Here is a 125,962-nt window from a genome sequence, read left to right as displayed (position 1 = left end):
GTTACTAAAGAGGTGCCTGAGCTAAGTGTGAGAGATATCTTGACTTCACAATTTTCAGTGACAGCTGAGCAAGCAGGATGTCTTGAGTGATATGAGCATCTTCCTCATCGTCAGACGGTCATGACCCCAACACTTTTTGGCAGTCAATAACATGAGCAGTGAGCTGGGTCATGATTGCCCAGATGGGACAAGAGAGACTGGCAAACCAAGGAAAGTTTGAATCAAAGCAAACTGCAATAAAGTTAATGTACATAAATGCTAAGAAAGTGAGATTAACCTCAAGCCTTTCTCAAAATGGGGAAGATTTTACTCTTGGTAGCAAACAAACTAGAAACCACACACCATTGCACATACTGTCCTGATGCAACATTGCAAAACACATCCTGGATACTGGGCTGGTGTTCTTTAGCAAGGCGGGTACTCATTTCCCCTTTGGAAGGTGCAGCTAAACGGAAATATCTAAACCAACAAGTTGCTGTTCTATGCCATAAGACATGGCATTATACATGGCATTATATATTTTATAACACTATAATTTCTGTCCATTTTTGCATTTCTAATAATTATGAATGTCTGTCAGTAAAGCCCTCTCATGAGTTTTGACCATCTAGATGCACATGTCCACACCTGCACACTTCAGGTCAGGCTGTTTGCCCTTTCTGCTTCAGTGTATCCATCAGTTGGAGTGAAGGTGTGCACTCCTAAAGAATTATTATAAGTTATTATAAGATTATTTTGTTTTTCTGAATAGACCAATGGCTTTGTAAATTCTTTGATATCAGTTAGGAAATTCTTGAGTTTCTTTTTCAAGAACTAGGTAACATCAACATATTTTACTCATGAGTATTGACAAGACTTCCTGCATTTTAACCAGAGATACACACATACACTTCATACCAAATTAAAAGGGGAGAAGTAAACGACATTCAGGTATGAAAGTTTGCTTCCTGTTAAATTCTGTGGAAATTGCAGAAGCATCTCCAAGCATAATAGCACAGGACTTGTTTATCCTCTGGTCCTTGAAGAATAACTTCCATTCCAGTCACTGCTGATAAACCTCTCCTAATAAAATACATACCAACTTTAAATATAATGGGAAACTAAATTCCTTTGTTTTCCTCACATACCTTTGTACTTTTTGTACCTTTGTTATATCACATGTTGAATTTCATCTAGATCTTCTAGAAATTGCTTTGAAAACTCATCATAGTATCAAGTTAGATATTGGCAGAAATCTTTCCCAGTTTATCCAATTTTCATCTGTTTCATTGGCTCCCTACAAGGTTTCAATTTGATTTTTAAGTATTATTCTTAGCCTAAAATCTAGCAATCTGTTTGTTTAATATAGTTTTAAATTCTGAAATTTTGTGTCATCTTGCATCTTGAATCTTAGGCTAGCAGATCCTCTGCTGCACACTGGGTCTGACAAAGGCAACAGCACAACACAAGAGAGTTTCTCTGCATAGCCCCACAACTATGTAATTGCATTTAATAATCTGTAATTGTACTGCAAATAAGTCCCACCTCCATATTCATTCATCTTTGGCACTTTTGTACTAATATCAAGTAGTAACTTTTGGAGAGTGGAGATAGAGATAGAACTGCCTTTATGTAAGAGTCCAGGCTATATAGTACTGATCTAAGTTTGAAGTAGGAACCTACCATGGATAATCCTTCATGTAGCATCCTCAACCCCTTGATGAGCTGCATATTCTCTTTCTACCTATTTCAAAAGGTGTATTGGAGACTGCAGGTGTCAGGTTGCCTTTTAATTGTGCTCCATGGCTTTGGATTTCACTGCCTAATGGCAGGAGATCAGTTACACTGTCATGAGGTAGTTTAGCAACAGGCTAAAAAAAGCCATTTTTGTTTTTCTAGCTCCTTAAAACATGTGTTGGCTATTATTTTAGTTCTTGTTCCCCACAAGGCTTTCCAAGCAGTTCTCCAGACTTGTACATTGTACCCATTCCTATTTACAGAAACAGGCAGACTGCTGGTATGAACATGTTCATTGGTTTGTAATGAAATGACTTTGTGTTGGAGAAACTAAGCCTTTAATTAAAACCAGCTGGCACTATGAACTGTTCCATGCTCCATAATACTGACCATGGGTTTCAGTTAGAGATAGAAAAAATCAGGGGGTTTCTTCATCCTACCTAAAAACTCCGGTTGCTGATTTTCCTCTTAGAGTACTCCATCCCACACAAAAGATGAGTAAAACAACTGCATTTAACAGTTTTGTACTCAAAATGCTGCAGCATTTGCATCGCAGGGAGTTTTACAAAAGGCAAATAAACTATGTGACAACCACCTTGCTACTGTTTCTGCATTTCCAGTAAGCCAATTTCCTTGAGTTACAATAAAGATAAATAAATGCAGAGTCCAAAACTTTCAGCAAACATCGTGCTCTCAATAGCATACATACTGACAGTTGATAAGGGAGAGTGGCCAGATGTGCACAGTTTTAAAACATAAGAGATCCAGAAGAGAAGTACAACACAGCCATTACAACAATACCTCCCAGAAGCAAACTCCAGTCCTATTTGTTTTCTGTTTCAGTTAGCTTTGCTAATGCTATTTCGTTATTTCCCTCCTCATGAAATCTACTCCTCCAAATTAAGTGAGTTTGTCCTCAATGTTTTGTTGGTGCAACTACAAAGATGAACCTGTTCAGTATTTGCAGGAAGAGACTACAGTGATTAATTAGGCTGAAGATTAGGAGCAAAGCCAATCTGGGTCCTAATCCCAGCTGAGCCATTTATGTGTAACCTTGGGGAAGTTACTTGACCTTCATATTTCTCACAAACTCTGCTGGAAATTTGATACCAGCTGGACCTCAGAGAATACCAGACATGTCTGCTCAACTCCTCCCAATTAGCTCTGTTAGAATAATGCTGAGGAGGCTTGCACTATTATTGTGGAGTACTATGCACATAAATACAGCCAAGGATTAATAACCTTCTTTCCCTTTCCTGGCAGGGATAAACTAATATTAAGAGGTGGTCTATGAGCTAGATATCCTGGTCAATTGTTGGCTGTATCATACATTAAAATAAGAGTGATTGTGAGGCAATTAGCCTTTAAAAGAATTCCAATTCTTACCTTGCAACCAGCATTTTTCTGCACTTCCAGAAAGGACATTTATCAGATTAACTGATTAGAAAGATTAGATTTATAGGCCCAGACTCTTAGCTGCATCCAGGATGAACTATGTGCAGTTCTTTAATATTCCAGTTCTATGCCACTGGAAAAGACAAGTCCAAGAGTTCCTAATCCCTTAGGTGAAGTACCATCTTGGCCACATTTACCCCAAACCAACCTGCCAATGATCCTATGCCAGTGACTTTATATCATCAAGGAAATTCCTCTTGCCAGATGTATCCCAAAGTCTTTTCATGCAACTTGGTTATTTTCCTGATCTGAGCCTAAATTTTCTTCTGTTTATTTTTGTTCTATTATTAAATTTAGGGGGAAAAAAAAGGAAAATAAGTGAAAGGAACCAAAAAAGAAAATAAAAAGGAAAAAGCAAAAATAAAGGGAATGGTGAAGAAATGCTTTGTGACTTTGGCAATAAAATGGTAAGAGTCCCACATAACCTCATTAAAGGCTTTGATGATGGGCAGAGTGCCCCAAACCCTCAGCAAGTTTGCCAGCCATACTTGGGATAAGTGGTAGAACCAGTTGGTTGTTCTGCCATTCAGAGACACCCAGACAGGCTGGAGAAATGGGCAGACAGGATTCTCAAGAACTTCAGCTTGACAAAATCTTTGGAGTAGATGATCTCCAGGGCTCCCTTCCAATCTCACCAATACAGCGATTTTATGAGTTTGAATGAAGTAAAAAAAAATTAAAAATAAAAAATTCAAGGATAATCCTGTTGCCTTCTTGGTCAATAGTTCTGCAAGACTTAACAATCCATAAATTTATGCAATATCTATTTTTATATATTCTCCATGGGATTTTGTTAGAGATTAATAGCTAAAATGTCAAAGATAGTTATGCTTGAGCAGAATTAAACTTCCTTGCAGCTACAGATAAAAATAGTTGAGCATACCTCTTTTCACCTCTTTCTCAGATGATCTTACAGATTTTCACTCCATGGATAGCAAAAAGCCTTCTAATTTCAACTCCAATTTTGTTCATAATGAATTATAACGTTTCCCTCTTACAGTGATACCACAATTTGGCATCTTGTTTAGCTTTATAAATTGAAGGTTAAATGAAAATAAAGATTGTATCAATTTTTTTGAGAAGTAGGTGTCAAACTGGAAGCAGGTTCAGGATCAAGGGTGAATTGAGAAAGACACAAAAGAAGAAAGACTGTCAAAAGCCACTTGGATTTAGTTTATCTGTGCCACCAGTAGCTCCTAACAAAGACTGGGGATTGTTGGGGAATGCAGGAGGGGAACCACGAGCCATAGGTACAAAAGAGCTTTGTGTGATGGGGCATTGTGCCCTGCAAATTACTTAGGCAAAGCTACTGAGACAAGAGAACTCCATTGAGGAATGTGTGAAACAGAGGTAAACTCACTGATTAGGAGCCTGAGGGTGGAGACACAACTGGAATGGGTATTGTGAACAAACTGGGGGGCAAGTCTGAGACACAGGGAAGAGTTTGTGTGTGAGACTGACACTACAAACTGATGCCATAACTGAGTCAATATGTTGCAATCCGATAGAATCATTCATCTACGGGATATTTAATAAAGCTAGGAAATTATGTTTATAAAAGTGACTTAGTCAAAATTAAAACTAAGTAGAAAATTTAAAGAATAACAGACCTAAGACTTTTATTTCATCCATCTCAACAAAAATCTGTTTATTATAAGAGATTTTTTTAAAATTAAATACTGGCAGTTTAAACAGCAGTTGAATACAAGCTACTAACAATCCCAGTGAGCAGAAGCACTCTGGAGAACACTGTCAATATGCACAGTGAAATATCATGCTGAATTCTCTGAAGGGTTACCTTCCAGTTTTCTTAAATCAGGCACTCTACATGAATTTCATTTTGATTCTCCTCATTACTTAGATCCACTTCTATACGAGGAAGACAACCCTTTCCTCAAAGAGATATTGTGAAGATCACTGTCAATTAAGAGACCCATGAAAAAGCTCAAATTGATTTTTTGAAAAGTCTAACTAAACTGCAGTGAATAGAGGCAGGAATCCTACAGGAAAAAGAAGAAAAGGAAAAAAAAAAAAAAAAAAAAAAAAAGAAGAAAAGGCAAATTTTTGGGATGTGTGGTCTGTCCTGCTCCAGGCCCCAGTGATGAGGTTGGGCTGCTCAACAGGGACCTTGCCACAGCCCAATCTGATTATTTTATATCCTTTCCCCACATGCATCTCAAATAAGCAACCAACCCTGTTTTACTCTTTCCCCACTGGTTTCCATTTTGCTGCCTATATCCTCACTTGAGAGTTTCAGCCTCATTCTACACATCCCGCTGTTCTCCTTGAGAATTTACACCCACAGGGAGTTCCTGGCCCTCCCTCTTCACATCCTTAGTCTGCCGCCGCTGTTGTTCCTCAGTTGCTGGTTTAGCCTTGGCTTGGCCCCTCCTGTCCCTTTCCCCTTCCTGCCGTGCCAGCAGTTTCTGGCACTCCCAGCCCGTGTTCCAGGGACCGGTGGGGACAGCCCAGCCCCAGGCGCTGCTGCTGCCAGCCCCAGCTCTACAGGCTGACCATTGCACCAGGGATTGTCCCTCCTGCTGGCACACTCCCGGGATTGCTGTGGTGTCTTCCCAGCTGACCCCTCCACCAATGCACCCAACCATGCCCTATAAACCACAGGAAAAATTCTCATATTGCACAGGAGCCATGTTCTGTTTCACAAAACAATAAAACTGACTTAGTGGGAATTTTTGCTTCAGCAGTGTAACTCTTGGAGGGATCAAAGCCTTTTTGGTGTCATTCCCACCTGGCATTCTCTTACTGTGTTGTAAATGGGAAAGGAAAAGCATGTGTTACTGCTTGGGGATGTGTCCACAGCTGCTTTTAGGACCTATGGAAATTTGATGTTGTCCCCTGATATTAAATCGACCCTCAAACCTGGAAAACAGACTTTTTAATTACAACTAATATTATCTTCTTATTCTGGGGACTTTGTCATCCAGACACACAAGCCCCTAGAGTTTCTCAACCAGACAGTAGTTTACTTCTTCCATTTTTACCCCCAATGTAATGAATCCACTTTCAAGTTTTGACTACTGTCTTGAGCACAATTGTTAAAAGGGGGTGGGGGGGGGGGGGGGGGAAGAGGAAGAAAAAAAGAGAAAAAAGAAGAAGAGAGAAGGGGAAAAGCTGATCCAGGAACCTAAGTAAAGTTTGGGGTTTGCAGGCAGCAGATGGAAAACAAGTACAGACCACTAGCAACAATGTGGAAAAAGGGTCAGCAGGAAAGTCAATGTAGCTTCCTCTATGGAAAATAAATTTGCATTGATTTCATTAGCTTTGTTGAAGAGAAAAGGCAAGGTTTAGGCTGCAGAGTTTTTTCATTTCCCTTGAAAGTTTGCAAATGCAGATTTAAGGCATTTCATAACTATATCATTTAAATAAATGACAAACAAATGGAAAACTAAATGTACTATAACTCTTCAAAGCCCCTTCTCAAGCATGTATCTATACAATATCCAGCATAATGACATCCTTGTCTGTGACTGGGCATAGCTTCCCATGGCACCCCTCTGTCACAAACAGCAAATAACAAAATAGAAAAGTGACTTGTGAATATTTCCAAAATCTAAATTTAAAAAGTGGGGTGAGATTTTACAGTGCAAACAAGTGTCTCAGGAATGTAAGAGTTGATTTGAAGTATTTGATCCATCCCTTGCTCCCTCTGGGTTACTGTCCATGTGGCTGAACCATGACCTGCCCACTGGCAATCATTTGTGTTAATGCAATTTGGCATTTCAATTCTGGAGGTGAAACCCTCCAGGGAAGAAGTATTAACCATGGATTTACAGCAGTGAAAGAGGGTGTGTCTATTAATGATATTAATATTAATTATTTTCAGAATGTTTTAGACTGTGACCCATTTATTTTACTGGAAATAAACATTTCCATATAGGTTTTAGCACCCAGTCTACTTTTGTATACTGGACAAAAATGAACTTGAAATTATGTTCCTTCTCTAAATTTTCTGGTTTTGTGAAAAGGAAAACCAGCAAATCATAACATAATCTAGTACTAGGCAGGCATTTGCTTTATAGTATAATAAACATACAAACAGACAAAACAAAAGCCACCAGAAGCACTTGAAGAACTTGAAAGTACAGGAAAAATAAGTGAACCATTAAAAAATAAAATAAAATAAAATAAGAGAACAAAAGAGAGATAAGGCAAAGACCTACATTCATTAAGGATACCCTAATCCCTCTAAGAGGTCTGTGTACCCAGAGAAGAGCAGCAGAAGCATTAAAGATGGAAGATCAATATAAAATAGTCAGTTCTTGTAAGCAGTGACTTCAGCATTTGAAAGTTCAGAGATCGCTGGGGGGAAATTAACCTCTATGCAGTGTTCTGTAACAAGGAAATTTTTTTAAAAATTAGTCTGGGCACACTGCCTGAGAAAATTACAAGACTGTAACATGAAATATGAAAGTAAATAAAATTCAAAACAGTCAGAAATGCCTACATGTTTTTCCTTCACAACAGCAACGAGAAATAGCCTCTTGTGAGCATGTAACTGATATAGAAAGTAATTCTGCAGATGCTTCCAAGAGTGTAGAAGCTGACTCATGCAAGTAAAAGCTTGCATGAGTTGTGTGTTCAGCAACGCAGGTAACAAATTCAGTGCATGATAATGAAGACTTCAAACCTGTTGGGCAGTAGAACAGGTTATTTTGGCATCCCTAACACCCATTTCATTTTGATATGCTGCCAAGAATGGATTTACAACAGCTCTCTGAAACTACTGGTTGTGATACCCACATTGCTGCCACCTAAGTGAGGGTAATAATGTCCCTTGGTTTAAAAATAGGTGGAACATTTGAAAACCACCAGGCCCTGAAGAGGTTCAGGGAAAATGGACAGTAATGCTGTTGGGGTTTTCCAAGGGTCTGATAAAGGTGGGAGAGGTAGAAGACTGGTTTATATTGCAGGATTAGTAAGAGATTAAAAGCAGAGAAATGCCCAAGGAACACTCCAAGAGAACAGCAAAGCCATTACACAGGGTTGTCCCTGGAATTTTTCTGCTACTTTCCTTTTGCATAATCTTCAGAAAAGAGACGGCAGAATACCATGGTTGCTATGAAACTGCTTCCTGCTCTTTGGTTACTTTCTATCTACAGGATGCAAGAACAGGATGGCAGAAAAATTAAAGAAAAAAAACAAACCAAACAATCCCAAAAAAAACAACAACAAAAAAAATCCAACAACAAAACCCAGCCACCTTCATCACCACTGTGTTCTCCTGAGAGTGACAACCTGCAACACCCTGACTATAATGGTAGCTGTAGGAAGATGAAAAGGTAGCATGGGAAAAGGGTGAAGCTGTTTTCAAGAAAGAAAACATTGGGCTGTTCTTATAATTTAGCAGCAGGAAAACTGTAGATTGAAGAAAGAAGTCCCTTGAGCACCATGATCTGAAAAAATAAGTAAACGTTGATTATTTCATGGAAACAATTAACCAATTTCCAAGTTTCCATGGAAAATTAAACTCATTCCATGACATTCATTGCTGGAAAGCAGAAGCAATCCCCCAGCCATGCAGAAAAGACAAGTTGCATCACCAGTTGGAAGCAGCACGACAGACCACGAGGATGGCCTATATTATGTGGAACAATTTCACCAGAAAAAGGGAAAAATCAAAAAAGAGCTTTGGTCAGCCAACTCTCTCCTGCAGCTACAGCCATCCCTTTACTTTGTTTAATGGTCCCTTCACTTCCTCTTTACCTCTTTCCACTGGAGAAGAGGTGAGAAGTGTCTCATCAAGCCCCAGGAAAACACAGCTCATTCACCTAAAAGACCTCCCAAAACAGGCTTTTCCCAGGGAATGACTCAAACCAGTGAAACAATACGAACTTCACTGCCTACACCCACAGATGTTGGAGCACCTGTTGGTCTTTGTTACTCGCACAACAAAATCTATGGCTGGGAAGTCTCCTGAATTTTGCAGTTGGTTTCTTTCTGATCATTTATTTTGCAACCACCAAGTGGTAACTTGGTCCTTGCAGTCAGCTGCTCACTTGCTACATTAGGCTGTTGCTTCACAAACTCAGACATCCAGTAATGTCTAAGTGTGAATACAAACCCACTGGAAAGTCTGCTTCCCTCCAGTCCTTTGGAAGCAGAGCAGAAGCATCCACAGCAAAGCAGGGATGAACAGTGAGTGCAGCAATGCCCAGCATGTTCCACCAACTCAGGGTTTAGCAGTGCTCAGAGCTCCACAAAGCATTAGACAATCGGTACTCTGAAAGCTTGCCTAAGTAGACAGCAGAAAATAAGTAGTATTATTCTGATTGCAGTGATGACAAATGGAGCTTCAGAGAGATTGAACGACCCGCCCATGGTCAGATAAGTGGTATCTTGCAAAGCTAACTTGTAAATCCAAATAATCAAATCACCAGTCTAACATCTTAATAACCAAGTCACTTTTCTTCAGTTTTTTCAGGAGTTTGTCACTGAAGGTGTGTAGAACCCTAGAAGTTTTCTCTGATATTTCGTCCCTCAGTCTTTTGCAGTCTGATGCAGAGAGGCGACAGGCATCGCACTATGTGCGGGCTCGCAGATGCTGAGGAATGGGCTCGGAGCAGGTAGCTGGGTGATGCAGGTGACCAGAGGGTGATGACAGGATCCTTCTCTTTGCATCACAAAGGGTCTGGGGACCTGTGGTCCCCGCCAGGGGACCGGACACTCCGACACAGCAGGAGCCGTCAGCCCCAGACTTCCACGTGCATAGATTTTAAGGGAATACAAACTCCAGGATTTCCTTTGTGCAGCCTCCTCGAAAGCTCAATTTCGAGCTGTTATTCTGTTGTCGAGCCAAGATTAAATTATTTTAAGGATTCGGACGCCTGAGGCTCTGCTATGGGAAGCCTGGTCTGAGTGTGGCGAGCGCAGGGAGTCAGGCGGAGCTCAGGAAAGCTCCCGGCGCTCCCGCTGGGAAGCGGCCTCGGCCCCAGCTCAGACTGCGACTGCCAGAGCCGCTCCTGCGGTCGGATGGAAAGTTCCCTTAACACAGATACGTATTTCAGTGAGATGCTTAGGCCAGGCTTTCCATATGAAGAGCAAACCGAGTTTTCAACTCCCCAAATATCAGTAAATTCAACACCAATTCATCTTAGGTAGAGCACAACTATGTCAATAGTCAGGATGGAGCAACATAATTTTAAAAATGTGCTTTGTGTGGTCGTCCAGCCACAGCCCAGAGCTTTGAGCTGAAGAGGAATGACTCTGCCTATCGGAAATTTCATTCTGCTAATTCTTTTAACTGGCTACAGTGTTTTCTATGTATCTACATAACAACATTTATGTGCCTAAAGCTCCCTATTTATGGAGGTTTAAGATCAAAAAGCTGAAAATGTAGTCAAAGCATTTCAGCTGCATGTAGGTAGTTATCAAAAGTAGGTAAATCAAAGATCATGGAGATACATTTGGCAAAGAGTATGAGGAAACCGTTCAGAATTTTGCTTGAAAGAGTCATGCTGAAGAGCAAGTTCAGACTAGTTTGGAGAGACAGTAACAAGGAAATCATGTTCATCTTGTTCTATTCTGAATCAGAGGCCAATGAGTGATCTCTCATTTTTTGTGGAAGTGCTATTTTCTATCCTAACTGATCCTACCAGAAATTTCACAGTGTAAATGCTTAATGCAGACACAAAAATACTGCAGACACATCCACACATCACATAACCATCACACACAATCATCTGAGGGCTCCTCCTGCCCTGACAGTGGTGGCAGAGGTCAGACTGGAGAAAAACACTGGTTTAAAGTTGTTTGAACTGCAAATACAGATGATAGAAAGCAGTAATACTGCCTACATGAAGCATGGATGCAATTGTCTGCCTATGCTGGCCTCTGTCTCACAGGGAGGAAGAAGAGGGGACAGAGCAGGAGACATTCAAAGCCTATTGGAAGGGATTTCTCACCACCCTAAACACTACACATTGGCCAGTGCCATTCCTGCAAGCATTTTGCTTCCCCTGATTCTTCTCCTTTCAGGATTTTGTTGTTACTGTTCTGGAGAAGCCTGGGGTGCTGTGTCCTGAGGAGAAGGAGGAGAAGGAGGGGAAGGAGGGGAAGGAGGGGAAGGAGGGGAAGGAGGGGAAGGAGGGGAAGGAGGGGAAGGAGGGGAAGGAGGGGAAGGAGGGGAAGGAGGGGAAGGAGGGGAAGGAGGGGAAGGAGGGGAAGGAGGGGAAGGAGGAGAAGGAGGAGAAGGAGGAGAAGGAGGAGAAGGAGGAGAAGGAAAGGAGTAGCTGCGCTGCCGCCCGCGTGTGGCAGAGCCTCATCTCCGGTCCTGGGCGTCCCTCTAGAGGTGAAACAGCAGCCTTGTCTCCAAATCTGCTTATTCACAGATATCCGTGCCGGGCTGGCAGAGATGGGAGGGTGAGTTCTGAGAAGTTGGCACGTATCCGAGCAGATCTCACTGAGCTGCTACAAACCACCAGGTTGTTGCAGGAATCGAGTGGCACTGCCATAACCTCACCCAGGAGCTGAGCAGGGGCTCTGCTGCTGCCCTGGCCCTGCTCACCCCAGCTCCTAAAACCCCAAGACTGAAGATTTCAATGTAGTAAGTAAGAGTGATTATGCTTGATGGGCTATTTCTTTTTCTGCACATTCATCCCTGTCCCCTGAAGCATTCATGTCCAAACAAAGGAAAAATAAAATCACTTAAAGGAGGACTGTTATGTGAATAAACAAAACTGCATTCATAGTATTTGTTGACTTTTTTATATCATCTGACCTGTTTAATTATGGTCAGGAAAAATATCCAAGTATTTCTAATAATATATATATATATACACACGTGTGCACATATTCATATTAATATATAAGAAATAGTAGATCTTTTGCTTCTTTCTCACAGTGATTACATATTGATGATAAAAAGCTCCTCAAGATAAGAGAGAGCAACAAAAGCTCTTTGTCTGATTGCTCTGCTGCCAGTTGACTGTGTTTCACAGTCTGGATGCCAAATTTCACACACACACACACACACACAAATACATTTGCCTCTGCTCTGTAGTCACACACAGTCAGTGGAGCTCTAAACCACCAGCTTGTCACTTACTGTTACTAATGAACTGTGCATTTCAAATCAGCAAGGCACCCAAGGGAGTTGCAAAGGATTTTGTCATTGCGTTTCAGGGGAACTGAGCTGGATCCTTGGTGAAGATTACAGAAAAAAATGAGCATGTACAAACCTGGACGCCACAGCTGCTGCCAGCCTGAGACCAGTGCCTTGCACTGTGCCTACCTAGGCTGTGGCAATCTATCTGGGAGTGCAGCTACTTAGTCACAGGCTGCACTGCTCCAAACCTGAGTCTGCTATCAGCACCAGTTTCTCACCACAGCCCTTCACTAGATCCCAACAAATCTTAAGCAGGATATATGTTCTGGAGCCAGACATCCATACCAGCCTTTTCAAACCAATGCACGATTCATTATCTAGCAAAATCAAACATTTGTGCACAGGTACCTACTAGACAGATTAATAAAAAAAGCTGAAAATTCTCCAGCACCCTTTAGCTGAAGTGACTAAACCCAATGGCACATGCAAGATAGCCACAAATGTACAGTTCTGTACCTAGAATAACAGGAAATTCAAGAATCTACCAATTCACTTATATATGAAGATGATGCTATAACTAAGACACTCCCATGCATTCTCAGAGTTGGAATTACTTTCAACTTGTGAACACAATCATTTCTGTTTCTTTTACAATAGCACCATGTATATTGCAATCCTGTTTTAAGTGAGGTACTTCAAAATACTTTGCACACAAACCTGACAGGCTTCCTTGCAGCATCCACCTGGCTAAGTTTTTGTCCACAGAACATAGAAGACACCTGGCTTTTCTTTTACACCTGGGCAAGCAGTTTTAAATCACCCTGCATTATCAAGAGCCTGTAAATGACCTGTAATCTGTCATAGCTTCCTATTAAGTAACTCTAAACTGAGTCTTGGAATTTAAATCCCTAAAAAAAATATACAAAAAATTGTGGATCTACATCAAATTACTGTGAAGTAAAAGTTGCATGCTGCTCTCTCCTTATTCTCATTACAAAAGTCATTCATTACTGAGTGACTTTGGTTTCTGCATGCAACACCTTCATTTATTGGAAACTAATACATGTACATATTAATTTACCCAGCTACTTTTGCTAACAACATTCAATGCCTTCTTTTTAAATATGTGAATGGGGTTAATTCTAGATATACACCTCAAAACGTTCTGCTAGTAGGAACAAAGCTACAGCAATGGATAAAGAGAGTTAGGAAGAAGACTTGAGTTTTGTTTGTTGCTTTTAATAAATTGTTTCCTTCTGTATGAAACAGGACATAATGTGAATACTCCTGAAAGAACAGCATCATTAGATACTATTGGAGAATTAGAAAGTAAGTGGCAGTGCTAGATCTGACAGCTCCATAAACAGAAACATTGAATTATCAGGAAAAGGGCCATGGCAAGTTCAGCAAATTTCAGCCCAGAGCCTTCATCATTCTCAGCCAGGGTTTCACAAATAGGAGTCACAACAGTTCTCACAAATGTCCTTGTCTGTGCTCTTCCTAAATACTGATCCTCAAAATATCCCTGATATTCTCTGGAATCCATTTGATTCATATTGCAAAAAGCCTGCAGGCAGTTACAGTGACAGAGTCTGGGAATATACTGAGGATGGAAGATGCACTAAAGCCACAAGCCACACTAACACAAATAACATCCTCAGGGTTTCTATGTAACTGCTCTTTCTGTGTCAGTTGAGACACCCTTAGTGATCTGGTAATTGATGTAGTCTCTAAACCTTTTAAATGGCATGCATACAAAATTATTCAATATTCTGTTTCTAAAATATTTATTTTCCTCAATTATATCATTAATATCCCAGGTAAATAGGCACTGTGAGAGAGAGTGCCACACTCAGATTACAGCTATTCCTACAACTGGGAGCAGGAATGGTACCAGAATTATTTCTGCTGCATGTAGCACTGAAAGTAATAAATTATTTAGTAAAAACTCTACAGGTCTGACAACTTAAGAAAAAAATTTTCTCAATATCAAAACTTCAATTGACTTCAGTGGGAACAGAACCAAACTGTTGCAGTAATTAGAATCAGTTCCAAAAACTGGATTATGAGTAGCCCTCAATTAAACCTTGGTGATGATATGCTTATGACATGTGCAAATTATGCCAATACAGCCTTTGAATGTTTTATCAATTCCACTGAGCAACCTGGCTGTTTCCCAGCTGGTTGGAAGCAGGTCAAAATTAGGCAATGCTTCTAAGGAAGGCTCCTGCCAGACATAAGTAATTACCCTGGAATCTTACTCCTGAGAACTCTTTCTAAATGATGTGAAAAATAGCCTATGTTAAACTACCATACCAGGCTCTTAGTTAAGTAGTTCAGCTGTTCATAGGAAAACCCAGGCTGCAATTGTACCATTTATTCCTCTGTATCAGAAAGTAGCTAAAAACAGGAAGACAAGACAAATGCTATGTTCCTCTAAAACGCTGCTCAGCTCATTTTGCTGCTCCTCCTGATACAGCTAAATAAAAGTTATGATTCAATGACACTATAAAATTAATCTTGATACATTTATATAGACTGGTGTTGCAAATAATCCAAATTTGAAAGTGGTTGAAAACAGATGCGTGCACTGCATATCGACTTTTCCTGCTGTGGAGATTTATTTGATCATATGTTGCTGGCTTGCTCCCTCATTTTCTCTGCCTAAAATATGTCTTAAGAAGTGAAATGTGCATTACCATTATTAAATTCTACATCATGACCTCAGTAGTTTCATGAGAAACACACAATCCCAATCAAAGGGAATGAGGACAGTGAAATAATGTTTCTTCTGTTGTGAGGAGAATGCTGTAGCTATGCTGAAGAGCTCTGTCAATTCACTTTGTGTTCTGCAACCTCAAGAGCATTTAATTGCTTGTCCTTGTTAAATTGCAGACCATTCATCAGTCAAAAATGTATATTTTGGCTTTGGAAAATAATCAAAAACCACTAGACAAAGGCCATGAAGTAATATTCAGTATGACCTAATCTGAACTCAGAAGCAAACCCAGTAGATTCTTTTATCACTTCTCTTGTGTTTTTTCTTTGAATTCAGTTAATCTGTATAAAAGACTCACAAAGCTGATCAATAAGGATGAAATGTTAACTTTTAAAAGTAATTTCAGTTTTCAATCTTCTCTGTTAATAGTAAAAAAATATATATATATATATATAAGCCTTCATTGTCTTTTTGCTTCTAGTAACTACATTAATAGTTCCTCTATCTCATGTATTCTGCCACCTCATGTTATTAGATCTCAATTTAGCATTTAGGCAAGTGTGATTTAAGGGATTATTTGCATCCAGTAATTGTATGGCATAATGTCACTCAGTTACTTGGGGCACAGCTAACAGTTTTTACAGAACAAGGAAGTGAAACTCAAATACCCTGGATGCAAATGTTCTTATCCATAGCTAAGGCCAGGCTTCCACAGGCACTACCACAAATCTACAGCTGCTGGATCAGTCAGCAGCAGAAATTTGAATAATAGAAGGATCCACACAGACCACATTTAGATGTGATAGAAGTAGTAAGAATATAAATTACAGAGCTTATACTGGCTTTATATTTTTACATGAGCTTTCAGGGTCTGTCAGAGGACAGGTGATTCCTCTTCTTTAATGTAAGTGTCACACTAAGAGACAACTGTTGACATAAACAGAACAAGAACAACCCAGTGTTTTAAACAAAGCTGAACTATCAGAGAAACTTAATGCCCGATCAAAGTTTTGAGTTTCTACAGCAGAACATTTTTAAACTGCTTGTACAAATTCAAAAGTTGAACTTAATATTTTGTTAAACCCTTACCCAAATTGGTTCTAGCATCTGTGACTTCATGTCTGCAGCATTATACCTTTGATTTTCATAAGTAATGTGGGTGGGTTTCTTAATTTCACTTCTAGTTTATCACCATGGAAGTACTTATCTGAAACCTAAAATAAACATCATTAGGCAGTAAAACCTAAAGGTTGGAAAAGTCAGTCTAATCTGACATGCTTCTTTTCCTCCACATTTAGCTCCTGTGATCTAACAGACATGTTGATCTGGCAATGAATACCTGAAGTTGTTTGAACCACCATGATGACCCCAAGCAAGCACAATATCAATGTCTGAGCATTGCTTTGAATATCATTCTCTAAGGATTTACCAGTTCATGGTCAATCCTATTAATCATCTGTTTTTGCTCTTCTCCAGCTCCATTCCACCACATGTCCCCATCCCAATCATCTGCAGTCACATATTCACACCAACATCACTGAGGTGCATTTCCCTTCACCTTCTGCAGCCCTGAGCTCTTCCTCTCTTACAACATCATGGAGACACAAAAATCCAGTTTTGAGCAGTAAACATACTAATGCATGCTCAGGGTATCTTTAAAAGGCACTGTTTATGTTCATGAAACCTTTAAAGGAAGACCAAAACTCAATTAAATTCTGATGATTATTTACAAAAAACAACAGTGGCCCAACAATAACATCACTTGGCTTTTACAGCTAAGTAACATGGGAATTTACAAACTGCAGATGTAGTTTCAAGTGGCAAACTCCAAAGAATTCTACAGACATTTTCAAGCAAAGAGCAATTTACAAATTACAGAAACAAACATCCACAAAACAAACACCCAGCAGTATCAATCAGATTATTTCTTACAAGCAATACCTACTCTAATCACAGTCACATACTAGGCAAAATCATGATTCAAACACGAAGATTGACTTTTACCATCTGTTCTGAAATTGTTGGACCACCACTTAAAGAAAAAACACAAGCTGGCATTTCATAAGACTGCAGCCACTAGTGAGAAGAGAAACATGAAGTGCTAGTTTGTTTTCTTGCCAAAGAGAATCTTGTACAAATATAAGATATGGTAGTGTATGAATGTTTCACAGATATTGTTTATTTACCATACTGATATCTCTAATTCCAGTCTGAGATTTATATCATGTTTTCATATGCAGTGTTTTGCATTCAAAACACTAAGTAAACATGACTCCACTTTGCAAGCAGCACAAAAGAGATGGTTCCCACACATTGTCTTTCAAGTAATTCTGAATGGGACAGGAAAACAAATATATGAGCACCTTTGATATTGTTCTCATGATCACAGCAATGTTCAAAGCAACTAATAGAACCCACAGATGCACACTGACTCTTGACAGCACTTTTCCCCCAAGTCTGAGGTTGATTAAAGTGCAAAATGTACAATGCCTCACCAGTTCCTCCCTGTGTTCCTTACACAGCAGCTGTGGAGATAGGTTCTGCTCTAAGAGGAGAAGGGCAATCTTAAAACTGTCTGCTATTGTCAGAGAACCAGTCCGTGCTGACTAATCTCAACAGAAAAAAACACTTTATTCTGAGCCCTTCCTCCCTCGGGTCGCTAACTACTTGTTAAAGGCATTGCTTCTCTGCATGTGTTCATCAAACACATGAGCCAAATAGACTCTAATTCAAAATGGGGGTCACAATTTCAGATGGGAGTACCACTGGAAACGAGCTGTGAAACCAGACATTTTAGGTTAATTTTACCCTTCTATCCAGAGATCCTTTCAAATGGATTGATCATTTAACATACTTGTCAAACCAGTTATCACAGTGCTTTTAGCAATATCCAAATGGAATTAGGTTTCTGCCTTTTTAATAATGCAGTGGGTGTGATGAGTCACAATGAAATGAGTGAAAATAAAGAGTACTGACTCATGTCTATTAAAACGTGTCTTGACTAGAGGTGTTGTGACTTGGTGATTATACACTAAATAGCATGAAGATACTAGGAAGCAGAAGTGAAGGTCTGCTTGTCCATAAACCTCAAGAAAGGTAGATCCACCCTATCTAGATATGATCTTGTTAATCAGCTCCTTCAACACATGAACATGTGCCTTACAGTAAAATGTGTCCCAGACATATAAAAATCTCAAATTCTTTCAGCACAGTGAGATGCTAAGATTACATTAGGAGCCCCTGGGCTCTGGCTGTCAGAAGCAGAAGTGGCCACATGCATTGGACACTGGTGCAGAACGAGATGGCAAATCTCATTGTCATCTATAATCATGTTGGGAATCACTCTTCCTATTTACTGCAACCCCAAACCTCAGGCTCATCCCTCACAACACAACTGATTGAGCTGCAGTACTCCCAAATAATGGATCAAGGAGCACAACACTTTGAACACACATAAACCCTGTGACATTTGGCAGGATTTACCCCAGCCCCAAATCTGCTGAAATTTACCATTCTTCATATTTGGCCAGGATTTTTTGTTTGTTTGCTTTGTGAACACAAAGTAAGCCATGCTGTGACCCTGGCAAGAATCCTGGAGGGAGCACAACACAGGCCAGCCAGAACTTCAGGGAAGCTGAAGGCTCCTACAGCAGCAAGATGAACAATAGTCAGCAATATGCTCTGGCACTGAAGGAGGCTGACAGCATTTGGCCTGTGTTAACAGAGCCATAGCAAAAGAAGCTTTTTTTACCATTTAATTATTATTTGTTGAACCATATCTAGAATACTGCAACCAGTTTTGGGACACAATCCTCCCCCCAGTACAAGCACAACATTGACTAACTGGAGCAAATCCATCAGAGGGTCACCAAGATGGTTAGAGACTGCAGCATTTGCCCTTTGAAGAGAAGCTGAGTGGTCTGGACTTGTTCAGCCCAGAGAAGATACAGCTCCAAATGACTTTGGAGTAGCCTCCCTTACCTTAAAATAAATGCCACTCTCTTCACATCTGTGCTCTACCTCTGTGCACATAAATCCCCACAGATCAAACTAGTTTATCAACTAGTTTCTGAACAGAGACAATAATTTTAGTTACTTTTACTTGCAGCAATTGGCTGTTCACTAGGAAGAAACTGGAAGTGTGAAGTTTTCTACGGGTGCTGCTACCAAAATGGAACCCCACTAGTTAAGTACTTGAACAAGAAGCACCACAATGACAAGTGCCCCTGTCCCACGTCTGGAGGCAGTTCTCCTCCTGGGCCACCTTTAGCTGAAAAAAAACATTAATTTGTGGTGCTCTGGCTGCTCCTAATTTGGCATATAGATATTATATTTAAAAATAAGTAAATTCTGTGATAGACCTTAAGTTTGAAATGAAAAGGAATAGGCAAGCATGCCCTAATTAAATTTGACAGGAACAACTGCATATTCCTAACAGCTCTCCCTCCACCCCTGAGAAAACTGCAGGAAAACAACCTTTACTAAATTCCAGTCAAATGACCTGAAACCCTCCAAGCAGGAAGTACATTTGCTTTGGATGCAAAATTCCTCCCATCTTTTTAGTTACTGACAACCATGAGTGCAACTTACAGAAAAGAACAACCCTCCAGTACAACTTACATCCACCAACACCCTTCCACTTACATGAATGTTTCCTTCATCCAACACATTATCAAACACATATACATTTATCCTAATGCCAAATAAAACATTAATGGTGCACATTTTTATAATAGCTTTCCAGAAGATGGGAAAATGCTGAAAGCCAAATTGTTCATTAAAATGCTTCATGAAAAGTATATATCGCTCAGGCCTGAGCATTCTCAGATGTTTTCTGTCTTAAAAGCCATATTAACAACTAAAGTCAACAGTTCCAAAGGATATTTACCAGCTCAGATCAAATCTATTAATCACATTTCAGTAGCTATTCTGGGAATTCAAATCCCCAGACAACTTTGAAAATCCTACCCACAGAGTACCTTTAGCATTCAATGCAGGATTTACGAATACAACCCCAGAGTATTTTCTGTAGGAGACTTCCTTCATTAATCCTTCTGAAGTGTTAAGACTTTTTACCAACATGGCACATTTCATCTACCACCATGCTGCAAAAGAGCTCTGTGAGCAATTACAGTCTTGTCTTCAGGGTGATTCATTCCCTTTAATTAAATGCCCTTGAAATATTACTGCTATGAATGTCATCAGATGCAGCCTTTGTTTGAAAATAAGATCAAGAAGGACAGAACAAAAGCAGAGCTAGCTTTCTCAGCCCCAAGAAACTCAGGAACTAGGTTTGGACTTTTTGTCTTTAAGTAATTTTCAATTCTACAAAATTAGGATTCCCTCACATTTTTATTCCAAAAACTAAATCCTTCAAAAATGCCTTTTAAGGAATTATGTCTTTATTCAGATGAGAATGACCAAGGAACAACAAAACAAAAGCAAGAACCAATAAACAAAACCGACAATTAACATAGCAATTGAACCATTATTTAAACGTTTCCTTCAGTGTTATGTCACCCCAGAATTTAGTTTCCATCCTGGTTGATGATTGTGTGTTGATTCATCTTTCTGCCAGTCAAGATAAGTCCAAACTTCAGAGATGTATCTTATGACAAGGGGCACAAAAGTAGAACAGCATCAGTCTTTAGAAACTCGTTGTCTGTGGCTGATGTACCATTAAAACTAAGAACAGTACACCAGAAACAGATCCCTTTATACTGGGAGGGGTAAATGGGTTCTACTGTGGTTTGCAGGATCACAGCATTTGCTGTACTTGGCAATTACTTCCAAGTTCTTAATTTGTATTTTAAAAGTCACATTTCTTTTTTCACAGGCCAAGAAGAACCATCAGAAGAAAACTAGAGGAGGAAAAAGCAGCTTAAACACATAAATACATGCATCAACTCCTGAGATACAGATCTAACCTCCCAGTAACTACAAAGAGAAGCCAGCTCACCCACCATGTCTGAAACCCTGTTAGGACTATAACCTGTGAATTACAGGTCCATAAATTGTAAGGCTTCTGCAGCATCCTCTTCAGAAGATTCCACAAAAATGTTACAGGGATTTTTAGTTAAGATTTCACAGGTTACATTTTAGCCTATTTTGGATGTAGTTCAGGGTAATAATTTTCCTTGGCGAGTTCCAAGAATAACGGTTTTTCTTGCTACTTGGCACCTTTTCAAAGCACAGACAGCAGCTCTCACAGCCAATTTCATTCCCCCCTTGAGACACACATATTTGCTTAGGTGATCCAGGGTCATTTACAGAAAGAGGACACCAATTTCAAAATGGCTCCATAACATTTAATTCTGCCGTTTTCTCAGGTTCTGTATACTACACATACTTTATGATTTCAGTTTCTTGATAAGAAAATGCAACTACTGCCACTGAAAGTCATGTTTAATATGCTCTGTTTATTCTAAGGACTCACTGAGCTGGTTTTTGTTCTACCCTGGTTTACATAAAGTGGACTAAAAGAACTGTACTCAACCTTGACCATTAAAAATAGATGAAATCTGGACTGGTTAAAAAAAAACTCCACTGGTTAGTACACTTAGGATTGATTATAAGGCATGCAGAGAAGCTGCATTAACCTATTCTCATTACAGTTGTGCTACTCCCATTCCCATTCAAATCTCAAAATTGTGATCTTGCAAACTCTGAAAACAACCAGCCTCAGTTCAGCACTCCAAGGTTGTTCTCAAGTCTTCCAGCTGGGGCTAAGGCATAAACTGAGGTCATAGAATACCAAGTAAGAAGGGGAGCTCCAGCATCATCTTGTCCAAACCTTCTTGGCAAAAGCAAGATGCCCCAACACCCTATCCCAATGAATCTTAAAACGTGTCCAACGCCGGGGAATCCACCAGGTCCCTGAGGATATTATTCCAATGGCTGATTGTTAACAGCTGATAGGATGTAAGCTTCCTGCAGACAACAGGCTGTACTTAAGTGCTCTGGCTTTTTCAATAGGATGATTTCTGAATGTCTCCAAGATTAGAAAAATGCATGCCAGGAGCAATCCTGGCCTTGGGCAGGATGATGAAGCTCTTTCCAAACCGATGTTTTCACTGCCTGAAGGGCAGACAGATGTAACTCCTCACAAGACCAACAATTCAATTAGCTTAGATCATAATGGGAAAAAGAATCTGAAATAGGGAGTTCCACAGCGGCACTCCACTTCTAAGGGGCAAGTAACAATAACACCATTTTCCTCGATTATATATAAATTAAATAGTTCTCAGAGTGGATACCTTTATGAGGATGGTGTTTCCAATCCAAGTCAATTAAACATACCTTAGAAATAAGCCAGCAAGCATCAGTATTTTTTCCCTGCTTAACATTTCAGCACCAGACTAACCCAGAGAGTGTTTAAAAGCTCTAGGGGGAGGCAGCACTGCTAACAGCAAGAAGAGAAGGAACACCACTTCCCTGTTTGAGCCCATTGTAACAGGTTTTAGCATGTGGGTGTTTATTAGCCTTCTCTTCATGCAGGCAACACATTTTTGAAGGCAATAAAGATGTTATAAAAGACAGTGTCTCCATTCGGAATCTGGTTTTGAGACTTGAAACATACAGTTTGGTATTAACATTCTTCAGAGATAAACAATTTAAAAACAATGCATTTGCAAATATAAAAACTAGCTTGAGCATGCATTTGCCTATTAAATAATGTACAGAAATGAGACGCAAAGCCATCGGACAAGGAAAATACTTGTTTCTCAACAGCTCATAGATCTCAGATAGCTAATCTAAATAGTTAAAATATTTTTGCAGTTATGCAGAGAAAAAAACGGGTTTTTTTTCCTTCAGAAAACTATGTAGCATTTTATAACAATATCTGTCATAAACGGAAACGGTCCAAAAATGTGTCCTTAAAAACAAAAGCTTCCACCCATGAGCACACCTCTTCAGATGAAAGGGACCACTGCAGTCTGTAGGATTACCCATTAGACACAAAGGAACAAGCTTCTATGGTTCCCACTACAGTCATTAAACTGGTTATGTCAAAAAGTTGGTTTCTATTTTCTTAATTAAAAGGAAAAAAATCATGTCTGAGCAAAGAAAAAATGAGGAACAAGAAATTAAACTCCCTCGACATAAATTGCACCCGAAGAATTTCTTCTCCATCACTTTGCATCACCTTGTACCAGGTTTTATATTCTCATTAACTAGTTGTTCCTATATTTACAAATTCAAATATGCAAAGGGTTACAAAGCACTAAGTTTAATTTCGTAAGGTGTCTGTAGCGGAGGGCTAACCGGAGAGTAGAAAACAGCAAGGGAAAGGCGCAGTGAGGACAGGGCAGGTGCAGAGCATCTCCTGCTAAACCAGGGGCACGAGTGGCAGCTCTGTCACCAGCGCAGGACACGGAGCCCTGCGCTCAGGTGAGACGCGTGCTCCTGCAAACCTCCCGCGATTTAACCTGCAGGGAACCAAATCAATGCGATTCTGGAGCCTCACAGCTCCAGGTGCGGGCGCGCCCCGCACGGCTACGGGACAAGGCGCGGGCAGCGCGGCAGCTGAGCGAGGCGCTGCCACCGCCCCGTGCGGAAACCTCGGGAATGAGAGGAGAGGGAAAAAACAAAACAAAACAAAAATCCAAGAAAAACACCAAAACAAACAGAAAAGCAAAAGAAAAAGTGCTATCCGGAACTCATGGGGACCCAAAGACCGCTGTGCTGCGGCCGTCTGAGCCCAACCAGCCCGGCTCTGCCGAGCCCCGGCTAAGGGACGCCGGCCCGGCCCCTCCCGCACCCTCCCCGCGCCCAGAAGCCCCCGCCTCCGGCCCGCGACCGCCGCGCCTTGATTGGCGCCCGGGTGGCGCTGTAAAGAGGTCGGCGATTGGCGGCCGTGAGGGCCGCGCTGTAAGGCGGCCGGCGATTGGCGGGCGGGCGGGCGCGTGCGGGCGCTGCCCGGCTTTGTACACGCGCGGCCCTTTAACAATGGGCGCGGCGCGCGGCGCCGCGTGATGGCGGCGGAGCCCCGGGGCCGCCGCGCCGCGCTCGGGTGTCCCGGGCCGCGCCCCGCCGCCTCCCCCGCGGCCGCCGCCACCTCCGCGACCCCCTCGCCCGCCCGTGCCCCGCGGCGGGAGGGGGCGGCTTAACGAGCCGCACTTGTGCCCCGCATGGCGGCCAGCTGGGCCGGGGGGCCGGGGACGCCCCGCGGCAGCTGATCGCGGTTAACCGGGGTCGAGCCAGAAAGGGGCGAGGGTGGCGCTGCCCGTCCCGCACTCAGCGAGTGCCGCTTCCTCCCCGGTGCCCGGGCCCGGGCGCCGAGCCGCGCCGCCGATGGAGCTGGAGGCGCAGTGGTGGACAGGACAGCTGGCGGCCGATATCCACCAAGCGCTTCGATATAAGGTAGCCCGGGGGGGACCGGGCCGGGGGCGGCCCCGGCGCCTTTGTGAGGCTCCGGCCATCGGAGCCGCCGCGGGGCAGCGGGCGCAGGGCTGTGTGGGGCGGCCCCGCTCGGCCGCCGGGGCTCGGCGGAGTTGGCTTTTGTGGGCTCAGAACAAGCCGTGTGTTCCCTCCGTGTGCGCTGGGGCCGTCTGTCCGCGGCCGTGACAGCTGATCCGAGCGGCCGGACTGCGCTCCCGCTGCTCTCCGGGCCGGGGAAGGGATCGCGGTGCCCCGGGGCTGCTCTGGAGACGTTTGTGTGGGTCCAGCTTTAAACTGGGTAGAAAGCGTTGTGGTGTTATTGGAACAAAAACACCCGACCAGCCGAACAAAAACCCCGTGAAAGAAACGCTGGGTGCACTAAGAATAGTAGAGGGTTTAGGCAATTGCTTAGAAGTTGCTTCGGCAGTTTCAGAGTTGTTCTTCGGGACTGTTTTAACAAAGCGTATCTTAACATCAAGGCTGAAAGACAATTTACAGTGACTGAACCTACTAAAAACATGCTTTTGTTGCCTAATGATACTTGATGAGCGGATTACTTTTCCCGGAGTCGTGACTGCTTTACTCTTTTCCGGTGATGGAGGGAAATAAGGGAAGGACAGGATCATTTATTTGCTACCAAAGTTATCTTTCCTAAAGCTAGGTTAGTGCTGTGAAAGGTGAATTATAAAGCTTAGTAGGTGGGAAGTTTGTTTGTGGTGTTTTGTTTTACTTCAATACCACGTTTCAAAACTTTGAGTTTAGATTAAAACTTTGAAAAAATCGTGTGACTCTATTCCAACTTGATGTCATTAAGTTAAATGAATCAAGTTAATTTTCGCTGGAGAGGTAATTGTACTCAGAATTCTGCTTGAACACAGCGTGTGTCTGCACAGTCTACCTCAAATTTATTCATAGTAAGAGAGGACAGCACTGCTGTTCTGCTGCATACAAGAGGAGGTACTAGGCAGGATTCTGGAGGGTTGTTTATTTTTTTTACAGTTCTAATTTTGTATTCAAAATAGATCATGGCGCAGCTTTTCCTGAATGTGTTGTTTCTAGGAGCTTTGTTTTGAGGGGTCCTCCCCCCAAATCTGAGACTGTGTGACCTTCGAGCACACTGTAATCAGTGTCAGTGTGACATCAATCAGGTCGGGGGAGTGTTTTAACATACACATGAGGTTAATGTTGGTTCATGCACACCCCATTCTTTTCCTAAGGTTCAGCTGGCTGTTAAGGGTCTTTTCCTGGAGGCATCAGCAGGAGATTTGGCAGCTCTAGAGCATAAAAACACTTAAGTACAAAGTCTGGTTGCTCAGATTGAGCTGTAGCAAGAAGGGGTTGAGTTAAACTATTGAACTTTGCATTGAAGCAGCTGAGGAATACTTGCATGCCCTTGCTGTACAGCCTTTGCAGCAGAGGTAATATAACAGACATGGTAAAAGCTGAAGTCACTCTGGCTGATTGCCTGAATAAAGGTTGTTAAATTTTAAGTTGTTAATGTTATGTAGAAAAAAAACCCCTATTTTTTCGTTGTTCTGTAATACAGGAAACAGATTTTGTTCACTGAAAAGGGATTCTAAAATGATGGGAACAGAAGGAAGAAGGGAGAAATCCTTTGAAATGAACTTAGAAATCCTTAGAAACCAACTAAATTAAGGTTCTAATAAAATTCCCTGCTGCTGCCCATCTAGGAGCTGAAGCTGCCCTCTTACAAAGGCCAGTCTCCCCAGCTACACCTGAGAAGATACTTTGCAGACCTGATTGCCATTGTGAGCAACAGGTTCAGACTCTGTCCTGCTGCACGACATCTGGCTGTGTATCTGCTGGACCTCTTCATGGACCGCTATGACATATCCACGCAGCAACTGCACGTGGTTGCTCTTTCCTGTTTACTTTTAGCAAGTAAGTATGTAGCACCAAACTTTAACTAGCCTAATAGAGTCTACTGCCAAATGCAAGGCATGTCTTGGTGGGATAGAGCAAGTGGTGGAAAAAAAGTGGTTATAAAGGACAAGCAGTGCACATCAGTTTGGCCCAATTGGTAGAGCATTTCTTTAGACTTGTTTTGATTTCTGTTGGCACCTGATGAAACTGAGGGTGGGAAAAAGCAAACTGTGATTAAAGACTAATGTTTATATTTGTAAACAAATTATTCTGATGTGAACTTTAAGAACTGTATTGTAGGAACAGAAAGACTGTCTTTTCTAGGAGTGTCTCAAAATAGGTACATCCTGTGCTGGGAATGAGACATTTGCATATCTGTGATAAAGAAAAAAATTAAATCATGAATGCACTGCACTCTGCTGATGGTTCTAGAATACTCCAGATTTTGTAAATGGCAATGTTATTTAAGCAAGCTAATGCTAACATAAATCCTGTATTGTCACATATAAAATGTAATGCAAGTAAAATACATTGGTGAATGCACAGTACTCTGAAGACAGAATTAATTACAAACACTCATTATGAACAGTGTTGCTTTTATTGGCCTCAGCTAGATTCTTGTGGCATGTATCCATCTTTCAACATTTGTCCACCCCTTTTCAATATTTCTGAAAATTATATGGGCACAATTTGCTGGGAAACCTGCTGGCACATTCTCTTAAACCAATAGATTCAGAGAAACTGGTCCTGACAGCAGAACTAACTGTTGGTTTGGTTTCTGCTGATCTGTTTCTCTGAATCTATTCTCATTTCCTCCAATAAGGGCTCTAGGGCCTCTTTGCTACAAAACTGGAGTGCAGTGGTGTTGGACAGTTTTAATCTTTTCACTGCATCCCATGTCCACCACTACAGCTATTCAGCAGAGCAGTTAAACCAGAAAAGGGTTATTTCAGATGCTTCTGAGGGTAGACTTTGACTAGGTGCCACCAGTTAGTAATCTTCTCTTGGCAAAGAATGTCGTGCTGAGTATGAAAACGTTGCCTCAGAAACCACTGTAATCCATTTAGGAAAATGGATTGGCTTTGAACTAATGCCGGATTTTCAAATTAAATTCATGTTCTGAAGAGAATTTTTTTTTCTTTTTGTTTTAAATGAACTTCTGCCATTGTTCATGGCAAGCTGCAAGTAGAGATCTGAAAGCCCTGAGTGTGCTTGCTCTTCTGGGAAACAGTGTATGGGTTGGTTCAGAGAGAAGCAAAATGCCATTTTAAACTTTTGCCCTGTGTGGCTTAAGCAAGCAGTTCAATCAGTGGTGTATTAAGTTATTACACTCTGATATATCTGATCAGGTTAAAAAAGTAATATGAGAAATTATTATGTGACTCCTGAAGTTCTTATTTCTGTAATTACTGGAGTATGGGGAACAAAACCTGATGGACTGGCACTGGTATTGGATTAAGTCCTATATAAGTACCTCAGCTGCTGAAGAAAGTAAATGTTCACGTATGTTCAGTGCTGCAAAACTCAAAGAATGTGCATTTACAACCTATCATGTAGTATTGAGTAGAGAGTGTAAGATGGAAAGAATTTGCAATGAAATTGAAATAGCACAACCATATGGCAAACTGTATGGAAATGTGACACTTGTTTCTCTTATTAATGGGTTTTCTACATACACAATTTTGCTTTAGGCTAAAAACATACAAGCCTAAAGAGTTAAAAGTCCAAGGAAGGTTGCAACAGTGTATGTGGCAGAGGGGGTTTTCAGAAGCATGTTGCTGAAATCCACTTGTTTGCCAGATCTCAAATATAAAACTGCACCTACCATAGCAGGCATTAAAAACAGCCAGGTTGGCTGGAGCTGTAGCTATGCTTTAATGAGTTTTAGATGCAAAAAGGGTGTGTGGGGGCGGGAGGGTGATTAAAGCCAAATGCTCTTGTGGTTTGCCAAGTCACATCAAAGTGGTATTTCATTGATGATGGGGACACATTATACAATAATTTGGTGACAAAAACTTGCATATGCAATGTCAGTGATGTCCTGATATTCTGCTCTTGGCAGCTGGCTTCTGTGCGCCGGCATGGGAAAACCAACAGGAAACATGGCACTGCACAGTATCCTACACAGTGTTTGACATTATCTGCTGAAATTCAGCTTATTTTAGTGCATACCCTTTTTTGTCTCTAATGACAAAATAGTCCATTTGAGCTTTGCATCTGCAGGAATGTCTCAAGCTTGTTTGACGTAGGAGAATTGAAATATGACCAACAAGACATTAGCTACAATCCATTTTATAGTTCATTTGTGCTGAACCTTTTTTTTCCCTCCTTTTTCTGTTCACCTGAAGGTAAATTTGAAGAAAAGGAAGACAGTGTTCCCAAACTTGAACAGTTGAACAGCTTGGGTTGTATGACTAACATGAATTTGGTACTAACAAAACAGAATTTGCTTCATATGGAGTTGTTGTTGCTAGAAACATTTCAGTGGAATTTGTGCCTCCCAACTGCTGCTCATTTCATCGACTATTATCTTTCTATTGCTGTCCATGAGACTGATCTTCATGATGGCTGGCCAATGGTTTGCTTAGAGAAGACTAAGTTATATATGGCAAAATATGCTGATTACTTTCTGGAAGTATCATTGCAAGGTGAGTTACAGATTTCAGATGATGACTTTTGTTGTCTTGACAGACAGTGTCAAACTTAAATGAATTTTTTCTCATTCCTTCTTTCTAGATCATGAATTTTTAAATTATGCCCCTTCTTTAGTTGCTACTGCATGTGTAGCTTCTTCAAGGATTATCTTGCGTCTTTCACCCACGTGGCCCACGCGGCTGCATCACCTCACTGCCTACTCCTGGGACTTCCTGGTGCCCTGCATTGAGCGACTCTTAATGTGAGTTAACACCAGGAGCTTTTTAAAAGCCGCTTTCTGCATCTATTGTTGTTTAATTGCTGCCAACAGTGCAGTTACATTTCTTTATAAATTTCTGTTCCTCTGTTCTAAAAGTACTGTATGTATTGGGAAACATGTAAGTTTGGTAGATACATATTGTTAGGTAATAACTGGTTTTGCTCTTTCCAAAAGAGCAGACTGTATCAGATCTGATCTCTTTCCAGATCTTTCAACAAATAAACTTCAACAAATAAACAAATAAACTGCTTTGCATTTCCACTGAACATCTGGGATGCTTTGAGCATCTTCAATAGCATGTTCCCAATCTCTCTAATCTGCTCTGGGAGCAAAGAGATAGTGAAGGCATAGGAGCTTCTATAGGGAAGGCTATATTTCTTGAAGTTCAAGGCATACTCCAAAGAGATGATGGATCAAACGTGCTGACTGTTTGAGTGGCCAGCTTTGGCGGGAGGAAATGACCAGGAGTTTGTGTCTATTTTTGCTGTATGCATTTTTTGCACTACAGCTGACATGAGATAAAAATGCCAAGTGAACCTTCCTGGGAAAGCATGTTACACAATCTGCTTTCCCTCTACAGAAATTTGCTCTTGCCAAGTCTAACGTAGTAGAAGCTCAGCTGTATCTGGAAGAACCACATCAGCCTTAGAAATGTGACATTATCACTCTTGATGGCCTCTGTTGGCTCCACTCGTGTGTAATGAAAGGAGTAGTACCTAAAGCATGCAAGTTCTGTGGCAGAAGTGTCTTCAGTATTGCTTTGGAACAGAGGGAGGGCACCATCAAAAAGTTAGGAATGAAATGTGTAGGTGGCACCTGCTTAACCTCAGCATAGAATTGAGTGTGTGTCTAGAAATGTTTCAGACAGTTGTAAGTCAGAGGGAATTCAGATAAGCTGTGCTGCATAGGCTAGCAAAAAAGTGAGAGGAAGAAGAAAAAAGGTGTTTTGAACAGGATCCAATATGAAAATGTATACAATCTTAAAGTAATGTAATGTAGATATTACAAACCTTTCTGGTATCTTGTCTTTAGAAACCTTATGCTGTTTAATTTAAATGAGGTAGAAGCAACAAGTAATCTGGCAATTTATTGGGCTACTAAAGTACAGTAGCAAACTTTATTGCACTGTAATTCTAGATCCTGCTTTATTACCTGTATTGTACTTGGCTTTTATCTTTATTTATTGCTATACAATAAAGTGAAATGCCGAAAAGAGAGACTGTACCCTGACCAAATTTTGAAACCTTAGGTGATTGTAAAGGGTAGCTAAAACTATTTTTTTTTAAGCTTTGGAAGCTGTCAGATATTTGCACCATGTTTAGAGTGCATCTATTTTGATGCATTTTGTCTTTTCAATTTGTCGTAGTGCGCACGATAACGACGTGAAGGAAGCAAACAAGCAGAAAGGACAGCAGGCTCAGTCTGCCCAGCACGCTGTGTTTCAGCCCCCAGCTCCAAGTGCCCAGCAGGCCAGCGCTCAGCAGCACGTTCCACACTATCTGCAGGCTCATCAGTCTTCGTTGCAGTACCACCACCCAGCATCCCAGCAGCAAGGCTGCCAGCAGATATTATCATCCACTCACACAGCCTCTTACCCTCTCCAGACTTGCCCTGCTGCCTTACAGAGCAGTGCTCAGGCTCGAGGCCACGTCCAGAGCGGCGCTGCCGTGCCGCTGGAGGTGAAGCCGTGTATCAGCGTCTCCTACAACCGCACCTACCAAGTGAACGGACGATATTCCTGTGTTACCCCCTGCTTTGAGAGGTGATAATTACAAAACGGTTTTGTGCCTGTTTGTTTGGGGTGGTTAGAGTTGTGTGGAAAAAATGGTTTCATTGTTGTGTTAAACCTCAAAAAAGTTTAAGGGCAAAAAGTTGAATAAAAAAAGGTGTCTTCCCAGAAAAAAAATAAAGCAGCTGGATTGGCAACTGCTACCACAGCTCAAATAACAGCCTGCAAAATGTTAACACACAGACCATCCTCTGAAAAACAATCTGTATGCTTGGGGATAATACATTCTGACTCTGACACTCAGAATATTCTGCTTCTACTGTGTGTCTGTGAAATACTACTCAAAAGAAGAACAGCTGTGGACTAACTACAGACTTACCTTTTAATGAAGGAGATATGCAGTATTATTTTGAAGATATTTGTCATCCCACCGTACAGTATTAACACTTTATGCTTACTGAAACTTAAGACTCCATTGAATGCCAGACTTCTACAGGTACATGGAGAGCACAGGAAGAAACATATCTCATGTGGCTAACTCCATATTCTTGCTGTTTTTTCACTACTTGTGTTGGTTTTTGCTTTAGGCTAACGCACATGACTGGTATTTTGGCTAGTTTTTTAAGTTTTGTACCTTACAAGACAGACAATATATTTTTGCCTCTTTTATCTTCCCTATCTTTTTTTTTGTGTTTAAAGTAACTCTTTCATACTAACTCAGGGACTTTTCTACTCATTACTCTTGCTGCTGGTTTGTAATGGGGTATAACTCGGGGAAGAAAGACAGAGGGGGAAGAGACTATACAAAGTGGAGTGGCTTTTCTTCAGGGCATCTATGCAGAGTACCAAAGGGATATCTTAGTGTTCACAGAATGTAGATGTGAACTACTGCCCAGCAGTGTGATAATTGAAGAAAAGAGAAGGTTTCAGCTGAATTTGTACTGTACCAGAACTACTACAGTGGCTGTGAATCCTCTGTGTACACATACACAAACATACAAATATTAACCAACAGAAAGCATCCTCCAGTTGTACTGACAGTATCATTCCTACAGAAATAGTACAGTTAAATGCTGACAGAAATCCAGTTCTGTCATGCTTACAGTGGAGGGAAATTCTCAGGTAATAAAGGGGCAACTTTGTCTTCTACTATTTGGGAGTTCCAGAAGAAGATACAGAAATTTGCTCTTCCAAAGTGGGTGGATCAAAAATATTTTGCAGAGTCCACTGCTTCATCACAAGTAAGGTGCTAATTATATAACTTCATGTAATTACACCATCTCCTGTGGAGTGGATAGTCTGAGGGTAGAAAGCTTCACTCATCCACCTCTGGAAAATTATAGTAGAGATATTAATGGAGATGGTTTTTGGGGTTCTTTGTGTGTTTGTTGGGGGTTTGGGCAGGGGGGTGTTTGCTTTTTTAAATTTTGTTCGGGTTTTTGTTGTTTAAGTACAAGAAGATATCAGACTTTCTCCTGTGGTAGAAGTGGGTATGAATGACAGGATTCTTACTACTTTAAAATATCTTTGTACTATAGGGGCTTAAGGCTTTTGTTTTTGGTAGTTTCATTTGTTCTTTTACCATCTTCTTCCCTGTCTTAGTGGCAGCACTTAAAATCATATACCATCAAATGATACTGAACTAGTGTAAGTCTTACAGAAACTATTTTGAAAGCAGGGGCAATTACATTATCAATATGAAGATGAAGGCTTTATCACCATAATGTACAGAAGGGACGGAGGACAGCTGTGTTCATTCTTTCTGGGGCTAAATTATAACATGCTACAACAACCTATTTATTGTTGAGGAGAAGAAATCCTGTTTCTCTTGTTTTGTCTTTTAAATCCTAATTTTTGTTATGGGCTTTTGTAGCATAGATGTGCAAGTCAAGAAGAATAGGAGGGTGAATGGAAAAGATTACACTCTCCCTTTTATCCTAGAGAATCAACTTTGAAATAGGCATAGTGGTCAATTCCTTATTAAAATGCAAGTTGGTTTGGTTTTTTTTCCCTCTCTTTTCTTCATGTCTTAATGACTATTTCCCCACCTCACAAGATGCCATGCTTTTTACTCAGCACTGTTACCCATTTTAGAGGGAAATGGACTGCTTTCTGCTGGTTTCATTTTGTTGCAATGCTGTATCCACGTCCTCAGTGCTCTAACTACCTCTGATGCTATGAATGTACAGTCTTGTAATAGACCATGACTTGAAATAACAGCAGATGCCTGTAGCAATTTTTTTCTGTAAAATCTTTAAGTCAGCTAACTTGTCATCTTTTTTTTTGTGACACAGCAGTATAGGCTCTTCTTTTTGGGGGTATTAGTAAGTTTATCCCATAGGCATTCAATATATAAAAATTTAACTAATACTTAACACTGGAATTATAATGGGTGGGGGGCATATTCAGTTAGTTAATACCACAGATTTACATTTAATAGGGTATTTTCTATTTGACTATTTTAAGACATTAGGTCAGTTGTAAAAAGATCCACTACATGCTGTTTGTTTTTAATTTATTACTTAGTCTGAGTTTTTTTCTGACACTACAGCTGCATCATGACTACAGAGAAAATGTACACTGAACAGTTTCAATCTGTATTATTTAAAAGGGCTTTATCAGTGTACATTAGAAATACACTGTTCTTACTATTAGAACCAAAATGTGTTTTTTATGGCATAAATAAGAATGGTGCTTCTAAATGCAAATGTCCAAAACAATGGAATCTTTGTGAGTGCTATGCATTCAACTTATTTTTTAAAATAAAACTAGTTTTGAGTAAGAAGGCTCTGGTGTGTATTATGCTTTGTATTATGTTTTTTTAAAATATGTAAACTGTCTTGCCCTGTGTATGGGCTGAAGCTGTAGAGACTTCTTTTTCTCCCTCCCCCTTTGTTTTCTGTGATATATCATAAGCTTCAGAAACACTCAGACTTCACAATTGAAAAAAAATTAGGAAGGAAATCACTCAGGAAGGGGCTTTAAAACTAATTGCAACCACAGCATATGCTAAGTATTGTACACTTCAACAATGAGTCTAGTACACAGCTGTACCAAAGAAATAAAGCACAAAAGAACTTGAGTTCAAGAGCCAGTGAGTGAATTAATTTTGTTCTCATACATAACAGCAACCATCAATACTGGCAATGTCAGATTTCTAATACTAGAAATAATTTAGGAGATGTGGGAATAGCCTCTTGTCAAGAGCTACAAGCACTTGTGTTACTTACAACAGCTGTGAAGGCTGTCATGCTGCAGGCAGAATAGAATCACATGATGCATTCTAGCACAAATATTTTTGATTGTTTTGAACTTCTGATAACTGTTGCTTACTAGAAGAGGTTCTGTTTCCTCCTAAAACTGTACACTTAATGTTTGTAGCAAGGCTATGATAATGGCCTGAGTCACAAAATTTAATAAGCTTGCTTAAAATTTAGTTTGTCTTAAGTTAGAAAATGAAATTGTGAGGCCTCTTAGCTATCACCCATCCATTTAGGAATAGACCACTGATAGTGAAAACCTTTTTTTGGAGGACCTAGGGCTAGAGGGAGAGCAAGCTGTTCTCCATCCCTGTAAGGAACAGGGCAGTGCTCTAGTGTAACAACAGCATGCATAATACATGGATGCTTTGATCTGGAAATTTTGTCCTCACTCTTAAGGCAGCAAAAGTCAAGTCTGTCTAGACAGTGGCCTTGAAATCTCAATTTTTTATATTTCACTGTAATTACAAAATAGGAACTACCCATGATATATATGTCTCTCCTAACAACTATAAGGACTGCCAAATACTTTTCAACATTTCAGTAGAAGTCTCGGCTCCAAATTTGAAATTGCAAGTCTGAAGCTATTTTTGTGTTTGTGCAGAACAAGAACACCCTTATCTCTGCTTCCCATGACCCAGGTTCATTATTTACTTTAAATGTGAGGATATTTATGGCCTTCCAGCACAGCAAATTTAGCTTAAAATATAAAATTTAAAGTCAACGTTTTAGTGACTGACACATCACCATAAATACAAACTTTTTGCAACTCTAATATTGTGGTTAAAATATATATAAGCCAGAAAGTAATGTAGCATCTTCCTTTAATAATTCATTAACTCCACATTCTGAATACTTACAGGAACAGGCGTCTTGTGAGTAGATAAAGCCTTATCTGAGTGAGTGCAAGTGCCCAGTTGGTCATCCTGTATGAAAAGGCTGTCAACAGCAATTTTTCAAAACACCAAGTAAAGCAACAATAACAAAATACACACTGCTATTTTTAGTGTCTGTCCCAGTGGTATTTTAGAATAGGGCACAAGTACAGTTGTAAAGCTTACATTAGACTGTTTGCTCTTTCCTGGAATTAAATATAATGTAAGAAATTTCTGTAACTTCAATAAACAAGGCATGCATTCTGACAGAGGAAAGCATTTGCTACTGAACCTTGAAAAAAAAAACCCAAAAGCAGTGTGTAACTGAATAGTTATTTTCTCCTTAAACACCTTTTTCTATGCACCTTCAGGTATTTTATTTAGGTATCTTTATCATATTTAAGAAAATAAAGAATATATGTAAAGCATTGCTTAGAAACTTTTAGAAAATTGAAACATAAAATTGAATGGAAGGAATTGAAAACTATTGTATGCACAGTCAGACTATGGATGTTTTGATACTCAAGCTCACCAGATTGGGCACTTTAACACTTGCCCACCCTTCAGTCTGACCTATGGATTTATCAGTGAGACTCCATGCAGAAGAGGAGGACAGATTGTCAATCTGCCTGTCGTTAACAGGATGTCATGAAAGACTTTGACAAATGGTGTTCTGCTTTCCCCTTCCCAACCACTATCAACAATGTTACTCAGAGTTCTCTGTTTTGTCTGTTTTAAGAATACTAACCAGCAGCAAGGCTTTGCTAAGTGCTGCTGTGTGCTTGGATGGAGAGATTTTGCAGGGGGCTGGATGACACTCCAGCCAGCACTGCTGCAGATCTCCAGAGGTGGAGAAATTCTTCAGAAATACCACAGAGCCTGAGTTTCCAGGGAAAGTGCCTGTATTTTGGAGAGCAGTTCTGTGCTTCTGACCTTGTGTCCCACCTCAGTGACCATGTGTTGTCTTAGCTCCTGTTTGCTGTGGTGAAATAAGGACATTCTCCAAGGACTTGGATATTCCATTCCCTTTAGCAGAGGTTATGAATACCTTGAAGACTATCTGCACTGACAGATGAGGAGTGGCCACACATCCAAAAGACTGCTGAAAGACAAATGTGAAAATTGGATAAGGCCCTGCTGGGCAACAGGTTCTGTAGTAAGAAAGTCCCCTTTAGACTTCTATACCTGGGTTTAGGTTATGTGCCCTAAAGGGATCCTCCCACAGCACCAAGGTGGTTGTAAGTCTCTTTGGGGAATTTTTTGTAAAGCATCCTAAGACTTGAGAGAACTAATTGCTGAAAAGGTAGTAAGCATGCAGTAGTACCCTACAAGAGACCATCAAGAATTTTTTCCACCTCCTCCATCAACCAGACTGTGAGAACACAAAACTAGCTTGGAAGCACTTCCATTGCCCCTTTCTCTTGGAAAAAACTTGTTTTGTTTGTTTCCATAAGCCATCCCTGTTTATATATTCCTGTTTATACTTGATGTTAGTACATGCCTTGGGTTTTTTTTAACAGGAAACCCTCCTATCTTTTCCACATACTTAAATTCTCCCCATTCACAAAGCAGTCAGTATTCTGGAGATGATACAGAAATATCAAACTGCTTATAATGTATCCTCTTGAAATATAGCCCCAGATTCCAAAAGAATTTTTCTAGGGATAATACAAATGCCATTTTCCCTCCTATATATATATAAAAAAATGGATAACAGAAATTATGTGTACTTCCATTAGAAAAGAAAGTAAAAACACTATTTAGCTTCCTTACATACCTGCAATAATATAAAACAGATTTAAAGCAGCACTTTCTTCTGCAAACTTTTGCAAGTTGCTCTCTTTCCTTTGGAAAAAAAGTGCAGGACAACTCTGAATAAATCTAAGTCTTTCATATGTCAAAATAATTATTACACAAAAATCACAGCTGTCTCAAATACTACTGTATGTTGAAAAAACAGGATAAAAGCCATCAGCTTCCGTAACTATTTAATTTTTCCTCACTTACAATTGCAGTGACTGCACTGAGAGCCTGGATAAAATAGTATTGTTTAAAAGAAGATTCCAAGATCAAGCAGCAGAGGGATACAAAATAATGAGATGGAGGGGAAAATGGTGTTCTTATTCATCTCACCATTATCTAAAAAAAAAGAAAAAAAGAAGAAAAAAAAAAAAAAAGCAAGGACCATTAAGTAGAACTGAAAAGCTATATATTTAAATCAAAATTAACTAGAACAAATTATCACAGCTTTCAATGAGGGCAAGAGCTTAGTAGGATTTTCAAGAGATTAAGCCCTTACATAGCTAATGAAATCATTCAGAATTTAAGCCAAATACAAATGGAGGTAAGGAAGAAATATCTCTTAATGCAAATTAGTCAATAGTGTCTATGATGGGATTTCTTGCACCTTCCACTCAGTGAATCTGATTAAATGCAGAAAGCAGAGGACTTTCCTAGACTTGAAACAGTTACTTTACAAAACAATTTTTTGGTATAATAGATGTGTGTATTCAGTTCTGCTGAGCACTGCATATGCAGTGTACTTTCCTAGGCACAGAAGTAAAGATGTGCAAATATTTCTTGAATTAAAGATGTACTTCTAAAACAGCCACTCCCAAAAGCACACATTCTTTAAAATGCATCTTTAGGAATTACAATAAAAATTACATTTTACTGGTTCAGCTTCCACAGCCACTACTAGCAAGTTGTTACAGTATTAAACTGTCAGTCAAAGAGTGGTGGGACTTGATGATCCTTGTGGGTTCCTTCCAACTCACAATGTTTGGTGAATCTGTGAAATTCACAAATTCTGCTTTTTTTACTGGGTGCTAAAATAACTTATTTAAGTTTGGACCCACATTCAACAGCTCTTTTCACATTCAGCACTTTTAATAGAGTTCATTACTAAAACTCTTTTCCCTCCATTGTTAAACCACAAGTTATTATTTATTCTATTTGGAAATTGTGCTTTACATTTCTTTTAGAAATACATGCTCTTTGAAGAACTATTTCCTTTAGTATCCTATAAACTAGAACAGACAAATTACTTTGATTTATAACTTCAAAGCCTGACTACAGAGGAAAATTATGTAGGTAAATATGTGCTCCAAGGCATTAGGAAATAAATGTCTAATTCAAGGTGTATCCAAGTAAAACTTGTGGTATAGTCATGTGCAATCCACTACAATTAATGTATTTTTGCTAACAGGTCTGTATTACATAAAATAATTTTAATATAGTGTAAGAGATGGTGTTTAAGGTATTAAATCCATTTGATTCATATTATGTCACGTGAAATAAATGGAAATTTTAATTATTTATATCTTCCTCAAAGGATTCTACCTCCTTCTGTAAAAGGACACCAGCACTTGACAAGAAGAACAGTAGTGGACTTTTCCTAGGAAGACATGTCCTGGACAAACTATCTTGGGAAACCCTCTTCTAGTCTCAGAGAAGCAGAATAGGTATCTTGGAATAATGCACTTAAACACTGACAATCTAAGGAACTCTTAAAATTAAATGGACTTGGCAGTCTTTTCCAACTACATGATTCTATGGTTCTATCCTATCATGTTAAGACATCTAGTATTCTGCAATTGACTTGCCATGACCCTATTCAAATTGAAAAAATTAAAAGATATTTAAAACTTATTTCAAGAAAAGGACTCTAAAACAGCCTATTAAACCTTTTTTTTGCAAACAGCCATATTTTAAATATCCCTTAATTTAATTTTTTCTTCCAAACTTCCTACTGTGTATATGCTCAAGATAGTAATCAGCCATTGTTGAACACAGAGTCTGGAGCTTGAATAGAATAGAATCCAAATACTGTGACTGAACTTTCTATTCTTCTTGGAATTCTTTGTGTTGCTCAGACAAACCTCATTTCAATTTCTCCTTGAGGCTTCTGTGCTCTCCTCACCATGAGAGAAACACACCAGCACCTTTCATTGTAGTCACAAACTGTACAAAGAAGTGCTTCCTAAAAAAGCTTTAGGAAAAGCCTTTTTTTAATCATGCTGCAAAAGTGGGGAGCTGTCCTCATATCAGCTCCAAGACATCCAGAGACACCAAGAGTTCTCACAAACAATAATACCCACTGGAGTTGTTGTTAAAACATGTACAATGAGACATTGTGGAATGTCATCACTATGAAAACCTTATTACTTTACTTTTACAACAACAAAAGCTCCTACAGAGTTTTGCAAATACCATAGAAATGTATTTAATTTTGCATGAATTTCAATTGCTCCAGAGGAGCTGAGAACAATGAGAATAAATGATCCAAGCCATTCCTGCATGAATGGCCAATGTGAAACTTAAGCATCCTATCAAAAGCAAAGATGATATAACTGTGAACACAAAGCTAAAACTATTTTTTGGCAGATTGAACAGGAAGCAGCAGTGTTGCTGGTAGAGACACCAGAACTGGTTCCTCATGTGTTAGCTTGGCTCTAGCTAGTTTTCTTAGCTCAAGATGCAGCATAGAGTTGATGCAGACATACAATTTCCAAAGCCCACAGAAATCAGACATGATTTTCATATATTATTGTACTTTGAAGTAAGCACTGCTGAATCCAAAATGATGCTGTGTAGATCAAAGACTCAAGAGTCCTAAGCTCAGCATTCACCTTTTCAAACTGATACAAAAATGACATCTAGCAAAAAAAACCCAAAAAAACCCTTAAAAACACAGAAGATAAAAATAACTATTCCAAATTATAGTTGCACTATCCTAGAGCAACTTTGGTATCAGTTGAAGGGTCCTCAGTGTTGTGAACACTTTCTCATTTCACCACCCCTCAAACTTCCCTTCACATCAAAGCATCTGGAAAGTTCCCTCTGATGACAGATTTGAACTATCTGGAGAACAGCAATAAAGCACTATATGAAAAGGTTGTTATAATTGAAAACATGGAAACAGAAGTCTTGTAAAGAGGTCTGGAGCTCAGCACAGAGAAAGATGGAAACTTTAAAATATCATGAAGGCAGAGATGTCAGGTTCTGGTTACACAGGTAAAGCTACAATACTGGTGGTTTTCTGCCACCTACTGATACCTTCCAACTCCCTTTCTACCTGGCAGTTTACTCATAAGACATTCTATAGATGAATAGTTGACTCAGCTGCTTCTATATGCTCATGCAATTATAAATTTATTTGGAAGCACTAGAATTTTTTATTCTACACCTTTTCAAATGTGAATAGCCCCGTGCACAGCTGACACTGACAGGGCAGCACTCACGTGGATACAGATGTTTACAAGAAAGGTATAAAATAATTTTATATTATCTATAAAGATAACAACTGCATAATTAGTCAGGAAGGGATTTTTTTTCAAGATCACCATGCTACAAAGGGTTTGAGAATTGAGATAGTAGATACCTCAAACTAACAGTCTATGTGTCAGTTGTTTATATCAATCATCACAGATTTTATTTCCATTTATGTTCTCTGTATGATTTGGAACCCACACCATTTTTTCTGGCCTCATCTGCAACTATCAAGAAAAGCATAAACATTGGCAGGAAACTATAAAAATCTCAATTTAAATGGAACTCAAAACTAGTAACTCCCAGAATACACCCATTTTTTGCATGAAAGAGTTTAAAACCCATTAATCTCATAGCTAATCTTGCCATAAAGAATGAGCACTACGAAAATATTGATTACAAAAAAAATCCCTAATTTAATAGTTCAATGGCTGGGAAAGTTTCAGAAAGAGTTGCAAAAAACATTTACAAGAAAACTTGCATTCCAGAGACAGAGTGAAGAAAGCCAATTTAATTTCATAAACACAGAGTGCCACCAAGAGCCTATCAGCCTCTGCACAAGAAGAAAAAATCCAGTATGGGATGCTGAACTAGAAGATATGGGCACACCACAAAAGAGTCCAGGAAGCTGACTCTTGATAAATTTAAACTGGTTCTAAATGACAGAAATAAAGCATTGTGATATCTAAGTATTAGGACAACTCTTCTACTAGGGGTGTGATAGATATTTCCTCATGATATTCAGTTTTTGAAACAACTAACTGAAAGAGGAGCTGAAAGACTTTTTAGTGAAGGAAAAGACAGAAATTCATATCAGTCAATTTTTTGAAAAAACAATTCCAGAGTTTCCACTGCAAAAGTATTTCACAGGATGTCAGTTTCCTTTGGAAGCTTCTAAATGTAGCTGAAGAGTTCACACTTTAGAGAACCCAGAATTTTTCCCGAACCAGAAACATTTAAAAGGAATAGTGTCCATACTGCTGTAGTGCCACTGCCTTTGGTGACTCTTGCTCTGCCTGGAAGCTCCAGCTCAGTGGCAGCTCAGCGTGAGGGTTCACAAAGTTTCACAGAAAATACCATCCCATTGATCAAGAATGTGAAGTATTGCAGTCAACAAAAATCAGCATGCTAGATGCAGTATCTAATCAAAACCTTGGTTTTTAGCTATATTTTAAAGTTTTTACCCAGAGCTTCATTTTGTGAATATTTGAGAGAAAATGTGTTAGTTCTGTTCAAAGGACCATAAAATCTAGATAGGTACTTAATACCTGTAAGTAAAATTTTGCAAGCCATATTAAAATTCTTTTGGGGTTTATATCACATAATTTGTACTGTTAACTAATATATCTAATGTGCTTCTAATTACAGTTAATCCAAATGTGTTGAAAGTACAGCGAGATCTAACTTGGCATTTAGGTTGAAAATGAACAAAATTCTCTGCTTCATAAACACATAAAAGAACAGGATGGATGGATTTAGAAAATATATAAAAAAAAAGTCAGAGATTAAATGTAACACAACTTATCAAATACAAGTTTAAAACATATCTGAATGTATCTGAAACACCAAATTCCTGAAATACTGAATGTTGTATCTCCCTATAAACAGAAGTTTTACTGCTGCAACAGCTGGAAGCATTTACAATTTTTAATATCTTCTTCAGTAACAAAGTTAAATTCTTCTTGCAGCTGTTCAAAAGTGTTTTGGAATGGTTTGTTCCCTGGATCCTGCACACTGTGAAAGAATGTAAGGGCAAGGCTGGAGGATTTTACAAATTGCCTCAATTTCAAAATAATCTTTTTCTTAATTAACCTTTACAGAATTTACAGAAACTTCTTCAAGACTTCTGATAAATCTTTCTGACTAGCACCAGTAGCATAAGCATATGCTAGTACATGGCTTATAGGAGCCAAATTATTTATCAGGTCTAATTGCCATGTCTTTTAGTTATAAACAAATTAATACTTTTTTTTTTTTTTACTGAAGTGAATTTTTGAGAAGTAGAAAAATATGTGTATTTTTACTTTAAATTGTACATAAATATTTTCTGCATTACAAAAACTTTTAAAATGTCCTTTTCTAAGAAGCAGTATTGCAAATTAAAGATGTTTCTAACAAAATGCTTTGATTCGTTTTTTCTCTTTTCTCTGGATTATCAGATATTACTGATAATAACCCGTTAGTCACAGGATGCCTCAGACACGTGGAGCACGAGCAGGTGAGTGCACAGGACACACACAGATCCAGCACAGCCCTCTCTCTGCACCAGTGCAGCCTGAGCTCCCCAGGGTTAATCTGAGCTCACACAATAAACCCAGAGAGTTCAGAACATCCCAGAGCCCCGAGTGCCCACAGGACACCTGCGTGTCCTGGAGAGGACAGGACCTTATCCCAGCACAGCAGTGACCTCTGTGCAACTGCAGCACCAGATAGAGCTTCCTCCCTTTGGCTATTCTGGTACAAGACCTAATCTCGGGCAACAGTTCTGCCCTGGGGTTTTAAATAACTCTGATAACCACTTCAGTTTGTTCCCATGCTTTGCTTTTATCTATTAAACTTTTTAAAAACATAACGAGCCTTGACTCGGTCTCTGTTATTTGTAATCTTGAAGCCAAAGAATTTGCATGAAAAATATTAGAACTATCTACAATTACAATTAATACAGTACTAACAATATGTGTTTTCTTCTAAAAAAACATGTCAAGATACACTATCAAAATCTGCTAAACATTGCCATAATCAATTCCATCATATTTGAATACCCTCACACACATGAACACTTAGGATATTTGGGATCATACTCAACTGCTTTAGACCATTTGTCTGAGCCATCAAATTCCAGTAGCTATTTCTGCATCGATATTTCTTGGCACATTAAAATAAAGCCATCGAGTATTAATTCCAGAACATTTAAAGTTAAGAACATTTTAATTTAAGAACATTTTTAAAAAGTTTAAAAAGTTTGTTGCAAAAGAAATTTCTTATAATGTAGGCAAATTTTGGAATACATTTCAAATTCTGACAGATTAATCAGGTAATCTGGTTTAAAATTATACCTATTTTAAAAAATCAACTAGGAAACACTAAGAAACCCTAAACCAACTTAGAAACAGTTCCCACAGATCTGAACATGAAATTCTAAGAGATGAAAACACTGATAAAACTTAAAAATATACAATTCATCACCACCTGCATCCAGCAGAATTTATCAGCTGTGAAACAGGTGCTACAGGAAAGCACATCCTTCATCAGGTGCCCGTGATAAAACATGCATGAGTTTTCCTGACATCAAAGCATATAGTGTTTCTTTTGTCTAGAAAGAAAGATACATCTAAATCAAAATTTGTTGACAGAATAGAAAAAGGCATTCCATAAGACTGTATATATATATATATATATTAATATATTTGAAAAGTCACCCCCTCCACCCCTCCAAATTAAGTGAAACTTCCACTTTATTTTAATGGACCATAGAAATTATGTGGCTTTCAAACAAAATTTACACTTTGCTACTTCACAGCCATAGCAACTCATCTGCATCTTAACATCTGAATTGCTGATGAGCTTCTATTTTCCTGAAGGATGATGCTTTCTTGAATTTGGAGTTAATGGAGGAGAAAAAATGAATTCTCTAAAACCTTCAGTAGACATGCTTCACAAACAAATACTTGACAAAGCAGTTAGAGGTCAATATTGACAGCCTGTCAGATCAGAGTTCAGAGAGGACTCTTTTTTGTGAGGAAACATCATATTCCTTGGTGTCTCCTTTCAGGATGAGGACATGGTGTTCAGAACCCAGCCCAGACTTCATCTGTTTTTTTTGAGCTGTCACTTACTGTAGCTGTAACAGAATTTACTACAAAAAGGGTACAGGCAGGGACTCGGGCACTTTTAGTACAAAGCATGCTACTTTCACTTCAAATCATTTTACAAGCTGTAAAAAAAACCAGAAAGTGAACAGGCCCACCTTGACTGGTGTAATTTTAAAACCACCTGAGCACCTCACAACCTTTCCTGTGGCTGTCCCAGTAACACTTCACCAGTTAATGAAGTGCCATTCAGCCACTTCAGTACAAAAGAGCAGAAAGATGTGCCTATAAAAGCATTGGCCACTTTTATCCAGGCATTAGTCATTTGACTTATAAATTATTTTCAAAGTGACTATGAAGGACAGTTGTATTTTGTAGACATACCCCCCATTTTTTTAAGTAGCAATGCCTTTTTAATGGTTACAAATGCAAATTTTCAAAACTGAGTCATGAAGAGATCTGCGCCCACTATGTATGAGCCTCTATCCAGCAGCAGACTTTCCTCAGCAATTATTTTAGATCATTTTCAGATAAGTGGGAAGAAAAATACTCAAATTTCAGATTATTAAAAGTAATGAGCTGTGGATTCCCCAATCCTGGAAGTGTTCAAGGCCAGGTTGGATGGGGCTCTGAATAATCTGATCTAGTGGAAGGTGTCCCTGTGCAAGGCAGGGGCTTTGGAACTGTATCATCTTTAAGGTCCCTTCAAACTCAAACCATTCTATGACTCTATGATTATATGATTCAGACTTACTACTGATTTCACAAAAAGTGCTTCTGTGTGATAACAATTTATCCATCTGGTGACAGTTATATTAATGTCTAACTTTAATCCAAATTTTCACACATTTAATGTATGATTACTGATACTACACATGATAATTCTTCCTGAACTATTATCTGATACTAACACATTAGTATATTAAAAGACATTTAATTACATTTATCAGCTAGGTTTTAAATTATTTTTAAAGTAAGATTTGTATCAGCTGAATCATCATATTCTGTCATTTAGTCATTGATATCCTCTTATCCTCCAACAAGCAATAGTATTTCTCTGAAACATTACTTCAGGACAATACAAAGCAGAGATATTCACAGTGTGAGTAAATTAGATAGCTTTATTTTAGAATTAAGATCAATTTGGTACCCAAATGCTAAGTATCTGATGAATATCTCATACTCATCAGATAGCACTTTAAAAACTAAAGAAGATACTAATGTACTGAGGACATGCTTATGATTTGAAAATATTTTTATAAAATACTTGTAGTATTTCCAGTTTATTTGTGTTCCAGCATGTGGTTTACAATCCACATGAACTAGAGAAGAAGACAAGAGGAAGAGATTTAGTCAGGAAACAGAAACAAATCACGACAAGGTGAATAAAGAATGTCTGAGCAGAGGGGAAGTAAATCAACTGGAAATTGCAGAAGACTGAATTTAGTACTGGTCCCAGCTTTCAGGTTGGATACCTGGCAGGCAGATGTGCCTAACCTGACCTGGGTAAAAAAAGCACAGTTGCTATTGTAGGCACTGTCATTCTGGATTTGCTCCAAGAGCTAAGGGATTGTGAAGAGAGGTTGTTTAGAGAAACTTAAATGGGGTCACAGGCTCCAGCAGGAGCAGGACATCAGGTTGTCCCAGCAAATTCTACAAACTTCCTCCAACTACTAACACAATACAAGTGAGCAATCATTTGTATACTTTTTTCTTCTCATAATATGTACAGTAATATACCTAAATATATATACAAGTTTCCTTACTTATTTCAGTAAAATTCTTCCATGTCTTAAGGAAGACTTGTTCTACCACATGCTTCATTCAGAGTGGTACCATTAAATACACAGCTAGGTACAGAACTGTCAACCTAAATGCACATCATATATGCTAGACCAGATTTTCCAGTTAATATTAGTGCATTTGTTTTTTGACACAGCAGAGAAGCTGAGGAAAAAAAACAAACAAACAAACAAACAAACAAAAAGAAGTAATGGGTCAGATTACAGGTCTGTCTAGGCACTATTCAAAAGTGAAAGTATTTGCAGAGGTTTGGGAGCATCCCTTCTCAACAGTAAGACCTTCATCTGGAGTTAGTACTGCTGCTGCTAAACTAAATTCAGAAATCTCTACCTTAAACCATGGGAAATGCCACCAAGTTCAATGGGACTATTCAATATAAGCATGTAAAAACAAAATTAATACATTGCTAACTGACTAGTTAAGTTCAGCTACACAATAGCAGGAAATAGGTAAATAAGTATTTTTATTATACTACCTTCCTGCAGGTTCTGATTTACAAGTCATTCTATTTGTCATCTACCAACATCCTCAGTTTCTCCAGCAAGCCATGGAAAAATCAGGACAGGCTTCCAGCGGAGCATAAACCCCATATAATTTTCCCTACACGCTGACTGATTGGCCAGCTGCTGTCCCGTTTTCACAGGCGGGTGCAGATTTTAGCGAGCTGAAGGCTCAGCGCTCCTGCCCGGTGATGCCGAACGCGCGGTGCCCGTGTCCCCGCGGTGCCCGTGTGTGCCCGCTCGGTGCCGTGTCCCCGCGGTGCCCGTGTGTCCCCGCTCGGTGCCCGTGTGTGCCCGCTCGGTGCCGTGTCCCCGCGGTGCCCGTGTGTCCCCGCGGTGCCCGTGTGTGCCCGCTCGGTGCCCGTGTGTGCCCGCCCGGTGCCCGTGTGTGCCCGCTCGGTGCCGTGTCCCCGTGGTGCCCATGTGTCCCCGTGGTGCCCGTGTGTCCCCGCGGTGCCCGTGCGTGTCCCCGCTCGGTGCCCGTGTGTGCCCGCTCAGTGCCCGTGTGTGTCCCCGCTCAGTTCCCGTGTGTGCCCGCTCGGTGCCGTGTCCCCGCGGTGCCCGTGTGTGCCCGCTCGGTGCCCGTGTGTGCCCGCTCGGTGCCGTGTCCCCGCGGTGCCCGTGTGTGCCCGCTCAGTGCCCGTGTGTGCCCGCTCGGTGCCGTGTCCCCGCGGTGCCCGTGTGTGCCCGCTCGGTGCCCGTGTGTGCCCGCTCAGTTCCCGTGTGTGCCCGCTCGGTGCCGTGTCCCCGCGGTGCCCGTGTGTGCCCGCTCGGTGCCCGTGTGTGCCCGCTCGGTGCCGTGTCCCCCGCGGTGCCCGTGTGTGTCCCCGCTCAGTTCCCGTGTGTGTCCCCGTGGTGCCCGTGTGTCCCCGCTCGGTGCCCGTGTGTCCCCGCGGTGCCCGTGTGTGCCCGCTCGGTGCCGCGTCCCCCGCGGGGCCGCGCCCAGCGCCCGTCCCGCCGCCCCCGCAGTGCCCCCTGGCGGTGGCGGGCAGAGCTGCGCCTCGCTCAGACTCGCGCTCACCCAACGGAAATGAAAATAATTTCTTTCTTTTAATCTATATTGCTCCCGGCTATTTTTGCGTTCTTTCAAAGATCAGCGTAAAGTGAAGGTTTCGGTGAAATGCTATAAAGAACTTTTCACATTCAAATCAATATTTAACATTTCTTGGATCAGAAGTACTGAGCAGTGTCACCCTGTACTGCTGAATACAGAACATAGGTGTAGTTCAGAGAGTTCTTTTAGCTTTTTTTCTGAAAGTCAAGGTCACCTTTCCCAAATCTTTGGTTTACAACACGGCTCAGCCATGATTACGTCGTCTTCCTTCAACCTATCAACATAATCAAACTACAAGCAACTACAAGCATCCCTCAAAAATGCCCAAATATTTATTTGTAAAATGTCCAAGCCAAATCACTCTGATGTTAGTTTTCGCTTTTCAAAAGGGACTCTAATCCACATTCAAAACCAAGAGCTATTACTGATCCATACCAGCATTGTTATTAAAAAAATGTTGTCTTGTGTCGTTTGCAGTTTCTACTGATAGCCCAGCGACTCAGATTAAAATGAACTTCAATGAATTACTCAATAAAAAATATAAGTGCTGATGTTAGTAATTATGCAGGAATTTTTTTTAAAAAGTGAAATAATGCTAAAAGAAATATGCAAAAACGAAGAGGTATCATCTATCAGTTTGTACTGAGCACCAAGAGGACTCATCCAACATGGAATGCATCACAAGCAGTATATGGAAAGGGGATTTGATTTGCAAGTTCCATAAATGAGGCACAGCAAAACTGGTGCCCCAAAGCACTCAATGAAGGAAAAGATCGAAGAAAGTCTTTGAGAGAAAAAGGATACCACAGAGCAAAGAAAATCATAGCCTATATATATACACATATATATATGCTTAGAATATTTAATGCACTTGCTCCATGAGCCGTGTTAAATACTGTACCAAGTAGAAATAAAAACGTATCAACAAATTATGACGACCAACATTACAACAGCTGTTTTCATTATGGTTTAACTTTTCCGGACGTGCTTCTGACAATCATGCTGGCTGCCTTCCCTGACACCAACTCAGAACAAGAGTAGTGTCAGGAGTGCACAGGAATAATAAATTCCCAGAACTTTTAAAACGAACATAAATCGGCTTAAGCAGGAGAGACGATTAGGTGGTTTGTACATCTACATCACTCGCACATCCCTGACTACCGGAGCGGGTCTGTTCCGAGACATCCAGCAGGACAATAACCGGCCGGGAGCACCAGCGGGACAATAACCGGCCGGGAGCAGCCCCGAGCCGCGGCACCGCCCGCTCCCCGCCCGGCCCCGCCCCGCGCACGCGCGGAGCCACCGCCCCTCGCGCCATTGGCCGCGCTCCCCGCGCTCCGCTCCGCGCCCCGCCCGCCGCCGCCGCGCAGGCGCAGTCGCGGCCCTTTCGGGAAGGTTCTGTGTCGCACCAGCCTTTCCTTCCTCCGCCAGGGAAATCCTGTCCGGGTACGGGCCGCCCGCAGCCCCGCTCCTCCCCGCCCCGCCCCGCCGCCGAACGGGCTCTTCCCTGTCACCGTCTGCAGCCCGCGCCCTTCCCCTCACAGCCCGCCCGCCTCCTTCGACAGCCGCCTGCCCGCCCCCCGCAGCCGGGCCGCGACCTCCCCCGCCCCGGTCTGTTTGTCCCTGCCCGAGCTCAGCCGCTGTCGGGCCCTGGCCGGCCCCTCAGCCCCGGGGCCCCGCGGCTGTGAGGGGCAGCCTCATCAGCGTTATCCGTGCAGCGGGGCCATGGGGGCCGCACACCCCGCCCGGGCCCCCCAAGGTCGGCGGGCTCCCGGCGGGATCCAGCGGGATCGCACCCGTCTGGGATAGGGGGAGCAGGTTATGCTCCTTCATTGCTGAGGTGCCGGCCTCGCCTCTTGCAGCTGCCCGGAGGTTCTGCTCGTTGAGACGGGTTCTAACTGGGAGCGCAAGGGCGGAATAGACGGCTCCGAGCCGCAGAAGTGGGACAGAAGGGACTGCCAGGAAGATCTTCGTGCCCGCAGCGTTGCTGCCAGTTAGAGAGAAACCTGCCGCCTCTCCTCTCTCTTGTGATCACCTGGAGAGGAGAGGTGAGTTGTCTTTCCCTCTTGTCATGCTGTAGCAGTGGAGGAATAGGCTAGCTTGCAAGGTGCAGAACTTGTTCAGGACGGCTTCAAGCCCCAGCCGGCTGATTGGTTTGTTTTATTTGAGACTCAGCCCTGTGCAAAGGCCCACTGATGGAGACAGAGATTAGCACCGTGTTAACCGCGCGGTTCTCTCTCCTTTGCTGCAGTGCCCACTTTCACCGCTGCCTCCTGCTCTGCCTGCTCCTGCTTTCAGCATGGTAAAGAAGAATACTATCCCTGATGGGTAAGTATCCCTCACACTAAGCGAGAGGCAGGAGCGGGCATCCCACAGAGAGGGGCACTGACTGCCCCGGGCGCTTTCTTGCCTCAAGCATCTTCACCACCTACAGTCAGGTAAGGTAGGTATCTTCTCCAAGACAGGAGCAGCACAGCCATTCAGCCCCCAGGTGAGTATAATGCTCCAACCTGTCTGTGAACACTTCTCCTTCATCGGCCACACACAGTTCCTTCTTCCTAATCTTTTTACCCCCAAGTGTATGTTTACTGGGGAAATGGGAGAGTAGTCCATACTCCTGACTAGTTTGCTGCTAGGAATGACGGAAGAGTTGATAAAATGGGAGCAGGTGGTTGCATGCATAAGATCAAGCAATATTTTTGTGAATTCAGATCCAGAAACATCCCGTGTTTTTGTTCTAACAAGAAGACGACAGAAATGTTGTATCAGCAAAAATAATCCCAAATTAACCCAAATGCACTATACAGGCTTTCTGATGATTTGATTGGGAGTGCATATGTGGACTGCAGAACGACATCATGTGAAACAGATACAGTTCTATTTTTAAGCTCTAATAAAGCACAAAAAAGAAGTCAAAGTTAAGCATTTTAACCCATTTGTTCTTGATTACATCAACACAAACTCTGGATAGGAGGGCATGCTGAGATATAAGGGCACACTGTAATGGGGCAATAACTTGTGGTTTATACATTATTTGAGAGAAGAATTACATTATGCTGGTTTCAGGGAGAGGGTTAAGTTGGTTTATTAAGAGCATTCTTAGAAGGAGCAGTAAGATAGAAAAAAACACACGTTCCTATAATATTTGTTGGTCTAAAAGGAGTAAACGGAAACAAAATATGAACAGAATTTAAAAAATAAAGAAGCTGATTTTTTTTCATGGCTGGCAAACTCAGGTATTAAAATTACAATAAACTTTAAGAAAAGCTGTTTGAGCATGTCTTTCACTCAAAATCTTTATGGGATTACATGTTGGATAAAAGTGAGCTAAAGTGGGTTAGTTTTTTAAGAAGTGGTTCAGAAATCTGAAAACAGTTGTTGTTTTCTTCGTCCTTGGAAATTGCTACTATAAGTTTGAATATCAGGTACTCATTTCTCCATTCATAATCCCCCTTGCATTAGAAGTAGAGAAGCTTTCAGGTTACATGGATTTCTTAAGTGTGGAATAATCAGTGGACTGTACTTTTGACTTCCACAGTTGGAAACTAATACCTTTCAGGGGGAGAAACAACTACTGTCAAGTATTTGGTTATAAAGTTAGTATTAATTTCTGACTTCTGATACTGAAGTACTTTCAGCTTCCTTAGATAGTTTTTATACTGCTAAGAAATGCAGCTAGACATCCACAGTGATGGGTTTGGCAGAAAAGAAGTTGAAGGCCTTGTCAGCCCCTCAGTCTCATACAGCAGGGTATGGATGTCATGCTTGTGCTAGCACAGCATGTTGTTCTTCAGTGTCAATTCAGTAAGCCAGGAGGACATAGAAGTGAATCCCAGAAGGGACTTAAGAAAGCTAATTTGAGTCTAGGTGGTCCTGCACATGCAGTTTACTGGCCCCAGAAACAGGTGTTGGCAGAAGTGAGATTGTGGTACCCTGCAGCATAAGGACAATCCAGGTGCTGCACACTCTGGAAGTACAACCTCAATTGCCATGTTGTAGTAGCAATAGTCCAACAGTAACTCTTTTGGTTTAATGGTACTGCAAGAGATGAGGAAAGTAACACTACATACCAACACCTTTGAAGTTTGTCTTCCTGTTAGTGCCTCAATTCTGAACACTTCTAATCCAAATTTTATTATGCTAATTCAAGCAATACAATAAATTGGAGGTTTTGTTAAGGTAAGTAGGAATAATGCAACTAAACAAGAAACAATAAACCTCTTTAGCTCAAGGAGTAATGACTTTAAAGATGAAGAGGTTTACATCAGATGTAAGGAAGAAATTTTTCACTATAAGGATGGTGATGCACCGGAATGGGTTGTCCAGAGAAGTTTTGGGTGCTCTTCCCTGCCACTGTTTTCAAGGTTGGTTGGATGGGTCTTTGAGCAACCTGGTCTAATGGAAGGTGTCCCTGCCTGTGTCAGGAGAGTTGGAACTAGATGATGCTTAAGGCTTACTACAACCCAAGCCATTCTATGAGAAAGTATTTCTCCTTTTTACCAGTAATGTCTTGGAGCAGGGCTATGGTGTAGTGTCCATTGCAGTCTCAAACCTACAGAGTAGTGCTGGTGAAGTACTTCTGTAGCAAAATGAGACATCAGAGGAAAAGAGGGGTTCAAGTGACTCCTTGCACTGCAGTTTCCACATGCAGTCAAGAATTGGTTCTTCACAATGTCTGAAACGGTTTTACCCTTCAGTAGTTGAACACTATGATGTTTCAGTGGAGAACCAAACAGTTTAAGCTGCATAACAAGTCATAAAAAGCCATGATTTTTTACAGATTTATACTGATTTGTGCTTCAGCATCCAAAATCCTGCTGTGGGTATAATTACATAAACTCCAGTTCAGTTCTGAAGAGCATCTGCAGAAATGTCACCTTCTGGCGTGTTTCTCTTGAATAATATAAAATATACTGAGTGAGATCTTTTTAATAGAAGGGCAAAGCTGAATTACTTTTGCCGATGCACTATAGACGCGCTTCTTTAACTGTATTTTTCTTGTCCAGACTTGAAGCATCAGCATTTTCATTTGGACAGGAATATTAAATACTGTGGCATAATGGATTGTGCATGTTCAACAGTGAGTGAGAGAGAAGGATGACATTTTACTTGTAAACATGTTCGCTCTCATCAATTCTGAATCTGGTGTCTATAGAGATATGGAAGTCACATGGAAAAATGAGGTTGTATGTATTTCATGCAGTATCAGTAGCCAAAAAAAAAAAAAAAAGGAAAAGAGGTTCCATTTTTTAAATGGTCTTGCTAGAGGTGACAGTATTTCAGTAGTTGTTAAAGTAAGTCTTACTATGAACCCATTCTAAACCAGAAAATTTTACTGGAATTTAAAGCTTCCATATGACCTTAAAAATGTTAATGTCAAAATAAATTTTAAAAAAACCGTTTGTTCCACATCTGGCTCTATTAAAACTTTTAAACCAAAGCAGATAAAATATGTAGCTGGATATCATCAGTTTCTTCATGTCCACTTGTTTTTCATTGAAACCTCTGTAGCTCTTAGTCACTGGTACAGGGATGCTGATGCCAAGTCTTGTGATAACACCTCTGACTCCTGCCTTTCTTCTTTCCACTCACATTCAAGCAGGATACAAATCACATGTCAAAAATTTCATTCAAACTTGCTGAAATGGTCGGTAAAGTCTTTCCTCCTGTAATTCCTGTTTATGTGACTACCTGCTGCTCATCTTTGATCATTTCTGCCTTTACGTATACTTGTTCTGTAATAGTTTGACTTTTTTAGTCCAGGCCATTTTTAATTCCCAGCCACATTCCTTTGTTGACAACAGAACAAATGTGAATTTATTTCCTTAGCTGATCTTTGGGTAATTTCAATCTGCTGGTTTTATTTTTACTTCTGCAGCAGTATGCTGCAATTTCACTTTAAAATACCATTTTAAAGATAACATGGGAAACATACCCTTTATATTTTTGATGAAAAGTGCCCTCTGCTCATTTTCTACTATAGAGCTGTCAGCAGCTTTTGAGTTTCTTGCTGATTGTGCAGATTTTTTTTTTCTGGGAGGATTTAAATGGCTTTAAATACAAGAGAATAAAACCCCAAGTTTATTAAGGTCTGACAAAAAACTGGGTAATCCTGGGGTATTGTTCTGTAAATCCCCTAATATGAAAAAACTTCAGAATTTTTACAAAGCCTTTTTTACATTGTTAATTAAAGAAAATAAGATTTTAAAGCCCTTTTTTGATACTTTCTTTTTGACTTCTAAATGCTTCTATCTATGATAATGATAGTTTATTTCCACTCACAGATTTCCAAGAGAAAGCAGGTTAAAACAGCACTGAACTTCTCATCTTAATTGATTCATGTACAATTTACATCTCTTCAACAGGAGTAAATGGAACATAGCTTCAGATTTTTGTTTTCATACTTGACAGCAAGCGTAAAGCTACCAGACTTCAGAGTTTACAAACTTGATAATTCACTTAGGAAGACTTACCCTGCAAAAAAATTTAGAATTTAGTAAATTGTTTTATTTGAAACAGCCCTCAGTGATCTCATCTCTAGCTTGCCCTTACATTTTCTCACTTTGTATGTCTTCTACAGACCAGCTGTTTGCAACAGCCTTCCTAATGATGAGTTGTTATTACTGCTTTGTTGCTTCATTTGTTGTCCAATAAATAATGTCTGCACTGTGAGCCTTGATCTGTTCTTTGCCTCATGATGAAGATTACAGACAGAAGTTAGTGCTAAAGGAGGCTGTAGGAAATTGTTATATGATTGATTAATATCAAATACACTTTGTGTTTCCTTTGTTACTTCCAAGCATCTCTGAATGGTGATGTTATTTATATACTATGAGAAAAATTATTACAGAAATTTCATTGAGAATTTATTCCAGCCAACTTCTAGTTTTTTTATGGTCCGATGTGGGAACTGGGAACAAAGCCAAGTACTCAGTGGTTAGAATATTTTAAAATTAAGTATGCAGTTTATTTCATTTAATGGTGTAGTTTTATGAACATCAGAATCTAGAAGCTGTTGGATGCTCCCTTCAGAGGGACAGATTAATTTAAGTATTAATTCATAAAATTGCAAGGGAATGGATACATCTTAAAGAATCTAGTGGAAATGTTTTATGTGTTAATAGTTGAGGTATTGGCCAAAATGCAAAAAGCCTGTGTAGATTTTAAGTCATCATTGTTAGGTTATACAGTTAATTTGCACTTGCAAAGAAGAAATAACAGTTCTAAATTTAGTAAGTTACCTCTTTGAAGGTAAAATTGATCTGCTGATTAACTTGTTTTCCTCTTCAGATAATTTTCTTCATCCTTCTTTAAAACTTGAAATCTTTGAAAAATTATATATTGAGAGCATTTTCAGTACAATGTGGAACTTGTACATACCAGTTCTTTGTGGTTTTGGAATTACATGTGTTTTGAGTGTTGTAACAAGTCTTACTCCTGATTTGTGGGAGGTTTTGGTGTGATGGAATATCCTCTCTATTTTTAAAAATGATGAGAGAAAGTTCAATCAAGAGTGTTTCTTTGAAAAAGAAGCGTATTACAAAGGAAAAGTTTTTAGAACATCCAGATAATTTGTATTGTTAATGAAAGTAAACTTTGCATTTCATTGTCAATTAAATGACTGAAGTGTGCTTGTTGCAACTCTAATGTGTTTGATTCAGTCAGGTTGAAAAATGTCCACCAACTGCAACAATACATTTTATTTTGAACCTTGCACATCTGCTTTGCTTCATATTGGTGCTACTTGTTTGTAAATCTTATCCTGCCATTTTGAGGAGAGGAATTTCATGAAGTTGAAGAAGAAGGAAAGAAAAAGTATTTTCAAATGTCCTGGTGATACTTTGAAGCTGCTTCATGAAATAATTGCAGATTTGGTGACCTAATTGTACTTTATGATAACAGCAATTTTTATGTGTTTTGAGCTGCAGGTGTCTTCTGTTGAATCATGCAACTTGAAAATATTTAAAAATCAATGTTTCTTTCCCTACAGATGGCGGAGTTTGACACCAGTTGGACAGCCTATACCAGGAACAAGATTTATTGCATTCAAAGTACCTTTAAAAGGGGTATGTATAAAAGTAACTGCAAATTGGTTGTATTAGATAAACTGCAAAGTAATGAAGAATAGGATGACTATTCATGCAAATTTCAAGGAAGTTTTTTAAAAAATTATTTATTCAGATTTAGGCCTTTCGGCCATTTGGCTTCTTAAAATAATACTCTCTATTGTTTCTTATTTTTCTTTATATCTGATGTTACTCTTCTTATTTATCTTTTAAAAATAATCAAGCTTCTAAATCAGTCAGCATAATTCATTTGATCACTATTAAGTGGCCTAAATTAATAATCTTATTTAATATCTTTTCATGGCTATTTTAAGAAAATCATATGGAAGAGCTTATAATATGAATAACAATCCAGGCAATGTAAGCCAAAGTATAATTTTATGGAAATTAAGCACTCATTGAAGGATACCAGCCACTGCAAAACTTTGAAAATAGATCCAGTTTGACAATTTCATAAGCAAAAATCTTCAGTGATCTAGTGGAATGTATTACAGCTAAAAAAAAGTCTTCAAAATTTTCTTCTATTTTACTAATTATTAATTAAAAAGTACTTTTGTTATTATTTCCTTTAGAATCTTACTAACATGAAGTGTCATCCTAAGCTATTAAATACACTGAGTTAAATCTTTAAATTCTTTGATTTTAAAATATGTGGAAGTTGTCTTGTTGAGACTGTTCAGTGCTTTCATGCCTATACTTTTTGGAGGCATAGGGCAAATTAGTGTTAATTTATACAGAAAGGCAAATAGGACAAGTGCTGCATAAATTAACTTTTACAAGTCCTTACTTTAGATATAGAGGAAGTAAAAGTTTCTAAGCACTTTAAAGAACGTACAGTGGCCTGACATAACTGTAGCAGTTAAAGAGAAATGTTGTATCTAAGCTTTTGTCTAGAGATTACTCTCTAGTATTCATACACAAAAATTCTGGTTATACCCATTATGTTTTCAGTCATCATTCAGTTCAGTCTTACTAAGAATGACTGAACTGAAATGCAGGATTTGCTTCCCACAGCTGCTTTTACAGCTTTAGGATGATGGTTTGGTTCCTTGGACACCAAGGATCTCATGCTTAACATGTCATGTTCTCCAAGATGTGGATGGATTGTACAGCAGTTGTGTGATTTTTCCACCAAGACTGCCAGTCAACAAATCAAGCTGTGAATGTAAAGTCCAGTAGAGTTACAATTGGCTTCTTTGCTTTTGCCACAAGGACCACTCCACATCAGCGTGTTACTCATTTCCTGTCCTCCTGATCTCACTGGGGCGTAGATCTCTGTTCTGGGAAATTGTCTTGGCCAGACATAAAGTCTGGTACCCAAGGATGCAAAATCTGTAACATTTCTGTCCCTTCAGTTTGCTCAATCTCAACTATACAAGACAGAAATGACAAGTCTGCCAGAGGCCGTGTGCTTGAAGATCATGAAGTTTGTGACAGAATACATATAAAATGTGCAGCTGGCTAGATTGTGATGTCTTTGCAGAGGTGGTCAGTAAACCCATCTGAAAATGCTAATGAAGACCTGATTGGTTATAGTTTATCAAAAGTACTTTTATTTGATAAATTGGTGGAACAGACCTCTTAAATATGCAGCAGTTTGCTTCTTTGCTATGTATTAGGAAATTGATGATTGGTGATTGTGCCCAAAGGAAGACAATGTATTTTCAATATTTGAAGATACAGGGTTGTTGTCTTAGAAGATGTTAGTAAAGTAGGTGTTAGTAAAGATCATGTGTTCACTTGGAAGGAGTTTTGTCCTTCCTTTCAGATCACCATTATAATGGCAGCAGTAATATTGTAGTGTAGTAAGAACTGGGCAAGTTCTTTCCCATGCCATTAGGAGGGTTTTTAGAATTGGTTTGGATTTCTCACATTCTGAAAGCTCTATTAAACACCTGAACTACTGAACACTCAGCAGGAGTTTTTCAGAATATTCCAGCATATTTCAAAACATAGTTTTTTGTAACACATTTAACTGTCTACTCAATCAATATGTTTGGAGATACCTTATTTTTGTAAATTACGTTCCTCCTCAGTTTGTATCATGTCACATAGTAAAAATTTTTTAATGTTCTACCATAGACCTTTTGCAGATTCACCTTTGTCACCTCAAAGTTAAGTTCAGTTTCAGATTGTACTAAGAGTCACTGCTGAGTAGCAGTGACATAACTGACTCATTTCATTTTGTTTAAACTTCTACAACCTCCACTTTTTTCAGCAGTGCACTGGTGTCTGAAATACATAGGACTGAATACTTTATTACATCCTTTCTATCCTCCTCCTTTCAGCTGAAGCTTCCTATCACATAGCAGCTTTGACATGACTGCCCTGCTGTTTATTCTTTACTTGGTTTTCCTGTTGATGTTTTCAGACTCGAGACAAGTGCTTGCTAGCATTTTGCATTAGAATCTGTACAGTCAGAACAAGGAATGGTTAGTTACCCTATAGCATCTGTGGTTCTGAGAAGTATGTGGTCTGTGGCTGCCTTCCTTTCCAATAGTTCTGAGTCCAGTCTGCTTGAATTTCTTGTTGACAAAGGAACTGACAGGTGGTTGAGGCTGCTGCATCTTTTGCCACTGTCTTTATTGGTTCTGGCTGAGCCTCTGTCAAAAGGCTCTCACAATGGACAAGTGCACTGTTCAGAGAAAATCCAGTCTTGAGTATATGAGGCATTTTCATACCTAAAGTGAAGAACACATTTCAAAAAACACAGCTACAGTAGGGTGAGTAAACGTTTTTCTCACTGTTTGTCAAATGAAATGAATTATTCATTATCCACCAACACACAGCTTTCTTAGTCACGATATTTAGTCCTATTTAATATTCCCCAGTGCTAAATGACATGCAAGTACACTCTGTCAAGAGATGGAGGAGATATAAAAATGTGAGATATAAAAATTCCCACCTTTGTGGGAAGAAAGTTAAACCTTTAGAAATGAACTCTTGTATCAGAATTTATGTTTTATGTGAAATACACTTTTAGTTTTGAGTTACTGTGCAGGACAAAATTTGTTTGGGGGAAGTAGATTGTAGTGTTTTGCTTTTTAGTGTGTATTTAATTACATAAAAATCAATATATACATGCTGCATTTTTCAGGATTTGTGTGTCTATCAAATTAGAGGTAATTTTAATAATGTTTGTTAACACTATACAAGCAGAAATGCTCATGTTGTCTTACATTTTCATCTAAATAGGAATACATAAATTTTTGCTTTCTTTTTGGTTCCGCTTACCTGTATAATACATGGATGTGGTTCTGATAATTAAACACTCTCTTCTAAATGTTGATGTTTTCTAGTACTAATTAAACAGCTGAATATTGCAAATGTCTTGTTATTAGAAAGTAAAAAGAAAATATTTCTTTTCCATTTTCTTTGTAGGCAATTAACCAGAGGCTTACCCCAACCCAGAAATTTACACCAAAAGATTTAATTGCTGCAATGAAAGCCCTAAATGTGGAGCTTGGATTAATTATTGATTTAACATATACCACACGATACTATGAAGTTAAGGTAACAAAAGCCTAATAAAAATGCAAAATAGTTACTGCAGCTTTTGTTTTAAAGTATTTACACATTTACTTACCTTGAATAGGAGTAGACAAGCCATCCAGACTAATTGTATGTCTCCAACAGAAATGTTTTATCAGAGAGGAAATAGTTAATTCTCCCAGCTACTTGCATTTATGGCTTATTACCATTATGGTAACTCAGTAGTAGATGAAGACTTCAGTGCCAGGCACTGCACAAAAAGTGCAGAAGAGTTATAACCTGTGTCCAGAAGATATTCTCATTTATATCTAGGTGGTTCTTTTTACTGATTCTCTCTTAGTGGAATCCAATAAGAAGGTGTAAGTTTTTAAACTACTTTATAAATTTAAAAGTTTTTACCTGTATGGTTCAAAAAATTGTGTTTAATCAGCCTCCTGTTGAAAAGGAGAATAAATAGCAATGTTATAACAGAATGCAAATCTTTGAATGCACATGGGCTCTGGGAATTAAGGCAGTGAATTTGTGAGTATGTATATGATTGTGGGTATGAGGGACAAATAGTGCTAATAATTGTAAAATGGGTTAGAATGGAATGCCAAGAATCTGCTTCCTTAGTTAATGTGCAGCCTTATTAGCAGGGATAAATAAATCTTGTGTAGGAAATGTTCCTTGTCTGAGATGGTCTTTAATGTAGAAATGTTACTGGTAGTTTCTGAGAGTGTATCTCTATACAATTGTGTCAAGATTGTTTTCAGTTTGTGTTCAGGATTTGAACAACTGGTTTACATTGTCATTATGTTAGATACTGCTTAAGGTTTCTCATTGTTGCAAGACTTCAGTAATTTTTACCATTTGCTTTTTTCTTTTGTTGTTAGGATTTACCTAAAAGTGTGCAGTATAAGAAACTTTATACTGTTGGACTTGAAGTCCCTGATAATGCTACTATCCTACAGTTCAAAAAGTGGGTCAGAAAATTCCTTTGGGAAAATGCAGGAAATGGTAAATATCAGCATCCTATGCTGTAAAAAAATATCACCAACATTTTATTTCAGTACTAATTGTGTCCTTTACTAATTTTAATATTCAGTAAAATTTATGACACCAGGATCTCAGGCTTTCTACAGCACTTTCTGCTTCATTATCATAATAAGATCCATTATGCAAACCAGCACATATCTTTTTTTTAAATCAAAACATGTTTTTCTCGAAAATGGCCGGTAACTTAAATGCCCTTCCTAATAGTGTTACATTTGTGTTATGTGTCAAAGTAAGTGCAGCAAGGCCTTCCTCTGCCTATCTCAAATTGTTTGCCATCAGCTGAGTGTTGTAGCTGCCAGCCCTTGATGGATGTTTTAAATAGCACCAGGTACTGATATGTGTGAGCAGCTTCAGTCCATTTTGTCTGATGCAGTTTTTCTTTGACTTATGAGTCTCCATTATTGCCCTCAGATGTGAACAGTTCTTGAAAATCTGATTACAGACCCTGTGTCAGTATTTCCACAGTGTGGCTGTGCTGCTGTTTCAGTGTTTATGCAACAGGACAGTTCTTGCTGAGATTGGATAAGGTGCTTTTTGTGTATTAGTGTGTATTTTGCCACAGTGTATGTGTAGCTTTAAACTTCTCACTTCTTTTGGTAGTGATTCTTTGTTGGCAGATTTTACCTTTTTGTTTGTCCAGTAATGGTGGATCAGTCTTTCAAGTCTTTTCATTATATTTGGTGTGGTTCCTTTGGCATTCTCTTTGAGAAAGTAGAAATATTAAGTGCCCTAGTTCATACAGTTTTTACTGTAAAGCATAACCAGGTGTAGGTGATAAACTGTTTTGTGAAAAAGTTCTGACCTAAATTTCAGGTATGAGAGCCTGAATTAGAACTAATGGGAAAATGAAGAAATATGAGAAAAATACTTTGTCCTTGCTCAGGAAGTTAGTTTGTACATTCTTCCTTTGCTCTATTTTGGCTTAAGGAAATTACCTGGTGATTATTAGTTTTCTTTTGGTTTGGATCTAGTGTGCTTTTTTGTGTGACAAAGACTAGTCTGTGTCTGAATCTTTTCATGAGAGAATCAATTCATGTTTTGTTACTGCATGTTGACCTGCAGTTACAGCCCATGGGGGCATTTTGGCAGCGCTTCTGTGACTTCTGACTTGGGAGAACTTCACTGCTCGAAGTTTGGCCTCTGTTTTAGATAATCCCTAAAATATCTCAGGATTCTTTTTACAAATACTTCCTGAGAAACTGGGGCTTTTTTAGTGTTTGAGTTGTTTGGATGTCAACTTGTAATGAACTTAGGTGGCAATTCGGCTGTTGTGATCTGTGGCAACACTTGTATTTTGTCTCAGTTATATTTTATGTCATTCAAAATTTTATCAATGTCCTGTTTCAGAGACCATCTGTCAGTACTGCCTCTGCCAGAACTTTGTTCTTCTGATGATGATAATTTTTCTTCTAAAATCTAGCCTAAAACTCTTACTCAGTTGCACATTCATTCTTACAGAGCTTTGCCCTTTAAGTGTCATTCTCCTCTGTCCCCACTATTATATTCAGTATCTCAGATTTGATTTTACAGACTGAGACGAACTTCCTTCTTTTCTGGCCATTATAATAGACTTTTCTATATATATTGAACTTGTTTTCTTTACATTTCAATATGAATATAAATAGTCTGGATGGGGTTTTACCAGTGCCTTGCATGATGGTATTAGAATTTCCCTATTTCTGTTGAAAGTCTCTCAATTGAAACACCTTAGCAATAGTAAGTTATTCTGCTTTTTAGTCTTTGGCCAATTAGTATAATCTTTTTTTTAAAAGAAAAGATTTCTGTAGAGTTTACTGGTCTGTTTTTTTCTCCATATATTTTATAATCCTAAGCATTTCATACTTTCAGGTGAATTATGTTTAAGTTCCTCAGTTCTACATTTACTTGTTGAGATTTGCTTTCAAACCCATATTTTACTCTTTTTCTCCTCTTACTGCAGTGGCTGAGGCTAAGTGCTTTACCTGCCATCACTCTTTTCTTTTTTATGCATTCTTCAGGGTCAGTCTCAGCCATCACAGTTTTGGTAGTGAGCTAACAGCTGCTAGAGATCCAGTATGAAGAGGTCATGTGTCCTATCTGGATGTGTCTCTTGTATTACAGGCGTGGCAGTAGAATTTGGAAATAGCAAGCATTATTTATCATTACTCTGTTAGAAAAGCAGAGATTTTTTTTTTTTTTTTTGTATTGTGCTAGCTTTCTGTTAATTTCACTTTCTGAACTACTAAAGATTCTTTCCTTTTTTGATAGAGAAACTCATTGGCGTGCACTGTACTAATGGAATTAATAGAACTGGCTACCTTATATGTAGGTAAGGCTGTATGAAAGCAGAAATTGTTCTTCACAAAAAGCAGCATCCTTATATTACTCTGTATTCCCTTTGGGACAATAACACAGTCCTGTTTTTCTTCAGGTATCTTATAGATGTTGAAGGCTGGGATCCAGAGGCAGCAATTCAGGGTAGGTATAAAGAACTAAGGCACATGTCGGGTTGTATTTCACAATTACTAAAATCTCATAAATACTGCAATTCTATTTTAGTATCTTTTCAGTAATTTCATGTGCTGGCTTATATATAAGATTTTATAGCTGACTGTTGGTTCCATTCCAGGCAGGACTTGAGCAATAGCAAATTGACAGCATAGGAGTATGCTTTAGCTGCTTAATTTTTTTTTTTTTTTTACTTGAAAGAGTTGTCATAGTTTGCTACCACTACTAGTTTCAGGGGGTTTTGAAAAATGCTGCAATGATGCCAGCTTGAAATATTTAATACCAAGTTAGAATTGTTTCAAATTCTGCATCTCATGGGGAAAAAACTTGCCTTTCAAATTTTCATGTCTCAGTTTGGCCACATTTCATTAGGCAGTGTTTTTTTCCTTTAGCTTTTGGCGATGCCAGAGGTCATCGCATGGATGGCCTCGTGTATCTCACAGATCTCAGGACACAGCCGATGCGAAGGTAAACAAAAGCTTTTTGTTGTGTGCTTAAGATTTTCCAAAATGTCTCCTAGTGGTTTTAAAAGTTTTGTTCTAGTCCTAAGTCAAAATTAATTCCCTCATAAACCTTTAATGTGAAACTACACATAGATGCAAAATACATGTGTAGTTGTTTGTGTTTTCTCAGATGAATAACATGAAGTGCAGTGTACTTTTTTCATCTTTTGAATGTACATGGTTTGAAAGATCGTTTTTAATCTGACAGCTACTACTGAACATGGTTGTGCTTTTATCATACTGTGACAAGTGTATTGAGTCTGTATTCTCTCAGAAGCTGAAAGGAGCCACTGCAAAGATGTCTTTGTAAGCTCTGTGATCTGCCTCCTGTTGTTGGCACTGTAGAACAAGATTTTTTAAAAAATAGAGCAGTTTTAAGAGTAAAAAAAATGGGAAAGTGGAATATTGTTCTTGTCCTGTCTGTTCATAGTAATTATAATTCTGAAGTTTAAGAATGTTAAGCTTATCATCTTCTAAGAACAGCCAACCTTTACATCTTCCTAAGGTGTTTGTGCCAATGACGCCTTGTAGCAGTAAACTGATTTTAAAATTAATTACCTGAGTGATTTCTTTCTTTTTAGATTAATTTAAGATTCTTTGTTTTTCTCCTGTTGTTCCATAGTCTGTGCAGGATTAAGTTGCAATCAAGTCTGATTTTTGAAGTAAATTTACAAGATTCATATTTTCTAAGTTTAATATAAATTTTACTTAACATAAAATTTCTGTCATTCAAAACTGAAGAATATTATGGGAGTGATTTTTTTCTCTGTCAGTAGTATGCTTTAAAAATGGAAGCTTATGTGAGATTTTTTTCCCTCTTAGTAACCTTGGAATGGATGTATGGGATGCAGATGAAGATATTATCCCACCACCACATGCCATGGAAGGATCTGTAGAACGGTTCCCAAATGAAGATTTTCAGGGGTAATGGGCAAAAGAAAAAACCAACCAACCAACAAAAAAAAACAAAAACCAAAAACAAAACAGAAAACAATTGTTTCTTATTGCAAATACTATAGATACTCAAAAGAGATGATGTTATTATTATAGCCTACTCATGTAAAATGTATTTACAGAACTTGACAAAACAGCAACAAGATAAGGGTAAGAAAGGGAATGTATGCTGTTAGAAGTATATAAGTAATTAATTCACTTGGGAAAATTCAGTTTTACTTTGCCTGTCCTTCATTATTCTGCAATAATCTGCAGTTATTTTTAATGTATTTTGAATCACTGTTTTTGGCTGTTTAACAACTGCTGTAGAATTACAGTTGAATGTTTGTCACAGTTTCTGCTTTAGCACTGAAGGTTTTATAATCTTACATACAGTTTGGATTATTAGTAATTTTGATAGCTTCATATTTGCAATGTCTTTCATGTAAATTCTTGGTTAAAAAGGAATTGTTTTCATTAATGACTTGTAGCACTTTTAAATATGATATTCAATACTTCTCAACAGGTCTGGGAAAAGATTAAGAATTTATGATGACCACTCTTACAATGATTTGCAAGGACAGATGCAGTTGCGAGATTTTGACTTCATTAGTAAGGGGCCTGGACACAGACGAAGACCATTTCATGACCATCAAACTCAGGATGAACTAAGAGGATCAGTGCAGATGAGAAATTGGGACTACAACAGGGGACCAGAACAAAGACAAAGAGCCTTTTCTGATCACCAATTTTATGATGATTATCAAGAAGACACACAGCTGAAGGACCTAGAGTTCAGTAACAAGGGACATGGACAGAGTTTGAGACCTTTTCATGGTCAGCAGTATCATGATGATTTGCAAGCAGACAAACAGTCTTTTGACTTCAACAGAGGCCGGGAACAAAGGCAGAGATCTTTTCCTGATCATTCATCTGCTAATGATTTGCAGGAAGATAGGCAGTCAAAGGATTTTGATTTTGGTGGCAGGGGCCGTGGCCAGAGGCGAAAACTCTTCCATGACCACCAATCCCGGGATGAATTTCAGACTCAAATGCAGTTAAAAGAATTGGATTCTGCCAGTAGAGGTCCTGGCCAAAGACTAAGATCCTTCCATGACTACGAGTCACATGATGACTTGCAGACACAGGTGCAATTGGGAGATTTTGAATTTGTTAAGAGGGGTCGTGGGCAGAGGTTGAGACCTTTCAATGATCACAAGCCTCGCAATGACTTAAAAACAGAGATGCAACTGAAAGATTATGATAATAAAGGTCCTGGACAAAGGTGCAGACCTTTTCATGACCCTCAGCCTTATGATGGCTTACAGGAACAGACTCAATCAAAAGATTTTGATTATGGTAATAAAGGGCACGGAAAAAGGCCAAGGCCTTTCCACAATCATTTAGGTCGCAATGACTTGCCACGTGAATGGTGTTCAGACAGGTAAAGCATCCTTGAGCTGTAAGAATAACAGAATAAAAGTGTAAGCCTCAGCAGTTTTAACTTAAATTCAAATTAAGTATTTTTTTAAATAAACTATTTTAAAATCAATCATCCTTTTAATATATAAATGATCAGTTCATTAACTTCTCTTGTTTTGACTTACAGAAGGGTTTGATGTAAGCTGGTGTGTTACAGCTTCAAAAGCCAGGGTCTCCTTAAGTAGAAGGTTGTGCTTATTTAAAATTTGTGTTTCCTTTACCTTTTTGTCATCTTGAAACAAAACTCTTGTCCCACTTTCTACAGAAACTTATACTTAAAAAGAAGTCCTCTGGACAGAAGAGGGTATAAAATTTTATTTATGCCCTCACCCAAACGCAGATAAACAGGAATGCTATAAGAAAGTTTGATTTGCCTTTGTTTATTCCATGAGTTAATAATTTGTTAGAAATCTGCTTCAGAATTTGCATTATATTCCCACAAATACATATGTTACTTACTAGTAAACCTATTGGGTTCTGACATATTTCAAAATACCTTTAATATTGCAGAATGTATATCAGATTTATTGGAGTAGTTAAGTTTGATTTAATTTGTGATCTTGTCAGAGTGAAGCATATGATTTTGAGGTATTAAATTAATACAGTTATTATAGTTTTTATTAAAATTTTAAATAATCTTTATTAATAAAAAGAAGAAATACTTTATTTCATTTTATGTGTATTTTTTTTCCAAATCTTAGAACTGTTGGCAGTCTTCTTAACATGCAATTCTTTTGATTATTTGCAGAAGTCAGTCCTTTTCTTCCCATGAAAATGTGCCAGAATCTCATTTCTCCTCATCTCCTTCACTTCACAGGGATTACGGGTCTGATAATGATGACTTTAACAGAAATTACAGGTAAATATCAGATATACATTGTTTTCTGACTTACCTTTGTAGTGTTACTCCCCCTCTTTCCCAGCTAAAAAATACAAATTAACTGCACAGTGTAAAAAAATTGTTTTTTGCTTAAATGCAGTTTAACTCATTGGATCTGAGCACTGAGCAAATAATGTGACTAATTTGTGGTCCACTGATACTGACTTTTGAGTGTGATTATTGCATGAATCACTGACATAATCATTGACATGACAGTTCAAGCTACTGAACTATATAATATGAAAATCAAGTATCAGTAAGCAAAAAGGCAAAATACAGATGCTGTATTTAACTCTTAAGTGCTGTGTACAATGAGCTAAGGAATTTTACTGTGTGGGATGGTCAGACACTGAGCTGGGCTGCCATCCCACATCCTTTAAGAATGGACATAGCCCCTGTACAAACTTACCTAATGAGACTTAATTTGACATGACTCTAGGACTTCTAGAGATCCTTTCCAGACTAAGTGGATCTATGGTTCAGTAAGGGAGAAGATACTAAAATTTTAAAGACTGTTTTTTATTTGCTTTGTACACCACTTAGTTTATCACTTTACCAAGTAAGGAAGGTATTTGAGAGCAAAGAGAATTGAAACCTGTATGTGTGTGTGTGTGTATATATATATATATATATATATATATATATATATATATATATATATGTATTTTTTAGGAAAGTGAGTCTTCTGTTGCAGAAGAATTAATAATTAAAATATTTTCCTAAATATATTATAGCCTGTTGAGACTATGTACTAGAGAGTTATTGTTACATATTGTACATGAAAATGAAAACACAGACTTGGGAGTAAAACATCCCCTAGGTAAAGATATCCTCTGTAAACAGGTAATTTTAATTGTAAACAGCACTTGAAACAAAACTTCCTCTAGTAGAATTACTTACTGTAAAGAGCTCAATCACTGGAATTGGCAAATTAATAAAAACTAGTTTGCAATATCCATAGAGAGGATTTTAATATCGGGGGTAAAAACAAGAATATGAGTTTGAATTGTTCTTTCAGAGTTAGACACTGTTAATTTGTAGTGGTGGTCATCAACAGTAAATCAACTGGTTTATTTCTAAGAATTTCACTGTTCATATTTGTTTTTGTAGTAATCGACCACATTGTCCTGAAGACAATAGGAGACTGCACCCCTCAGAGGAATTTAATAGAGGAAAAAACAGATTTGCACCATACTCTTCACGAACAATGCACCCATCTTCATCCCTGCACCAAGAAGATAGTTCAATAGACTATGAAAGAAAGCCTTTTCAGGGTGAAACTACCAGAAGCATGGAACAAAGTAAAAGATTGCCAGTTGTAACAGTTGATTACAATTATGGTCTGCCACTAGATTGTGGACCTGAAGAGGAAGAGAGATCACACTATGATTTGCCACCCAGAGACCACTACAACTGGAACTGAATAAAAAGGACGATGTTTGCTCTGCTTAGAATTGTTTCACCCATTTTATTTTGTATGTGGACCAATTTTTTTTTTTTCAAAGCAAATTAGTTAAATGAAAATTTCAGTAGTAAAGAACCCGTCTCTATTGTAAGATTAGCTACTGATGTTTGGTTCTTTAAATTTATTAGTCTGTATTTGTTAAGTGTCATTGGAGACAATATCTCTGTACACATGCAACTAAACCAGTCCTTCCTTTTAGTGAAATTGCAACCCTGAAACAAACAACCCTTTAAAACAACTTTTTGAGTGATTGTGTTTGTTTTTTGTTTTACAGTTCTTTAAAATATATGTGATTTCCAGATGCATAATAAAACATTGCACTATCAGGTAGACTAGCATTGAAATTATAGGGAATATACTTAAAAATGAATGAAGCCAAGTTATGTCCATTTCATTCTTTAATTTGAAAACAGAAGTTTGAATTATTGTTAGCAATCACTGCAGCATCACAATTTACTTCCATATTATCTGTAGCATCCACTGAACTGACATAGTTGCATGCTATTTCATAGCACAATTTTTCCCAGATTGCTAAGAACATGTAAGCAAGTGAAGTTTGAATATTCTAAATGTCAGACTTGCTTTTCAGTAATTGGAATATCTAATCCTGATTGTGTATTTTTTCCTGATCCCTTAGGTTACCTATGTTTCAGAATAGCCTACTGCAGGTAAATTTCACCAGTTTCTCAGCAACAAATGCTAAGGAAGGTAGGTCATGTACGTCACCTTAGCTGTCTCGACTGGCCAAGGGCACTGGTGCCAATGTACTTACACCTCCTCATTTGTCAGTCATATCTGTCCTACTCCACAGTTCTGTTTTTTCAGTAGTTTCTTCTTACAGCAGAGTAATCAGAGCAGAAGAGTTACTTCTTCAGGTGAGCTCCTTTTAAGTCACATATTGAACAGTCTCCTGAGCTGCCTGTGGCTCTCACAAGGGTAGTGCAACAAACAGTAACTGAATTTATGCCAGCAGCTGCACAGAAGCACTTACCAAAAGCTCCTACTATGGATAAAGAAATCATTCAATGGGATGGAAAACAGTATTGCTATAATATTTAGATAAATTAAAATACCTATATTTTTCATAATTATTACATTTTAATGAAGTAATGCTTTAAAAGGCATTACAATAAATAAGGATACAGGTAGACCATTATATTAAAATAAACAATTGAATGCAAGCTACTTAAGTCGTACAGTTAAGACACTGCCTTAAAAGCAAAGTTTTAAAGCATCAAGCAAGTGGGTGTAGGTATACACTAGAAAACTGGAAAAAGGCATTCATAGCCAAAATCCAGAAAGTTTTTTTTTGTCTTTTAGTGACTGCATAAAACCCAGATTTCTGAATTTGTGGTTCTGGACTAAAAAGAAATTAGATTGGAGTATCTTGTAACTCTTGTTTTGTAACACATGCAAACAGTTCCCTAGTGAAAGGACTCTGTGGATATAAATTCATACTGCAAAGCTTCATTGCCTGTGCAACTGGTAGAACAACTTTGGCTTTGTTCATTGTGCAAAGTAAATAGTTTTCTCATTTTCACAGCAGCTTTGTATTTCCCATTAAATAGTATTTGCCATGAAATCTGATGGTGAGCTTCATTCATGTGGTCTCAGGAATGAAGCTCTGTCTATATAAACTGATTGTGGAACTGAACACTAAATGTTAAGGCATTTGTTCCTTGGCTTTTTTTTTTATTATTTTTTTTAATTGAGCTGTAAGATGAGAATCTTTATCTAGACTTCTTTATTTGGAAGCAAGAAAGATCTGCAGCATGGGCTACTATAGTACTAGATCCTTTTTAAAATCAACAAAAAAACACCCTGCCATTCTCCAACAGGGGTCCAAGAATTACAGACTGATATTACAAGCATTTATTTGAGGGTTTTTTCTATTGTGTATGCAGTATTCATAAAGTGAAAAAAGAGCAGCAACCATTTGCCCTTTGTATTTTTGTATTGGAGTTTGTTATTTAGGATTGCAGTGACCCTACAGTCAGTCCTTTGCTGCTTCAGTCTGGAGAGCTGACAAGCTGGAGCACTGGAAAGCTCAGTGAAGAAGATACATGGCATAAGAAGTTAGGATGAGCAGGAGCTCTTACCAGCCCTTGTCAGTTCCTGCAGGACCCCTTGAGGGTCCAGATGCAAACAACCAGGTGGTGCAATTCCTGTTATCTGACAAAATATTTGTCACTTTCCTACCTCTGTTGAATGTTTCACTTCAGGGAATATTGTTAGACATCATGTTTCCACAAGTGGTTTTCAGAGGACTGTATGGAAGTAGACATAGATTTGTTTGTTTGTTTATAATTTAGGATAAGGCTTTCCACTGTATTGTTCCTAATGGAATTAGGCAGAACTAAGCTCACATAATACATTATGAACTCCAGCTGACATTTACTTCAAATTCCACAGTTGATTCATCACTGTATATTCACATCTGTACTATTTGATTGCTAATTAAATTCACAGGGTAAAGAATGAAATCAAATGTTTCTTGTTTTTTAAGGGAATATTGTATTACAGCAGCACTCATAAATAAAACACAGTACTTTTATTTATTTCACAGTTGTACAAAAAAGGTCATAAAATTTAGCTGGTCTCTTTTGTGTGTGTTCTCAACAAATCTAGAACTAGCTGTTCTTGTATCACAGAGCATAAAAAGCCAAATAGTGTTGGTTTCCCTGAGTGTGAAATTTTGAAGCAAATAACAAGAATACAGAACATCCAGATTGAGCACAAAATTATTTAATATAGTTCTAATGTGTATGTGTCGAACTCAAGTCTCAGAAAACTTACTTTGTTGCTTTCCTGAAGTCATGTTTTCATTAGATTTTTATCAGATGGTGAAGCTTTCATGCCAGCTTGACCTGAGCTATGATCATCCTGAGTTAGGAAGTATTCAGGTTATTCCTGGAAAACACTGAAAGTTCAGGTGAGCTCTGTGCAGAAGGCTGATTCCCAAGAATGGCTTGGGAAAAGGAGAGGTCAACTCCAACAGAAAACCAGAACACAAGGATACAACTAAATTTATATGTAGAAATCTGCAATGTACAGTGTTTCATTTCCTGTGTGAAGAACAAAATCACCTATAACAGGGCCAGAAAGATTTGCATGTTTTTCTCTTATTTAAGATAACCCAACGAAGTAGGAGCCTAAGAGCTCCAGAGTTGGTGCTTTAGAGCACCGGAGGTTTAAGAACCTCACACTTGGCCACTCTGAAGAGCAGTTTATTTAAAATGTGTGTACAAGCAAAAATCAATAGCTTCCATGCTGTCACCAACCACTAGAGCTTGTTTTCTCTCCAGGCTGACTCTTACTTGCTCCAGTTGTCAGCAGACTGTGCTTTACTGGTTCCAGTGGACAGCAATTACCAAAGCAGCAGCTCCCTTTCTTCCTCTCGTGGGAAGCCAGAAAAACAAGATGACAAAAAGGGACCAGGTGAGAAAGCAACTTGATTCTTTGTCCTCCCAAGATGAGAAGACAATGCAGAGGTGCAAGGGAAGGACAAGAAAAGATATGTTTTTAAAAAATAAAATTAAGGAGGAAGGAAAATGAAAATTGAGGTGTCAGGGGGAGAGAGTCACCAGTGTGAGGAAAGAAACGTGCAAAAGGTGCATGTGTAAAAAGCTGATGAAAGATTACTGGGTATAAAAAGAGGGCACATGCTGGAGGAGGAGATCCTGGCAACTTCTTATCTGGGTCTTTTAAGCTGTGCCTGTGGCTCTGCGTGAGCTGATGTAAATAACAGTTATCAAAAAATACAGGAGCACTCAGACCTCTAATCCTACAGTAAAGTCATGTGGGATCTTAAAACTAATTAAGGCTTCTCTCTAAGCTTTAAATCTAGTCTATGTGTAGTATTATATCCTGACTGTATTCCCTGTAGAATTCAGTGAGAATTTCAGACAGTCAAGTAAGAAACTACTCCAGAAACCTATTGCACATTGAAAACAAGCTCAGTTTTTACTGAGTATCAGGAATCGCATCATTTGAGGAATCCGAGAATAAAATTCAGTTTGTCTATTACAGTTTGTCTATTATGTCTTATCTCACATTCAGGACAGCATCAAAACACACTATAATGTTGCTATTACTGCACCCATCACACAAAACTTACAGTTATAAATTAGTTAAAGTATAACAAACAAATCTGAAGTAACTCTAAGAAGTACAACAAGCAAGACAACACAATGCATACTCAAAGCAGGAGACATTTATTTCTTTATGAGGAACACTCTGGACTGAATGTTCCACGAAGGAAGATGAAAGAACCCTCAACATAGATAAACCTGATAAAGTTGTTACAGATGAGGATGTTCCCCATGTAGTTCTTCAAAGGGCCTCTACTAACATAAACAGAAAGAAGTTTTTTCTTTCAGTGTTATACTATCAAAGAAAAACAAAATTAACTCTTTTAGGAGAAGAAAATAGAATTTAAACTACTGTTAATATCTGTTAATCTCAGTCCATCTTTGAGATGAACAAAGTAAATTTTAAAAAAGTATAAACTGCTAAGGGTCATTGATCCTTGTCAGTTCACTTCAGATGAAAAAATGGGACTATCACATCCTGCTATCAACATAATGTTGTAGATATTCAATAGCAATTCTGGTATACAGTAAATGGTAAATTCTGATATTTACACTACATGCTGGAAATCTTTCATAGGCCTAAAGTATATTCTGAGAAACAATATTTGCAAATTAAAGTAAAAGAAAAACAGTTATTGTTTTCTATCACATAAATATAGGAGTTAAAATATATAGAGAGCAAAGGGTACGTGCACCAGACTTGTTTTTAAATCTAATTTAAACTCATTAACTGCTGTAGAACTTGTGATGATGGCCACAGATTAGCTTTCTTTTTTATCTTTGAAAAGCAACAGCTTTTGGAAAGAGCTGGACTGGATGTGAAACCTCTGGCCTTGTTTATTCAGCATTATAGTGTGCTTCTGAATCCTTATGTCCCTGATGACAGAGGTGCTTTTCTATTTATGCTCTTTGTATTCAGTTTGTGCACACTGGAATTATATGCACTTTTTTTTTTTTTTTTTAACTGCACAGACTAATGTCCCTCTTGCATTAGGTCATGAAAAAATAAAGAACAATCAGACTACTGAAATTAAAATTTTTAAAAAGCCCTTAAAATCACACAACTTTGGATTACAGAAAAACTTAGTAAGAGGTCTCTAGTTGTTTCTCTCATGTTATTTTCATGTTGCATTTTTCCACAGGTTGTAGAAAGACTTGCAGACTTATAGGAAGAGTTTGATCTCATTATTTTCAGTTCTCTTTGTCTCTGACTGGCTCCTTTGTGTCTGTTACCTTGACCCAAACCAGCCTAATTAGATACTTGACATGAGCTTTTCTCCCCTTCAGTTTTCTTTCTGGATATGGAATATTAAATTCATTTTAATATATGTATGTATATCTATGTATAAATGTAGGTATATGTGCATTATAAACATATATACATACATATATATGTACTTCTGTGTATAAATGGAGATCTCTGTTTCCTACATGTCAGTGAGAAAACAGGTATAAAGATGCAATTCTCCATGGAAGCTATTACTGTTAATCCCTTAATATTTCAGTATTAAGTTTATTTCCTGAATGTAAATTTACTTCAGTTACTTTCTTGAAACAGGAAGTGATGTAGTTCCATGCACAGAGAGGTCAAAAGAAGGAGGCTTTAAATGTAAACATAACAGTTTGTTTGAAAAAAAAGACCAGCTGTATGAAATGGATAGGTAATACCATTTCCTAAAAAACATGCCACAGGAGCAATAAACTACCCAAACTATAAAATATTTATTTAGCTTAGGATAGCATGGATAACTGCTAGACAAAACTAAGAAACTTACAGTTTTTGTACATAAAAGGCTTCTGAAGGATATCAGTAATTTATGGGTTTTGTGTTATAAGATAGGGTAGAAAGTAGAGCTGAGTTAGAAAACAGAAAGTTCAGGATCATGGAACTAAATGCTGAAGAAATTAGAGTCCATGGCTAACAAAAGCAAGGTGGTTGTACAATCTTGTAAAACAAGGTTGATCAGTTGTACAGAATATTTGTTTAAAATGGAGATGGGTAAGAAGCAACACTTCTGAACAAGTCTGTGCCATCTCATGAGATAAAATCCCTGAGAGCAGAAAATCACAAGAAGAGAATCACAAGTTTTCCCTCTCTATTTGTCATATCACAAGCCTCTCATTCAGGAAAATTGTCTCAAATTGACAATGTTTAATGTGATCAGAGGTAATGAAATCTAATGAGATAATTACACAGCTCTGATGACATTGGGAATCTTTTAGATGTTCGTGATTTTCACTCTTGGTGAAACCTATTGGTTATTGCAATCCTGATTGATGCTGAGAAATTGAAGCCATCAAACATTTTTTCAGAAATGTTGCTGCTGAATGTTATGGGTGGCAATGCTTTGCCCTGATTTCTCTCTCAGAATCCAGTACTTCATTGATACCTCTGAGGTGTTTTCAACTATGAGAGCTATCAGTCAGCCTCCAGCCACCAGCACTTGTTGTGAAGAACTTAAAAGGAAGGCCATGAACAAAGTTGACTTTTTATTAAAAGGCTTTCGAGAAGGTTGTGCAGCTGCTAAAAAACCTCCAGGGAGTAAAAATAAGACAATTAAAAGCCATGAGAGTTGGCATGGAAACTAGTGAAAAAATAAATACACCTTCAAATAAAAATCAAGCAGAATAGCCAGAGACAAGTATTAGTTAGCAAGAATTACTCAAGAGATTACTCAAGAAAAAATAATACTTCAGCAATCAGAACTCTGATTTTAACAATACTAGTAAAGAGGGGCCTAACCTACAGAGATAAAATATCAAATAAAAACAAGGAAGATTAAATAATACTTGAAAAAGAGACAGTGAAATACATAAAAACAAATAAGAATTTTAAAATTTAAATATAAGCAAGTCTACAAAATATCTAGTTCGTTTGCAGACCTCACAACAGAAAGCATTATACAGAAATACACGTTGCAAAGAACCTGCATGGTTTACCTGCATAAATTTATACTGCATAAATGTATGTCAGAGAAATGTTTCAGATTATCAAAATAATGATAGTGATTAAGACACCAGCAGAGAAGCTATCTAAGCAATCTGCTAAGCAGGGGCAAGCTTCTAAGACTAGCTTGTCTTCAGAAAAGATTTCCAAGAGAATTTGGAAATCAAATAACATAGACACTAAAATACATGCAAGCTATTATGAAAATAATCTTTTTTTTATCAGACTAGAAGGCAGCAAACGTTATACCTACCACTAGAGAGAGGCTGGTGTCATCCTGAGCTACAAATCTACAAACCTTCAGGACACAAAAAACTAACTGGGAGTTAGTCTTCTAAAAGCCCAGAACATGTAAAATATTATGTTATGTCAGGCCTAATCAGGAAGGATTCCACCTGAAAAACCGTGCCTCTGTCATCTGCTATTTGCACAGCTGGAGCACTTGGAGGCTGCTCCACTTTTTGCCTGGGCTCTGGCAGCCGACAGGGCACGTACCCGAGCTGCTGTTGCTGTGAATCTGCAGCCCAAGCAATAAGAGTTCACAGGTGAACACAGCTGGCACCAGGAAGAATGCAAAGTAAAAAACAGTTGAGATGAATGCAGGAAGTACTGATTAAAACATACCAAAGGAGTGGAATTATTGAGTTTTATTTAATTTAGGAGCAGGTTGGAGAGAGTATACTGGTGTACAACAGATTTTCAGGGGGGATTCTTTTAACAAAAGAAAGAAGAAAATGTAGAGGTACTTCTTGAAAAATAGGTCAAAAATAAATATGCAAACAAAATTGGTGTGACTTACAGAGGCACTGAACAGATGCATGGACAAAGAATAATTAGTTTTCATAGGGTGTAGGAAAAGGGTGGAGCAGAAGATACAAGTGAAAAGTTAAGTAATGACATGCTTTACATAAATGTCACATCAAAATACAAATATATATGGCGTGTTACTTGAATGAATTGTGTTTGAGTCCAGAATGCCTGCTGTAACAGACCATTCTTTCTGTCTTTTGCAGATTGTTTTTCTGGAAGTGCAGTTTATCATAATTTCAGCAAGTACTCAGTGCATATGACCTACCACCAATGTTTTCCCTGCACTTATTTTTATCAGGTAGGAGCTGTTCAAAACTAATTTTATTGCATGTTTGATGTGCCCTCTGCCTTGACTGCTATTAAAACCGTTGTTAAGGAACCTAAGAGGAAATAGGATGTTAGAATTGGAAATATCACTTGAGGATCATTTTAATAATGCCCACAGCAGGACAGGATGGCTGCTGATTCCTGGCTAAACAAACACGGAAATACCATCAGGGATGTTTGCTATACATCCATGTCAACAGCATCAAACATAAAAGAAAAGTATCTCCACCCTCAACCTGCTCCTTGCTGCTCCCTACCCTCCCCAGACACGGATAATTCAAACACACACAGGACAGGGGTGGGCATGTGCTTGGGATCATGGTCAGGGACCCAGGCAGGTGCACCTGCAACACGAGGGCATGGGATGGCTGAGAGGAAAGCGTGGGGGATTTTTTGAGTACTCTGGTAATAGGCTCTTGGGCTCCAGGAAAACCCACTGTAGTTTTTATGTGTATTCAGCTACAGAAGGTATATTGAGTTATTTAAAGGTAGTTACTGCATCAAGGCCATGACATGCAAAGGGTTGTAGAGTGCAGCACAGTGACAAAATCCATATCTACCACTGAAAAACAGGTCTCTGGCCACACTCTGTGCTCAGAGGCCTCGGGCTGAGTCACACTGTCAGTGTTAGGGGCCACTCTAATGCCAGCTTCCAGTTGCAACAGTGCTCTCACCAAAGGACTGAAGAGACAGGCAGGAAAGCGGTATCCCAGGCATACTTTGAGAGGCTGAAATATAGGCTGGACCTGCATGGAAAAGGACAGATTGAAGCATTATATCCCAGTGTCTTTACAGAGCTGTCAAAGGACAGTGATAATGCAGACAGCATTAGAATGTTTGTTTGGAATTTGTGCTCGTGGGGATGCAATGAGTGAGCCCATACATGAAGAGTTAACTCCCTGGGGAAAGAGAGACCAACAGAAAGGCTGGGGCAAGCAGAAATCCCTCCAGAGGGCTGGCTACGAAACACTCACACTACAATGGGCTTCAGAGGAAACTATCATACAGCGTTATGCAAATTCACGCGTTCATCCAAGTTTATGCCATCACAGGAAAGTCAATTATTTTGTTTCCAACTTATCACATGAAAGGTTACGTACGTCAGCTAACTTTGTGTGCCAGTCTGGGACCATTAATTTAAGTGATTAATCTGGATCTTAATCTGGATCTGATGGAAGCTGATAGCGAGCACTTGGGAGGCTGGTGAGCCTGCCCGGAGCAGAGGCACTGCCGGGCTGGACTCCAGGGATCTGTCAGCATCGCCGGGGCCCGCGGGGCTGCGGGGACGGGCCGCTCTCCCACCGGGGCGACGGCAGAGAGCGGGAAAGAACGTGGCCCCTCACGGAGGCGCCGTGACCGGGCCGGACCAGCCGCCCCGCCGCTGTCGGGCATGGCTGGCGATTATTATAAACCCTCGCGTATTTCTCCCCTCGTGTGCCATGACCCCTCTGCGGTACCACCCCGAGTGTTACAACCACCCCTCACTGCGGGCGCCCCAGTGCTGCGCTCGCCCACAAGGACGGCGGAGCGGCCGGCTCGGCACGGCGGCACATGGAGCATGCTGGGAGTTGTAGTCCCACGGGCAGAGGCTTCGCGCCGCAGCACCGGGCAAGGCCGATGGGCGGCGGACCTCGGCAAGAGGGGGGTGCGGCGTTGGTTCGGCGAATACCGTCCGCCCTCTCCCACCGTGCTGGCGGAGCAGAAGGGCCACCACCCAGTGGACATGGAAAGGACAGCGTTTACTCCGCGTCCTCTTGTCCCTCTTCTCCTCTCGGGGTGCGCGATCGGGGTGCTCTCCTTTGAGTTCTCCCCCCTCATCGCCCTGCAGATGGAACGCCCCGGCAGAGGCCGCCGCCCCCCCAGCGGGCCCGGCGGGCTCCATGGCCGATCCTGCTCAGTGCGGGCGCTGCGCGCTCCCGCCCTCCTTGCTCTTAGAAGCGCTCCCGCCATTGGCTGCGGCTGGGCGCTCTTGCCAATCAGGAAGCGGCTCTCATGGAGGAAGGGAATAAATACAAGATGGCTGCTCATATAAAACCAGGCATTGGGCTTCGCCCCGGTGATGGGGGAATCGAGGCTTTAACCCGCGCTCCGAGGGTCCTTCGCCGCTCCCGCCCACGCCGCCGCCGCCCCGCCTGGAGAAGCGACACTCCGACCGCCGCCGGCCTCTGCCGCGCTCAGCCGCTGCCCGCGGATCGCCGGCGGGGCCGAGGCCGGGTGCGGCGCCCCAGGCCCGAGCGAGGCCCAGCGCCCTCCGCCCGGGCAGCGCCCCGGCCCCCCCGTCCCGCCGCCCGCCGTCAGCCAGGCCCGGCTCCGGGCGGCCATGGCCGTCTCCAGGTCGGTGAGAGCTGGGAAGAATGGGGGAAGTAGGGCCGACAGCGGCGCCCCAGCGCTCCCGGCTCTCCGTGTGGCCTGGGTGCGGGGGGGGAGGAGGGGTGCCCGCTTTCCAGCTCCTTTTGCTTCGGGAGCGTGCGGAGACCGCTCCGCTGGGGTCTGGGGGTCGCTGCCTGCGCTGGCGCCTGGCTCTGCTCCCTGGCCTGGGCTGACTGCCGTGCCCCCTCCCTTCCTCGGGCCGCGGGGGCTCTGCCCGGGCCGTCTCGGGCTTTCTCCTGAATTCGACACCTCCGTTTTGTTGGCCAGGCTTTCCTGGGGTGGTTAAACTCCTAGGGACGAGGAAATTATGATATTGAGCCCCAAAAACTGTCGAGAAACCGTTTGTGAATTTCAGAGCGCTTAGTTGTAAAGTAACCAAAATAAAACAGGCTTGCATGGAGAAAAGTGATCAGTGTATTCTGGCTCTGCCTCAAAATGTTGGGCAGTATCTGCTTGCACACATGTGCTCTGGGGTGTGCCAGCGTTTAAAGCATTCGCAGATACAGAGGTGTGTCTTAATAGAGCTGTTTTATGAAAAATGCTGAGCACAAATTCCTGCTGCCTTTTTTTGCCTTTTTTTTTTTTTTTCCCCTTTTTGGTGTGTGTGTGAAATGGGCGGGTTAAGCTTCCTAACAGGATAATTGAAAGGAAACCATAAATCCAAATTAAGCTTGTGATAGATTAGCTCCAAGTCACGTGTTGGTAGTATCTCTACTTCCAAAGTGCTATCTCAAAAGTAAATTCTGTTTCAGTAGCTCTGCGTAAAAATACAATTTTATGTAGCAAAGTAAAGGTGTGCACATTTGTAATGGAAATCCATTCTTCATCAAAATTAGTGGCAGCACTATGCCTTTTAAGACTTCTAGTAGCAGGTGTTTTATTTTGAGCTTATTTTAAGCAAAGCATCCTTTTGTTTTATTCTGGTTTTTAATCGACTTGTTGTATGTTATATATTGTGTCTTTTTCTCATCCCCCAAATCTGTCCAGAGGAACATGGAAGTAGTAAGGATTGCTGTAACAAGATTACCGTGTACATAAAAATAAGTCCTCATGTAGAGGAGAAGAGTCGTCTAATTACACTAGGTCTGGTCAGTCTGCTCGACCAACTTTGCTAATGTACATGTGATATGGGGGCTAACTGGAATGTCAAGATGGAGCTTTTCAGCTGAGGCTGTGTCTGCTCCAAAGGCTGGTTTCTATTTCATTTACCCAGATTGCTTTAGTGGAAAGCAGCAGTACAAAGATTTACTTAGCAGCTTTTTGGGAACTGAAAGGAAAGCTAGATATTATGGCTCATTCTGAGATTCAATGTGCAGTGTTAAAAGTTGGTATGTTAACTTTGCTTCAGTAAGGATGCTGTAATGCTGGTGAGTTAGTACAGAGTTGTTACAGCTTCACATGTAACTTAGGTAAAAGAATACACATTTTGGAGTACTCTAACATCTCGACTATTCCTGGTGAACACCAATGTTTCTATAACTGTAAGAAGTGATAATGTGTAAATTTGGCTTTGTGCTTGTTTTTGATAAAGCAAAGCCTGTCTATGTCCGTTTGAAGTTGGACAACGATGCCTGATAAATGGAGTTTGCTTTCTGCTGCTGGACCATAGGAGCAGTGATAGTGTCAGTGCTGCTTCTGTAAATAAAGATACCTTTCTTTACAACATTGAACTTCAAAAGTCCTTTCTTTTCTGACATAATACAAGTAATTGTTTGTGCACTTGTGTATATAGCCACGTAGCCATTTTTTTTTGTAAAGGTTTAGTTGGTTCAGCTTCTGTTCCAATTCCCCTTTTCTTCTAGATAGTTACAGTTACTTTTTTTTACCATAATATTTCATTGTTGAATGCCTCTTACCTATACAAGTTTGGAGAGTGAGGAAGAGCTGACTCAATCTTTCTTCAAAGGCCACAGTCCTTGTGGAGGATACACCAAGCATTAATTATTAGCAATAATTTCATTGGGGTATCTCTTTATTGGAACAATTATTTTAAAAGAATTTTTGAGGGTGAGCTGACTTGTTTTGGAAGTGAGGGCTGGAGTAGTTTTAAGTTTTCCGAGTAATAAATTATTGGGTGGTTGTTTTGCCAGGAAAGTTTAATTTCTACTCTTTGGCCAATTGAAAACCTTTCTCAAAACCCTCATCTGTTCAGGGAGAGCCAAACAAACACAGGGAAAGCTTTGAAATACCTCCAAATTAGATTGAGAATTTGCAGCTTTGCTATTTGTAAGGTCACCTTAAAAGTAATTTGAAGTAGTTGTTACATGTTGACAAAAAGGTCGGATATTTAATTCTGCATTTTATGTTACATTGAACACTACCTTCTATAAAGCATTTCTGTGTTGATGCTCTAGAGAACAGACATAAAGCAAAACAGTAGATACCTCATACCAAAAGATATTGCAGAATATTTGCACTGTGTATGCTCTTCTCTTTGGTAGTTTTATGCCAAAGAAACTAATGAATGCTGTCCTCCAGAAGTAGGGATAGGTGTATGGAAAGGTTGATATCACTTCTGTGATTTGGTAGACCTTAGCTTCTGTCACCAGTCTTAGAAGTATAGATGAGGTAATATAATGTTTACATGGCTAATTTAAAAATCCCAGTGTTTTTGATAGTGCAGCTGAGAAGGAAAAAAGGAAGTGAAAAGTTTTGGTTTAGCTTCGTGCCTACAAAGTGCATGATCCAAGTGAACAGTTACAGTGGCTTGCTAGTGATCTTTTGAGATACTTTAGGAGGAAAAGTATTGCTTCCAAGATGATGGCAACTCATAGATTACTCAGGATGGTAGAGTTTCAGTAGGTAATAAAATGATGATAGTCCTTCAGGATCTAATAAAACTTTTTCCAGTTTCTTTAATGTTTAAAAAGGCACCTCATGTGTTATTCTAACACCAAGGTGTTAATGCCTTTCTCCTGTTTTTGAGTGCCTTTGCAGTACGAAGGAAAACCAATGTACTTTTAAAACGTAACAAAATTAGGAAGCTGGTAAGGTGCATTAAGAGTAAACAATTTTATTTTGGTTGGTATATCCTTTAAGTTCTCCTTGAAGTACCTTAAAGACACCCTTTTCAGGGTATGTTCAAGACAGTTCCTTACAGAAATATAAAGAGCATAATTTGCTGCTCTTGCAACTCATTCTTCATTTGATCTGTGTAAGATTTTTCTGGAATTTCCAGTGGTTTTGTTTGCTTGAATTTGTGTATGACTGGTAGTATGCAGATTAGGTACCTAGTTTTTATTTTAAAATAAATAATGTCAAAAAGCTGTGAGACTAAAGCTCCTGTGAACTAAGCAGGCCTCATGCATTGCTCCCAGCTCTTGAAGTGTAGGGCTGTGACTTCCCAAGAACAAGTGGCTGCACTGGCTGGAATCATTACTTATGTAACATTTCAAATTGAATACTGCATCAAAAATCTCTTGTGTGCACTGTATATCTTTTAGAAATATTTGAGGTTATCATACTTTCTCTATAAAGAATTCAGCTTTTAGATTCTGTGGAAGCTCTTACTTCGTGGCTGCTCTTGCATAAAAAGCAGGAGTTAACCTGAGCAAGTATGTGTTCACTACTACTTAAAGGCCTATGCCCAAAGCATTAGAATAGATGTTGTATAACCAATGTGCTTATGGGAGTTCAGACTCTGAAGTGGGGGAAAGAATAATGTAACTCTTCCCTTGTCGATGGGGATTAACTTGCAGACCAGAACAGTGGACTGCCTTCTGTGCTGCTCTTAGTGGGAGGGCTGATACAGTCATGGGAAGGGGGGAAGCAGAGCTAGCATGTGCACTGCTGTCCAAATGAGATAGAGCTCTCTGACACGCTTTTCTAATGGACTGAAGTGGAAATTGAAAGTTAGGATTGCATGTCAGAAATGCCAACCTGCCCCAGCAGATGGAATTTGAATAGTCACCGAGGTGCTCACTTTGTAACTTACTGATACACATCTTGTATTAGTCTGTCCTGACAGCTGCTTCAACTTGCAGTTCTCTCACAGATTTTGTAGTGTAATTGGTTACATTTTGAGGTGCATTGTGAGTTGTAGATACATATGTAATAGTTTACAAGTAAGGCTTCTATAGCATTAAGTTGTAGATTATACATGAAACATACAGTCCATATGGAATTAATTATACTGATTTTGGCTTTTGGTTGGCTTCCATATGCAGTGTATAATAGTGTGACCTGGTGTGGTTATGGAGCTGTTGTTTCATTCCAGATGTTCCTTCAGCTGCTGGGTAGGAAACTAGATTACTTCCTTTTCCAGAGTCCCACCTTCATAACTGTTTACACATTTAGGTGAAATAAAATCACAATCCATTCTTTGTGTATCATTGCACTTCTGGGTTTTGTTCTGAATTCTGTTGAGTGGGGTTTTTTTCCTCTTATGTCTGATTGTATATTTGAAAGTTGCTTATTTGGTTACTTAATCGTTCATGGGAATGAGTGTTTAGAGCTGACCAAGCTGAGATTTGACCAAATGATGAAGCAACAGCAGAGGACTATCAGGTCAACAAGAAAAGCTCAGACACCATTAGAACTTAAGCTAAATTTCACAAGTTTAGTTTAGGGATGTTTTCAAGGTGTCTGGGCTATTTCTGTATTAAGAAATAGTGCCTGGGAGAAAGTTGTCTGGATGTTCAAAATACCAGCTCCTAAGAGGATTCCCTTGCCTTCTGCTGGGTGCTAGCTAGCAGCTTTTCAAAGAGCTCTAGGCAGAGCTTGACATGACTATTCCAGGGACTGTGCCACTGAGGACTTTTTGTAGAGTCACACAATTCTGATGGGTTGGAGGATATGCTAAGGCAGTTACAAGGTGTTCATGTCAGATGGCCTTTACTATTAGAGATTGCTCTCAGGACAGTTTAATATGCTGGGGCACAGGGATGTAACGTCCAAACAGGTCATTTCATGGACAGCAGTGGTCAGTTTGCTGTCTTCACTGTCCCTTCCAAGCCTCCATTCATTGAAAGCTGCAAATTGGGAGTTTCATCATCTGAAGTCCTCCGGGGACCCAGCCCAGTTGGAACCCTTAAACTGGGACTGTTGGGATCTTTATACAGTGCAGCTGCACATGTGTTCTTTTGCAAACATTTTGAAGAGACTGTTACTTACACCTGTATCTTGACATTATTATCCTTTTACTAGCTTCCTAATGCCTCTGGAGCTGAGGGGTTTTCTTTGTCCTGTTTCCACAGGAGTGCCATAAGATTCACTTTAAATAGCAGGACAATTGTCCCTCTGCTTGGGGGCAGCAGCAAAGAACTGCAGGTTAGCACGAAGAACAGAACAGGTCATTTGTTACAGCATTTGCTTCCTGTGCCTGGGTGAGGGTCGTGTCTAACTTAGTTTAGTGCTGAATGTGCAGAACTGATGACCAGAGATGGTATCACTGTGGTACCTGGAGAGTGCCACCACTTAGTTGTGGTGGCTCTTCTGAAGGTGAACATCTCAAATGCTGCTGGATGCCTGGTCTTAAGCACCTGCATTGATGTTGTGTCAGAAACATTTCTAGTGGACGTTGTGTCAGTGTAAAAAGTGTTTCTTAGAAGGAAATAATGGAGTAGAGTGCTGATCATAAGAACTTTGAATTTTTGCTCTCATTTGTGTCTTTTTGGTATACTTCAACAGGGACTAGAAAAATTGTAAGTTTCTAAAACAAGAGGAGGAAATTTTCTTTTTGAGCAAGGTAGTGCTTTATGCTGAGCTTATACAACATGAGTTCATATCAAAGTCATGTATGGTTGATGAGATGTAGTTGACATGGGATTGGAAGATAACAGAAGGCTCTAAACTATTGTTTATGATTTAAAAATGAAGACTTTTGTATTTTTAAGTTCTTATTGCAGCAGTTAAGTGCAGAAGTAGTTTTAGAGATGTATTTAATTTTTTAGCAAGCATTTTTAAATTTTCATAGTAATTTAAAATTATTTTTTCATAATAATTTATCAACCTTAGTTTCAATATTTTTCTTTCCCAAAATATTCTTTGTATTTGTTATTTGCATGTGTCTTCTCTTGGCTTAGAACAGAGTTGAAGTATTTAATAAGATAATTAAAAAAATTTATCTGCATTGTGGAGTATCTCACTCTACCACAGTGCTTCACACGTCTGGGAATGATGTGAGGCATGTGGTGCTCTGCCTACAGCACTGTCCAGCAGGAGAAGCAGAGAACACATCTCGCTAGAAAACTTAGTTCTCTTTGGCTTTAATAACTTTAGAGGCTGCTAGTTTGTTCTGAAAAGGAAAACCTGTCAAAACTTAGGAAACTTTTTTTTTTTTTTTTTTTTTAACTGCAGGTACCCAAAACTAATTTGTTAGGAATTTTTAGTGGCTTTTTTTGTTCTTAATGAAACTCAGACTGAAAGCTTTAATGTAAAAAAACAAACCAGCTGGCAATGCTGATCATACACAACTTTTTCAGTGCTACCCTTCCAACTCATGCAGAATTCAGACTCTGCCATACTCTGCTGCAGCAACACCAACACTTAATTTGAAAACCTTAATAGTTTATTATTATCAGTTTGGGAATTTTACATCTTCCTACAGGAGGAAAAGAAAATGGTTAGTGTGACCAGGACTACTGTTAGTCAGATGTTGTTCACTGCATTTGTTAATCCTGTTCCCATGTATTTTGCTGGAGTTGAAAGCTGAAACCTTCCTGTAGTATCAGACAAATGAAAGTTTTCTTTTTGTTTGGTTTGCAGTTGTGTGTAAGTTAAGCAGCTTACAATTTAAAATAACAAATTCCAAACCAAGCACATTGTAGGTTTAAAAAACCCCAAACAAACAGTATTTTGTGGGTAACACGGCTTCAGAAAGTTGTGGGTTTTAGGAGTGAAGATGTAGTGTTGTAATTAAGTCTGGAATTCAAGTTGAGTTTTTGAGGGTAAGTTGACTTAGTGGTTTCCTCCTGTTTTGACTCATGAGTTTTAACTAAGGAAGTGGTCAAAGTTAAACATTATGCTTGACTTTGAGATGAAAAAAGATAATTTCATAGTTAAAGGAGCATGTGGTACTAGATGGCAAACTTGAGTATGGAACACTGAAGTTTCACAGACAACTGAAGAATAAAAGGGGTGAGAACAAGCAAGTTGGAGCAAACAGTGGTTCTTCTGAAAGCCACCATGTTTTGTATTGAATAATAGTGACTGCTGCAAATCAGTTTGGGTTGTTATTGTCAAAAGTGCTGAAGGAAAAATACTGGCAACTAATGAGGTACCTGGAGTGTTTCTCCTGACTAGTCCACTATCAGGGGTTCAGAATGTTGGATCTGTAAAGCTTTTTTCTCCTTGATTACACACACAAAACTGCTGGATTAGATAGGTCTGGGGTTTAATTTTTGTGACTTTAAAAGAACTTACTAACTAGAAATCATAGCAATTAAAACTCTAGTTTTATCTACGGAAATTGAAATAAGCTCACATATTTTATAGTAGGAAGATTGTTATTTCTAGGATGGCAGCAGAATTGTCTAAAAAGGTAAAATTATTTTAAATACTTTGAGCTAGAATTTTTAAAGTCTAATGAATACTTAATCTAATACCTCCAGTTATGGGAGTATGTGGGTTTTGGTATTGCCTTAGCCCTGCACTGCAATTCCTATTGTATTATGACTTAAGGTCTAGTCAGATTAAGTGCAGTTTAAGCATGCCAAAGAAAATACAAAATCCAGTGATGTTGCAAAGAGGTTTTGGTGTTTTTTTCCTTTTCTTTTTAAATTACTGGAACTAATATCAAAGGCAACTTATGTGAAATGTAATTAGTAGCAACAGACTCATAAGGCATTTGTCCTTTCAAACCAAGGATGTGTGTATATAAAGAGAAGTTGTTCAGGATACCAGTATCTTTATTCTGCCAAGATGATCTAGGTGAGCTTCACTGTGGTGTAAGGTCTGGTTTTGTATTGTTGCAGTTTTTGGAGGAGTATTTTTATTATGAGGCTGGAAGGAACAATTTTGATTGCACTGTGTAAACAGATTCTAGATTCATAATCAGTAATAACCTCATACTGCCCAATAACTAATGCATAAACTTGGCACTCATTAGACAGCTCTGATCAACCCACTGATAGTGAAGGGAATAATGAACAACTGTGACTTCAGCCATACATTTCAGTATCTAAATATATATTAATATATATATGAATATATATGTAAAGACAAATTTTTCTCATTCAGTAACTAAAGAAAGAAAATGAATTGTTCTGCATATAGGTGGTTGGAGTCTTTCACTAAATACAGTTACTGTGGAAACAGATCTGCTGGTTAAGTCCCTGTATTTTGAGAGAAGGGCAGAGGAATCAGATGATTTCCAAACTGTAAATACATCAAGAGGTTTGAATTTATGTATTCCAGGTAGTTAGGGGGGAAAAGATGGTGAAAAGTAAAACTCTGTCATCCTGGAGAAGCAGTTTGGTGTTACAGATAACAGGCTGCATTGTCAATAGAAGTGATAATGCACAATAGGAGCAGCTGAGCCCTCTGCTTTTTCTATCAAATAGAATTTGATGATCACTTAAAACATATTTGTTTCAAGAATGAAAATGTTCTATCACAGAACAAAGACAAGAATGATTAATTTTTTCTTCTAACTGTAGATTTTTTTAAACTAGCATTTCTTACAATTATGCTTTTTTTGTTACCAAATTAAATGTGCTTTTAGAACAGCTATGCTTACTACTAGAAAATAAGTACATTATTCACCCTGCCAACTGACAGTCTTCAGGCAAACATCTTTTCTCTTTGAGTTATATAAACTGAAAAATGTGGGGGAATATTAATAGCAATGGGCTGTGAGCTATGAATAGCATAACTTTTCGGTTTTTGTCAATCACATTTAGGCTCGATCGTCTCTTTATTTTACTGGACACCGGTACAACACCAGTAACAAGAAAAGCAGCTGCACAACAACTTGGGGAAGTAGTGAAACTGCATCCTCATGAACTGAATAATCTCTTATCTAAAGTAAGCATATTTTTTCCCTAGTTTAAAGGGGCATGCTTCTGTGGGAAGGAGAAAATGCAATGTGGTCTTGTGTTTTTCAAAAGTAAGAGAATGAAGAAAATTAAGGGCTGCTTCTGTTAAAGGTGCTGTTCTGTCAGGTTCTTAAATTATTACATAAGTGAGGTTTCATTTAGCATTCAATATTGATATTCAGCATTTGCTGTAAGTTCAGACTTTCTTCTATAAAGAGAAGCTCTACTGTCTTATAAAGATTTCTGTTCTTGCCTTCAAAGATTATTACTTGTGTGATAAAGTGTTTAAAGTGTTGGAGGCTGCATGTCTTCAAAAGGGATGGAAATTGGGAAGAGTTTTCCATTACTGTGATACTTCAATCTGACCAAGTCTAGTAAAACCACCAAACATAGTCTGCATCTGACAGGTGAAGATGGCTCAGTGACCTCAGTTCTGTTCTTACCGAACCAGATACTATCATAGAGAGGCCAAGGAATCAGGAATATCAAACTGCTTTCAGAGAAAGAAATAGTTTTTTCCAGATGTGTGACAGTGATATATTAGCTTAGAAGAGCATATATTGCTTCAAGTGACCCATGTTTTATCTCTTCTTGGGTTAAATGACTTCAGGGTTTTAAGGTCTGTTAATCAATTTTGAATGCTTTCTTTTAGAAAAAAAAAGTCAGCAACAAACCAACCAACCAAAAAATTAAAAATGTGTCTCAAGCTTTGTTCAGTACCTGGAAGAAATCAAACTTCAGCCTAACTGGTTGGATTACATATATCTTACAAAGTCTTAGGTCTGATTCTGACAAGTCTTCTGCTATAGAGAAGGCTGCTGGCATTTCTGGGGGTTTTTTTTGTTTTGAATGTTGTATTAATTCATTGCATTAAAGTAATTGTGTTTTAATAGAGCATAACAACTGATTTTTTTTTTTTTTAAGTACCTTTCAGGCAAATACTTATTTACCTATTGATCTCTCCTTAAAGGTGTTAGTGTATTTAAGAAGTACCAACTGGGATACTCGCATTGCGGCTGGCCAGGCTGTCGAGGCAATAGTGAAAAATGTACCTGAATGGAATCCAACTCCAAGATCAAAACAAGGTGCTCCTTAAATAAGTTGTGTATAACTCATCGTGTATCTTACTCAGATTGTCTGTGATATGAGACTTTTCAAGCCATCTATGTCATTTGGTTTTTTATGAGTGTAGACTTTTATTTGCATGTAAGTTGTTTGGAACAGGGTGCTAATAACACCAAGGTCGTGGGTTCAGTCCCTGTATGGGCCACTCACTTAAGAGCTGCACTTGATGATCCTTCTGGGTCCCTTCCAACTTAGAGTATTCTGTGAAGTAGGACTGTAAATAAACCTATTTGGCTTTAGATGTTCTGACCTTTATTTCTTCCAGAATTCCTGTGCTTGTGCTTTGTACTTTTATAAAGAAAGTGAAATGGTAAAATGTTTAACCAATCAACTTTGTCATGATAGTTTGCAGAAACTCTTTTCTTCCCCTCTTCCCTTAATCCAAGCACCTTTCTGAGGGAGGTGAAAGGGCAGCTTACTCAAGTCTGTTCTGTTTCTTTAAATCTGAAATTATCATGTTTGGGATGTTAGTTTCCTTAATTGTTGAGTAATGGACTAAGTGATTTTGTCCAAATCTGGTAGTGTCTATATTCACAATTTTGTGGCACAGGCCACAGAAATTCACTGACTTGTTTAAAAACACACACACTCCCTAAAATAGCAACAATGAAACTAACATCTGTTTGAGATGATCTCATTTTTTTTTTCACTTGGTGCCTCCCAGTTCTGTTGGCTTTGAATTTGACAAGCAAATTCTGCATTTTCTTTGTCCATTGTCTTTATTTTTGTAAACCATATTTACTCTCCTCCAACAACTTCTCTTCATATTGAAGATTGCAGTCTCTGCAGTCTTTCCTCACAGGACAGCTGTTTTGTCTTTTAAAAAACTGTTTTTCTTTGTGCTTTCTCTTCTCTTACTTGTGTCCTCCTTGAGATGCACAGAACTCCACACAGTCTACCTACATCTCTAGAGTACTGAAATTTACACCTAGTGACAAAATTATGTGCTTTGTGCTGTCAAAACTGTCCTTTCTGGTGAGACCCAGTGCTTCATTGTCTGCTGCCTTTCACTGCTTAATAAACAGACAAATACAGAAAGCTGTCAGAAATGCCTCCAGGATTTTTGTTGAATGCAGTGTTGTGTAGGCATGGTTTAGGTTATTCATTTTTATACCTCATGTACTTCTTTGCCCATTAGTCTGTTCTGAGAGTCCTCCTTGGATTCCTTAGTGCCATGGGCTACCCGAAAGAGTTTAGTGTGACCTGTGTGCCTGGAGAAGACTGCATTAGTGAATGTGTTTTCCATTGATTGAAGAATTGATACCAGCACTGATCCCCAAAGGACTCCACAACTGACTTCTAGCTTTCAGTTTGTAAAAGGATGTTCTCCCAAGCTCTCTGCTAACCTGGTTCTTTTGATTTATTCTTTCATATGAATCCTTGCCAAAAGCTTTTAAGTGTATTATGTTCACTGAATGCCCTCTATCCACATCCTCTATCCACTGTTGCAGCTCTTTAAGGACATTGATAATCAGGTTACTGAAAGGTGTTTTTTTTCAGAGCAATTCTTTCCCAGTAAATCATATTTATCTATATGCTTAATAATTTAGTTACAGAATCACAGAATAGTTTGGATTGGATGAACTCTCCTGTTGTATACTCTATTTTACCTAGGATAGAAGTTCATTTCACTTGTCTAGTTCAAGGATTACTTCTGGCATGCCTTTTGTACATGGAAATTGGGTAACCTGCTAGTCTTAGAGTACACCACCTTTTAAAATGCATTTTCCAGTTCTTGCACATCTGCCTATCAGATTGTTAATGAAATGGAAAAAAAATTGTGTGTTTGAGAAAATGGTACTGTTTGAGAAGTGCTCACAGCTAGGTGTCAGCAGCCCTTTCTCCCACACCTGTTTAGATCACTCTCTAGCTTCCCTACTTAGGATGCTTCGCCTGGTAGGGATATGCAGCATTGTTGGATTGCTTGTGATATGGCTCACAAATAGTATTTAGTTCAAAACTGTAAGCTGGCCTTGTGTGTATAGAGAAGGCCTGGTGGTAGGTCAGTGTCCAAGATTTAAAAAAGCTGCATTTTTTAAGGGAAAAACACTTTTTTTTTCTATTCAGATATATTTAGTGACCTAATTTCAGTCTGTCTTTGTGAAAATGGAGCCTTTATAATTTGTGAATCAAAATGCTGTATGTCTGATGATTCTTTGGAGGAGAGATATTATCTCTTGCTTTTCCTTAATCTTCTGCCAGAATTTTGAACAAAAATTTAATCACATTGTCCTTAATATTATTTTTATTTCCTACCTAGAACCAGGCTCAGAAAGTCCTAACGAAGATTCGCCTTCAACAGATCGGTTGCGTTTTGACAGATTTGATATATGTCGGTTGTTGAAACATGGTGCATCTCTTCTTGGGTCTGCTGGTGCAGAATTTGAAGTCCAGGATGATAAATCAGGTATCTATATTTCACTTGCAGACAAGAAAACTTACTGATATCAAAAGTTTGTTGTGGCAGCATTATGCATCTAATCATCCAGGGATTCTCAGAATGTTGAGAAAATATTCCCCAGCATAAGTGGTTTGTATTTTCATCCTCAAGTAACACAATTTTATGGTGTGAGGGGGATATTGTTTATTTGGGTTCTTGCCATAGTAGTATTACCATGTGTACAGTGGGGAAGAAGGGGTGGAAACCTGAAAAAGCATCAAAGATTTCCGTAGCATTTTTTAAAAGGGTCAGGCACTATCACTGCTTGTTCTTCATCTAAACAGTGTTCCCACATAGAGAAGTAGGATGTGGCTGATTTAAAGCTTGAAGGTTTAAAGTATAGAAAGATTGCATGAAAAGTACTGTGGTAAGACTGCCAAAGCTGGGAGATCAAATACCAGTGCCTGTGTCATGTTTTTTGTTTCAAGTGGCTTGTCTAATTTTTTTGTAGTATTTTTAGCTGAGAGTTGGTTTGTCAGCATAATGGTGCTGGATTATTTTAATCTGAGGTATTTTTTTTGCTATTGCTGTACTTCCCTGTTCTTAATCCCAGACCATCTACCAGTTTCTGCACCAAATTATGTGATGCTATTAATAAGAATCTGATTTATAAGAATCTGTAGCCCTGATTCCTTTGTTCCCAGTTTGTGATGGATTCTGTGTGGGGTACACAGAAGATCAGTAGCTCAGCAAGGAGCAGAACCTGTGGCTGCTGAAACTTGAGCAGTGTTCTGTCTTTTCAGCCTAGTTGCTAATTTATTGCTTGCCATCTTTTAAGCTAGATTAATAAAGTGGTGTACGTGTTTCACCTTGTCTAACAAAACCCAACACTTCAGCTCACAGAAGCCTGGTATTTATCCCAGTGTCATGTGATTTCACATAAAAAAAAATCAAGAGTGAAAATAAATAAGAAATAAAATATCAAAAAATAAGAGAATGAAGCCAAAATCTTTACTTCCTGGATTTTTTTTAACTCATGGGAAAATGTACAAAAGCTTTCTCTTCTGTATTTCATAGCAGCTTCCCTTTTCAAGTAAGTAGACAACATGAATGGACATAATGCAACTTAAAAAATCTTTAGAATTAGCAGTCTTGGACAATTATTGCTGACATGTTAGAAAGGAAAAATATTTTATAAAGAGTGGAAGTTACTTGTATTTGCTTGTCAGTACAATGCAGTTTAAAAAAACATACTGGTATAGATAATATTAATTACCTGTTACTACTCAACCTGGTGTACCTGAAATTGTGCCTATGTTGGTCATCTGCTTGAAAGTTTGTGCTAATAATTGAAAAAGACCCAACAAACTACCACAACACCAACAAACCTTAACAGTGAAAAACCACCCCCTCCTGCCTGGTTTCTGTACTGTGCATGTAAAAAGTGAAATCTGACAGCCCTACCAGCTACAAGTTTTGGGTTTTTTGGAGGGTTTATTCTACTTGGGTGCTAAAATCTTTTCTTTATGTAAATACAGGTGCTCCCAAAGTCTAGGTGTTCTATAGTTGGTATTGAAACATCACACATTCTTGAGGTGGCATCTGTTCATTTCCAAAATGAACCTTTTTTGATTACAGTTGAAGTACTTGTGTAATTACAGTAGCAGAAAGTCTTCCTGGGTATCAGGGTGATTTGTTTTACAAGATTGTATTAGCCAAGTACAATTTAATCCTGTAAATTTTGGCTTTATGTACATTGAAAGCATCATCTGTAAAATACCTGGTTGGAAATTTCATGCATCTTCTTTTGAAACCCCTTTTTAAGGTGAAATTGATCCTAAAGAGAGGATAGCACGACAGAGGAAACTGCTGCAGAAGAAACTTGGCTTGGATATGGGTGCTGCAATTGGAATGAATACTGAGGAGCTGTTCAATGATGAAGATTTGGACTATTCTCCTTCTTCAGTTTTACTAGTAAACAAACAACCTGTAGGTAAAACCTTGGGCTATTTCACTGCAAGGAATAATACAGTGGGTTTGCTTTCTTTGAGCTTCTGTGGTTTTAATATTTATGTTTTAAATAAGGTGATTGGCATCTAATGTGGTATGCTTTAGCCTCCTGAGTACTTAAATCCCATAGTTGCTTGTTAGTATTACTTGATATCAAACTGCTGAAATGTTTGAAATGGAGGGTTGGGGAAATTGGGAGTGTTGTGGGTTTGAGAATTTTTTTAGGACTTATTGTAAAAAGAATTGACAATGAGTGACTTTTCTTTCAGACTCTTCAGGCTGCTGAGTTAATTGACTCAGAATTTCGAGCTGGTATGAGCAGTAGACAAAAGAATAAAGCTAAAAGAATGGCTAAGCTATTTGCAAAGCAAAGATCCAGAGATGCAGTGGAAACTAATGAGAAGAGGTATAATAGTGAACTGGTTTCCTTTTATTTCAGTTAAGCTGGGATTGTGATTTGATTTATCTCTTGAGAAACTTCCTACAGTCCTTGCATCTTAAATCTCTTATGTGCTAATTGTGCTGATGGTGGAAAGTTTGCATGCAGTGCTTGTTCTCAGGAGAGCTTTGTTGAGGACCCAGCTTCAGAGGCATCTTGACATAATGGGATGCTACAGCTGAAATGTGTGATTTGTCCCTGTTATTAAATATGACTTGAGAATAATGCATGAAAACAGGGGATTTTAACAAGATGAATAACTAAAAATTTAGGATACAGTTTTCTGATGTGTGCTGTGTTCTTCACTGTAGTTTATAGCAGCCTGTTATTGTCTGCTGTGTTCTAGTGGTTAACAAAGTTCTTGATCTTGTTTAGGAATTGCTGGGTTTCTTGGGAAAAATCTGAGACTGACTGTAAATATGGGACAGCATTCTGCTGTCTACTCACTGCATGTTTTGTTTTTACATGGAAACTTACCTATCTTGCATATTTCAGTGTTAATCCTCTTTATTTTGTATTCTTGCCATACTTTATGGTAGCTGAAGACTTGTAGATGTAATTACTTCGCTTAAAGCATACTTTCAGTTCATGAACATGTACTTGCTCCTTCTCAGCAATGATAGCACTGATGGGGAACCGGAAGAAAAGAGAAGAAAAGTTGCAAATGTTGTTATCAACCAGCCTGCCACAGACTCAAAAACATTGATAGAAAATACTCAGGAAGAGGTATGATGTATTGTTCTGCTGTTAGCAAGAATGACTGTTCAGTTTTGTAGCTAAGTAATTTGAAACAAAACTTCTTCATATGCCCAAATTCTTTAGTCATCTTAGCATTCAGGGAAATGCAATGAAGAATGTCATGGCCAGCTTAATTTTATACATAATGAAGCAAGTGTTACAGTATTGAGGAAGAAAACACATTTAATCCTTTGGTAGCAGTTTGTGACCCAAATTAACACAAGTAGGTGGCTACAGGTGTCAGACCTGGGTATTAAACTGGCAAACTGTGCTAAACACTTACATGGTAGGATTACAGCGAGCCACAAATAATTTGATCCAAATGCTTATTTAATCTTTATTTAATCTTTGCTGTACTTTAATTAGGCTTAATTTAGAATTAAATTTTATCTTTAATAGTTGAAGAGTAAAACAATTAACCTTAGTCCTTAGAAAAACTGCATTTGTTTTAAAAGACTGAGAAGCTAAAAATTAAGAAATGGTAAATAGAATATAAATGGTGCATGAAGCTTATTTGAGAAGACTTTATCTAGATAAGTCTGTATCCTACAAAAATAGTCTTCCAGTCGTAGTTCAGTAATTAAATTTTTATTTGCATAAAAATGACTGGAAAACTAATCTGAAATATTAATAACTACAGGCTGAATAGCTGCTGAATGCTATCTGTCTTTCAGTTGCTCTGTGTATGTGATGATATGAACTTACTAATGGTAATAAAAATTCCTTTCCGTAGCCATGTCAGTTTCCTTGTAGGAAATTTTAGGATAGTGAATGTGCTTTGGTATCCAAAAAGTGGAATGTGTTTGGAAAAGGGTGCTGTTTATTGCTGAATTAATTGACCCAATTTCATTATGTAGTGTGTTTTCAAACTGAGACTTGTCTATTATGTTGTTTAAAGGCAAAGTTCATGAATTTAAAGGATCACTGGGTAGAGTAAGAAACTTGGCTTAATTTTCTTCCTTAGCATGATTTCTAAAGGAAAGGTGAATTCCAGAACATCAAAATTAATTTCCATAGAGAATCTTCTGTTAACAGAAACTTCATAAACTTCTTAAGAGATCCAGTGCTAATCAGTGAAGTTTCTGAGCTGGGGAAGATGTTTTTTTCGATTCTGCCCAGTAATGAAGAAAAGTACTCTTAAGCTTTTGGGGGGTTTTTATATGCCATTTAAATATGTCAAGACAGCGATGTAAGAAGTGTTCATGATTTTTTTTTTTTTTTTTTTTTTTTTTTTTTTTTTACATCTCATACTTATTTTTTATGGATTTAGGCAAATGAATGGCCTCTGGAAAGCTTTTGTGAAGAGGTGTGCAATGATCTCTTTAACCCTTCTTGGGAGGTAAGATGTGCACTATTCAAGGTAGAGCTATAAGTTTTTTAAAAAGAGCCTCAACAGAAATGCAAACACTGTATGTGTAGAACTTAAGAGAATTTTGCCAGATACCAAAACTTAAATCATTTATGCATACAGATAATGTAGCTGAGACAAATTTGCTAGGAAACGTAAATGTTTTTTAAGACTCATTTAAAGGGGAATGCAAAACAGATGTGTAAGGTATACTTGTGGAGAGTGGGAAAGATATGAAAACCCATCATTATATAAGTGAAAATTATGGGAGTAATGAAATTCAAGCAAAACAAAATCACATCAGTCTGTGGTTAAGAAAATCAAGCAATTAAAACAAACTCGAGTTCATCATGACTGAGGAATATTATATTAATCTGTTGCTGGCTGCAGTGACATGTTTGTCTAATGCTAAGCTGACTTTTGGCTTCTGGTTCCTAGCATCTTAAAACTGACTTGTTGTTTCACTTTCCTAGGTTCGACATGGTGCAGGTACTGGTCTGAGAGAGATACTTAAAGCTCATGGTAAAAGTGGTGGTAAAATGGGAGATAGCTCTTTAGAGGAGGTGAGTTTCCAATTACCTAAACTTAGTATTTTACTTAAATGAAGTTTAGAAAAGAGACTCCTTAAAATACTTTGTAATAGGTGTGTGATATGGAGGAATATAAAGACTTTCCTGCTCAGAATCATCTGGATGATATCACTGTATACACTGACAAAGCATTGTTTTAAAAGGTTTATTAGAACCCAATACTACTGGATAATTAGCCATTAATGTATTAGTTGTGTATAAAGTTATTAAACATTAGCTTCCATATTAGCATATATTGTTTTCAAGTCCTGGTAAGGCTGTGCTGAAAATTAACAAGTTGATTATGTAACTCCAGTAGTGTCTCACACCATATTAGCTCTACTTGCTTAAATACTAAGAAGACTCTCTCAACCTGCTCTCTTCATTGTGAGAAAAGGAATTAAAATAGTCTCTTTTTAAAAGGAGAACAATTTTTTAAAAATATCCTGATAGTAATAACTTGTTTACTAATAGTGGATTTTATCCAGATTCCTACTGACTCCCCTGTTGTAGAAGCAGCTGGAAGAGCTTGTGGCTTAGAGAGTTGCAGAATGAGATGTAAATCAGTGTACTTCAGCATACTTAGTAAACAGGGGAAGCAAAAACTTCTCTCCTTGCTTCCCTGTAGAATAGTACTTGTTTCATGGAGATGGCTGGATAAGAACACAATCTGCCATGATAAAATACTTTAAACCATTTCTTAAATATTCATGGAAAGTGTGTATAATTATATTTATATATATATATATTAAAAATAAAGTGTTCATAATGTAGCAACAACCAAGACATCAGTGTGGTATCACCATTATTTTTATACTGACTCCAGAACAGAGCACTGTACCAGCTACTGAGAAAAAAAAAATCAAACTGTCCCAGCTAAAAGCAGGGCACTAGCCTTTTGATAAAGGTACTGTGTTTTTAGAGAAGAAAACAACCAGGTTATGATGTTTGTAATAATCCAGATGAGTTGAATTATTGCTGACTACCTGGCCTGACTGTCTCTGAAACAGAACATTGAGTCAATGTGAACATCTGTTGTCATGTCTTTTGCAGATATTAGCTTAAGTAAGCATATCAGAAATGCTTTATGAATAAATGTAGTCAAGGTGCTCAACTTTTCTGTTGTTACAGATGATCCAGCAGCATCAGGAGTGGCTAGAAGACTTGGTTATTAGACTTCTTTGTGTGTTTGCACTAGACAGATTTGGAGACTTTGTTTCAGATGAAGTAAGTTTTAAAAAAGTTACCTTTGCTTGAACAGGTAGATGAACAGGCTTCTGCAGGAGATAACACTGCAGCAGCTTGGCTGTGCCTTGTGTGGTGCTACTGCATGTGCCTGTTATAAATGCTCCCAGATGCTTATTTAAAAAGTAGCTGATACATAAACTTCTCCTTGTTTGTATAGCAGTTTGGTCATCTGACTCTTTTAAAGTCAAATTTCATTCAGAATTATCTGCTTTGTCATTTACTTTTTCCTAGGTAGTGGCACCAGTACGTGAGACTTGTGCTCAGACTTTGGGAGTAGTATTGAAACACATGAATGAAACTGGTGTTCATAAAACTGTGGATGTTCTCCTGAAGCTGCTTACACAGGAACAATGGGAAGTGAGACATGGTGGTCTCCTAGGGATAAAGTATGCTTTGGCAGTGCGCCAGGTAATGGCCCTCATGACAAATTGTAGAGAACTTTGGATCAAAAATCTCTGCTCAAAATAGAAGATGTGTTTGAACAGTAGATAAGTGTGATAAAGCAATCTTGCTTGTACTGCAGTCCTGTGGGTTGAGATGTGTGACTGCACTTTTATATCCATGCTGCAAGTATATAATGCAAGCTGTGTTTACAGAAAATGTTGTAGAGGATGTGCCTGCCTGGTCTTGTTGATATTCTCATGTGAGGTAACAGAGAAGTTTAGGCTATGTGTGGTGGTATTCTGCAGACACTGAGCTTTGTTTTTGCCAAAACCAAGCTGACTTGCAGTTAATTAAATTTATACTCTTTGTTTGATTTCATGAATGGTGACTTAAAATATTAGGATTGCAATCTTGGACCTGTAGCATCCCTTTCGAACAGTCAGGTTTATTCACACACACAGGGTGCATCTTAGTTGATTGTATCTTTATAAGCTTTTTCAGTTTAAAAATGCTTTTGATCTTTTTGGCAGGACATGATCAACACTTTATTGCCTAAAGTATTGCCTGCAATAATTGAAGGTCTGCAAGATCTGGATGATGATGTCCGAGCTGTTGCTGCAGCATCTTTAGTACCAGTAGTGGAAAGCCTGGTCCAACTTCAATCTCAGAAGGTGACTGAACTGTTTTAAGTTCACTTTTGGTCTAAGTGAAGTAAAATGTGATACTTTAGAGGCAGCACTGGTTTTGTTGTTGGTTTTCCTTGGTGTTTTTTTTTTTTTTTTTTGTTTGTTTTGTTTTTTTTTAATTTACCCTCCTTTGCTGCTTTGTGTAGGTGCCTTTCATTCTTAATACCTTGTGGGATGCACTTCTGGAGTTGGATGACTTGACAGCTTCCACAAACAGTATCATGATCCTTCTTTCATCCCTTCTGACTTATCCTCAGGTCCGCAAATGCAGGTAACTTTTTAATTAGTATTGCTTCAGTATTACAGGTCTGACTGCCCTTTTATTGTCAAATAGGAATTACCAGTTTATTTCAATTCATGTACCAAGGAGATGATTAATTTAACTCAGTATTTTATTTCTACTCCGGTTTTTCCATAAAGTGAATGTTACAACAGTGCTTCTATTTCTATTAAGTTAGTGAAATGCAACAAAGGAATTAAGAAGTGTACTAGACGTGGTTTGTATGTGACTTTTTTTTCCCCTTCTTGGGTGTTTTAGTAAAGCATATTTGTTCCACTCACATGGTGGTCCTGCCCACAAACATCTTGTTTGTTAACAAGGAGCAGACAAATTCCAAATGAGACCAAACTGTGTATATTAAAACACATTCAAGAACCTGTAGAACTTTACTATTGGAGCAGTTCTGAAATAAGCTACAAACATAAATTCACGTTGATGGTACAACCAGTAATTCTGTGACTGGTTGATGACAGTTATGATCTCTTTGGGACTCTGACAGATTAAAGGAACTGCGTCTTAGCATGTTAAATTTTTTATAATGCACATGGTAAACTCACAGTATCTACACTTAAGGTGGGTGCTGTACACATTTGATTTTTCTCATCCTATATGATTGGCACTGCTGAAGTTGGTGGTTGCCCAAATCCAAAATAAAGAATGAAGTTTTGTTACAAATGCAGTGTTTAATTCAGCATGTACTACTTGCATCAACTGATAGTCCAGTTGTATCAATTGATATGCCAGCTCATACAAAAAAGATGCAGGCTTGTTTTTAGTTATTTGTGAATTCATAACTGCCTAATAGCAACTTCAGAAGAGAAACAGCCCCTTGTTTTTTCTGAACAGTTGAACAAAGCCTGAAGTATAATCTGGGGAAAAACATGGTAAAAACACATGCTTAAACTGACTAATTCACTATACCAATTAAAAAATCCCAAACCACTGTTTTCTGAAAAAAGATACCAACCCAAACTGTTGTAAATATATAAGCTGTAGTAAATTGATCCTTCACTTAAAATCACCAAGCTATGCAATACTTTCCCTTCTTAAAGCTTTCTTATGGATTAAATGAGCATAAATAAAATTAACTTAGCTCTTTGTGGTTTTTTTTGTGTGTTTTTTTTTTTATCCCTGACCCTGCCTCTACATCTCCCTTTCCTGTAGTATTCAGCAATCCCTGACAGTCTTGGTCCCTCGTGTGTGGCCTTTCTTGCATCACACAATATCTTCTGTGAGAAAAGCAGCACTGGAAACATTATTCACACTGTTGTCTACCCAAGACCAGGTAAGAATTAGTTATTAATGTCTTACTGTGATGGATATTGGAATATGCTTGGTCATGTGATGTCCTTGTTTCAGAGTTCTTCAACATGGCTGACTCCAATTCTGCAAGACATGTTGAGGCACATATTTCAGTTTTGTATCTTAGAAAGCAACCAGGAAATTCTGGATCTTATTCACAAGGTATTTGAATGATTTACCACATAGATGTAGTGCTTCTGTATCCTGCTCTTTCAAATCCTCTGAACTTTTATGCAGATGAAAGGTTGTGTGTTCATATTAAGTACTTTGCAATTGCCCTGTGTGATGCTTTACAGTAGAGCAAATGAGTGTTCCTGCAGTTTCTCAGCATGTGTATGATCTTATGTAGGCCCTGTACAAATTTGTAATGGTTTCTACTGTGGTTCTTTCCCAAGGTGTGGCTGGAACTGTTAAACAAGGCATCTGTACAGTATGTTGTTGCAGCTGCTTGTCCATGGATGGGAGCCTGGCTCTGCTTAATGATGCAGCCATCTCATTTGCCCATTGATTTAAACATGTTGCTAGAAGTAAAAACCAGATCCAAAGTAAGTGAAATGTGGCCTCACTAACAGTTCTGAGGAAAGTAGGAAATTGCTTGGCTGTCTGTAAAACACATTCTGAGTGTGTTAGAGGGGGGTGCTGGTGCTTTTCTGCAGTTCCAAATGTCAACTGTCTTACAAGCCTCAAGTCTGTAGAGCAAAAGGGTTCTTGTCAGGTTATCCATGACAATTAAGTTCTTCTGTGTAGTGTTCTTTATGTGGATACTTTATAAGTCTATATTTACGTAGTTCTAAAGCCATCTGTTTGCAGGACTGAGTTAAATCCAAAAGCATTGTGTTATTTCTGGAAACATGCTGAGAGAAGTTTCCTTTTTCCTTTTATTGGCTGTATGTCGAGCATTAAACTTAATATAGTGAAGGAATATAGCATACATTTCATTGGACTACAGAATGCTACTAGGGAACAGGTGATTTACAAGCATTGACTACTTTAAGAAATCTGTTTTCCAGGAAGTGCACTTAGTCCACCTTTTTAATGGTGTGGTGATTATTTGTATTGTTATGGAATATGAATTCATCTTTTCATTACAAACACGCTTTCAACCTTTCCTTTATTCCACAGGAAAAAGCAGGTGCTAAACTGCGTCAAAGTCAAACCCAGAATAAGGAAGTGATTCAGGAATACATTGCTGGGGCAGACAGCATTGCAGAAGATCCAGCAACCAGGGATTACGTTGTCATGCGTGCTCGGATGATGGCAGCCAAGTCAGTTTACTGGAAATACGAAAAAAATACTTAATAGCCATGTATTTTTTTTTTTTCATAATATATAGTGGTTTTGCCAAAATCTAATTACTGTTTTGGCACCTTCATTTTGAATCACTGATTGCAGAGTCATTATAACATTGAAGTGACTGTTCTTTTTCGTCTTGTCAGGTTGCTGGGAGCACTTTGTTGCTGTATTTGTGACCCAGGTGTAAATACTGTTACTCAAGAAATAAAGCCAGCTGAATCATTAGCTCAGCTACTGCTCTTCCACTTGAATTCTAAATCTGCCTTGCAGAGGATTAGTGTTGCATTAGTAATCTGTGAGTGGGCAGCCTTGCAAAAGGTAGGATGTTTCTACAGCAAAAATAAATTTTACTTACTATCTCAATGCACTGCTTGTTCTGTGGTACTTAGCTTGAAATAAGATTTCTGTAGGTAAGCTAAAATAGTGTTTCTACATCTAAATACCAAGATCTTCATAGTTAGACAGTGGAGGAATACAGGACTCACTAGATAAATGCCAGCTGTCAGAACTATGAATCAGTAAATATGCTCACATCTTTTCTACAAATAAATCTATTCTCAAGATGATTTTTATTTAAGGTCAGTGATTCTTTTTAAGATTACTGTCTTTTTTACTCACTGTTTTTCTAGTGGCAGACTTTTTGTTCCTAATCCTTTATCTTTAATATTCTGGGTTATGAATGTTAATAGTCCCTCTGGAAACTGGATTTTTGTAGCTAGATTGAGCTGCCCAGGACTGAACAAAAGAAATTGTGATTATTTAGAGATGCAAATTGTGTTTTTCTCTTACAGGAGTGTACAACTGTTGCTATTTGTGTTCAACCTCGTTTACTTGGGGTCCTTTCTGAACATCTCTATTACGATGAAATTGCTGTTCCTTTTACACGAATGCAAAATGAATGTAAACAACTCATCTCATTGCTAGCTGATGCACACATTGACATTGGAAACAGAGTAAACTGCAGTGTATTTACAATAGATCAAGCTAATGAGCTGGTGAGTAGAGGCATGCTTGCCTTTGTTCCAAATCTGTACTCGTCTTGAAATACACCTTCAGCATAATTATTGCATAGACAGTAACTTGCAGAAATAATGTGATGACCTTTGCATATCTCATGGAAAGGAACGTGTAAAGACTCTTATTGTTTCCCCTGAGGTGTGTTTACAGTCTGACAAAAATCAAGTGCAATGAAAGGGAGTGCAATGGGAGAATAAAACTGAGTGTTCTGATCCCAGGTGTGGATTCTCTATTGAAATCTACACACAAGAAAACAAAGCAGGCTTCAAAACCATTGTTAAAATACTTGTAAATAGATTGAATTCTAGACCTCCTCCCCCCTTGTCCCAGACCTTGTATTCGGCTTTTAATCTTTTTCCAGTGAAAGGTTTAAGCAATGGCAGTCAACCAGTTGTGAGTGGGGAAGGATCTGGAAGGTTCTGCAACTACTTTGTTGTGCTTTTTATTTAGATTTTTATCCAAGTCTCTTTCCTCAAAAGAAAATCGGCTGAGAAACAACTTGTTCATGCACAGGACCTTGCACATCCTTTCTGGATTCTTGTATTCATATTCTGCTTTGCTAATCTGTCACATGCTTACATATTTCCAGACTATCTGGGTAGAATTGACAGATAATGGGACAATCTAATTTTGCAAGAGAACATAAACTGCTCTTGTAGCTTTGAGAATCTAGACTTTAAATGTCTATGATATACCAGATTTTCTCTTTGATCTGCAGTTCAAGATTCCTATTCAGAGTATTTTGGATACATTTTGGAGTATTTAGTGTTATTTACTGGGAAAATGTAGAGGGTGATATGTGGTCAAGTGACTTGTGTTATCCATGAGGATATCCTGATTTATAGTAAATGAAACAGATTGGTAATTCTGTCTTTCCTTTCCCTTAGGTTACTTCTGTTTTCAATGAGGTGACATCATCCTTTACTTTGAATCCTAAAGTTCTGCAACAGTTGGACAGTAAAAGGCAGCAAGTCCAAATGACTGTTACAGAAACAAATCAAGAATGGCAAGTGTTGCATCTGCGTGTCCATACCTTTGCTGCATGTGCAGTTGTGAACTTGCAGCAACTTCCAGAAAAACTAAATCCTGTTATAAAACCCTTAATGGAAGCTATCAAAAAAGAAGAGAATACACTCGTACAAAACTATGTGGCTTCATGTATAGCAAAGTTACTTCAGCAGTGTACAACAAGGTCTCCTTGTCCCAACTCAAAGATTATAAAAAATCTCTGCAACTCCCTGTGTGTGGATCCACACCTTACCCCACTGGCAGCATGTCCTGCACAGCCTCAGAGTAGCCAGGAAAACTCTAAAGGTATGATATCTAAAACTGCCAGGATTCTTAATATGTCTGCTTATTTCTGAGCTGTTGAAATGAGTATTTGAATGAGGCTTGTTTTTCTTGTTTTAAAAAATGCCAGCATCTGAGTATTTATTAATAATTATTTCATTTAGGTATTTTAAACTGTATACAACTAGTGTGTGTTATTTTATATCTATATGGATCTATAAAATACTTTAATTCCAATTTCCAGGTATTGACTCTTGTTTGGTTATTATCCAGTTATGATCACATTTCACTTACAGATGTTATTGAGTAAAAATGGAAATTAGAGTAACCTGTCAAAAATGTGGCTTGTTACATTCCATAGGCTAATCATAAGATAAAAAGGTGAGGACAGTGTTCAAAATGAATAAAATAATCCTATGCATGCCATGGTCATGGATTCTTTAAATGGCTGGCTGTTATTGAAAATGTATGGATTGAATGAACAACCCAGATTAACCCAATTAAGATCTTAATACTGTCAAAGATTCTAACCTGTTTTAAGGTTTGACTGTTGTATGTTTTATTCTTTCTCAATGAATGTGCCCTCCTTTATCTCAGAATAGAATAACTTTCATATCTGATTGAAAGTGAAGCTCTTAGTATAAAATAGAAACATCAACAAATCCAAAGATACTGATGGCATTTTTTATTGTATCATGGCAGAAGCATTGAACTGTTTTAAAGGACACAGAACGTAAACTGGTTGAAACTTTAGAACATGATGTGCTTTTTATGAAATAAAATTGTGCAAATGTTTTAGATTTGATTGATGTATTACCTGTGCTTCTTGCTGAATTATAATTTCTGGCAGTTTGCACACTTTTCATTCCAAGTCTGGAATGTGTTTGTAGCACAGTAACTCTTCTCTGTACGTCGAGGGTGGAAATCTTAATGTTTTTTAAAGCACAATCAGCAGCTGACTTGTAGGTAGCTCTCACTTCCCCCTGTGTGTTAAACTGCAGCTTAAATTTTTTTTTTTCTCCCTTTTCATTTAGGGCCCAACTCTGATAAAGATGGGATGCAGCACACAGTCACTAAGCACAGGGGAATAATTACACTGTACAGACATCAGAAAGCTGCTTTTGCCATCACCAGTCGGCGAGGGCCTACTCCAAAAGCACCAAAAGCCCCCATTGCAGATCTCCCCACAGGCAGCAGTGGAAGCATTCCTACAGAGCTTGATGAGGTACATTTCAAAAGCTTGTATTTGCAACTTCACATTCACTCCTCCTTTCCATTACTTTCCTTACCATGGGATTCACTGGAGTTCATACCATTGTAGTAAGGATGGGCCAGGGTTTTGCATCACATAACAGGAGGTTCTGTGATGCAAGCAGCTTATGTTTGATGTTTTAAATGCTTGTCAGTAAGAACAATAATTCCTGAAACATTTTATTTACTTTAGAATATGAATATCAATATAAGTTAATGCAGATGAATTTCCACAGAGTGGAACAAATACAAGAGCTGTGTCCTACCCATGTTAGTGTTGGTCCATCACAATGCCTGCTGAATGCCTTTGAAGCATTAAAACCAGCAGTTGAAATGTGACTGAAATGTGTGAAACAGCATGTCTGGGTGGTTTTCATACTTGATATCCTAAACTCTCCCATTTTATTAATTTCAAACTTCAATATGTTTTAATAATTAGATTCTAGGCAGCACTGTGAACTCCTAAGCAGTGTTGTAGATTTTGTTCTTAATTATTAGGTTTTTAAATTAATTCTTCTTGCCAAAGAGGGTGGGAGCAAGAGAGGGGGATAAATAAAAAATAAAGTATTGTAAGTTTTCTAGTATAGTACTGTTCTTGGTGTCACTGTATTGGAAATACTTGAGGTTCTGGGTCTGGAACCACTTGGAAACGTCTTGTTGAAATGCACCAGTATCAGCCAAGGGCAAATCTCAAATTCATAGGCTTTGAACAATTGGCTACAAAAGATTTTTGATTTTTTACATCTACAAAGAATAGAGTAATTAACTTGGGGACAAAACCTATTGGTGGAGATGTTGTAGGTAGGTATAAACACGATCAGAATTGACTGCCCATGTAATAGGAGGTCACCTTTGGCAATAATTGTTATTAAATGTGTCTAACCTTGCTACTTCGAATTGTTTAATTCCAGGCTCAAAAACCTTATGTTGTACAGAGAAGAGGAGCTGAATTTGCCTTATCTACTATAGCTAAACATTTTGGTGCTGAAATGGCAACGGGATTGCCACATCTCTGGGATGCTATGGTTGGATCATTAAGGAACAACATTCACATAAATAATTTTGGTAATTGCACTTCTGATTTAAGTTGGGAGGGGTGGCAGGCTGCAGCCATTATGTCAGTTTTAAACTGAACACATTTTCTGATTTTGCCAGACCGAAAGTCATTACTGGAAAAAGGAGATGCTCCTGCTCAGGAGTTGGTGAATTCCTTGCAGGTTTTTGAAACAACAGCAGCTTCAATGGATACTCAGCTACATCCTCTGGTAATCACCTCTTGCATGAAACAGTTTAGTCTCTTTGTTGCTAGTGGCTTAAGTCTTTTTCTTTTTTAGATATTTTTCTGATTTGTGTGGTCAGGGTAGAGGCAAAATGATAGTAATAAAGTCAGTTTATTGCCTGGCTACTCTACCAGACTGAAGGTTGTCAGAAAGGCTGCCTGTGCAGAGAATGCAAAAATTATGGAGACCTCAGTTAATTCCCAAGTAGACCAGATTTGATAATTTAAAAAACTGTTTCTTTCTCTGAACTGTCTATTTCTACTCAGGAGAGAATCCTGCAGTTGGAATAGTTGTGTGAAAGTATCAGTAAAGTACTGGTTAAAAAAAAAAGGAAGGAACAGAACAAGAGTCATCCTTTTGTCTGCATCTAACAGAATTTACAATACTAGCCTATCTGCAGTACTCTATTTCAGAGTAAGTATAGTAGCTCTGCAAGAGACACAGAGAAGGGCAACAGGATGACAAAAATACATGACAAGGCTGCCATGCAAGGAATAAATAGGCCAGAACTCTGGAAAGGATGGGTATAATGAAGGGCTATAGAGTTCTGAGAAGATAGAGATGAATCATGTGGGATTTTTTTACCTGTTTTAATAAAATACCGAAGTGTGTTTTAGTCTATTTAGCATATGCCATGGAAAGACTTTTTTAATATGTCTATTTTATTATACATACACATAAATGTGGTATATAGTTACAGTGTAGATTGGTTTTGATGGGGCTAATACTGTATGCAGTTCAAAAAAAATGTATGGAGTGTCAAAGAGGCTGAACTTTGTTCATCAGACCTAGAATTCAGGGACTTTCACACTAGAAAAAACCTGACTGTGTTTAGGTATCCAATACAGAAGCATATCTGCACTGATGAAAAAGAAGACACATGCCTACACCAAAGACAGATGTGTGTACCCTGCTGGGGACATGCAGATTTCCTTCTGGGTTTCATCCTTGTCACACAGAATTAGTGAGATTCCCAACATGAGTAATTAATCTGCCTAAACACAAAGGGATTGAGTCTTGAACAAATTTGCTAGCTGGAATGAATTCTTAAATCTATGTATCTGTATTTAAGAAGTAATTCCTTTTTTAAAGGAAAAGTTCTGAGTGTTTAGTACTGTATTTTCAGTGTGAAACACTTCCTTGCTAACTAAGGGCTTCATTAATTTTCATTTTGACTGAAATGCTAAATATTTTGTTACTCTGAATTTTATCCGTATTGAAGTACTCAATATGTGCTAAAAGTTCCAATTGCCTTATTCTTCTGAAATTATTTTTTAGTTTTAAGCAATTGTCTTGCAAATGAGCCATTTTAAGCATTCTTAAAAGACTGTAGTTAAAAAATCACAATTTTGTTTATAATTCATATTAATCTTTACTCCCCGCATTTTTTTCTTTTATTCAGTTAATACAGCATTTGCCTCATCTTTACATGTGCCTTCAGCATCCCAGTACTGCTGTGAGACACATGGCTTCCCGTTGTGTGGGTGTTATGAGCAAAATAGCAACCATGGAAACAATGAATATCTTTTTAGAGAAAGTTCTACCCTGGCTGGGAGCAATAGATGACAACACCAAACAAGAAGGTGCTATTGAAGCACTTGCGTGTATCCTTGCTTGTGTATTCAAAAGTGCAGAAACTTCTTCGCTGTAGTTTCATTTGGGTGAACAAAAACAGTTGCCTGAAAAAAATGGGAGAGGAATGAAATAAAATAGCAAGCTGTTTTTTCTCCTGTGGAAAGAAACAGAAGAAACCTTCTTTTCTATTTGCCTTATTTTATCTACCAGCTGGCATTCTGGTGAAGGTAATTCAGTTTCTCAAACCATGCACTTTTCTGGTTGAATGTAATTGGGTAGATCAGATTTGTCTGCTTCTGCATTGCTGTGTTACTAGAAATCTCATTCACCCAAGTGTAATAATTAATGACTCTTACTTATTGAGTGTGAAATCTCCTGGGTGTGTATTTGTCAGACAAACCTCAGCGGTTAAAAACTATTTCCTTAATAACCACTCCAGGTGTAATGGAGCAGCTGGATGTTGGTATTGTTCCATACATTGTTCTTCTAGTGGTTCCAGTTCTGGGCAGAATGAGTGACCAGACAAACAGTGTACGTTTTATGGCCACTCAGTGCTTTGCCACACTGATTAGACTGATGCCTCTTGAGGTAAGCTCGAGCTGTAAGTATGTGGAGTATGTGAACTGGCCTTTCCACTCTTTCACCAGCTGCAAAGTCCAGGCTTCTGGCTTATTAAAGCTGAATGAATAACTGGTTTTATAGGTGTTGAGTCCATAGCAGATGATAGAAGATGCACCCTTTATAAGTAAAATGAACCAAATTGGACCCTGTGTTAGCAATTTTCTAATTTAATGTTAAAATAAAATTTCTCTTTATAAGAAGCTCATTTCAGCTGTATACACAATTAAATGGTAGATTTATTAATTTTGTGTGTAATGCTGCTTTTCTTAGTTTGGTTTTAAACGTTTTAGGAATTCTGTGTGCACTCTCCTTAGGTATGTGAGAAATGCACAAAAGCAGTTTTAAAAAAAAAAGCTGATTTAAAAGAAAAGCCAAAAATAACATAAATTGTGTAGGGATAAGTAGGGCCACTTATTACTAGTTCTTAAAATTAAAAAGTACCACCCTTTGTATTCAGGCAACATATTGTGTATTATGATGCAGTGGTGTTTAGTCAATACAGATCTGCTTCAGTCTCTCACTCCTGCTGCAGCTTGTATACCTCAGACAACTTTTGATGTTGTGCATCAAGGACTACAATGCCTCTAAGTAACTTAATGTGACCACCAGATGGTAATAGAAGACAGTTTAGAATTTTCACAGCAATAATGAAAAACAATTGTCAGTTTAATGGGTTTTTTATTATTTCACTTTTTAATTTAGCATTATGGAACCTTAGAATCTAATACCTAGCAATCTGCATTAACAGGAGCACTTACTTTGTATAAGTATATCTCAACTGAGATGTTGAACAAGTTGAAAGTGAGCAAAGAACAAAATTTCTAACATGTTCATTGCAGTGCTATTTGCATCAGACTCACCTTCATGCACATCTTAAACACTGTCCTGTGGAATACACATAGCTTAGGGCTTGGGGGGGTGTTTAAAGGTGTTTTTAATAAAATTCAGTGAGATTCTCTTAAAAACATACTTTACTTGTTTTATTAATTGCATGTACATGCATGATCACTTCGTATTTCTTTTCTATAGTTATGGAAGAAGTGCCTTAAAATTTCCCTTTCTGATTAAGAAAGTTCATATCAGATATTGAACTATATTTAATACATAAGCACAGAGTGAAGCAGATTAATAAAAAGAGAAAATACTTCTATTGTTATGGAACAGTATTTTATTTAACAATAAATACATGGCATTAAGTGAGTTGGGGCAACTTAACTATGCTCTGTTTCCTGCATATTTATGCTGGAATTAATTATTCCTGCAACCATAAAAATGAAAGTATGACTGAGAGAAGGATTGTAAGATAAATGGTTCAACTTAATCAAACTTGGATTGATTAGCAATCCTGCTGCAAGTTGACAGCACACTTGAACCAAATTATCTGGCATAGTGTTCATAGTGCAGATAAGTTTTTTTAAAAGGGAGTGCAGGCAGAGCATTGGGCAAGGAGGCTATGCCACATACACAGTGGAATTATTTGATAGAGGATTTTTTTGGCCAGCCTCTGTGAGTGATCAGTAAGTTGAAGTAAAGCTGGCTGAAGATGGAGGAGGCATAGAAAAATGGGATGACAGATGTGATGGTGGGAAAATAGTAGTGCCTCTGCTGGTACTGCATGCTATTGGCAAACAAGAATGAGCATATCTGGCCCCCAAATGCCTTTTTTGAGTGTCTGGCCTGGTATGGGGACTACCTAGGAAGTAAAGGTTTGCTGTTAAAACCTAGAGGGATGCAGGTTTGTTTACAGTTTCCAACTGCTGGAATTCATCCTATGGATTTTAGTATCTCTTTAGATCTAGTTCTACTCAGTAGGAGAAAAATCCATCAAACTTTGGATGGTAGCTTGTGGCTTGAAGAGTGGGTGTCATAGGATTCTATAGCCAGACAGATAAACTCTGATTAGAGATAGAACACCTCAGTCTCTGTAGAACCTTAGCAGTGTGACCAGATTTTTCCATCTTTTGTGTAATTTCTGTCAGTTATTTTCAATGTGCCCTCTTGGGGCAGGATGTCTCTTGCACCTTACAACCCAGCATGTGTTGACCTGCAAGTAATCAAACAGGTATAGCTAAATATAGAATTTAAATCCTGAGTTTAGATTCAGATATTTGAGAAGACTGCAGATCTTTAGTGTGTTTAAAATGTCTGACTATGAGGTTTCTTTTTCTTCTCTGTGTGGCAATTAAGTCCTGTAGCCCTTACATGACTGCTTTAAAAATGTTACCCTAGGCTGGTATACCAGACCCACCAAACATGTCTGAAGAATTAATCAGAATGAAGGCTAAAGAACGTCACTTTCTGGAACAATTACTGGATGGAAAGAAACTGGAAAACTATGAAATTCCAGTACCAATCAAAGCAGAGCTCAGAAAATACCAGCAGGTAACAGCTTTTATTTGGTTTTAAAAGTTCTAGTCTTTTATGATTTCATAGATTAGCAGGAGTTTTTCAGGTACTGGCATTTTTCTTGAGGATTTGAGTGTTTTTGTTTCTGTTTTGCAATGTATATCTTGAACTCTGGATAAGGAAGGACAAATGAAGTAATGCATACTACTTATACTCTTCTAATGCTATTTTTTCCCCTTCCTGGATTTTGCCTTTTTTTCTGGGAATGGGCCAGTCATCTGTGCCTTGCCAACACTGACTGTGCAGCACCACTGCAAAGCCAGGCCTTACTGTACCATTTGGGTGCTTGTTTTTCCCTTTATTCCCTCTGCTTTTAGAATGGGCTGTAGTGGATGCATTTGTGCTGGGAAACCAGCTCCTAGTTTGGTAATGCTGGTCATTGAACATACGGATGTTTGAGCTGAAGCTCAACTAGCAAAAAGCCATTTTTTACTTTAGGCACTTCCTTTTCTGATTTCAGGATGGAGTGAATTGGCTTGCATTTCTCAATAAATACAAACTTCATGGAATTCTGTGTGATGACATGGGCTTAGGAAAAACTTTACAGTCCATTTGCATTCTTGCAGGTGATCATTGCCTCAGGTAAGCTTAAACAAATAACATTCTGTCTTGGACCTTAATGCTAGGTCTTATGTGTGGTAATGAATCTGGGCATAGTCCTGGGCAACTGTGACTGTAGGTGGCTGTGCTTGGAAAGGGGGTTTGGACCAGGTGGCTTCCACAGGTCCCTTCCCACTTCTACTCTTCTGTGAAAAACAATTTTTTGAAACTCTATTTTATACCCTTAAAGGGCTCAGGAATATGCAAGAACAAAACTGGTGGACAGTGTCCCTCTTCCCTCCTTGGTGGTGTGTCCTCCTACACTCACAGGACACTGGGTGGATGAAGTGGGCAAATTTTGCTCGAAGGAATATCTTAATCCATTGCACTATACAGGACCTCCTACTGAGAGAGCAAGGTAATTTATGCATTTATAACTGGTTTAGAGTAAAGTATCACACATGGAATTTTTCAATTTACTTTACTGCTACTACTGAACCATAGTTTGTGGGCATGGAAACACTTTGGTAGTATCTTTAAAGGCTGAAATAATAATGTATAAGGAACTCTTCAATTAACTCCTCATTTTTTTTTCTTCAGATTGCAACACCAGGTGAAGAGACACAATCTCATAGTGGCTTCATATGATGTTGTAAGAAATGACATTGACTTCTTTAGGTAAGAATGGGTTTGTTTTCTGAGGTTTTTAAAAGTCATTTGAATTTTAAATGCTACTTAAGTCTGTGTTCTTCTTTTCTAGAAATATTAAGTTTAATTACTGCATTCTTGATGAAGGTCATGTAATAAAAAATGGAAAAACAAAGCTGTCAAAAGCAGTAAAACAACTGACTGCTAATTACAGGATAATTCTTTCTGGGACACCAATCCAGGTAACTGATTTCCTATTTTGGATGAGTAGAAGAAAATTGAAACAAGATAGACCTATATTACACTTGCACAGTTTATTGTACCTTTTAACAATCATCTTGTTCAAACTATACATTGTAAAACAGCTTTTCACTTCTAAATGCTCAAAACATCTTTTCCTTTTCCTGGTATAGGAGAATGAATGAAGGTTTTATGGTGTTAATGGGGTTCAAAAGGTGGCAGCAAGACTTTCTCTACCATTTCCTCTTCAAGTGTCAGGCAGGGAAGAGACCATTTCCCTATACCTCAAGTAAAATTAGCAGGAAACTCTGTTCTGAGATCTCCAGATTTTGATCTTTGTCCTAATGACTTGCCTGTGCAGTATCTGTCACACCCAGGACTATGACTACTGGTGTGTCCTGGGTTTTGTTGACCAGAAGAACTGAGTGTGGCTTAAGGTTCTGGACACAGTGGGAAGTGCATTTATACATTCAAGTGCATGCAAACGTATTTCTGTAACTCTGATGGACAAAAGAGCCACCAAACTCCAGGAGCTCAGGACTGGGTTGTAGTGTGAGGTTTGTAGGGTTTTAAATGTCTGAATTTTTTGATACTTGCAACAACTTACTACTTCTGAAAATAAATTATCGAATGTTTCTTTTATGTTCAGAACAATGTCTTGGAGTTGTGGTCGTTGTTTGACTTCCTAATGCCAGGATTCTTGGGCACTGAACGCCAGTTTGCAGCACGTTATGGCAAACCAATCCTGGCAAGCAGAGATGCACGAAGCTCCAGTCGAGAGCAAGAGGCTGGTAAGGATCACATGTTTAATCTTTGGGCTGTTGTTTTAGCCTTTTAAATGAGAACTGCTCATGAAAAGTGTGGTTAGTTCTAACATTAGAGATTGAGGGGGAGCTGAATGTTTTGAAAAACGTGTTTTTCTTCTAAAACACTGGTGCTGTTGCCCTCACTAGGGGTACTCGCAATGGAAGCCCTGCACCGCCAAGTCCTGCCATTCCTGCTAAGGAGAATGAAAGAGGATGTGCTGCAAGATCTTCCACCCAAAATTATTCAAGATTATTACTGTATTCTCAGTCCTCTACAGGTATGCTTAAAAAGTGGCTGAAAGTTTATTTTTCAGCACAGTTAACACCATAAGGGCATTAATTCTGTATTCTTGTGTCAATGTGATATCAGCTCTGACATTCTCTGCATTTACTAAAAATTTTGTAGTATGTTTAGAACACTTAATTCCAGTCCTGTAGTAATAGAGTATTTCTTGAACTTAATTTTGGGCGTTGTTCAGGAACAACATGTAGGCATCTGCAGATTGTTTGTTTTTCAATAACACTTTCCAAGTTGCAAGAAAATAAATGGCAAGAGATTCTGTTGTTAATGTTTATCTTGTGTTACATATAATACAGATTTCTTGATGTATGGTAACTCAGAATTTTAACTTGAAATTAAACTCTGAATAGGGCTGTCTATCTTCTGTCAGGAAAAAGCACACTCATTCTCTTGTCTGGTCTACAGGTTCAACTTTATGAAGATTTTGCCAAGTCTCGTGCCAAATGTGATATTGATGAAACAGTTTCTTCAATTTCAATGAATGAAGAAACTGAAAAACCAAAGCTTAAATCTACAGGTCATGTATTTCAGGTAAAATTTTTTTCAGTAGTTTTTATTACCTAGTACATATATTTTTTTGTACCTGTATATATAGATTTAGTAAATAAATGAAAACCAAAAGAGTAAACTTAGACATTTGGGGCCATATAATCTAAGTAGAGTATTTATGTCTGGAATGTGATGTATAGCTATTATGTTTAAATTATGTGTCTTATGAAGCATAACACTGCCTCTTATTTTTAATGAGATCTACTCAGTTGGTGTTCAGCTGTTTTGTGAATCTTGTAAAAACTGAGTACTTAGAGAGCAAAATCTCAGAATGAGGGAAGTAATTCTGATTGCACCAGCTGTTACACTTCAACATTAAGATTCTACAGCATGGACAAAACGTTTCCTTAAGGGTAGATCTGAATTTATGAAGGCTCACGATCTTACAGAATTGCGGATTAACTCTGGGTTAATTGGAAATAATGATTCTCAAACTGCTCCCAAACCAATTTCTGCTATTGCAGACTCAGATGAGAATGTGGGAAATAGTAATCCTTGCATCTTCCCTGAAAGAAGGGACCCAGATCACAATGAGTGTGACAGTGTTTGGATACAATTTGAAATGCAGGTTTTAAATGTGCAGTTTTGATGAAAACACAAAGTCCAGAATGTGGCTGAGTGACCCCTGTACTTACAATCAAATGTGTTAATCCTCTTTCTGTAACTGTGTTCTTGCTAATTATTTCTTTGATCTTCATTTCTTAAAAAAATTAAAGGCATTGCAGTATTTACGGAAGCTCTGCAACCATCCAGCATTAGTGCTCACAACCCAACATCCAGAATATAAGAGAATTACAGAGCAACTTGCAGCTCAGAATTCATCCCTTCGAGATATTCAACATGCACCTAAGCTGTCTGCTTTAAAACAAGTAAGTGGATGTGTGTTGTGCCTTAAATTCCCCAAATGTCTCTTTCTGCTACAGTTTAAGATGTTTTATTTAAGATTTCATCAATAGGGAAACTTTTTAAATAAAATTCAGTAGCAAATGAAAAGGAATGGAAGGATGTTTCAGGGATATGCCCTATTTTCCCTGATAATTTAAGAGGGAGGGGGAAACACCATCTTCGTGGTGATGATGTTTCTGTAACTTTTTAGAATATGAAAAACCTATTTTGTTTCCCTCTTTCTGCAGATTTTTTCATTTTTATTGCATAGGGGACTACTTCCTTGATAAAGTTAGATTGCATTGCATAGCTTTACTTACAATCAAATTTAAGTGAAGAGAATGTTTTAAGTTTTTTTATTTTTTAATGACTCAAGTTTTTCATAGTTTGACAGGGAAGCCAAACTTTGACTTCTTATACTTTAAGTGACTGTCATTTAGATACTTTCTCTGCAGTTTGTTTCTCTCATTTCTACGTTTGATAATCAACAAATGTCTATGTTTACATGACATCTACAGTCATTTCAATTACACATTTTAAATTAAAGTTCTTTTACTTAAAGCTGCTGCTAGACTGTGGTTTGGGCAATGGTGGATCTTCAGAAAGTGGTACAGAAGCTGTTGTGGCCCAGCACAGAGTGCTTATCTTCTGTCAGCTGAAGAGTATGCTGGATATAGTGGAGCACGACCTCCTCAGACCTCAGTTACCCTCAGTTACTTACTTACGACTGGACGGCAGCATCCCTGCTGGGCAGAGACATTCCATTGTTTCCCGGTATGCATGATCCCCTCAGAACCAGTATGAGGCCAGCTTTAATGAACTGTATATTTATATGGTGCAAAATTGGGGGTTTTGTCTGACTCAAAGCAGATTAAATTCAGATTCTTTATTTAAATGAAACTTACCATGCTTAACTTCTTGTATGCAGGTTTAATAATGATCCATCTATAGATGTTCTTTTGCTCACCACTCATGTTGGTGGACTGGGACTTAACTTGACAGGGGCTGACACAGTTGTATTTGTGGAACATGACTGGAACCCGATGAGGGACCTGCAAGCCATGGATCGGGCCCATCGCATTGGGCAGGTGAGAACCTCTTCATTTCTCATAAGGGTGGCTTTTCTCTTGCTGAATTTGCCTGAGAGAGTTTGTAGTGCATAACAAAGTGACATCTGTAGGTTTCTACCAAGCTTTCATTCATACTTATTTCTGGTAAATATGCCTGCTGCTGAAGTGTGTACTTCCTCATTCTGCCCCCAACTTGATAAGTCTTCTGTACTTCTGAGCTGCTGGGGAGAGGCCAGAGAATCACCCTTAGGTGGAAGAAGAGATGACAAAGAGCTGATTCAAGGAACTGAAGGGACAATCCACAGGGTTGCCTTCTCTGATGTTTGGACAGGGCAAGAATGACTGCTGGTAGTCTTCCCCTAGAGCTGCAAAAACCAGTGAATTCTTCCAGAGTACAGAGGCAACTGAAGATGCCTCTGCTGTAGAGTGGCAGAGTCTTGTGCTTTCCATCTAATGTCTGTCTCTGAGTACAGTTACTGAAAGGTAACTCAAAGCCAAACTGCTTCTAGACTGTCCATGGTAAACACTAAAAGCTTATGCTTTTCTGAATACCTGAGATTATGCTTACATTGTATCTTACCTAAGATTACACACTTTTTAACTTAAGTGTGCCTTTTTTTCTTTCAGAAACGTGTTGTTAATGTATATCGCCTGATAACCAGGGGAACTCTGGAAGAGAAGATCATGGGTCTTCAAAAGTTCAAAATGAATATTGCAAATACAGTGATCAGCCAGGAAAATGCAAGCCTGCAGAGCATGGGAACAGAGCAGCTTCTTGATCTGTTCACTCTTGACAAGGTAAAGAGACATTTTTATAAATACCTGCCAAAAATAGAGTCAGCTTAGGGAAGAGCTTTGCTTTGAAATATAGAATTTAATCACACAAATGCTTAAGTTGGACTGATGAATAGTAGACAGCTCTCTGAACAGCAGGAGGATGTGATATTTCCCCAGAAGAATTATCAGACTTGAAGAATTTTAGATTGTTGAAAACATTATTCTGTATATTAACAGAAATTATTTTTCTTTTGTGAAGGATGGCAAAACTGAAAAAGCAGATACCTCTACCTCTTCTGGGAAAGCATCAATGAAATCAGTACTCGAAAACCTTGGAGAACTATGGGATCAAGAGCAGTATGACACTGAATACAGTCTAGAAAACTTTATGCATTCATTAAAGTAACCATCACATATTTGTAATACAACTGCTGCTAGTTCACATATTTTTCTGCTGATATTCAGCAAACTTCAAAGCATATAGAGTGAACCTTTAGCTTAATGTGTAAATAGACTTACTTAAAGAAGAATCTTCAAAAGACTGGCACAAAGTAGTGTCAGCTGTTTCACTGGGAAGTTATTCTGTCTTAAACGTTTGCACTGTATAAAAACTTTAAATGTAAACATTGTGAGGTGATTCAAATTTTACTTGTTCTGAACAGCTGCAAATTCTTACTTGGTAGAAGAATTAAAACAAAGCAGGTTTTTACATTTGTTAACAAGTGTTGCTTGTGTTTGCAGTTAAGTCCACCATTATTTCTTTCTGTATCTATAATAGTTTTGTACAGTTGTTTCAGTGAGTACTTCAGGTTGTTCAGTGTACATTTTTCTTTTAAACACAACTTGCTTTTATGGTGTATTTAAAAAGCAGTTTTCAAGTTAAGCTTTCATTCAGATCATTTCAGGACTTGTATCACTAGAGGCAAAGCCTAGAAGCCTTGGAAGTGTTGAATAATGGAATGGCACTAGGCCTGTGCACCCACCTTTGTATATGGACTATAAATATATCACACTCTTCAGTCTTTTGACATCATCTTGTGAGAACAGTTGACTTGAACTTTTTAATGTAATGAGCTCTATTAAATACAGGTAATGGCCTATTTGAGGCCATGTTTGCATCCTGTTAGCAGGGGTGTACTTTTTTAATTTATCTATAAGGCTAGAATATAGCCACTTTGAGAGATGCATGTATTCCATATGTTTCAATCCTATATATTTTTTGTAACTAAAAGAAGAAATTAAATATACAGACATTTTCCAGAAGTAGATTTTACACTGTCTAGGATTCTAAAATCCATGCTAAAAGTGACTGTGTACTAAACTGATGCATGATTTAAAGCTTCTTACAGGAATAGGGAGGACTTCTTTTCTTTAGGAGAAAATATACATAGAAATACCTACATTCAGTTTGAGGTAATTGAATAGCTAAAATGGTGTAACAAAGATAGTAAAAGACTTTAATAGCAGTGAGTGAGAATAATATGGCTGTATGTTATGCAGCTTTTTATAAAAAAGGGAGGCAGTAGTAAAAGTGTGTTTCTAGATGTGCATATGTACCAGTATATGCACTTTTTATAAATATTAAATTATAGATAACTTACAGCAGTTGTCTGAACACATAGAATATATGTATAAATATAAAACCTAAGGTTTGTAGCTTGCTGTGTGCTTAAGCATCAGAGCTTAAAAACCACCAGAGACCTCAACTATTGTAAAATAAGATGGTTTTAAAACTATATAAATCAAGACAGTTCTACAGCATTGGAGACAAGGTAATGTCACATTTCAGTAGTTATGAACTGCCAGATTGTAACTAATTAGCATTCCATGAAAATAAAACAAACTGGGAATATATAAGTTGTATGTTGAGTTTGTCCATCTTTAGTTTTGTTTCTGTAAGGAAGACTTATCTGGCTGCATAAAAAACCTAATGCTTTTGGAAATTGCAGCTGGATTATGAACATTATATTGGTTAATTTCTACCTTCAGACTATTGCTGTTGTGCTTTCAGCTGATGATCCAAGCAGGGGAGACAAGATGGGGCTTGGTGGTGTTTGCAGAGAATTTACAATGCTGGAATAATGCATACTTGAAGATAACTTGGTGCAGTAATTTGGTGATAGTGCCTAGAAATAACGAGATTTTTGAATAAAGAAACTTCTTTAGTGGTAAAAATTGCATATGTTTTTCTTCAATAGTTTTATTAGGTGCAGTGGTAAGAAACTGTTTGGGTCCTGTTGGAAAAGAAATAGCATAGGACTGTTTTGAGCCAGTTATTTATCATATTGAGGTTGCTATGCAACTGTAATTTTAGTGATGGCTCTCTTGGATATCACATCAAGAAGACTTCTGCTCCTGAAAACCAAGGGAAGGCAGAAGCTAGAATAATGATTTCAATATTATTGTATATACTTACTGATCTTAAGTGTTCTGTGAATTAATGCTTTGAAATGTAACTCAACAGGAGCACTGCCCGAACTATATAAAAAATGAAGTTTTTGTTCCCTTAAATATTTAACAAAGAGCTCTTCTATGCTTTTCAAACAAGCAGAGCATTTGCAAAGATCTGGCTTGTTTGTGCAGTGTCTTCAGTGTACAAACTGGATTCACTTACAGCAAAAAAAATAGCTCTTACAATGCCTCTAACTGCATTTGATCCCTTTAATGGATCTTCAGCTGGGCCAGGCCAGGAGTGGGCTGGAATAGGAAAGTTTCTTTATTTCTAGGCTGAAATGAAACCTTCAAATAGGTCAGGTTCTCAGCACCAACCTGCTCTGCTCTGCCCCTAGTACAGGTTGTTACTTGCTAATGATAATGTACCCTAAGCCTTGACTGACTGCAGGTGGAGTCACCAGAGGCCCAAAGAAAGAGGAACTGAGTAGAATCATGCATAGGCTCAGAATGCTTTGGGTTGCAAGTGACTAAAGATGATCCAGTTCCAAAGCCCTTCCATGGGCAGGAACACCTTCCACTACACCAGACTGCTCCAAGATCTGTTCAACCTGTATTGAACACTTCCAGGGATGGGGCTTTCATAACTTTTCTGGGCAATGTGTTCCACTGCCTCATACTCAAGGCTTGATGCATTGTGTGTAATTTACACTGGATTAAACTAGTCTCTCTCATCATTTAATAGCATTGAAAAAACACTAATAATCACCAACACCCTACCTCCAAATTAATGTAGTCCCTGTTTCAGACCTTTCTGACCTATGAAAATGAAGTTCCTTTGACTGGTGACCTCATTCTGGGCTGGCAGGAATGACTTTGAAACAACTTGAAACAACTGTACACATAATGCTGCTTTTCAGCCAAACTTAAGGACTGCTTGAAAATCTATTTGAAACTAAATGGAGAACTACATTCTGCAAACATGCACCAGGTCTGCATAAACACACCTTCTGCTGTGTCTTGTACTTAATTTAACAAAGAATTCAATCTAACAAGTCTTTCTCCATGCATGTTATCTTTGGAATTCACTTAGGAAACTGCTCACTTTCTATACATTTACTTATAACTATTGCAGGTTTCTAGGTTGGTTTTTTTATCCTCCCTAATGCTTTAGGAAGTTTTTTTTCCAAGCTTGCTGAAAGCAACATTATACTGAATATCCAGGGTATACATAGTGATTTAGTTTAATGCAAATTAATTCAAGTTGAGTCTTTTGTTTTAGTCCATTAGCTTTACATATGTTTTACCTTAAGATTACCAGATTTAAAGACAAATGTGTACATTTGCCATTAGTGGTATCCCCAGCTTTCCTACTCTTACGGCTCTGCAGGTTTGTAAGGCAAAGAGCACACATTTCTTATGAAACCTCAATTCAAACAGAAGTAGGGCAACTTTTAAGCCATATTAGAAACTCTGGAAAACTTCTAAGATGAAAACATATTAACTTGCTTACAAATGGTAAATAATGTAGTGTTAAATCTGTCTTGGTGTGCAGTGTTAATAGAGCTTTGGCATAGGGCAAACTTTAAAGCTTTTAAGGATCACAGCAGTAATTGACTTGGGCTAAGTTGCTTTGTAATCAAAAGCTTGGAAGATGGAGTTCTTTCTTTAAACCAGGCAGAGAGATGCTTTAGAGTAAAAAATAATTTTTTAAATCACATTTAAGTGAATTACTTTCAAGGATAGTTTTCTGAATATAAAGATTTTTATAGAGATCATAATCCATCTAAATTCTTTCAGTGGTCTATTAAAAGACATGACCTTTGAATTTGTGCCAGAAACCCTTTAAGTTGGTTCCTTCTAGTAGCTTCAGTAGTTCTCCAGTATTCTCCTCTACAGCAGGTTTGCAAGCATCTGTTCAGTTACACTGTCTGTTTTTAAGGCCAACTCACTGTTCAGGAATCAGGATTTAGTTGATACTCTGGCAGCCAGACCAGACTCAGGGATTCTGCCCAGCAAGTGAAAGCTCCCTTTGGTGTGAGACTGACAGCACTACCCTTTCCAATACAGGAATTCCACTCCCCTCCTGGCAAGACTATATAGCAGCAGGGTAAGAGAGCTCTAACTTCACACTGACAATTCTGTCATCTTGGATGTCACTCAAAAGGAGATGCCCTTCATCTGCTGTGTGTGTGCACAGGCAGAGCTCTGCTGGTATGAACCGTGTTGGTTGGAGCAAGCATGGTACTCAAAATACCAAGTCCTCTCCATTCATAAGCCTTATGCAATAACAACAACATTTTCTTAATTTTCTTCTAACAGGTACCTTTAACATAAAGAATAGAAGGTCTGTGCCAAGCTCATCTGTATATTTTTTTCTTAGGCAACAGCTAAATACACTATACTTACACTGTACATATGCTGCAGTGGATAGACAGGAAGACAAGATAGAAAGGTGTCCTGTGCCAAGGTTAAGGTATTTTTATTAACTTCTTGTAGACACTGGGATCCAGACTTGCAACTTTATATCTCAAGCTGTACACACCAGCCTTGGATCTGGACAGACCAGCACACGTGGGTTTAGGAAATTTGTTAAGCTGTCCTTCCTTAAGGCTATCAAACCTTTAAAAAGTCATAGGTTCAAGACTTGTTCTGTTTTCTTAGCTCAGTCGTGTGAGTAGCTAACTTGGATTTGGGTGTCTGATGATTTATGAAGTAATCAAAAATCACAAACTCTTAGAGATTATGACCTTCAGTATTTTCTTTTAAAGTAAAATTCAGACCAGGATTTGCTAAGTTGTAAGAGGAATTCCACATACTAAAGGAAAACGATTACTGCTCAATTTCTCTTCAGATGAGGGAAGGAAGTTGATCCAGAGAGCAGAAACTTCAAACCCATAAATTCAGCCTCAGGTGCAAAAGCTGCAGGAATGGGGAGAAAGGAAGGATATACTGCATCCTGCCAAATGGCTGTTCCAGGGATGCAGCAGAGTGAACTACTCTGCAGTTCAGGGAGAGGCTCAGAAATAGCTGAGCTATCAGAATATGCTGGCCATGTCTCCAATACACTCCAGTTCCAGGGGCCTTTGCAGGGCTATGCTGTGCTCTCCATGCCAAGGGTGTGCCTGCCAGAGACTTCCCATATGTCAGAGTAATTGCATTTCACAGCTTATGCAGGCTGGGTGCTTAAATACTCCATTGAGAAAATGGTAATACTGCTCAGTGTAGTGGCCCAAGCAATCATGTGGTTAACTTGTGTGCTTTTTGCTGCTGTTTCAATGTTAGCTCTCTCTAAGTAAATACTGTGCTCTCCAGATACACATTTATGTATTCTGACCCTGTTTCTTGTGACTCATACTGCACTAACAGAGATTTAATTATCAGTCACAGCCCAACATCTGAGAAATAAAACCTTCAAGTAGAAATCTGTAATGGTAAGCCAAGTGAAGAGCTAGCACAGATGTTAAAATCTACTTTTGCAAGAATAGACCCTGAAAAAGTCAGTTGAATTTGTCATGATCTCTGCTGTAGCCAGAGAGGGAAGACATTAAAAGTACATCAACTCCCAGAAAACGACGCATTCCAATTCCTGCCTTTCTTCTGAATCCGAGCTGCCTCACTTAACAGCAAAACTGACTTTTGACATTGCATTACCAAAACAAGTGTGCCTTTAGGAAAATGCTGCACTGTATTTTGATCTATTTCTCCATGCTGCCCTCGCCTCCACACAGTCCAAATTATACAACACTTCTGGGACACTTGCAACTGTTCTTTCTTGGCCTCTATTTTGCAAGTATCATCACTCACAAATCACAACAATCAAACTGAATCAAACCTGTCAACTGAACTTCAGGTACTCAGGTACTATTTCATGTTCATTTGCACACATTTGGTTACCTATATAAACACAGGCAGTATTCACTTCTGGGCACAAAGTCAAAATGCAGCCCATGCTCATATTCAAGAGAATGTGTTTTCAAGAGATGGCCGAGGAAGGAATCATGCACAATAACAAAAGCAGCAGTAAGGGCCAGCCCACCAGTGTCTGTCTTCATTTATGACTAATTTAAAGCTCACCCACTTAGGCATCATATCAGTTACATTATCAGTTCATTTGCAAGCTGGAAAGGACAGCGTGGCAGAATTCAAAGTTGGTGCTTCTGCTTTCTTTGCTGCCCTGGTGAGAGCTGCAAGATGCGATCAGCATTTCAGGCTTCTCATGGCTGGCACAGTCAGCAGTAGTTAATTATTGTTTATAAAATGCAGAACTCTGTGTTCTCACAGTTAAAAGTTGCATCACTCTTTGGCTGTGCCTATTATTTATCAGCTGAAGAGCAAGGCAGCAAACAAAGCAGAGAGAGTGAAAAAACACCAAAACTCATGACAGTTTACATAGGCTGTGTAGGGGCAGGGAAAGCAAAGGAGGAGGATAGTACACGGGATGCACTTGCCATCAGCCTGTTTTCCCTGGCTCTGTTTGGTTTATTTCTCCCAGTTTCCCACTGTGCGGTATTTTTTCCTCCCAATATAGATGTGGTCACAGCTGGCAAAGCCACCACAGTACTGCTGTGGAAGAGATTAAAATGCCTTACCCCTGGGAGCCTGGGGTGTGCTGCTTCATCCTCATCCCACTTAGGCAGGAAAAGTAGCTCCGGCCACCACCACAGGAGCCTGCTGTGCCACCCCAAAGGAGAAAACAAACCAGCCAGACTCAAAGTTCAGATAAGTTTAAGAGGCAGATGGCTACGAACACCCCACAGCTTCTTGCACCTGCACAGAAACCCAGAGAGAAACAACAACCCTTCCACAGGAGCTAAGGCCCAACACAGGCCGTGAGGGTGCAGCAGCCAGCGCTGCCTTCATAGTCATAAAACCACGGAATATCCTGAATTGAAAGGGATCCACAAGGCTCATGGAGTCCCACTCCTGGCCCTGCACAGCACTGCTCTAAGAGTCACAGTGTTCCTGAAAACATTGTCTAAATAGCTCTTGAGCTCTGTCAGGGTTGGTGCTGTGACCACTGCCCTGGGGCGCCTGTTCCAGCACCCATCTACCTCCGGGGTGAAGAGCCTCGTCCCAATATCCGACCTAACCCTTCCCTGCCTTCATGCCCTCGCTATCCCTCCCTCACCAAATTGCATAGCAGAAGAAAGGGCTTCAGCACCACGAGTCTGTCTCTCCCTGCTCCTCGGGCTCCGGCCATGGCCCTCACGGGGAAGGGGCTGGAGGGACGGGCCCCTCAGAGCCCGCCGGGCGCTCTGTGGGATCGCGCAGTGCCCTCCCCGCCCCTCAGAGACCCCACTGATGGCGGCTGCCCAGCGCAAGCCGGCCCCAAATTCCGCGTGTTCCCATTTCATCCCCTCCCTGGTTTTCCACTGTTTTTCCACTGGTTTTCCACGGAACCAGCTCCAGCCTCAGGCCCGGGGCCAGGCGGGCAGGCCGGGGGTATGCGGGCCCGGCAGTGCGGCCCCGGAGGCGGCTCCAGCAGAACCTGCGCTGCTCTGGGTTCCTGCAGGTGAGGATCAGCCCGGCTTCGGGGCCGGGCTTTGCACCTTGGATTTCTCTGGTTATCCGCCCAAGGTCTCTACAGGCAAGGGGGCTCCTCTCCGTTTCGTTAGTGTGCTGCTGACCTGTCACAGAGTAAGACTTGAATTCTTAGCAGAGATGTATTCAAGGCACTAAATGGCTTTTGCAATTATTAGATGCCTTTATCAGCTTTGCTTTGGCACTTAATCAGCCGCAAAAGCTATTTATTGCCTCATAAACTCCTCTGCAGCAAGCATTATCCTTTAATTAATCCCTGAAAATTACAAAGGCTGATGAGGTAACCCCGTTTTCACACCACCCAGTTAAGCTGAGGAGAATTTGTTGCTGTTTTCCCTTTTCATTTTGTTTTTAGACGTTTGTCAGCTGTCTCAGTCAGAGGGCTTGTTAGGACAGGTAGCAGCAATTTAGCAGCATGTCCCAGGTAACAAATAGCAGCCAAATCACTGAGCTGTGAGGATTATTCACAGCTGAGAAAGTTAGGAGATGAGTAAAACTTAAGCCTTAATTTAACTCACATTAAAATAGGAAAGACTATCTGAACAGCATGTGGCTGCAGAATTAAAGGATGTTACAGACTCATTAAAAGATTGGACCGGTTGCTAATTAGGATTTTTTGAAACTAAGGACACAATGGCAGAAGTAGATCTCTTACATACTGAGAGACTTCAGATGCATTCTTTCTTTGTATATCATTAACTTTTGTATATCAGCACTTAGAGGAATTCAAAGCAACCAAAAAGCATCAAGATCTCTCTATGTCTGCAACAGCTCCATACCTCAAGATTTCCACTAGAATAGTGCTTTGTAATCTGGATACAAGTTTTCTTTACAACACAGACATCAAATTTTGCTATTTCCACATACCCCAACCTATACCCCCACCAGATTCAAACATTAAAGTAAAGCAGTTCACAAAATAGCAAAAATGTTAGGCATCACTATATCAAACTTTTATCTGACCTTATGAGAACTAGAATTATAGCTGGAATTTAACTGTTCTTGTGTAAACATGTTAATTCTACTTTACAGGGGGGTGAGAAGAGCAAGAAACTTTCCCCTAAATATTTGGGAGTTGGCAATGCTGAGTCCTACCTCTTTGCTTCCCATGAATGACTGATAATTGTTGTGGAATTGTTGTTGGCTGCTTGGAAAAATGATGTCAAGAGAGAAGGTGTTTCATCCAGGTCAGTTGCTGAGTTGCAAAAAGGTGTTGGGACCATGTAATCAGCCAGTTCTCTGCAGAAAATGTATCACAAAACGTAAACTGTATTTTAGGAAGCACCTAGTGATGCAGGTAGCTAAGGTAGAAGAAATTTGGTAGGAGACTTGAAGTATAGGAAAGGAGGTTGTTCTAAAAATTATTGCAACATATTTCCCCATCAGCATTTACAGTTTCCAAAGCAAATTCTGAAAGGGAAAAATATCATTTGTGTATGAGAAATGGGAAAAGAGATGGAGAAAGCTGGGAAAAAATGTTGCCTTCCATGTCTCTTAAAGCTCTTTATTTTTCTTCATCATTGAAAGAAAAAACACAACCCAAACCCACAAAAACCTCAACCTTGTTCTAATCCTAGCTCACAGCTGCTAGGGAATTTACATTTCCTGTGGCAGGTGTTAATCACAGTGAGACTAAAGAGCAGTTCCACTTCAGTGAGTCTTTCTGTGT

General features: G+C 38.8%; 3 protein-coding genes and 1 long non-coding RNA gene across 5 annotated transcripts; 3 read left to right on the top strand and 1 right to left on the bottom strand.

Moving 5' to 3' along the window:
• The first annotated feature begins 23,981 nt into the window (after positions 1–23,981).
• CCNJ (cyclin J) lies at positions 23,982–33,650 on the top strand. 2 transcript variants are annotated; one of them, XM_079312039.1, is made up of 5 exons: positions 23,982–24,317; positions 26,027–26,237; positions 28,568–28,867; positions 28,956–29,115; positions 30,500–33,650. In XM_079312039.1, exons 1-5 carry the CDS (start codon positions 24,249–24,251, stop codon positions 30,897–30,899), a joined length of 1,140 nt encoding a protein of 379 aa, XP_079168165.1. In that variant the 5' UTR covers positions 23,982–24,248; the 3' UTR covers positions 30,900–33,650. The 2 variants fall into 2 exon arrangements, with proteins under 2 accessions (XP_079168165.1, XP_079168166.1); XM_079312040.1 differs by having other exon boundaries at positions 24,101–24,317; positions 28,989–29,115.
• A 15,160-nt stretch (positions 33,651–48,810) lies between these two features.
• On the top strand, positions 48,811–68,106 carry LOC306805290 (uncharacterized protein). Its single transcript, XM_079312917.1, has 12 exons — positions 48,811–48,880; positions 49,686–49,762; positions 55,425–55,500; positions 58,882–59,013; positions 59,868–59,991; positions 62,278–62,338; positions 62,441–62,487; positions 62,910–62,985; positions 63,843–63,944; positions 64,480–65,397; positions 66,184–66,294; positions 67,426–68,106. The coding sequence occupies exons 2-12, from the start codon at positions 49,734–49,736 to the stop codon at positions 67,736–67,738; spliced, it is 1,989 nt and encodes a 662-aa protein (XP_079169043.1). The 5' UTR covers positions 48,811–48,880; positions 49,686–49,733; the 3' UTR covers positions 67,739–68,106.
• Positions 68,107–69,464: 1,358 nt separating this feature from the next.
• LOC306805296 lies at positions 69,465–77,482 on the bottom strand. The gene is made up of 2 exons (XR_013775179.1): positions 77,033–77,482; positions 69,465–71,170 (listed from the first exon to the last, which is right to left on the bottom strand). It is a non-coding gene; the product is annotated as an uncharacterized lncRNA (long non-coding RNA).
• Positions 77,483–77,936: 454 nt separating this feature from the next.
• On the top strand, positions 77,937–117,484 carry BTAF1 (B-TFIID TATA-box binding protein associated factor 1). Its single transcript, XM_079312023.1, has 38 exons — positions 77,937–78,289; positions 87,166–87,289; positions 88,271–88,385; positions 90,686–90,832; positions 92,631–92,794; positions 93,085–93,221; positions 93,869–93,980; positions 95,263–95,331; positions 95,814–95,903; positions 97,041–97,136; positions 97,389–97,565; positions 98,072–98,212; positions 98,374–98,498; positions 99,672–99,792; positions 99,867–99,971; positions 100,205–100,354; positions 100,932–101,074; positions 101,246–101,420; positions 101,894–102,097; positions 103,007–103,433; positions 104,444–104,634; positions 105,572–105,725; positions 105,816–105,925; positions 107,343–107,544; positions 107,955–108,103; positions 110,366–110,518; positions 111,003–111,124; positions 111,333–111,500; positions 111,683–111,760; positions 111,843–111,972; positions 112,620–112,761; positions 112,924–113,054; positions 113,483–113,608; positions 114,343–114,495; positions 115,074–115,285; positions 115,440–115,599; positions 116,209–116,379; positions 116,618–117,484. Exons 1-38 carry the CDS (start codon positions 78,276–78,278, stop codon positions 116,762–116,764), a joined length of 5,535 nt encoding a protein of 1,844 aa, XP_079168149.1. The 5' UTR covers positions 77,937–78,275; the 3' UTR covers positions 116,765–117,484.
• The last annotated feature ends 8,478 nt before the right edge of the window (positions 117,485–125,962 follow it).

This window comes from Erithacus rubecula (assembly GCF_903797595.1).
Source record: "Erithacus rubecula genome assembly, chromosome: 9".
Lineage (NCBI taxonomy): Eukaryota > Metazoa > Chordata > Aves > Passeriformes > Muscicapidae > Erithacus > Erithacus rubecula.
The sequence above is the reverse complement of the archived record's forward strand: the minus strand, read 5'-3'. Positions and strand labels throughout refer to the sequence as shown.

What these genes read in the sequence shown, in the direction of transcription:
- CCNJ (XM_079312039.1), top strand. Translation starts at nt 24,249, where the DNA reads ATGGAGCTGGAGGCGCAGTGGTGGACAGGACAGCTGGCGGCCGATATC. An exon ending in ACCAAGCGCTTCGATATAAG is followed by an intron (nt 24,318 to 26,026) that starts GTAGCCCGGGGG and finishes CTGCCCATCTAG; the next exon opens with GAGCTGAAGCTGCCCTCTTA. An exon ending in TGCATTGAGCGACTCTTAAT is followed by an intron (nt 29,116 to 30,499) that starts GTGAGTTAACAC and finishes AATTTGTCGTAG; the next exon opens with TGCGCACGATAACGACGTGA.
- LOC306805290 (XM_079312917.1), top strand. Translation starts at nt 49,734, where the DNA reads ATGGTAAAGAAGAATACTATCCCTGATGG. An exon ending in ACTGGCTACCTTATATGTAG is followed by an intron (nt 62,339 to 62,440) that starts GTAAGGCTGTAT and finishes GTTTTTCTTCAG; the next exon opens with GTATCTTATAGATGTTGAAG. An exon ending in GACTTTAACAGAAATTACAG is followed by an intron (nt 66,295 to 67,425) that starts GTAAATATCAGA and finishes TTGTTTTTGTAG; the next exon opens with TAATCGACCACATTGTCCTG.
- BTAF1 (XM_079312023.1), top strand. An exon ending in AACTCCAAGATCAAAACAAG is followed by an intron (nt 88,386 to 90,685) that starts GTGCTCCTTAAA and finishes TTTCCTACCTAG; the next exon opens with AACCAGGCTCAGAAAGTCCT. An exon ending in GCTCGGATGATGGCAGCCAA is followed by an intron (nt 101,075 to 101,245) that starts GTCAGTTTACTG and finishes TCGTCTTGTCAG; the next exon opens with GTTGCTGGGAGCACTTTGTT.